Source organism: Prionailurus bengalensis, chromosome X (assembly GCF_016509475.1).
Source record: "Prionailurus bengalensis isolate Pbe53 chromosome X, Fcat_Pben_1.1_paternal_pri, whole genome shotgun sequence".
Lineage (NCBI taxonomy): Eukaryota > Metazoa > Chordata > Mammalia > Carnivora > Felidae > Prionailurus > Prionailurus bengalensis.
In genome coordinates, this window is record NC_057361.1 from 43,053,075 (window position 1) to 43,190,937 (window position 137,863).

A 137,863-nucleotide genomic window follows, 5' to 3' on the forward strand; every position below is an offset into this window, starting at 1 on the left:
CTAAGAGAGGCCTCATTTCTCACCTCTCATTGGCTGGTGTCCCCTCCCAACAGGGGGGCCTTCAAAGCCTCCTCAACTTCAGACCCCTACCACCCCTCCACTCTCCAGGGCACCTGCCCTTCCCGGCTTCTTGAGTCTCCCAGCCCTATCATGCTCAGGGCCCCAAACCCTCCCGTGGTACCCAAGTCTCCTCAAGGGCTACCCCCTGCCCAGCTCAACAGACTCTTCCAGTTCCCAAGTAGGTCCTGGCTCAGGCCAACGTTCACTGCAAATGTACCGAGTAACTACCAGGAGCAAAGCTCTGCTGGAGGCTGCAGAGTTCCCTGGTAAACGTGGGTTCCACTTCTGCACCCCCGTGTTTAGTTGTCAGAGCTGGGGCGGGGACCTTAACTTTTCTGGGCCTCGACTTCCCCTTCTCGCTCACGGAATAAAGCCTCTCCTGGGTGGGAAAAGGAGCACAGCCCAGGGTCCTGGGAGAGCAGAGGGGGCGCCTGAGGTAGAGGGAGGCCAAGCGCTCACGCTGCCTCCCACAGCCAGGCCTCCTTGCCTGTCGCCAGGTAGGTGACTGCGCGGGTCAGGTCGCCGGGCACGGGACCAGCCGGCTACAGCGGCGCCCAGGCTCTGGCGGGCCGCCAGGTGAGCGCGCCCAGGAGCTCCAAACGCGTCGCTGGCGGCCGTGCGTCCACCCGACCGACTTCGGGTCATGGAGCCGCACGCGGGGGGCGTCACGGACCCTAGGGGGAGCAGAGGAGGTACGGGAGGGTGAGGAGGAACTGGGCGCGTCCCTGCCACCCCTCGCCCCGCCTGTCTGCTCCTCACCTTTTCCTTCCGACAGGTAGTAAACAAAGCAGCCCAGGCGCCCTAGTGGCGGTGGCGGTGGCGGCGAGCAGGGGGGCCCGGCGACCCGGGCTGGGCTCCAGGTCTCCGACCTGCACCCGTACCCGCACCCGCATCCGCACCGCGGGGCCGTGTACCAGACCCGGGGGCTCTCAGGAGTCTCCGGGGAGTTGTGCCACAGGGGTCTGCCCGGGTCACTGGGGACACCTGGGCCCTCAGGGTCTGTAGTGAATTGCGGGGGTGGGGGCGTTAGGCGGGAAGCCTCTGGGATAAATGGAGGGGCAATCTGGGACTACGTGGGCCATCAGGGTATCTGGATACCTGGATATCTGGAAGGGGAACCGGGGGTGCCGGGGCCGCAGCGGCGGCCGACCCTGTTCTGTCGGGGCACCTGGAGAAATCGGGGTCCCTCTCGATATCGTGCAGAAAGAGTTTGGAATCCGGGCTTATGAAGGGGCAGTCGGAGACCTCCAGAGATAGTCCCAAGATGTTCGGAAGGGTCCGGGAATAATTCGGCCAAATAGCTGTCTCCAGGATTATGGTGGGGGCAGGCGGGGGTCCACCGGCATACTCGCGATGGTCTGGGGGTCGCGGGAGTCGAGAGGGGCAGTGGGCGACCTTCGGAACTATCGAGCGAGTGGTCGGGGGGCTCTGAAGATCTTGAGGGGCATTCTAGGTCTTCGGACGTCGGGGAGCGTGGGGGTTGGCCGAGGCTCCGGCGGGCGCTGACCTGTTCCTTTCACCCGCGCAGGCCGGGGCCTTTCCCTGCCCGCGGGACCCAGAGCCCGGCAGCTCCTGGCGCGGCTGGACGCGCGCCCCCTGGCGGCCCGAGCTGCGGCCGACGTGGCGGCGCTGGTACGCAGGACGAGCGCCACATTGCGCCTGCGCCCCAAGGCCGGTGCGTGTCGGGGGCGGGGCGGGGCCTCTCAGGGGGCGGGGTCTGACTGGAGCCGGATTCTGACGTAGCGGACCCGGGATGGTTGGTTGCTCCCCTGGGTGGGGCCAATGCTCCCCTGGGGGGACTGGTGGGGCGGGGCTCGGAGGGAGCTGCGAGACGGGGGAGCCCTGACGTGATCCTAGAATATTCCTCCAGGAGGTGACACTGGGAAGGTTACTGCAGTAGGTGAATGTTGCATGGCTAGTTGTGAGTGCGGGCCGGATTGGTTATCCCTGTCGGTGGGGCTTTGAATGGCATTTCTGAGAAGGTGGGTCCTGGAGAGCGTTGGGGGCGGGCACTTGGCTAAGGGGCGGTCCTGGAAGGCCACTCTAGGGGGTGGAGCCTACAAGCGCGAAGGGGCGGGACTCGAAATGTCAGGAATGGGTTGAAGTTCATAGGCCAGTTAGAGGGCGGAGCCTGGAAAGTTCAGGAGCCCAATCTTGGAATTGCACCCTCCAGGGAGGGCCTGAGGGTGTTAATATGAGGAGCGAGATCTGAGATCTTCGTGTGTATTAGAGGGCCGTAGGAAAGTCTGGAGGCTTATTCAAATAGCCGGGCCCAGATTTATTACTTAAAAAGGCTGGGGTCAAGTCAGTTATTCAGGTGTGCTGAGTTCAGTTAAATGAGTGCGTGTGTCTCTCTGCATTCCACAGGCAAGGAAATGAGGTGAGGCTAGAATGTTAAGTCAGGGGGTAGATCCATGTTGGTTTCCATGGAGTACCCCTCTGATTGCCTTTTTCATCTTCCAGCCATTAGTGTGCTAGATTCTGCCGACATAGAGGTTACAGACAGTCGCCTGCCTAATGCCACTTTTGTGGATCACCGGCCCCAGGTACCATTTTGTCCTCTTAAAGAATGCCACCTGTTTTTTAGACTGGAAATGTATGTACACTTGTGTCTTTACTCCAGCATCACCGGTCAGAGACCTTGGGTACAGGTACCGCACCGCCCCAAGTGACCCAGAATAAGGCACGTTCTGCTTCGAAGCCGCTCCAGGCCTCTGGACGGTTCTATGTGGAACTGGTTCGCGGTTCCGCGGGCTTTGGCCTCACATTAAGCGGCGGCCAAGATTCAGCCGGGGATACTCCTCTGGCAGTGCGTGGGCTGCTGAAGGATGGGCCGGCACAGCGCTGTGGTCGCTTGCAGGTAAGGTATAAGACACCCGTCATTAAACAAGGCTAGCCCAATCCTTACCCTTTGTTGGGGTGTTCTCCATCTGTTCTTTTACAACACCCCTCGCCTTGTACTCTTGCAGGCTGGGGACCTCGTGCTCCACATCAACGGAGAGCCAACGCAGGGCCTCACCCATGCGCAGGTGGTGCAGCGGATTCGCGCAGGCGGACCCCGTCTCCGCCTTGTATTAAGCAGGCCCCTTGAAACCCACCCAGGCAAGCCTGAGGGGATGGGAGGGCCTCAGAAAGGAGATGGAGGGTTTCCCAAAGGAGAGGGGTCAGAGATCTGTGAGAGGAAGGAGAGGGTGGCAGAGTGGAGAGGCCGGGGTCCAGGGCATGAAGAGGTGGTGGTCTCAGTGGGCAGGGTCAGAGTTCACTGCCTGTGACGGGTCATGGTATTACCAAAAGCAGGGTTGGGAAGGGCAGGGTCCCAGGATAGGAATAAAAGTAGGTCTTAGAGTGGAGGCTTTTGAGGTACTGGGAGAGGAGTGGGGAGAACGGGTCTGGGGTAAAAGTGGATGTTCGGAAGGAAGAGTTGTGGTCCTCGCATGAGAAGGCAGAATGGGTCTCAGCAGGGAGAGCATGGGATGGTGTAGTGAGGGGGATACAGAGGGTAGGGGGTCTAGTTCCAAAGCTGAGGGATCCATTACGGAAAAGGTTGGGAGTAGAGGGAGGTGGGTTAAGGAAGGGGAGAGTCTAGGGTACTAGATAGGAGGGGTTTGGCATCTTGAGGTCAAGGTCAGGGTTTGATTTCCTTTGGGGATTGTAGGAAATTATAAGGATTGGGGTCTCTGTCTCCTGCAGCCCCTGGAGCCTCCCTGCCACGCTCCACTATGGGGCTCGGCTCTCAGTTCCCCATCCTATCGCCCAATCTAACCCGCAGTTCTGCCATCCCCAGATCGCAGGCCAGATCCTGGTGGACCAGAGGTGATGAAGTCTCCCAGCGCCAGCGCTTCCCCACGTCAGCACCCGCTATCCCGTACTACAGCCCAAACCCAGGGCAGCCCAGAACCTAGCCCAGAGGGGGCAGCTGACTGCCCCGCGGTTCCTCCACCTGAGCGCCGCACAGAGGACCCTGATGACCGAACCCCAGGTTCCCCGGGACCCTGGCTGGTGCCGAGTGAGGAACGGCTCTCGCGGGCCCTAGGGGTCCCAGGGGCTGCGCAGCTTGCTCTCGAGATGGCAGCTGGGAGGCGGAGGCACTGAGCATGTAACAGAGGGTTCAGTGCTCCCTTGGTACAGCCCAACCTGTATCTGGCTTGCCCCGCCGACCGCACACTAGCATCGCTATCATGGGCGGGGAGAGCTTCCTCTCTGTGTAGTCTCACCCTGCCTCCTGCTGAGCAGCAGACCAGCTCATGCTCCCCTCGAGGTGTCAGTGGTACAGCCCTCCGGACGGGCCAGACCAGCGCTTCTGGTTTCGAGCGGGGGTGGTAATAAAATGGTTCGACCCAGTCTTGACTTGCCAGGTACTGTAGGCCGGGTGGGGCTCCTGAGTTCACCCGGTAAATGAGGGGGTGGGTCGATCTGGTTTCAAGGAGGGCTGCTTCTTGCAGCCATAGACAAACTTACTTCGTATTGTTTCACTCGTGCCTCTAGCGGGGTCTGCTTTTGCTGATCCTCAGCCAGGCGTGCTTTCTCCCCACTCGGTTTCTCTTCCCCAACTCTTGCTTCTCTCCGCATTCGTTTCACTTTTGGGGAGGTGTGCAGGGCTCACAGATAATCTTTGCTCGTGGCACGGGGAATGCAGAGGTGGGCCCGTTGTAGCAGGAGTGCACCTATATACCCACAGCTCCAGGCAGGAATCCTCCAGACCCTCAGCTGATGAGCAGATAGCAAGGCTAGAACCTGGGTGGCTTCTTTCGCCAGGAGCCTGTGGTCTCCCACTTCCGGCCTGGTTGACCAGCTTTTGCTGGCACGTAGACTGCCACCCTTAGGGCATTGGTTGGGGCCCTGGAGCCCCCTTTGGGGTGGAGTCGGGAAGGCGTGAGTCAGCGGGCTGGGCTAAAAAAAGGCTGTTAGAACCTTTGAGCCGTGCCCCCCTCTTCCATAGATGGTGAGGAACTGCAGCCAGGCTTGTATGCACACGCCACATGCTGGGCGTTCCAGTCCTGGGAGAGGCCAGAGTTTCCTCCATCCTGGGAGCAGAGCCCCAAAGCCAGGGCTTATATGGCCAGCGGGACTCCAACTGGGATAGCCCCAAAGCCAGCACTGGCTGAAGCCAGAAATGTCCAGTCACCTCCGCTTGTCACCACATCCTGAACACTTGGCCCCATACCCCCAATGAAGGAAGCTGTGGTCAGGCAGGAGTGGGCAACTCCCACCTCTACAGGGAGGGGTCGGAGAGGGGTGACAAATTGAAAGACCAGAGGTGAGTTTCCAGAGTGACACTGAGAGGAGAGAAGGACTGCAAATCCAGGCTGGGAGCCAGGGTATAAAGAGGTGACCCCTTGAATGGTCAGCACTGTGGACATTGTGGGAGAGTGCGCTGGGGCTTCCAGCTACCCTTGACTCAGAGCCTGGTGGAGGTGTGGCTCTATGGAAGTCAGGAGCCCCAGTCCTATAAACACAGTCACACCCAGGAGACTAATAATAGTAACCCAGCCACCATTTACTTAGCCTTGCCCCCCCCCCCCCCCCGTTGGCTTTACTTGCACTATCTATTTTCATCTACTTACTCCTCTACTCAACAATCCTGTTATGTCCATTTCATGGGGGAGGGAAGTGAGCCCAGACAGTATAAATGACTTGAGGGAGGGTGTTGAAGCAAGATTTTTTTTTTTTTTTTTTTAAATTTTTTTTTTTTTTTTTTTTTTTTTTCAACGTTTATTTATTTTTGGGACAGAGAGAGACAGAGCATGAACGGGGGAGGGGCAGAGAGAGAGGGAGACACAGAATCGGAAACAGGTTCCAGGCTCTGAGCCATCAGCCCAGAGCCTGACGTGGGGCTCGAACTCCCGGACCGCGAGATCGTGACCTGGCTGAAGTCGGACGCTCAACCGACTGCGCCACCCAGGCGCCCCATGCAAGATTTAATCAAAGCCAGAATGGGGTACCTGGATGGCTCAGTAGGTGAAGTATGCAACTCTTGATCTGAGGGTTTTATTCAGCCCAGCCCGCTGACTCACGCCTGTGAGTTTGAGCCCTATGTTGGGTGTATAGATTCCTTTAAAAAAATCTTTTTAGGGGCGCCTGGGTGGCGCAGTCGGTTAAGCATCCGACTTCAGCCAGGTCATGATCTCGCGGTCCGTGAGTTCGAGCCCCGCGTCGGGCTCTGGGCTGATGGCTCGGAGCCTGGAGCCTGTTTCCGATTCTGTGTCTCCCTCTCTCTCTGCCCCTCGCCGTTCATGCTCTGTCTCTCTCTGTCCCAAAAATAAATAAACGTTAAAAAAAATTAAAAATCTTTTTAAAAAAATCTTTTTGGGGGCACCTGGGTGGCTCAGTTGGTTAAGCATCCGACTTCAGCTCAGGTCATGTTCTCATAGTTGGTGAGTTCAAGCCCTGGATAAGGCTCTCTGCTGTCATCAGGGAGCCCGCTTTGGATCTTTTGTACCCCCCTCCCCTGCCCTTCCCCTGCTTGCTCTCTCTCTTGCTCTCAAAAACAAACATTAAAAAATCTTTTTTTTTTGAGAGAGAGAGAGAAAAAAAAAAGAGTGCAAGTGGGAGAGAGGGAGAGAGAGAATCTTAAGCAGGCTCCATGAGATCATGGAGATCATGGAGATCCATGAGATCAACTGTGGGATCAGGACCTGAGCCAAAAATTAAGAGTCAGACACTTGACTGACTGAGCCACCCAGGTGCCCCCTAAAAAATCTTAATCAAGGCCAGATTCCCAAGCCTGTCCTCTTAATCTCACCTGCATCTGACAAAATAATTGCACTAGGGAGACGCTGGTGGAATGAAAAACAAAGATTTCTAACCTTGTGTAGATTTATGTCAGAAAAGAAAAGACAAGAAAATGAATAAATAAAGGATAGCTTCAGAGCCCAGAATCATAAAAATAGCAAAAGGAGGTTATGTTGGTGGAGGTGATGATGGTGGGCTGCTGGTCTCTTTGGAGACATAACATTTGAGCTGGGACCTGAATGACCAGAAGCCAAATGTATGAAGAGCTTGAGGAAGGGCATTGACAGCCATGGGAACAGCAAGTGCAAAGGCCCTGAGGTGGAGCAGAGTTTGTTTTGTTCTAGAATCTCAGACATGTCCTCACAAAGTTGAAAGCACACACTCAGGGGTGGGAGAAATGTGCTTCATTCCTTCCACCACCCAACCACTCTCAGCAATTTGGGCTGACAGAGGGGTGCCCCTTCCTTGGTTTTGAGGGGCCCCAGGTTGGGGGTACAGGCAGGTCCTTGTGTTGAACTGTCCTGGCCTTCCAGCCACAACTCTTCCCTCCTAAAATGAGGTGAGAATAAAACCAAGTCCAGTCTGGATAGTGTGATCCTCAGCACATCTCCATAGATATCCAGATTCCTGTGACCAGGTGCATGTCTCAGATGCAGAAATCAAGGCTGAGTCAGGAGAAATTGCTCACTTAGGATGACACACTTCAAATGTCATCAGCATTGTCACCCAGACTGGCACCCCAGGAGCCTTCCTCTCATCTTGTCAAACTTCCAGCAATAAAGAAATCCATGCTCCTTTCCCATTCCTCATCAAGGGCTGTGCTGGTGGCTGCTCTCCTTAGAACCAGGAAATGGAGGCCCAGCACTTAGGGCCAGGGCTTCCCTAGGATTGCAGAACAGAGAATCAGACCCTGGGCTGTGACACTGTTAATAATATCTGTCCCGATTTACCGAGCAGCTTGATGCTCACCAAGCCCTGTTCTCTTTTAGCCGGTGCGCTAGCACAGTCTCATTTCCATCACTGCTAAGAGGTTTATTCCACCAACCATGATCTTTTATCCGAAATCCCGAAGTCCAAAAAGCACATGTTGGGAACCATTTGGTTACAAAACCTGACCTGACTTAACGAGGCACAATTTTCAGTTCTGACTTATCCCACTTACTGTAAACGACATCCACACCTTTTCTTGAAGAAATATTAAGGTGTTTTTGTTTGTTTGTTTGTTTGTTTGTTTTTTAACGGAGCAGCCTCAAACCTCGCTGAGAGTGTCAAGAAACACAACTAAGATCCGAAATATTCAGAATTCTGGAAACACACATGGGTTTAACCATGCCCTCAGTCATTTTTACAGCTAAGGAAACGGAGTCATACCTCTCCCTCCTCTCCTCCCACCAAAACCAGATCCCCGCGGTTCCCAATTGAGTCAGCACCGAAAGCATTCCTATTCTGAAAGCGCGAAAGGTCTCGCCATTACCGCCATTACCGCACTTGGTACCCCGCACTGCCAAGCCTCAAAGGCTGGCGCCTCTGGAGGTGGGGCGCCCTGGGGGCTATGAGCCAGGCGGGGAGTATCCTTGGCAGGCGGGGCAAAGGGGCTTCCGGGGCGGCAGCCACCTGGCCCGGCCCCCTCCGGCCCCGCCCGCTTCTGCTCTGCGAGGTGATTCACTCCCTCCTTCGCCTCGGGGGCCCCCTTCCCGTCCAGACGGCGGGCAAGACGGCAGGGTGTGCAGCGTCCCCCAATCCACGGGCAAGCAAGTAGATACTCTGTGCCCCTAGGGACTCCAGCGCACCCCATGGCGGATTCCGAGCGCCTCTCGGCTCCCGGCTGCTGGGCCGCCTGCACCAACTTTTCGCGCACCCGAAAAGGAATTCTCCTGTTGGCTGAGATTGTGAGCGTCCCGGGATAGGCGGGTGGGCAAAGGCGGGGTGGGGTGGCTGGACCACGCGTAGCCCGGCGACCCCAGGTGAGGCAGACGTGGGCCCGGAGGCGCTCCCCAGTGAGGCGAGGGTGGGTGACTTAGTGGCAGAGGCCCGAAACTGGGGGCTCGGGGCGAGTCCGTGGGGTTTGGAGAAGGTGGTCAGGAGCTGCTGGGCCACGGGGTGACGCAAGGGGTCCATAGAGCATATGTGGGGCCCTGTGGAGGGAGACCGCGTGGACACATCGGTGGGCTCAACCGAGGGATCCTAGGGGGCTGGGAGGTGGGGGCCTCCCGTGGCAGGGCGTGGCGCGGCCTGGGCACAGGCGGGCGGGCTGGCCGGGATCCCAGGGGCGGGGCCTGTTGGGGTGGGGCCCTGAGAGCTGGTCCTTTGGGGTAGGGCGGTCCGCCTTTTACCAGTTCTTCCTCACCCTTCTGTGGTCGGGTCGGAGGTCCTTAGCTATTCCGGCCGCTCAGGAGCCTGGGTTTCCTACCTCCCTCAAAGTGGGCGCCGCCTTTGATTCACTTGTAAAAGGGGTGCGACGCCTTTAACACAGCCCTGCCCCTCCGGTGTCATTCTCACCGCTTCCCAAAAGGGTTGCCGAGGGAACCGCAGGTCCCGCCCCTGTCAAGGCCCTGAAGCTGGCGCCAGCAGTACTCACAAAACACCTGGCTGCACCACTCCCAGCAGCCCGCCCCTATGCTGGAAGGGAAAAGGGGCGAAATTGAGGCACCCAACGCTACCCCTTACTAGCTAGGTGACCCTGGGCAAGTCACTTAACCTCTCTGGAGCTCACTTTTCTCACCTGTAAAATAAAGATACTAATAGTACCCAGCTCATTAGGTTGTCGTGATAATTAAGTAAATTAATATTTGTACAGCTCTTAGAAGAACCTTTGAGACACAATGAGCACACAATAAATGTTTAGCGATTATTATTTGTCATCTTTCCAGTCCTGGTAGGCATCAGAGTGTGAGACCTTCAGTTTAAATCAATCCCCTCAGCCCTGATGGGCACTGATCATAGGCCCCCTTTCCCCTGTCATCCTTCCAGATATTTTGCCTGGTGATTCTGATCTGCTTCAGTGCCTCCACACCGGGATACTCCTCCCTGTCGGTTGTTGAAATGATCCTTGCTACTATCTTCTTTGTCATCTACATGTGTGACCTGCACACTAAGATACAGATCATCAACTGGCCTTGGAGTGTGAGAAGGGGGCTGAAAATGGCGTGGTTAGGGAGGGACCTGGGCAGGTGGGATGGTCCCAGTAACTCTGGATGCTGACTTCCCTCTTCTCTTTACACCTCACAGGATTTCTTCCGAACCCTCATAGCAGCCATCCTCTACCTGATCACCTCCATTGTTGTCCTGGTTGAGAGAGGAAATGCCTCCAAAATCATCGCAGGGGTAAAAGCTGCAGGGGCAGCTCTAAAGTAAAGAGAGAGGGGTTTGAGAATCCAGGGGCCATTTCTGCCCCTGTTTTTGCTAGAAAGCGTGTGACCCCTAGCAGGCCACACTTGTCCTCAGAGCCTACAGGAAAGTCTGGCCCAGGCCCTGGTTTTCCTCCCAAGATCACCATTTGCTGTGAAAGGCCATACTTTGTCCAACACAGGGACCTTTGTGGGAAGAGCAAAGAGGCGGCCCCTTTGTCAATACATTAGACTATCATCTGCTAGAACTTTGTCTCAAATGTACAGTGTGAATGGTGCCGCCAACATGTGGGGCCACCATGTGGTTTCCCTGTGTTGGGATGGTCTAGGAGGAGGGAGGGTAGGGTAGATTCCAGTCTCCTGGTCTTTCCCTGGGGCTCTCTGGCTTCCTGATCTGGGTTTTAGTCACCATCCCTGTGTTGGGCAGTCATTGGAGGTGGTGGACAAAGAAGCAAAAGCCTGAGTAGGCTGACCAACCTAATCCAACCTCACTTACTCCCATCTCCACCCTCAGGTACTGGGCCTAATTGTCTCATGCCTCTTTGGCTATGATGCCTACATCACTTTCCCCTTGCAGCAGCAAAGACATACAGCAGCCCCTACTGGTAAGTGTGTGTGTGTGGGGGGGGGGGGTGGGGGGGAGTGTTGCTTAGGGGGCTGAGGAGAGAAGGAAAGGGGTCTCCCAAGGGCATGAATGCCCCTTATTGGTACTGATGGCTTTAGTGCCAGTAAGTACCATAAGCTTCAGTATTCTTGTCTGTAAATAGGCGTATGAATCCAGCCAATGCTTTCCTCTCTTTTCCTCACTTGCAGACCCTGCAGATGGCCCGGTGTAGGTGAACTCCCTTCATTTCTCTCTGCAACCTGCAAATAACACTTCCATGGAAATAGCTCCCTCCTGCTCCTACAGCACTCCCAGCCAACTCCCAGTCCCTTATTTGAAGTAAAAGTGCCTTTATCGGGAGAATCTATTTTCCTACCTGCCAATCCCTCCTGGGTGTGGCCATTTTTATGGGTGTGCCTATGTCCTCCTTCCTTCTGCAGTATCCAAAAGGAGACACCTGTTCTGCCTGGACTATGGACCCACTTAAGCCACAAAATGAGGGAGGAGGGAGCCTCAGATTTGAGATTTTAGGTCCCAGGTTGTGACCCACACCAAAAAAACTCCTCAGTGTGGGCGGTTCTGTGGAGGGATAAATAAAGAGATTGTTAGAACATATGGTAATGAATAAATTAATCCTTTGATCAAATGTGGATAAATCTCAAGCATCAGGAGGGGCAAAATTGGGAGGAGGACAGCTGGAGCAAGGAGGTAAAGAAGCCACACCTGTTTTACAACAAATATTAAATTACTCCATTAACAAAAAACAGATGAAGGAGGAAGGGGATTTATGATTTAGGTTGGGGGATGGGATCATCTACTTGGACTTGAGAATGGAGCCCTCCAGGACTACACTGCCTTCAAGCCACGATGCAGTTCTTGTCTCTGGCCTGGCGAGGCATCCCTGGGCGCGAGTTCCCGGAGAGCTGTGGAGATGGGGATTTAGGGGTTCCAGTTGCATTGTCCTGAGCAGGCCGGGGCCTGCACAGATGCGGGGGCAGCGGGATGCGTTCCCCTAGGAAGAAGCCATCCTCCTCTGAGGACTCAGAACTGGGGCTAGAAGGTGAGCTGGAACAAGATCCTGAGTCCGATCTTGATCCCAAGTCACATTGGTGGTGGCTATATCTGCCAGATTGGCGGCGGTGATAGTGGTGGTTGTGGTGGTGGCGGCGGTGGCGGCGGCGACGACGGGTGGGGGCCCTGGGTGGGGGACTGCGTGGCCTGCGACGCTGGGCTGGGGGCGCACTCAGGGTCCGCCGCGGGCCTCCCTCGGACACCAGAGGGTCACGGAAGCTGACACGAGGGGTGCTCTGGCGACCAAAGGCACCATCTTCCGGGCTCGGGTCTGGCTGTCTGGGGGGTCCTGGGGGTGGCTCGGGGGGACTGCGGAGCCCCAGCTCTGGCATGGAGTGGCGGTGGGGGGCCCCTCTCAGAAAGCGGGCTGGCTCCTCGGGGCCTGTAACTGAAAAGAGAGATGGAGCAACTCCCTGTTATCTCCCCCCGCCCCCAACCACCCAGGGGAGGCCTGTGGAAAGGCTTTCTCTGCTTTCCCCCATCGGGACTGGGAAAGTGGGGACAGGGGTCGGAGAGGGGCAGCAAGGTGGGGAATTTGGGCAATATGAGGCCTAGGGCAGGCTATGGGTGGAGGGAATGGGAGCTAGGCTTCTGATAGAAGGGGCGTGGCATGGGCTAAAGCCGACCAAATTTGCCTTAGGATAGGGGCGGGGCCTGGGCGTGGAGGGTGGAGGGTCGAGGGTTTGGAAGGAAGGAGGAACAACTCGGGCTCAAGCAGGAACAAGTTGAGGCTAGGGGACTGGCCTTGTAACTGAGCGGGGAGGAACCAGGGTTCACGAGGGGGTGTAGTTTGGGCTGGAGACGAGACCTAGTTTGGGGATGGAACAAGGGTTGAGATGGGGGCGGTGCCGGGGATGCCCCAGGTGAAGGGCCTGGGTGAATCGAGCTCAGGGGGCCAGGGTTGAGGCGGAGGGACGAGTAGAGGCTGGGCGTGGCTCTAGAGGCTGGGCGTGGCTCGAGGGTTAGCTCACCAGGCTCCGGCTCCGTGCTGGTGCCTTTGGTGGAGGTCTCGGACGCCTGCTCCGCAGCAGAGAAAGAGGCCGTGGATGCTGCAAGAGGCGCGGGGACCGTGCCCGCGCTCCAGCTACGGCGGCCGGACCCAGAAGCCGTGGGCTCCGACCCCAGGCTGCAGGCTCTCGAGCAGAAGATTAGGCCGCGGCGTGGCAGGAAGGGGCGGCCCAGCAGGGCTCGCCCGCAGCGACTACAGCAGAAGCAGCGGTCTGAGGCGTGCCAGTGCTGGCCCTCATAAGCCATCTGCCCCTGGTCCAGGCCTGCAGAGACCGAAGAAGGGGGAAGCTGAGGCAGGGTCATCAGGCATATCCCCACCCGTTCTGAATGGGCCCTTATTGGGAAGAGGCAGGGAATCTGAGGCAGGGTGTCCCAAGACTCCCTCCTTCCCCCAACTCTTCAGAATGGGGCTCTTCTCTGGAGAAAGCGGGAAACCCGAGCTTTGGGCTTTGCCCTGAGTTTCGTCATCCCTTCTTTTCTGGAAACTGTTTCCTCCTTCCCTTTCTTTCCTAGGGTGCTCCCTCCCAGAGTTGGGGCTTGGCATTGGACTCTAAGATGTGGGTCAGGCTTCAACTTTAAGAAGTGGCTTCTGGTGCATGGGGTGCAGAAGGCAGACCTGATGAAAAGACCAGGGTGGTGGGAACAGGGCTTAGAAGGTAGGGCGGGGCCTTGGTAGGAAAGGAGTGGGCCTTAGACGGTAGGGTGTGGTTTAGAAGGTAGGAGGAATCTTTACAGAATAGGGCACAGCTTGGGGGAGTTGGGCTTTGGATGAGGGACTAAAGGAGGGGGGAGGGGCTGGGAATTAGAGGGAACTCTGGAAGTGGGCCTAGATGTGTCGTGGTGCCTAGTGTTGTGCAGGTGGGGTTTAGAAAGTACGGCATAACGGGGGATACCGGTGAGAGATTTGCAGTGAAGGGTATAGGGCTTTGGTCCTGGCACTAGACTGAAAGCATGGAATATTAACGGAGGATCCTGCTGGGGTGGTGCTGTGGCCCAGCTGTCCATCTGTCCCCTTGTTCAATGTCACGTTCACCCACCAATGTGCTCCCCACAGCCATCACAGTACTCCGCATGGCGGGCCTCGTAGCAGGCACAGCAGTGGGGGCGGCTCTGACGCATGACGTAGCGCTGCCCTCCTAGCGATGCTTCACATTCAAAGCAGCAGAAGTGACCCATGTGCCAGTGCCGGCCCTCAGCCTCGGTGCACTCAGGGGAGAAGATGATCTGGGGGGGGGAGAACACAGGCCACCTTGGCCATCAGAGGGGCCTGCCCGTGGCCCTGCCCACTCTCCACTCCCACCCCTGGGTAGAGAGGCACGAACCTCATCACAGGCTTGGCAGCGCGGGCGCAGGCATTCAGCATGGTGACGACCACAGTAGACTTTGCCAGCATGATAGAAGTAGATGAGGTCCACCAGCAGCTCCCGGCACGTGGAGCACACAAAACACTGTGGGTGCCAGCAGGCACCCAGGCCTGCCCTGCTGGCAAACACTGCGATGTCCCCACCTCCAATCTGCTTCCCGCACTGCCAAATGACAGATAGACACTGCCACCAAGATGGTCAGATGGATGGGGTCAGCCAAGTCATGCAGGTCGCACTTGGGCCATCCCCATGGCAGACCTCTGTGACTGGTTCCACCAGTGGGGTAACTTTGAAACAGGTCCTGCTTACAGGGGCGGGTACCTTACAGACTGACCCTGCTCCTGGGGGAAACCATAGAGACAGGCCCTTCTAATCATGGGTGGCCTTAAAGGCAAATCTTGGCTTTAGGGAGCTGGGGAAATCAAAGAGATAGACCTGGCCCAGTGGGGGAAACTTAGTGACAAACCTCACTTTAGATCCTAACCGTAGGATTTAGGGTCAGGCTCTACCTACCAGGAGGGGCCTTGAAGATAAATTTGACCCACCACTGGGCCCTACAGACAGGTCCTGCTACTGGGGGTCAGTTCTTAAGGACATGTTGCAACCACAAGAGGACCAGAGAGCCCACACCTCACATCCACTGCGTGGAGGGAACTAATAGAGAAGGTCCACTAGAGCCTCCCGAGAGACAGACCACACTCAACAGTGAGATGGGAGGAACAGGCCCTGTCCACCAGGGGGTCCTACAGACAGACCTTGCTGGCCAGGGAGGTGGCAAGGGATGGTCCATGCCTAACAGTGGGATAGGAGGAAAAGACCCCATCCACCAGAGGGGACATTAGAGACAGACCACTAGGGCTTACGTGGCAGGCCTCATCTTACCAGGGCCTGGAACAAAGGCACTACTCACTCACCCAGGCCCTCCCTTGCTCACCTCCTCACAGATGGCTCCAGTGATGGTCACAGGGAAGATGCGCACAGTGCCGCGCCCCAGATTCTCTCGTTTCCGCTGCTGGCTGAAGGCTCTGAGCTCTTTCTTCTCTTCCTCTTCCAGTGCTGTGCAGTACTGTGCCTGGGGTAGGAAGGTCTTCCAGGCACCTCCCACGATGCCTGCCCCTCCCCACCTTCCAGAATTCATCCCAGCTCAGAGTTCACTTCTAGGTCTTTCTATAGATGTTACTTCCTGCCTGAAATTCCCACCCCTTACCTCTTCTCCCGAGGCTCAGCTGTGGTTTTGCCAAGGAATGTCCTGATTGTCCCTGTCTGTCCAGACCTCAGATCAGCTTACCTTTCCTCCTCTGACCCTGTCCATTTCTTTTTTAAAAAATGTTTTATTTATTTATTTTGAGAGAGACAGACAGTGTGAGCAGGGAAGGGATAGAGAGACAGGGAGAGAGGGAGAGAGAGAGAGAGAGAGAGAGAGAATCCCAGGCAGGCTCCGCAGTGTCAGCGCAGAGCCCAACACGGGGCTGGAACTCACAAAATTGTGAGATCATGACCTGAGTCGAAGTTGGATGCTTAACCGGCTGAGCCACCCAGGTGCCCCTGGCCCTGTCCATTTCTTTCTAGCTGCTTAGCATATGCTCAGGCTGTGCCCCCCACCCCCACCCCGACCTGGCATGCCCTTCCTGTCTTTTCTCTCCTCACCTCACTGTCGTGTGGGGGCAGCTGGTGCAGCAGCTGCTTGATCCTGTATTTCTCCCCGGGACTGTTGACATAGGGGACCTTGTCCTCTGGGAGGCAGCTGAAAAACTGGTATACCTGGGAGGACACGGGGAATGGGAGACAATGATTGAGACTAGGGGTGAGTTGTGATACAGTGAGATGGTGGGACCCTACTTCTCTGAGAAAATTAAAGTCATCACAAGGGAATGTCTAGTGACACTCTCCATCTCCCCTTCCTACAGTCTGGATCATTTCCATCACCCCCCAAATACACTGTAAGTTCTTTCAGGTCTTGACCCCACTTTCCTTTCCATCATTCTCTTTCCTTTTACAGCTGTTGGGTGCATTCACTGTGTCCACTTCCTCTCCTCCCATTGTCTCCAGACCCGACCTCAGTCAGGCTTCCCCACCCCTTCCATCCCTGCCCCTCTTCCAAAGCTGTTCCTGTCATGGTCATTGACAAGGTGCACACCATTAAAATCATTGTTCAGGTCTCAGGCCCTATAACAACTGGACTCTTCAGTAGCACTGGACACAGTTGATCGCTCCCTTATCCTGGAAACACTTTGTTCCCTTGGCTTCTAGAACACCACACTGTCTTGGGTTTCCTCTACCTTATTGGCTGATCCTTCTCTGTCTCCCTTTTGGTTCCTCCTCAAATAGCTGAGCCCCAAATGTGGGAGGGTTCTCAGGCTCATCCTTGGGTTTCTTGACTCTCTCTACATTCAGTCCCTTGGGAATCATGTCCAACCTCATGGCTATGAATACTACGTCATGGCTAATGCCTCACAAATGCATACCTCCAGCCCTGTGACTTCTCCCCTGATATCCCAGCAACATGGCCACTCAAACCTTTAACAGGCATCTCAAACTCCAGATGGCCAAACCCAAATTTATGTTCTTACTCCTCAACTTGCTCCAGCCTTGGCCGGTCCCACATCAGTTAATCCATCCATCCTTGAGGTCATTTTTGACTCCTCTCGCTCACATATTCACAAGCAAATCCTCTTAGCTCTGCTTGTGAAACATCTGCAATCTGATCACCACTTGCTACGTATACTGCCAATATTGTCATCAGTCACAGGACTACTCCAGTAGCCTCTTCCTCACTGCCCACCCCCCCCGCTTCCAGCCTTACTCCTTGTTTGTTCTACACGCAGCAGTCAGAGGGATCCTGCTAATCCTAAAACAAACCACATCCCTTTCTGCTCACAACACTTTCGTGGCTTCCCCCTCACTGAGTAGAGGTCCAAGTCTTCTCCATGACCCCCCTCCACCTCTTGGACTTCACCTCCCCCCACTTTCCCAGTCACTCACTGTTCTAGCTACACTGTCTCCTCACTGTTCCTCACACGTGCCAAGAATGCTGCTGCCTCAGGGCCTTTGCATCAACTCTTCCTTTTGCCTGGATAGCTCTACCCTTGGGTATCTGCATGGCTTACTTCTTTACCTCCTTCAGGAAGCCCAAACATCATATTCTCACAGAGGTTGACTTGGGCACCCTATTTACAGTTCTAACTTTCTCTCTACTCCTTCCCTGCTTTTTTTATTGCATAGTCCTTACACCATCTGACATATTTTTATAGGTTTGTTTATATTGGCTGTTGTTCACTTTAGGAATCTAACTTCCATGTGGGTGGATGTATTTTTTTTGTGTGTTTTGTTCACTGCTGTGTCCTCAGTGCCTAGAACAGTGTCTGGGATGCAGTAGGTGTTCAATAACTATTTGTTGAATGAATTAATTAATGGTGATGTGGTGAATGAAGTGCTGGGATAAGACCTGAGTTAAGAGATAGAATAGGAGTGGGGTGAACATGCCCTAATTAACCCACTCAATGATCACTCAGGGTCCCCTGAGAATTGTGGGGGGCCGACCACTGTGAGATTACATAGGGGTCAGAAGGATACATGCAATTTGACCACACACCCTAGTGTGGTCCCACAAATAGGTTTATATATGTGTGTGCCTGCATGTGTGTGCATCCACTGGAGAACAGGAGCAGGTGGCAGCCTCTGGTCACCTGCTCTGGCTTGAGACCAGGGGGCACCCAGGCATACTCCTCCGAGGCACAGCCAGAGTCATCATCGGAGATGGAGTGGTGCTGGAAGTCTGAGATTAGCCGACACATGATGCGTTCCAGATCCACAGGCACCATGTGCACAGCATGCTCTTCCCTCGGGCATTTGCAGTGCTGACAGATCTTTCTGAGGGAGAGGGAAGGGTGTCAATTACTAAGGCATAGTAGCTCACTTGGACCCTTTGGCAGCCCCAAGGAAGTACAAATAAGGGGCAGGGACATACAGATTATTGTCACCCAAGGACTCTAAGCCAGGACAGGGCTCTGGGCCCAGGGGTGGGACTGCTGTGGGTGAGAGAGGAGCAGAAGGAGTGGCTGTGAACTGCAGGTGGGGCTGTGGCCCCTGACTATCATCTCTGGGACTCGGTCAGACTGTCCTGGCAGTGGGCCTGAATAAAGGTGGGGCTCTGAGTCTGAGATTGGAGTTACATATTCAGAGGTTTCTTTCCAGGACTGGCTTTGGATATTGTGGGGGAACTTTTCCTAGAGGCAGGCTCTAGCCTGTGCTGGGTCTGAACTTGTGGGCGGGTGGGGGCTCTGAGCCTGTGGGTAGGGCCTGAGTGTGCCGGCTGTGGGTTCTGTGGGATTTCACGAGACGTTTTGGGTACAGGGCTCCAGGTGGAGGATAGGACACTGGGTCTGGGAGAAGAGTTCTGAGTCTGAGAGGGGCTGGATGTCAGTGGATGCTGCTCAGCCCCTGGGACTGAGGACTTCCCTAGGGATGGACTGGCAGCCAGGCGAGAACACTTCTGGGGGGCGGGGCTATGTAGTGGGTGGAGTTTTCCTGGGAACTGGACAATTGGGAATGAGTCAGGGGGTGGGGCCCTGAGTCTGAGCGTAAGGCTATTGCCCCAACTGAGCTGCTTCCATGGACTAAGCTCAAGCCTACGGGTGTGGCCTGAGCTTCTGGGGGTTCCCCTGAGGACGGGGCCCTGACAAAGACAAGGCCCTCAGATGGTCACCTACCTCCAGCCGTGCAGCAGGAAGCCGGGGCACTGTTCCCTGCAGGAGTTGCAGGGCTGGCCGCGGTCTGGGTCCTCCGCCTCTGGAGGCTGAAGTGGGTGAGGGCAGACGCGGTACCAGACGAGGTGCGGGGGCGGGGAGAGAGAAGTCAACGCCCGCCTCTCCACTCCCAGGCCCGCGACCGCACGCCAGGGCCTGTCCCACCAGGGCAGCGGTGGGCAGGCTGGGACAGCGCCGGGAGTGCAGGAGAGGAGGACACAACTGAGGTAGAGGCGGGGAAGTTGAGGCCACCTTCCTATATACCCCTTTTCAGGGAATTCCCTTCCCCCTCACCCAGCCTTGGACACCTCCCACCAGCCTCTGACTCCTCCAGGCCTCAAACACCTCCCCCAGAACTCAGAACACTCTCCACACCAGAGCACCAAGACTCTAATCCGGGTGTCCCTCCCAGGCCTCATCTTGGCCCCTTCTCCATCCAGGAGGCCAGCAGCACTCCAATTCCACAGGGTAGGAGTCTGAGGCCCCATCCTCACTTGGGATCCCCACATGAACCCTGTCCCTCTTTTCCGAAGCCCTTCCCCCAAACCCTGGCTTCCCCCCTTTCATACCTAAGGAACTGGATCAGGATCTCAGGAGGCCCATGATCCATTCAATAATCCCCACCCCAAGAAGTCTTGGCCTTTGGTCCTTTGGACCACCAAACCCAGACCCCACTTAAAGACCCCCTCCAAAGGAAGAGCAGCCCCACTATCTAGGAGGTCAAAAAGCTCCTGGCTCAGGTAGAAGCCTGGAAGCCCTCTAACTCCAAATCCCAATCCCTGGACCCTTAGTATTTAGGCACCTCAGGAGTGTAGGACCTCACCCCTAAGATCACTTTCTGCCAAGGTACAAGATTCCCTCAGATGCTCAGGAGGTCCTTACTCAATTCAGGACTCCATGATCCAGTCTTTTGGCCCTCAGAATCCCCTCCCAGAATTCACACGAGAGGACCACCAGGTCCTGGGGTGCTGATGGAAGTGTGCAGAGAGGCGATTAGGGAGCATTTGCCACCAGATCTCCACGTTCCTTCATCCACACGTTTCCAGCAGCCCCAGCCCGTCTGTTCTGGGAATCTGGAGATGGGGATTCCCAAACCCTCAGTGGCGCGCCTCCTCGCTATCCCTATCCTCTGCCCCCTCTCCTGGGCCTCAGTTTACCCCTGACTCCCACCGCTGCCCCGAGTATCGCTCACCGCGCGACCGGAGCGGCGCCTCCGGGACCCACGCGCGAACATGGCGCGCCCGGGCAGGGTCAAGCCGGGCAGGGTCAGGCCGATGGAATCCTCACGGGCCGTCAGGCCACCGCGCGTCCGGCCTGGGAGATCTGTTCCGTATATCTGACACCGGCATGGGAGGAGCGCGCCAAGCACCGCCCGCTCCTGGGCCTGCACTCACTCCTGGGCCAAGGCGCCCCCTGCCTAGAGGTGAGGGGCACGCAGCCCAGGAGCGCCGTACAGGAGAGCTCCCCAGCTTTCCCGCCCCGAGCCAAAACCAGGCCTCAGAAGGCACGCCTCCCAGAACCTCAGGGTAACACATGGCCTCTCACGGAATATTTTAGGGCCTGAAGAGGCGGGGGGGGGGGGGGGGGGGGGGGGGGGGGGATGCGGGGGAGGGGAACTTGGAAGTGGCCACCTGGCTGCAAGGAGTGGTGCGCTAGGGTACTTGTACTGGCGTTTCATGTCCATTTATCTTGGATGTTATTGGGAGGAGGGGTTAAAGCCACCTCTTGGCCCCCTCCCCACTGGTGATCTTCTGAGGGTCTCTTTCTCCCCAGTGAATGCTGCAAGTGTGATCCCCAAGCCCATTGCAGTCCCAGCTGGTGCTCCCTCACCACCATCAGAGAACTAACTCTTATTCACCCCCATAGCCCCCACACCAAAACTCTATCAGAGCCAGGACCATTTGATATTTATGGGGAGAAGGTTAAAGTCACAGGCCAGGTTTGGAGGCCCTACTCCCCGCTCCCTCCCCTTCCTTACAGGCCCAGCTGTCTTGTCCCCTAAATCCTGAGAAATAGATACTAAAGCCTTCCCTCCCTGGCTCCCATTTTTCTCTCCCCAGTTAGATATCCCTTTCCCTGAGTTCAGTCCATAGCTGGGAGTCTCTCCTTCACATGTCAGGCTTCACGGCCCCTCAGGGCTGGGAGGAGGGGGTCCCTGACCCGGCAGTCAGGACTCAGGTACCAGGCAGGGGTTTCTAATTAGGCAAGGTGGCAGTGGCAGCTGGGCCTTTTATTATGGGCACAGGGGACCTCATCCATACCCAGCTCCAATATGCACATCCCAGTCACTTCCCGCCCCTCCCTGCCCCATGGAGTAGCCAGGGAATGAGTGAATGAATGAACTAATGAGTCACCCCAGTGCCCTGCCTCCTGGCCTTGCAGCCCATTGGGTCTCCCAGTTCTCCATCTGGGGCAGAGGAAGAAAATGTCAAGAAAGCAGAGTCTGAAGAATATGAGGTGGGTTAGGTAGAAGTCTCCCTATTAAGTGTAGGGGTTCTATTCAGACCATTTGGGGTTTGAAGACAGGGTTCCATGGAGTCTGGGAAGGAGAGTGGCTAGTGGACCAGAATTAGAACTGAACCATAGAAAGAGCATTCAGCCGGTTGCCAGTAGTGGGACACTGGGCAGGACTACTTAGAGTGTGCCTTAAAGTGATCAACAGGAGAGGCTTCACAGAGGATGTGGCTTGGCATAACACTGCTGGAGGGACCTAAAATGATGGGGTGACTTGAATGGCAGGTCCAGCAGGTCAGGGGCGGAGCTTCCTCTTTCTACCTCTCCCCCATCTGTCCTTCTTCTCATCCCCCACCACTGCCCCCCCAAAAAGACACACTGAGAAATCAGAGCCGGGTGGACTAGGTGGTTGAGGAGTTTATTTAGGGGAGGAGAATTAATCCTATTTGTTCTTCCTTGGGGAGGTCTTCAAACAATACTGAAGGGCAAGGAAAAGGGTGGGTGTCTGGAGGAGAGGGGGAGGGACCACAGCCAGACAAAGTGGCAACACACAATCACAGGCACTACCGACGTCACAGACACAGCAGTGGGTGCAGGATAGGGACTCCAGACCGGGTCTCCAACCACCCCAGGATGGGTGGGGGTATGGAAGGAGGGAGGAGGCAAGGAAAGGGGAAGAAGGGTGGGCTGGCCCCACAGACCTGTTGGCTCTGTCCTCTGATTACCTAGCTGTCCCATCATGGGGGTGGGCAAGGGTGTGGAGGATGCTTCTCTCTGGGTCCCACCCCTTACCCTCCAAGCTATACCTCTTAGCTCCTCCCAGGCCAGTTCAGTCCCCAGCTTTGGCCAGGGATATTCCTGCCCCCCCCCCCCCGCAACTGCCAAACTTGCCCACTCTAAAACATATTTTTTCACTGCTCCATTAGGGTGGGCTGCCCCTTCTGAAACCACCATGAACACCCACTCTAAGCCCTGCCCTGCCTAGAACCCAGACCATGACCTCACCTCAAGCTTAGCCCATTCCTGAATCCCACTTCTTCCTTTGCACAAGATCTATCCCCTTTAGAATCAAACTCATTCTCCTGAATGTTCCTAGTTACACCCCTTCCATAGACCGGTCCCAACACAAGACCTGCCCACTTTGGAGCCTTCCCCATTACCTGATTCAGGCCCCACCCCTCTAGAACCATGCCCTCAATGATCTTCCAAATGCAGTCTCCAGGTTCCAAGTCACACCCCTTACACAAAATCCTGTCCTACTCCAAACCCTGCCCACTCTTGGGGCCCAACCCCTGCTTCACTCAAGGCTCCACCCATTCTAGAACCATGCCCTCAGCCTCCTTCCAAGACCCACTCCAGAATGCCCTAGGGCATCCCTCTTCTGACTCCAGATCCAGTATGGCTGACTAGTCCTCTCCACCCCAGAGCTCCTCTCCAAGTCCACCTTGCATCTCAAGTCCACCAGTCTACCTTTATCCCCTCTCAGGTTTGAATTTCCCCTAATGGCCCCTGTCCAGGCATTGCTGGAGGAATCCAGGCCAAGTTGGGAGAAGGGAAGGGAGAGAGGGGAGAGAATCTGAAGTCACACCCACCCTCCCCACATAGCTGAGATCTGTTTTTTCCCTGTCCCCCTTTCAGAGTCCCCCAACCTCAGGGCACAGGGCCAGAGAACAGAGAGGGGCCAAGGGATGCAAGGGAAGCAGTGGGGGTAGGAGAGGGGCCCACTTAAGGTCAGGCCCCTAATGCATGAGGGGTGTGGAGTGGGGGCAGGGCTCAGACAGATAAATAGATATTTATATATAATATATATATATATAAACAGCAAAGAGAGTTAGAGTCTCCTGGCTTGAGGGGCGGAGACCTGGGGTGTAGGGGTGGGAAGGGGGGCAGGGCTTCTGAGCTCTTGCCCACCCATGGGGTCCTCCCGGGCTGCACTGACCTGTGGAGACAAAAGACACAGAAAGGAGAGGGGGTCCAGACTTAGGTTGTACCCTTAGGGAGGGGGGCTGGGCTTCTATGCCTCCACCTTGGCTTTACTCTCTGTCTGCCATGCTTTTTCTTCCTTCTTCCTTCACTCATAGTCCCCTAGCTGCTCCTATTGGGAAGATATACCTTGCGCCCACTAGGTTAAGTATCAAAGACATTATGGTCACCCCTCCCCCAACCCCCAAAAGTCCATTTACAGGTAATGTTCTAGCCATTGGTGATCAACTGTATTGGGCAAAACAAAAATCCTTATCTTTGTGGTGCTTGCATTGTGGCAGAGGAGACAGACTTCAAACAATAACGAAAATGTATAAGTGAGTTGTAGGATGACATAAGGAGATAATAAGGGAAATGTAAAAACAAAAAGTAGACCAGGGTGAGGGGGATTAGGAGTACCAACAGGGGAAGAAATGTTGCTGTAGTAAGTAGGGTAGTCAGAGAAGACTTCATTTAAGAAGTGATATTGGAATAAAGAATTAAGGAGGTAAAGGAATTTGCCATGCAGATAACTAGAATGAAGAGCATTTCAGGCAGGGGGAACACCCAGTGCAAAGTCCCTGGAGTGGAACCATGTCTAGTGTGTTTGAGGAACAGCAAGGAGGTCCGTGGGGCTCGAGTGGTATGAGCATGGGAGGAGGTGATGTCAGAGAGGTAGGTAATGGGGTCATATAGGGCCTTGTGGACTAGGTTGGGAGGACATTAGTTTTGACTCTGGATGAGGTGTAAGTCATGGGAAGATTTTGAGCAGAGAAGCATAAAATGAGAGTAAAATATCTCATGTCGTTTCTATTATTTCCTCAATAAATGTTTCTTAACATTAGTAGGGCTCTGATATATGTACAGCATAAATAAGTCATGGTGACATCCCCTAGTTTAGTGGAAGAGATAGTCAATAAACATATTAACTAATAATCATGGACTGTGATAAAGAAAAGCACGGGATACTAAAACAGAGATAAGAAAGGGGACTTGGGGCGCCTGGGTGGCTCAGTTGGTTAAGTGTCCAGCTTTGGCTCAGGTCATGATCTCCCGGTTTGTGAGTTTGAGCCCCTCATTGGGCTCTGTGCTGACAGCTCAGAGCCTAGAGCCTGCTTTGGATTCTGTGTCTCATTCTCTCTCTGCCCCTCCCCTACTTGTGCTCTGTCTCTCTCTGTCTCTCAAAAATAAATAAATGTAAAAAAACTTAGAAAGGGGACTAGTAAGCCACTGGCCAGGTAAGGTTATCAGGGTATGTGGGTGCAAAACTCCAGGGGGAGAGCAAGTACCACGGTCCTGAAGTTGGATTGTGCCTGGAACAGAGTTGGGGGTGGGGAGTGGTAGGAAGCAGGAGGTCAGAGAAGTGATGGGTAAGGCTTTGTGTAGACCCTGGTGAGGGCATTGGCTTTTAATGTGAGATGGGAGCCCAGGCAGAGCTCTGAGCACAGGAGGGCAGTGTCCTGATTTAGAATTTAACAGGATCCCTCCCAATGCTGTGAGTAGAACAGAATGGGAATGTGGGTGGAAAGCTATGAAGATGTCCAGGCTCGGAGAGGACAGTGAGAAGTGGAAGATTATGGATATATTTTGAAGGTAGAGTCAACAGGGTTTTTTGATGAATTAGATGTGAGGTACCTAATAAACTCTTCCCTATCCTTTCCATACTGGCCAAGTGCAAGAAGCTACCTCCACCCACGTGTTGCCATCCCCCTGCCTCTTCTCCCCATTTCCTTCCCTCCTACGTGAGGAAATCACACTTCCCTTTTCAGGCCCAGCAAAAAGGCCCGCAAGCTTTCGCATTGCCTTCGCCGCCCCCTTTTCCTTCTGTGAAATTCCACACCACCTCCCTCACCACTAGGGTTGGGGAGAAGTGGCAGATCTGTCACTTCCTCTGGGATTGGTGGGCTTGTCTGACCTTCATGACCCAAGCTTGTTTACCGTCACCATCTACCTGCCTTATCCTAACATATTGGCTTATCAAGCAGTTCTAAGGCCCACCTCCTCTTCCCAACGTAGCTCCTACACTGTGCAAATCTCCCTGCCATTCCCTTCAGAGAGGCACTTCTACTTCTCTCCCATTGGTTCTTCATTCTGCCCATCTTCAAGCACCACTCTCTTGCTCTTCATTTATTGGCTAGTTTTTCGTCCTTAGCATGTAGCTCCGCCTCTCTGTTGGCTCTTCCAACTCCCCTGCATCTACGAATCACTTATTCTTGACTCTTATTGGTTTACTGACCCGCCCGTCTCCTTTCCTATACCCTCCTTGGCCGCACCGCCCGCCAGTCACTCACCAGACTACATCTGATTGGAGAAGGAGGTGGGCGCACCCTGAGGGCCATAGCCTTGCTGCCCGTAGTCTCCCTGTGGGTAGCCGCCGCCACCGCCGCCGGTGGGCTGCCCGTAGTCGGGCTGGTAGCCACCCTGGGGTCCGTAGGTGTCCTGGGGCCCGTACCCGCCGGGGCCCTGCCCATAGCCCGCCTCGCCATAGGCGTCCCCGGGCGCTGGCTGCTTCTCAGGGGCGCCAGGGGGTGCGCGCATGAATGGGGCGGCCCAGCCTGTCTCCTTGAACACGAACCACAGGTTGCCGACCCAGAGCACCAGATTCAGGAAGCCGAATACCTGCGGGGAGACAAAGCCCTGCTGTCGCACCGCGCGTCCGTTGACTTGGCCCTGGGGAACATCGAGACTGCGCGTGTTGGGCCTCCCGAAGGGTGGTGGTTTCTAAAACTCGGACCCTGTAGAGTCCTGGGGCATGAACGCAAATGTGGAGAAAAGTCACCTGGGGTGCGGGGGCATGAGACGTGTTAGAATTCAGATTCTCGGGGATGTTGACATCACTGTTACATATATATATTTATACATGTATAAAATATGGTAAACAATATAAATTTGTAATATAGTAAAATGCTAAGTATAAATTTTTATTAAATATGTAGGTATACCACTAATAGATGCATATACACACATAGGTATGTATATGCAAATATATGTATATACACATACAACATATATAAATATGTACTTTTATATTAAAACACATATATAGAACTTAAATATATGTAATATAATTCAATTTGGGGGCAGGAAGTAATATCTCCTCCTTATAGTTGAAACTGGGGCCCAGCTCTAGAGGCTAAGATGCTCAAGGTCTCACACCCAGCAAGCAACAGAAAAAAGTTGGAATCTTAGCATCTGTAACACTTGTACACAACTTACCACGTGCCAGGCCCTTTTCTAACTTTGTTATTAGTTCGCTAAATACTCAACTTTGGAGCAGGACCTCGTACTAGTTTTCAATTTACATGCTCAGACTGAGGCTGAGATGCTGAGTAACTAGTTTTGAGCTCACAGGTGGCAGAGCTGGGATTGAAACTCAGACAGTTTGACTCCGGCCAGTAGGGGGCGTCCAAGTGGGAAACATTTCAAGTTACTCTCATTCTGCATACTGTATAAGGACACTGAGGTCCCAAGGCCGTCTTGAGTCGTCAGAGATTCTACATGACTAGGCTGGGCCTGGGATCCAGATCTCCCTAACCTAATCGGTCAGAAGGTCTTATATTCCCCTCTTGGGGATTATTTGGGGTATCTCAGTGGTTAAAATTTCTATCTCATCCTTTAAGGCACTGTTGTTGGCATGCTTCCTCCAGGGAGCCCTCTTGGATCTCCTCTGAATTCTCCTCTCATACTCTCTCTCCACCACTCCCCATGCCAGACAGTGGGTTTCCCAGCCTCCTTCCCCAGATGGCCCACCATCCCAGTAACCTTCCCAGGGCTTACCACTGAAGTGTTGAGGCCAGAGGTCACAGGGTCCCTCAGCTCCTTGCATGTATTCCCTGTCTGATGGCAGACAGACATCCCCTTGATAATGTTCTCTGGGTCAGTGGCCATCTTCACATCTGACAGCCCCTTGGCCCATGCTGATGAGCTAACCAGCCACATGAAGGCAAACACTGCCGTGGCCAGAAAGTCCTAGGACAGACAGAGGAGAGGCAGACAACGCTGTGAGTGGGCCGCTTCATGTCATGCTGTGGGGCCTCCTCAGATCACAGGCTTTCTTGGGGAGGGGGAGGTGTCCTTCAGAAAAGCCCTGTCTCTCCTCTACCTTTTGAGCTCTGAAGCTACCAATACTCACTTGAAGGTGAGTATTCCTAGCTTGGGCTTGTGTGTGTGTGTGTGACACAGAGGATGTGGGAGTGTAATTGTGATGTGTGGGTGTGGGCATAGGGGGATTTTGTGGGATGGTTTCCGAATCTGTGGAAAGTAGTGTGTCTTCATCCTTTTGTCTGAATGTGGGAATCTGTGTCATTTTGTGTCTGGGATGAGGGTGTATGAGTACAGCTGTGTAGGAATCAGTGTGTCTGGTGGCACAGTGACAGGCATGACTGTCACAGTGAACCTCTGTGCACCTTTCTTTGATCTAGACTGTGTGGTTGTGTGTGAGGTGGCGGGTTTCCAGGTGTAGGCCTGTCTGGGATTCTGTGTGGGCTATGAGTGTGTCCCTGTCATTCTATGATTTGGTTTCTTTTATGCTCACAGCCTCAGCAGCAGTAAAATCTGTGGCTGTTATGGTGACTGCTTGCATGTGGGACTGTCTGGGTTTGGTGTGGCCTGTGAACATGGTGGTGTCCCTGAGCCTTCATGTCCCCCTGGCCCCTGCATTTGAGTGGTGGTGTGGGCTTACCATCATGGGTCCTTTGTTATTCTCTCGGTACTTGTTCTGCAGGAAGATGTAGGTGGCCAGAGCCCCCATGGAGTAGAGGAAGGCAAACACGGCCACTGTGACAAAGAATTCGGCTGATGAGGAGTAGTCTCCCACCAGGAAGACTTTGTCAGTGTCCCCTCGGCAGGTGGGTGCATCAAAGTACACTTGGTGCAGCCTGTGGAGAGATGGCAGGTGTGGCCCAGACCCTAAGAACACTCTCATTCCCCCTACCCAGCCATGGGTTCCCCAGATTCTGACAAGGTCCCAGGAAGGAAGAGGAGGAAGTAACCAGTCACAGAGCACCTACTGTATTCCAGTCACATTTTACTGATTACTCACAGAATCCTGGTGAAATGGGTCTTACTCATCCCCTCCTCCAACCCAGGCACTTTGACCTCTTAATTACTTGTAAAACATACCAGGCACCCTTCCACCCCAGGATCTTTGCACTGGAATGTCCTTCTCCTAGATATCTTCATGTATTACTCCCTTCATGTCCTTCAGGTTTTGCTCAACTGTCACCTCAGTGAGGACTTCCCTGCTCTCACTATTAAAATGAAATGGAGCCATTCCCTCCTAGTACTCCTTAGCCCCCTTCCTAGCTCCATTTTTCTCCATAGTAGGTGCTCAGTAAATGTGTATCAAATGAAACGTACAGAGGCTCAGAGAAGCGCATTAACTTGCCTAAAGTCACACAGCTGGAGAGAGAATGGTGCAGTTGGGATCTGAACCCTGTGTTTTTCCCTACATCGTGTTGACTCTTCTCCCTACCTCACTTCAGGTCCCCAAGAGAAGAGGAACATGCATATCAGAGGAAAGATCAGAGACTACAAAGCAGGAGACAGACAGAAAGACAGGAGGGTGGAAGAGATCCTGGAACAAACAGAATGTATGTATGTGAGGTGGGGAGAGGCAGATTGGGAAGGTATCCTGGGACCTTTCCTGCGGTGTAATGGAGGAGGGATCATAGGGAGAAAACGTGTTTAGGGAGAAGGTCTGAGGTATGGTTCCAGATCCTTGGTCTCAGACTGGGGGGCAGGATCCTGAGACTGAGCAAATGGTCCTAGGCTCCTTGTGTAGCAAAGGTTCTGAGTGAAGGGGCTTGCACTTATTGATCACCTACAAGGCACTTTAGATAATTGACTCATTTAATTACCCTCCCCGCCCTCAATTCTCTAAAGCAGGCATTATTATACCCATTTTACAGATGAACAGAGGCTTAGCAAGTTTATGTTAAGTTGCCCAAGGTTGTATAATTGCTAAGTGACAGAGCTAAGAGTTGAATCTGGGTTGAGTTTCTGGGTTCCTAGTAGGCTGGGTTGGTAGAGGGGGGGTGTCCTGAGGAGTTCTTGGGGGATTATAAGGGAAGTGGGGGTCGGTTAGGGGGACCAGGGCAAAGACTTTTTTTCCAGGAGACTTGTGGGTAAAAGGCATATCTTCAGGACTGGAGGTCCTAGGTGTGGGAGCAATCGGGGGGGGGGGGGGGGGGGAGGGCACCAGTTTTTGTGGCCTTCTGGATTCCCAAAGGGCCTGCCCCCAGCAGTATCCCATGCTGCCAACTCCTCTTTCCCCAAAACTCTCTTGCCTGGCTTCTGTGAACCAGTGGATTCCTGTTGCTCCCCTTTGCCCCTCGGGCTGCACCTCCCTGGTGCCTCTTTTTCTTTCAACCATTCCTCACAGCCTGTGCTGGGTTTCCTCTCTCCACTCTGCCCTCTCACCCTGGGTGATCCCCTGAGCCTACATTTATCCTTAGTGCTCAAAAAATGCCCAATTTCCAACTCAATCCCTGACCTCTTTCCTGAGTTCCTAATAAATAAATGTATTTATTTTCTTTATTTTAACAAACACTCATGGAGCAGGACACCTGGGTGACTCAGTCAGTTGAGCGTCTGACTCTTGGTTTCTGTTCAGATCATGATCCCAGAGTTGTAGGATCCAGCTCCGTATTGCGCACTGTGCTTAGCATGGAGCCTGCTTAAGATTCTCTCTCCCTCTCCCTCTCTCTCTCTTTCTCTGTGCATATCCCCTGCTCACGCACATACACACTCTCTTTCTCTCAAATAAAAAAATAAAAATAAAAAACACTCATGGAGCACTTATTGTATTCCCAGCACTGTGCTAAGCACTTTCCAAGTATTAACTTACTTAATATTCATCATAACTTTGTAAGGTGGGTATTATTATCTGCTTTTGCAGACAAGGAAATTGAGACCCAAAGCAGTTATGTGATTTGTCTAAGTAGTAGAGGAGCCTCAAAAGTCTCTATTAAAGTTGTGTCTGTGGGTTTCTGTCTTCCCACCCACCCAGGAGGTAAGCAGCATCGTGAGGGCAGTGACTTTGCCTGCTTATGCTTGCCCTCATGTACCTAGCACCTGGTGCACACAACTCAGTAAATATCAGAATTGCTTAATTGGATTTAGTCATTTCCTATAGCTAATTAGCACCCACTCATCATTCTCTGTTATAAAACCCAGCACAAGGATTCCCTTCTTTGAATTTCTCCCAATCTGCAATCATCCCTTTCTAGCAATTTATTTGTTATAATTTGGCTCCATAAGGGTAGGAAGCTAGGTCTGTTTTTTCCCATTAGGTCCCCAGCACTTTGAGCAGAAACTGGCATACAATAGGTTCTCAAAAATGTGTATGGAAAAAACGAATGGGAATTAAATAAGATTGGCTGACATTAATATATATATATATATATATATATATATATATATATAGCCTTAACGCAGTAGGTGCTCAATTAATGTCAGCCAATCTTATTTAATATATATATATTATATATATATATATATATATATATATTATATATATATATTATATATATATATATATTATATATATGGGATCCTGTTTATTATCGGTCTCCTGCCCCTCCCTATTCACTAGAACATAGCCAGAGGGCAACAGTCTAGGCCTGTCTGACTCACCACACATCTAGATGTCCAGAGCAGTGCCAGGCACAAAGTAGGTGCTCAGTGCATGCACAGTGACCTTAGCCAGTGTGGTACCCTGAGGTGGGGGCTGAACAGGAGCCACTGGGGAGGTGGTGTTGGCCAGTCCCACCCCACCCCCACCCTCTCTCTCAGGATTCCAGGGGTGGGGTAGGGTGGGGGCGCACCTGAAGGGGTATTCGAAGTCAACCTCGATGCTGAGATCACTCTCGGACTTGTTGGCACACTCTACGCTCAGCCGGAGCTTCCCGGTGTAACTGCCGCATGTGGCAAAGGCGAAGATGGCAAAGACCTTGGGCAGCAGGGATGGAGATGGCCATGGTTATCCTGTGTACACGTGGGATAGGGATGCCCTCCTCTGGACAGATCAGGGCCCAGCACAAGCAGCACCAGATGGACCAGTCTCCATCCCCACCCCCACCCCTTAATCAGGGCTCATCGGCTCCAAGGACAAGCTGATTACAGGGGTGTGGCCATCTCTTCCATCTTTTTCTCAATGTCTCTCTCAGTCTCTACCTCTCCGTGCCCTGACCCGTCCCTTCTGTTTCAGTCTATTTCTGTGTCTCTCTGTGTATTTCTGCCTGTCTCTTGTTCTCTATGTCTCTAGTTCTCTTGGTATCTGTCTGTTTCTCTTTCTCAGATGTCTCTGTATCTCTGTTTCTCTCTCTGCCTCTGACTCTCTAGCATCAATGTATGTCTTTTTATGTCTCTTTTTTCTCTATCTCTGTGTAAATGTATGTCTCTCTCTATGTGTCTTTATGTCCTTGGTCTGTTTGTCTCTATCTTCCTGTTCCGTCTCTGACTTGCTCTCGGTATCATGCTCTCTCTGTCTCCCTTGTGGTATCTCTCTCTTTTCAGTTCCTCCTCTTCTCTTTCCTCTGAGTATCTCTTTTTCTGTTTCTATCTCTCCCCCATTCCATTTTTCTGCCACTTTCCCTGTGTCTATTTCTCTTTGCATCTCTGTCTCCCTTTTCTTTGTCTCTTTCTGTTTGTCTCCACTTTCTCTCATCTCTGTATCTTTTTTTTTCTTGGTATTTCCACCTCTGTCTCCATCATTTCCTGCCTCTCATTCTCTTTCACTGTCCCTGGATTTCTCTGGCTTTGCATCTTTTCCGCAGCAACCAGCTTCAGGCTCCACCTCCCCTGCCCCTCTCTCACCTCAGGGGAGGAGGTAGGACGTCACATTCTTCCACTTTACAACGGGGGTACCCTTGGTCTTACATGACGTCACATCACAGCTCATTGATTCTCTAGCCCCAACCCCTTGGGACTTCACCCTGGAGCCCAATTCTTTTGTCCTCTTCCACCCCCCACCTACTCATACATTCTGTGCTCACCACCCCTACTCCACCCTTGCTCTTCCAGACCCCATCACCTCCTTCTTTCTCCTCATGGCCCAGTCCACACTCACCCATTGCAGCACCTTCACGAAGCCAAGGGGCTCCTTGACCACCCGGAACTGACCCCCGGCCACCAGCTGAGGAGAGAAACGGTGGGGAGGGGGTGGGGTTGTTGGGCATGGAGAGGGAGGTGAGGGGCAAGGCCACCAGGCAATGACCCTTGGGGATAGGGCATGTGACCTCCAGGAGGGAGTGATGTTCGGAGAGGGAGTGAGAAGGAGAAAGTGACACTTAAGGGAAGGTTTGAGCACAGGGTCTCTGAGAGAAGACCCCTGGGGTTCAGGACTGGTGGGGGGGGTTAGGGGAGATAGTGAGGTAGGTTGCAGAGGGTTGTCAGGGTGAGGAAGATGGGGATGGGGTCAGGACTAACTGGGGAAGGGGAAAAGGTCTGAAACGGTAAAGGTGAGTCATATGGCGAAGAGGATCAGGTGGAGAGAGTGAGGAAGGAGTTGGGGTTCATTATGGTGGGGGATGGGGTCTTGGATGGTGAAGGTGAGTCATAACAGGGAGGGAATCAGGTTGGCTAGGGTGGGGGAGGGGTCTGCAGTGGTAAAGGTGAGTCAGATGGTGGTTGGGGGGTCTGAAGTGATGAGGATGGGGAGGGGTTGGTACTGGTTAGAGAGGGGGTGAGGTTCTGAGGTGGTGAAGAAGAGTGAGATGGCAGAGAGGGTCCCGGCTGATTAAGGTGGGGGAGGGCTGGGACATGGCTTCACTGGATATGTGCTGGGGGAGGGGAGAGTAGGAGCTTTGGAGAGGCAAAATTGGATCGTCCCCCTTGGTCTGTTCTGGGGGAAAGGGTGGTCATTCACTGGGGTACCTTCTCTGGGAGGGGCAGGTGTCAGCTCCCCCCGCAACCCCCGCCCCAACGCCTTCTGTCGCTCTATTTCCTAGCTCATCTACAGCAACCCCCATCTTCTTCCACTCCTCCTCCCCTCGCCCCCCTCCGCCCCTACCCTAGCCCCAAGACCCCTCTTCCTCTCCTCTCCTCACGGTTGCCAATAAGGAACCCAGCTTCTGGCGGACCCCGCTGCGGCAGAGAGGACGGCCCTCGCTGCGGCAAAGGGCTCACTCCTTTTCTCCACCTCCCCTTTCCTCCCTCGCCTGCCGCAGACCCCAGCCCCAGCTCCGGGACCGGGTGTCTGCTGCCAGGACCCTGGCCACCACCTCTCAGAGTCGCCTGATCCGCTGCATCCGGACGGGGAAGCCGGACAGCGGCGGGCTCTGTCCTCGGTGCTGGAACGCGTACCTGATTCACCACGTCCATGTCTGCCAGCAGCAGCATCAGCAATGCGGGGGGCGGGAGGCGCCTGCTAACAAGGGCGGGCGCGGGGCGCGGCGGGGGCGGCGCGCGATCGTCGGAACAGCCTAGGCGGCCGCGGCTCCGCCCCTCGCGCCCCCGCCCCACTCGTTGCGCGCGCCTGCATACAGCCGGACGAACCTCAATCTCGCCAGGCGCCATTCCAGTCCTAAGGCTGGCGCTGCGAGAGCGCTCCGGGAACGTCGGTGTCTCTGAAAACACAGCCCAAGGTCTGGGGCGAGGAGGACCGGTCGGTCCTACGGTATGACGTTTTTGCCAGGCCTTTTACTGAGTTTGTTGAATGTGTTCACTCATTTAATCATTACAGCAGCCCTATGTGGTAGGAACTATTAGCCCCATTTTTACGGATGAGGAAAATGAGTCCCCAGAGAGGTGAAGCTATTTGCACAAGGTCGCCCAGCTAGTAATTGGCAGTGCCCAAAGTCCCTGCGATTTAAACATAGTGCAAGGTCTTAAAAACCCTCCCTCCCCCTCCAACCATCTCCCCTATTAATCTCTTTCCTTTTAGTCATATTTTTGTCTGCTCCTACTCTACCCTTTATATCCTGTTTATTCCTCAGCCCTCTTAATTGGACTATCCCTCTTTCATGCTACTAAAACTAGGCCTACAAGGTCAATGGCGATTGCCATGCTGCAAAATCCAGTGGATAAAATACAACTGCAATTTAAGATGTTCAGCCTCATTTATACTTAAAGAAATGCCTACAAAAACTACTAAGATACTGTTTTTTGTCTTTGAGGGTGGTGAATATAAAAAAAAAGTTTGCTGAAGCTCAATATTGGCAGGTTGGCCAGAAACAGGCATTCCCATAAATTACCAGTGGAAGTTAAGTTGGTATAACCTCTAGAGTGGGCAATTTGGCAAAATCTAGCAAACTAACAAATCCATATATTGTTTGGCTCAGTATTTCTACTTCTAGGAATTTAGCTTACAGGTAGATTCATGCATGTGCTAAAAGGTGTATGTACAAGATGATTCACTGCAGCACTGTTTATAATATGAAAGAATGGACACTCCCTAAGTGCTCAATACTGGTGACCTGTTTAAGTAAACTCTGATACAACCACAAAATGGAGTACTATGTAGCTGTCATTAATAATAATATGGAGATATGGAATGATCACCAAGATAGTTAAAGAAGAAATGTAAGATGCCAAACTGTGTGGGAATAGTGTAGAAAGAAAAGGAGAGAATTATATCATAATTATATAGAGAATAGCTAACATCTTAAATTGTGGCTATTCTATGTCAAGCACTGTTGGGATAGCTTCAATATATCACTCATTCAAATACTTACAGCAACCCTATAAGGCAGGTACTAGAATCATCCTCATTTTACATATTTATAGCTGAATAAACTAAGGTGTAGAGAAGTGAAGGAGTTTTCCTAAACTCACACAACTAGTAAGTAATGGAATCAAGATCTGAACCGGGAAGCCTGGCTCTAGCACCTGTTATTCTTAACCACTGTGCTAAGTTAACAGTAAAGCATCCTATACCTGTATAAAACATCTGATAACACAGGTTGCCTCTAGAGGGAAGGGAAATTTTCCACTTTGTACCCCTTTGTGCCTTTTGAATTTTTAAAAAATGTTTATTTTTGAGAGAGAGAGTGAGCCGGGGAGGGGCAGAGAGGGTGGGAGATAGGATCCAAACTGGGCTCTGAGCTGACAGTAGAGAGCCCCACTTGGGGCACAAACTCAAGAACCTTGAGATCATGACCTGAGCCAAGATAAGACGTTTAATCGACTGAGCCACCCAGGCGCCCCTGTGCCTTTTGAATTTCGAACCATCTGAATGTGTACCTATCTTTTAAACATCCTCCTCTCACAGTCAAATTCACACAAATATGTAATAGATACTTCCCATTTAGTGCCTTTTTTGGGGGAAAGAGCATGGGTTTTGGCATTTAATCGCTTCAATTTGAAGACCACTTTTAATATTTATTCCTGTATGACTTCAGACATGTGAAATAGTTTAAAATGGTACTTATAGTGTTGTTGCACTGATTAAACAAGGTTATCACTGTTATGCACTTAGCCCAGGGCCAAATAAATGGTTCATTCTACTTCCTACACATCTCTGGAATCCACTAATTTCTCACCATCTCCTCTGCCACCTCCCCTGGCTAAGGCAACCATGGTTCCTGCCAATTTTAGCATCTCCAGTCTCTTCCCCCTCCCTTCTGTTTTCAGCACAGCCGTCAGAACATCCATCTAAAATGCAGTTAACTATGTCACTACCCTGCTCATATCTCTCCCATGGCTCCTCACTGCTTTTAGGAAAACTCCCAGGGTTTAGAGATAGGCATTGAAGGGTCTGCATCGTCTGGCCTCAGGTGGCCTCTTCCACCTTACCCCTCAACAGTCTCCTTTCACTCTCTATGTTCTGCCCATGACTTGCTGTGCCCACAATACCCCAGCCTAACCACTCCAAGCCTTGGTTTCAAGGCCTGGCGCAATCCTATATTCTGAGTTCCAGTCTCCAATTCTGGCTTCCCTCAAATTTCAGTCCTGGCTGGATTGACACAAATTATACAAATGAGAAATTACTGCTCTGAGAGCTGGGATGAAACCCTAGGTCAGATGGTGGCCCCATCCAGGACCTTTCCCACCACTGCCTCCAATTCCTTTGGAGTAGGGCTGACTACCACCTTGGACAAGCCCTGTGTCATGTCTAGGCCAGCTCAGTTTGGTCTGAGGGAAACCCAGAACAGTGAGTGCCTGGCACAAAGTAAATGTCTGATATAGCTTCACTTAGTTAACGAGACCCCAAAGGGTGGGTAATGACTACAGGCAGGGCAAGAAGCAGAAATAGGAGCTCTGGGATCTGGGTGGGAGGAGAGTGGGATACTCTTAGGTGGTCTCAGGAATACCCGGTGGGCCCTGAGTGGGTTCCCCCAGGGTAGGAGCCTCGCTGTTTGCTGTCATCCATGTCTTCTGTTAGGGACTTAGATTTTCTTTCTCTTAGGCAGAAGGTAGGAAGTGGGAGACAGGGTAATCCTGATTTAGCTTCCCGGAAATTCCTGATGCTGTCAGAGGACCCCTCTGCCTGACATATTACATACCACACTAATTCCAACCTCCTGGCCTTTCTATTGGCAGGACTCCATTCTGAGTATTCTTATCCTTTCCATCCCATCTGTCTGTCCTTCCTCAGTTTGACCTGCCTGACCCCTTGTGGCATCTCTGACTTCCCCCCACTCCTCATCTAAGCCCCCACACATCCTCTCTCCTCCTTCCTCCATCTCTGTCTGGTCCCCTTCCCCTCCCCCACCACCTCCACTCAGTCTCCAGCTTTTTTTGGCTTCTGTCTCTTCTTCCTCCTCCTCCCTCCTTCCCTGACGCTGAATAATCAGGCCTGGCTGTCCTGGTTTCTGGAAATACTCGTGTGTGGGCAGTGGCTCGGGGCTGAAGCAGGGGATGGATAGCTGGGGGGCCGCTGGATAGCCCCAGGCCCCCAGTGCAAAGACATCAAAATACAGGGCTGTAGTCCATGCCTGTCTCCCTCTGGGGAAGGGAGAGCAGGAGGTTTATTGAGCAGTGGAGGACAGATGGGAATTCAGAGGGCATGGACACAGGCCATTTCGTCTCCCAGGTCCTCCTCATCTAAGCGAGAGAGGATGGATTCCTCATCACTATAGAGTGAGCTGGTCCCCTGTGCCAGCAGATCACTGGCAGCACTGTCCATCTCGTCCAGTGTCAGGCGACACGCATCTGCAATCTCCTGCTTGGCCAGGGCCACAAAGCGTGGGTCTCGGGCAAAGAGGCCCAGGCCCTCAGAGATGAGCACCTGGGGGCACAGATGGGATCAGAGTTGACAGAGAGCACAACATGGAGCCAAAGCAGTGTGCACAGAGGGGTCAGTGTAGATAGATGATGCATGCATGAAGGTGTGCAGGGTAGTCACTGGGGACGGTCACACACACATCATGCTGAGCAGTCACAGAGCAAGGGGATAGACAGTTACATGCATAACACAGAGACTGAAGGCCTCTATTCCCTCCTTCCCAAGCTCCCACTTCCTCCCCTTCTCCCCCATCCCTCTTGCCCACAGCCCTGCTGGACTCACAGCCTCCACCAGGCTGTCGGCACTGCCCCTCTTGCCATGGCTGGAGTCTGAGTGGGTTCCAGGCACATGCAGACAGGTGAAGGTGCGCAGTGGACCACTGGATTTGCCGAGGTACCCCTCCCCTGCTGCACCCTCCTCCACCAATAACAGTGGGGCATATAGGAGCCGACCCCGCTGAGGAGGGGTTGCCCAGGAACCCTGGACCAGAATAAACATCAGGGGGAAAATTATAGATGGGTGACGTGTGAAAGTTTAGGACTCAGCCCTGTGCCTACATCTTACCACCCCCACCCCTGCAAATACAGCTGGAGTCAAACTGAATGCATATAAATCAGACTTGAGTTTATTTAAGAGCATAGAAGACCTGGGTTTAAATATGAGCTTTGCCACTTACTAGCTGTGTGATCTGGGGTAAACTTCTCTGAGCCTCAGTTTCCTCATCTGTAAACTGGAACTAACCTATGTCACAGGTACAGTGAGGGTTTTGTGAATTCATACATGCCCCATTCCTCAGAAGATGTAGTGTGTTTGATAAATTCAGCCTAGGATGACTCTACCCTTCCAGACCTTAGCACCCTATTCCCCCATCTCACCTGCGCCCTGCTGGGGCCCGAGTTGCGCCCACGATGATAGGTGCCTGGGATGGGTAAATCTTCACAACTGCCCTGGCGCCGCAGACACTGGATAGTGAAGGAAGGCTTCCGACCTGGGGGTAGGGGAAGGCAGAGGGGGCGAAGAAGAATTTCAATGCCACCCCAGCCCTCTGCCCTGCTGGCCCTTGTGGGGCCCCCAGCACCCATGCCCTCTCTCACCTGCAGGTGTGGGGGGCAGCAGACGGCGGCGTGGTGCATTGTGGCCATCCACATATCTCTGGGGTCTGTGAGGTGGCAAAAGGATGGGGCGCAGGGGAGTCCCTGCCTGCTCATCTAGGTAGGAGAGCCTGTGCGGGAAAGAGGGCTGGGGGTGAGCTCAGGCTTGGGAATGGGTGATGGGGTTCCATTAGTTCTGCCCTCCTGCACATGGCTAATGGGCTCATCCTACATGTCATGGCCAGAGTCCTTGGCAGGGACTTCCTTTTCCTTGTTCTGATTCTCTTGCTCTTTGGTTCCCTTGGGCTGAGAACTTTCTTCTTCTGGAATGGTGAAAATGAACCCCCCAGAGCTTCTCCTGGGGAAAGTGAAGCAAGTTAGACAGACCAGATCCACCACCCCCCCGCCCCTCAGTATGTGGCCCTGCACTGCTGGTTCCTTCTTGTTCTGTGCCCCATCCCTACAGTAGGATTTTATTTATTTATTTATTTATTTATTTATTTATTTATTTATTTAACGTTTATTTATTTTTGAGACAGAGAGAGACAGAGCATGAACGGGGGAGGGTCAGAGAGAGGGAGACACAGAATCTGAAACAGGCTCCGGGCTCTGAGCTGTCAGCACAGAGCCTGACACGGGGCTTGAACTCACTGACCGCGAGATCATGACCTGAGCCAAAGTCGGCTGCTTAACTGACTGAGTCACCCAGGCGCCCCAGTTTTTTTTTTTTAATTGGGAAAACTCACATACCAGAAAATTAACCTGTCATCATTTTAAAATGAACATGGGCTTTCTTTTAATACATATTTCTCATGGGAAGGACACAACATTTAAAAAAAAAAATCAAAGTTGGCCTGTTGAAGAGACACCTTCAACACAAGAACTGGGGGTGTGTTGGGAGAGGTGAGGAGGAGGCTGTCAAAGTGACAGCTAGGTGTGACTTCATTTCATTCTTTCATTATCCCCGTGAGATAAGTGCTATTATTATCCCCCTTTTACATGTGACAAAACTGAGGACCATGGAAGTTCCACATTATGTGCTTCTTTTGTTTGTTTTTTTTTTTTAAGTAGGCTTTATGCCCAGTGTGAAGTCCAATGTGGGGCTTGAACTCATGACCCTGAGATCAAGACCCTAGCTGAGATCAAGAGTCAGATGCTGAACCACCCAGGCGCCCCTATGTGTTCTTTGTATTAAACCTTTGCATTGCCTTTCTCATATGAATCTCTTCTTATCCTCTATTCCCATCCGAGCCCTTGAGTCCCTTCCATCCTTCCCAAATTTCCATTCAAAGGCCCTCTTGCTCCTGAATTATCTCCATGTATTGGCTAGTCCCTGCCTTCCCTTACAATATCCCACCAGACCCTTGACCATACCTGTGGCCATGGGATCCAGCCTGGGGCACACTGGACTGTCTGGAATTGGGAGTCCCCCCATCATCGTCACTGGGCCCAAGGGAGAGTGAATCTGGAAGTCTGTCCCCAACAGGCAGAGATACAGAAATCACAGAACTCCGGCGAGATGGGGGCTGGGAGCCCGTTGGGGCCTGTGGAAGTCACAGGATTGAATGTTGCCATTCATGTTATCATATCTAAGTCACTTGGTCAGTGACACAAGTCACTTGGAGTTTATCTCCAATGACCTTACTAGGGGCTGAATCTGGGTCTCACCCTCCAACAGTGGATGGTAGGTATCAAATAATACCTGTTTGCCTGTTTCAGGGGGAGTACTTCTCTGGGGGCCTCCCTTCCCCCAGAGGCAGTGTCAAAGTTACCTAAGGAATTGAAGAACTATTTCTACAATCAAATTCCCAGGGGAGTGAAAACTTGTCCTCACTGTGTATGTTTCTGGATCCTTCTTATCTTCCTCTTCCTCTCCCTCCTGCCCCTCTTCCTCCTCCTCTTCATCTGTGTCACAGGTGAGGGCCTGCCGGATCTCAGGACCCAAGTTCTGTAGGCTCCTTAGACCAGCCTGTGGGGGTGAAAAAATGGGGAAGGAAGGCAGCCCAGGGTCTAAATTTCCCTGTCCATGAGCCTGCTTCCTGTGCAGGAGTGTGGGGTGGGGGAAGGGGTCCCTCAGCCACCACTGACCCTCTGAGACCTGGAGCCTCAGTTTCCTCATCTGTGACATGGGTTCCGCGAGATCAAGAGGGCAGCCATCCTTAGCCACAGTCCTCCACATACTCCCACCCACTCACCCAGGCCCCTCTAAAGACCTGAAGAGCAGAGGAAGTGCTTGAGGGGGCCTCGCTTCCTAGTAGCCCCTTCTCCTTCCTCCGCCTGAATTTGCGGAAATAGTCCTGGATCAGAAATGTGGCGTAGAATTTGCCTACGGTGACCTCTTCCTCTGGGGGCAAGGGAGAAAAGTCAAGGTCACACAGGGGTCTCCTGTTACCCCCCTACCCAGAGCATAGGCTCCCCTTCGCCCCCCTCCATCCAGTGCTAGTTTTGTGATGGTGAGCAATCCTTTGACATTTGGGATTGGGGTGGAGCTAGCTCACCGTCAGCAGGGGGGATGACTTCATCTAGCAGCTTCTGCTTCATCCGCTTCCAGATCTTTTTGATGACAATCCGCAGCTCCTGATTGGCTTGTTCCAGGTTCCCTGCATCGGGAGAGGATGTGGGGCCTGAGCCAATAGGAAGAGCCCTTCACAGCCACTCCCTCCCTGTTGGAAGGGGCTTCACCAGCTTCTACCGCAGTCACACACCGCCCCCATTGAACTGGTGGGAAAACAGGCCTGGAGAAGCCAAAGTCACTCATTTCGAGGTTCAGAGACAGGAGCCAGGCCCATCACTCAATGAGTGATCCCTGCACCCTCCCCAGGGACTCTCCTGCTCTTGTCCTTTCTCCATCCCTCCCATGCACCTTCTGTCTTGATCTTCAAGGATGTCCGAACCAGGGCAAAGAGTGTGGCATTGAATGTCACTGTCCCATCTGAGTTGAGGGGCATGTTCATCGCCACAAGTCTCTACACACACCAGGGACGTAGAACTCACTTTGAGCAAATGCCAGGGATGAAGGCACTGGATGCCCAGGGGCAGAAACCTTTAAGGATAAAGCAAAACACACCCTCCCCACCCAAGGCACACCCCTGCCCACCCTTGCCATATGATGGACAGCCCTCTCAGAGGTGGGGGGGGGGGTGGGTGCACAGACCTTGCAGGCCACTCGGTGTGGGCACAGCTTCCCAAATCCCAAGGGGGGCTGGATCCGTCTCAGCAGGGCAACCACGTCCAGGTGCTTGATGCGGCCCCTGGGGCAGGTGGGGTGGGTAGGAGGCACCGCTGGATTGGAGATAACCCCTCCAGCCCTTTCTGAAGACTCCACCAGCTTATAAGTACCTCCCCCACCAACACCCCAGAGCCAACCCTATCTATGGTAGTTGGGGAAGACAGAGAACAGAGGCAGTGGAAACTTGGGGCATCTATTGACTAGGTAATGGGAGGTACAGGTCAGAGGTTCTGTGTCTGGGGGAATGAGTGGGGCAGTGCACTGTCCCCTGCAATCCCAGTTATGTGGATACATGTCATACTTGGCTCCAGGGTCATATTCAGACCAGATCCTCTTGAATTCATCGAGGTGATGTGGGCCCAGGATGGACCAATCTCTGGTTAGATAATCAAAGTTGTCCATGATGACAGCCACAAAGAGATTTATGATCTGTGGACCAGTGAATAGTGGGGGTTAGGTGAAGGGCAGAGTAGGGTGTTGGGGGTTGGTGGGATGCTGAGGTACACTTATGGTTACTGGGTCACAAGTTCCTGGGTTGATCTTGTCAGACCAGCCTTTTCACCTACTCTGAAGATCTGGGCTCCCCACCTCCTCCCCAGACCCCTCAGGGACAGCCCCCATGGCAATGGTGGTGGTTGTGGGGAAACGGTCCTCACCAGGAAGGCACAGAGCATGAAGAAACTGATAAAATAGGCGATGGCAAAATTGCTGCCACAGGTAAACTCCTCACCAGGGCTGATGTCAGATTCAGGGTCACACCGACTCCCAGGAAGGCTGGCAAGCATTATCTCCTGCCATGCCTCACCGGTGGCACACCTGGGGGGTCACACAAGGGGCCATCCTTGAGGGGAGGCTATGAAGTCATGGCAAGTGTCATTGTGGGGGCTGGAGGGGTGAGGAGATGATCCACTTCTTGCCAGGGGCTGTATCTGGCACAGATAGCATTTCAGTATTTTATTTTATTTTTTTAAGTTTTTTTAAAAAATTTATTTTTGAGAGAAAGAGCAAGAGAGATGAAAGAGAGCAAGTGCACGAAGCAGGGGATGGGCAGAGATAGAGAGGAAGAGAACAAATCCCAAGCAGGCTCTGCATTGTTAGCACGGAGCCCAATGTGGGGCTCAAACCCATGAACCATGAGATCATGACCTGAGCTGATGTCAGACACTTAACCGACTGAGACACCCAAGGGCCCCAGCATTTAGATATTTTAGAAGCTGGTGTGGCCAAGATGATGACAGTCATGTTTGTGTTTTACTGATGGGGCACTGAGGCCTAAGAAAAGGATACATCTTACAGCCAGAAAAAGGATGGCTGAGGCTAGATTATTATACAAAATTCTTCAAATCACAGCCAGAAAAGACCTCAGGCAAAATGTAGCCCCATGCTGCCCTGTTATTTCTACACCTCAGGCAGTCCAGGGCCCAGACAAGGGTATGTGAGCACCCAAGGGCATGCTGGGGACCAAGGTGGCAGTGGACGGGGGTAGATGTCACCTGAACAAAAGTAGCACAGCCTGTGGAAAGGTCTGAAAATTGTTGTTTCGGTTGATCTGTGTGCCATCTTGAAGAGCCACTTTACCAAACATCTGTGGGCACACAGGGCATGTGTCAGAGGGGCGAACCCATGCCCCTACAAGTTGTCACTCATTTCACAACTTCTAATACTCAAAGGATCCTCACAACCCTGATGTGCAGTCACTGCACATCCCATTTCACAGGTGTGTGGACTGACTCAGCATCAACCAGCTTGTATTTCAACCCACCACCCTCATTGTGTATGAATTCTTACCCAGCACCCCTCAGCAGAAGTGTGCCTGAGGGATGCTATCTAGGGTCCCCACTTGCCTGCATCCCAATGACTGCATAAATAAAGAATATCATCGCGATGAGAAGAGCCACATAGGGCAAGGCCTATAGGGGTGGAGAGGAGGATAGATATTCAGGTCCAGCCAAAGAACTATAAGCCCCAGAATACACTGCTTCCTCAAGTCTGGGCTTGATGAGAGATGTGGCCCATCCCCAAAGTTCCCATGACTACCAGTGTCTCCCAAATGTGGACACGGTACTAAATACAATAGAATAAGGTTAGTGAGGCCAAGGTATGTTGGGAATTGGGAGCCTAGAAAAGAGAGAAAACCGGAAATGGTAAATTGCAGATGGATATGGCACACTGGGAGATGCAGTTCAGGTTGAGAGGTATGAGATGTGGGTGAGGGGTGGTCAAAGGGACGGGAGCTTACCTGGAAGGACTTGATGAATGTCCAGAGCAATGTGCGGATTCCTTCACCTTTACTGAGAAGCTTCACTAGCCGCATGACTCGGAAGAGGCGAAAGAAGGTGATGGAAATGCGAGAACTGTCTTCAGAGCTCTGAGGTTGAGGGTGTGGTGGGTATGATCAGTCTACAGTTTCCCCAGTCACCTCCCTATCTCATTCTTTGGCCCTTCCAGCCCCCAAATCCCTCAGAAGTCAGGCCCCAGGGTAGTCAGAGAACATTTCTAAGGACTTTTAAGAAGCAAGGAAGGGCAGGTAGGTGTGGAAAGAAGCATAGAGTCCCTGTTGTGAGGTGGGGGTACCTCGCCAAGGTGGCCACCATTCTGAAGGGAGATACAGCCAAGACAGAGGTGACAGAGGATATGATGAGATCACAGGCCCAAATGAACATAGGAGAAATGATGTAGCAGATATAGGGGATAATGGATGGTAGAGTCATTATTCAAGGGATTATGGAGAAGGTTATGTGGCAGTGGGTCAAGATGGTTGTGGGAAAAGTTGGCAGTGAGGGTGGAAGGGAAAGAAGAAGGTACAGGAAATGATGGAAGAGAGACAATGGAGCCAATGGAGGAAATGATGGAGCCAGTGGTTTCATGAGATGATGGAGTTGAGAGAACCGATGGAGGATCCAATGGAGAAGCCAGCGATGAAGATATGGAACCAGCAGCATTGTCAATTGAGGTGATAGAACCATGGAGGAGATGATGGAGCCAATGGTACAGTCATTGGTGATGACAGAGCCATGAAAGACCCAGTGTCGGAGACAATGGAGTCAGTGGTGGAAATGGAGCCAATGAAGTAGTCAGAAGAGATGGCAGGAGTTGGTGGAGATGATGGAGCCAATGGAGAGGAATGTAGAGGCAATAGAGGAAATAATATAAATAAAAAGAGAGTCATTTTAGGATATGACAGAGCCAGAGGATAGGTTGCAAATGGAATAAGGGAGTTGGTGGAGGGGGACTTTGGCTAAACCTGATAGGGACTCAGGAGATATAGAGCTAGAATGAAGAGCACTGAGTCTTCAGGAGTAGGATGGAGGTGAGTGAGGCACCTACTCATGTGAAAGAAAGACCTGGGGTTGAGGCGGGGGAAGGTTGGTAGGGGAAAGGTGGGTTAGTGGAGAGGCCAGTCCTTACATTGACTTCAGTGACGGCAATGTCCACTACGCTGCCCACCACAATAAGAGCATCAAATGTGTTCCAGGCATCAGCAAAGTAATGCTGTAGGCAGGAAAAAAGTAGAGCCCTGTCTTCTCAGAGCTAGCATAGGGCACCAATAGTGGTAGGGGACATTGGGGAGGCAGGGCCCAGCTTGGACCACATGATAGGCCTGCATATGGACCCCTCTCACACCATGGTCTCAAGAGTCCTTGGTTCCTGTTCCCTGCCACCTCCCCCAAGAGCTCTGCAATGAGCTCCACCCTAAGGAATTCACCCACTGCAGGAGATTCTAAGGCTTGCAGGAGGCACCTTGGGTTTGAAGGCAATGATTTTGAGCACCATCTCAACAGTGAAAAGGCCAGTGAAGACCATGTTGAGGATGTCCATGGCGTAGTTAAAGGGAGCAGTCTGTTCATAGTGCTGGAGGAGAAAGTCAGGTGTGAGTACAGAGCCTGAGGCAGAGACCTCCCCACCCACAACAAAATATTTTCTGGCTTGGACTGAGGTGAGTCTGGAGATGAGATAGCATGATGGGTTGGCCAAATCCCTCACACTGTTTCTCAATAAGGATATTGGAAAGCCCAGCTCTTGATCTCCTGGCTTTCCTTGCATCTACTTCTGACTAAGAAGGAAACAGAAGTCTGCTGCTAAGTAGTTTCCATGAAAACTATTTTTGCTTTCCAATAAAAGGCTCAAATGAGGAGAGCCCCGGGTACAACCTTCCCTCATTTTTCCTGCCTTGAATGCGGTTTTGATGTCTAGAGCTGTGGCAGTTATCTTGTGATAATGAAGCAACAATCATGAGAATGAAAGCCAACTTGCTAAGAATGGTGGAGGAGAAAGAGCCTGGATACCTGATGAACCATAAGCAAACAGCCCATCTCTACACTTCTTGTTATGTGAGGTAGCTATCATATATTGTTGACTCCACTATGCACATCTTTTCACATTTAGAACCTCTGACACTGGGGTACATTTCACAATCAATGGCAACTTACAATGGCCATCTGCCATTTCCCCTATATTCTTACATCTCTTAAGTCAGGATGCAACTGACAATTATTGGCCTTAGATGTGAAGAAATGTGGAAAATATTTTTATAGCTTAATCTCTGTCAGCTGGGGGTTTTGCACTTGCAGCCTAAAGCATTCCTAATGTTTCCCAGGGGGCTGTGTGGACAGAATAGGGTCCAGTGTCTGGCAGGAGTCAGGGTGGGGGAGATCAGACCTGCATGGCTAGAGCAACGGTGTTGAGCAGGATGAGCAGGAACATGAGATACTCGAAGGCAGCAGAGTTCACAGCTGCCCACACGCGATACTGATGTGGGTTCTTGGGGATGTAGCGGCGGAGTGGCTGGGCCTTGAGGGCATACTCCACACACTGGCGCTGCATATGGGTGCAGGGCATGAGTGAGCTTGGTATCTCAAGGCAAGGAGGTGGGGAGGGGTTGATGGCCATAGGTCAGGGGTCAGAGGTCACCTGGTTCTTGTCCAGCTCACAGTTTTGGTACTCTTGCTCGCCCTGGGCACGGAAAGTAATGATGACAAAGCCCACAAAGATGTTCATCATGAAGAATGCAATGATGATGATGTAGACAATGAAGAACACTGAGATCTCCACGTGGTAATTATAGATAGGGCCCTTGTCCTCTGCGTTTGCATCGATGGCCTTGTATAGTAGACTGGGGAGCCAATGGCGGTAGATGAGGAGATATCCCAGCTCCCTTCCAGACATGCCCCCAGATACCTCATAACAAACACTCCAGAATCTCCTGCTTGGCATCCCAAAGACCCCCAAATCCCATGACCTAACCACCTTAGACCTCCACACATACCCCAAGAGACCCCCACCTGACCTCAAAGACCCCCAATTCCCTGTCTCAGCCCTCCAGAGACCTAGAGATCCCCATACAACCCTCTAGAGAATCCCTACCCTGGTCCTCCAAGACCCCCAAATCCCTTAAGTTCCCACATATCCCTAAATATCCTTCTCCAGCCACCAGGAAACCCCATGCACCTCCCCAGAACTCCTCCACAAGCCCCCAAAGATCTCTAAATCCTGTCCCATAAACTTGGATTCCTTGCTCCATCTCCCCCAAAGATCTTCAACTAGTACCCCTAAAGACTTGTACATCTCTCTGGAAACCCCTGAATCTCCAGCTCCATCTCCTCTGAGACCTCCCCCAGTGTCCCCTCCAGACCTCTACCTAGTCCCCCCCAAAATCCCACACCCAGTCCTCTCTAGACTTCCACCTAGCTCCTCAGAGACCTATACCCAATTCCTGGAGACACCCCTTACCCAGTTCCCAAAGCATCCCCAGCCAACTTCTGGAGGACCCCCAGCCAGTTCTTTGATATGCCCACCAGTCCCCCAAAACCCTATCCAGTCTCAAGAGACCTTTATCACATCCCAAGGTACCTTCCCACCCATCCCAAGAAGACCCTAGCATAGACTCCTGCCCTGTTCCCTGCCCATTCCTGGAGCCCTGCTCCTCACGCAGGCCAGCCTTCGAAGGTGGAGACAGTGAACAAGGCCATCATGGCTGAAAGGACATTGTCAAAGTTGAAATCGCTGTTGACCCAGAGCCGCTCCCGGACGAGGGGCCGTGATACATCTCCATCAGGGTAGACCAGGAAGGAGCCCCTGTGGATGTTGCAGACAGGCTGGGTGGGTGAGGAGAGGTGGGGATCTGGGGAAAGGGGACTGAGGTGTAGAGCATGGAAGTAACAGGGCAGAGTGGTAGAGTTGGATATCCTGTCCCCCATTTACTGGCTGGGTGACCTTGGGTATTTAACCTCTCTGTGCTTCAGTTTCCCTATCTATGAATTAAGGATAATACAACATATTTCCTGACTTGTTACAAGGATTAATTAAGTCACTCAATGAGAATAGTGTCTGGCATTAGTTGGTACCATATATATTAGCTATCATCACCATTATAATCATCACCACCCCCAAGAAAAAGTAATACTAATAATCAACATTTATCAGCACTAAGTATATGCCAGACACTGTTCTTGGCTTTACATGTAGTAACTTTACATTGTAGTACACTCTCCATGTAGTAACTCACTTACTCCTCACCACCACCTTGTGAGATCTGCACTCTTTTTATCCCCATTTTTCAGTTAATTAAAATGGGATTCAGCAAGGCTGAGAAATGTACCCATGTCTCATGAGATGAATTTGAACCAGGAATGCCTGACTTCAAAGCCCATGCTTTTAACCACTACCCTCTACAGTAATCTGGAGATGGAAGCCTGGGATTTGGTGGCAGTGATGGTGGGTGGGGGGAGTATTTGGAGATTTCTGGGGAGTCTGGAGTAGAATGTAGGTAACTCTGGAGAATATGGAGAGGGGTTTGGGGGAGGTATTGGGGGGTTTCTTAGGGGTTGGTAGATATGAGGGCCTCTTCAGCTCTTGGGAAAGTTCTGGGGGTATATCTTGGGGCCTTGGGGAATTCACGGTGTTTGGGGGGCCTTGATAAAACTTGAGGGAGTCTCTGCAGTTCTTAGGAGGAAGCTCTAAGGATTCCAGGGGCCTTGGTGAGATCTAGGGGCCTCTTTGGCTTTTAGTAGGGGTCAAGAGCTCCACAAAAGGCAAGGTTTTGAGCACTCACTTGCATTCTTGGGGGGTGTGTTTGGCCTCATCAGTGCAACTGTAGAATTTCCCCTGTATGGAAGATATTTGTCAGGCAGGTTCACCCTTTACTCCCCACCTTGACCCATGCCTGGGCCTCCTTCCAGTGTTTACTCCCACCTTGAAGAGCTGCACGCCAATGCAGGCAAACATGAATTGCAGGAGTGTGGTCACAATCATGATATTCCCGATGGTCCGGATAGCCACGAACACACACTGCACCACGTGCTGCAGGCACCCACAAATATGGCTAACAAACACTGCGGGCCACAGCAGCCTGGGGTAGGGATTCTGGGTGTAGATGGGGCTCAGGGACTTGGGCCGGGGACATCTGGTCATGGATCAGGGATGTGTGGTCAGGGACATATGGTCAAGGGGCAGTGCTACGGGCCAGGGACGTGTGGGCACCAACGAGGAATAAGTGTTTACCAGGAAGGGATATGTGGTCACGTTTCAGGAACTTGTATCAGAGAAATGTGGCCATTGGTATGGGATTTATAGTCACTTGTAAGGGACATGGGTGAGGCCACATGATCAGTGGTCAGGGATGTGTGGTTACATATTGGGTCCAGGCTGTGAGGTCATGCACCAGTGCAAACGGTCAGTCTGATTAGAGATCTTGGCCCTTGCAGTGGGGCAGGGCATGGGTCCTGTGGATTTGGGTGGGGATGGGTTACCTTGAGTCCCTTGGCCCTGTTGATGGCTCGGAGAGGCCTCAGTACTCGGAGGACTCTCAGAATCTTCACCACTGAGATGGCACTGGAGCTGGGGAGGGGTCAGTCCTCAGGCCCTGGCCCAGGCTTAGCTTCCGTTCTGGGAGGACTGGAGTGGGCAGGGGGTAGGGAGAGTCACTCACTGGATACCAAAGGAGATGAGGGACACGCTGACCACCAGCAGATCCAACAGGTTGAACCAGCTACGGCAGAAAGAGCCTCGGTGCAGGAAGGCCCCAAACACTGTCATCTGTGGAAGGGTAGAGGGACATCAGGCTAGACTCCAGGTGTGGGGATAGAGAGGGGAGGAGGGTATGGAAACAGGAGAGGTGGGCTGCAGGGGTGGGTGCAGAGTGGATTGGGGCAACTGGGGGTACGACTGGGGGCTTGTTAGTTACCTTTAGTAAAATCTCCACAGTGAAAATGGAGGTGAAAGCATAATCGAAGTACCCTAGAATCTGGCGGGCAAGAGAGGCAAAGCCACTGAGTCATAACTGGGGGGAATCCTAGGTGTGTGTGTGTGTGTGTGTGTGTGTGTCTGTGTGCACCTCTCTGTAAGTTTTCCTGTCCCTCCCTCCCCCTCTCCTTCCTCTCTCATCATCATCAAGGACTTCACTATAAGGCAAAAGTCTTGGCCACCAGAAAGACTGGGGTTCAGATTTGGGCAGATTTGGGCTCTTCTATCTCTGCTCATCTATATTGGTGCCATTGGCCTGCTCAACCTCTCTGAGCCCAAGCTTCCTCCTCAGCCAAATACTGATTTCCCTGGTGTTTCCCCAAGTGTGCACAGTAAGGGCTGGCACCTGCAGCAGCTGCCATTATCACTCTTCTCTTTCTGCCCAACTAGGATCTTCTCTGTGTCTCCAGCCTGGCCCCAGCTTGTGCCCAGCAGGACCCCCCTAGGAGTGTCCCCCCCCCCCAGCCCCCAGCCAAAGGCTCACGTGGTTGCGGAAGGAGTGGGCTCGGATGGGGTCCTCAGCGGCCAGGGATACGCTGCTGAGGATGATGAACACCAGGATAAGATTGGTGAAGATATGATGGTGGATGAGGGTGTGGCAGGCCTTCCTCAGCCTGGGGAGTAGGGAATGGGTTTTGGTCAGAGCCCAGGACCCCAGAGTTGGTTGGGAGACCCCAAGGGACACAGTTCAGGCTCTGTTGAATCAGGCCATGCACCTGCCAGAGCCCTGGCTGCTTCCTGGCCCTCCACCTGCCCTATTCCCTCCTGCCTTGGCCCCCTACCCACTCCCAGCACTCACGGGTTCGTTTGGCTGAGACAGAAGAAGGCACTGCCCTCAGGGATGGGTACCACCTTCTCCTTGGGTACAACTTCTTGCAGGAGTTCCACATGCCCTGCACCTTCTTCCTCCTCTTCTTCCTCTTCCTCCTCCTCCTCCTCTTCTTCCTCCATGCCTGGCACCAGAAGAAGATCAAAATACAGACAATTAATTGAGAAAATGTATGTAAAGCACCTACAACAGTGCTTGTCATGTGGCAAACTCACTGTTGTGTCTCCAGCACTTAGAACAGTGCCTGGGGCACAGTAGAAGCTGAGGAAATGTGTGTTGAATGAACATCACTATCCTCACAGTCAAATACACACTATTTTATAATAAAGGCTCTGAGAAGTTCTGCAGTAAAACAAAATGTCTGTTTCTCTTCTTTAATCTCAACATCCCAAATGGTGTTGGCGAAACCCCAAGCCCATTATTTTCAAGATGATTTCAGAAAAGGCTTCTGCTCAGAGAGAGGGGTCTCAGGGGTCAAGAGCTCTGCCCGGGTGCTGTCTCTAAGGTCCCACACTTCCTCCACCTGCCCCTGCCCACTTGCCTGCTCCTTCATTCTTTCTGCCCTCCTCTTCCTCATTCTCCCCACCAGGTGCCTGGGGACAGAAATATGGGGGTCACTGATGGTGGGGGAGGCACTATAGGATGGACCCAGGGGAGGCATGGAAGGAACACAATAATGGAGGAATGCACAGGCAGAAGATGGGAGTTAAAGATATACACATATACAGGTATTGATGGTAATGGGAGGTATAAACAATGCCCAGGCTTCTAACTCACCAATACTCCATTTTCCTGTGGGGGATTCCCCTCAGCACTCTTCTCCCTGTGTGAGGAAAGGGGGAGTGATTGCTAAGGTTTGCAGTAGATAGGCAAAGCTTAGGGGGAGTCAATGTAGTCAGAACAGACCTTTCTGAGGTCCCATAGAACCTCCCTGCTTCTGCCCTCATCCTCACAGTCTGTCCTTTTCACAGCAGCCAAAGGGGTCCTGTTAAATCTTAAGTCTGGCACATTCTTTGTCTGATCACACCTCTCCCATGGCTCCCACTCAGAGCAAAAACTGAAGTCCTTGCCATGCCCAGAATGCCCCTAGTATGGCCTTCTTATTCTCCCATTTGAGCTCACCTCCTACCACTCTCCTCCTTGCTCACCCCACTCCAGACTCACTGATTTCCTTGGTGGTTTTTGTGAATGTGCTGAATGTGCACCTCAGGACCTTTGCACTTCCTTTCCTTTTGCCTTGAGCACTCTTTCCCCAGATATTTTCATGGCTCACTCCCTCACTTCACTTGGGTCTCTGTTCAGCGGTCACCTCCACATAGAGGCCTTCCTTGACTACCCTAACCAAAATAGCAATCTTCATTTCTCTCTATTCTTTTATTCCATTTTCTTTGCTTCATTACATATTATTAATATATATTTAATTAAGTTGCGTTATATATTCATTTGTTTGTGTTTTGCTTGCCTTCCCTAACTTCATGAACATGTTAGCTTCATGAAGGTGAAGACTTTGTCTACCTTGACCCCTCTTGTCTCCTCAGTGTCTAGAATATGGCCTGGCACAAAGTAGGTGCTCAATGAATGCATGTTGAATGAATGGGGACTGGCAGATTGGATCTGAGGATATGGATTGCCAGGGTGGCTGAGGCATCTCTGATGGTGTGGATGGATTGCCAGGGTGGCTGAGGCATCTCTGATGGTGTGGGATGTATGTGTGGGGACCCAGTCAGGGATCCCAGGGAGAGACTGTCTTGATGGCAGAGCCAGACATCACCTGCCCTTGTCTTTGGCAGTTCCTGTGTCTCCACTGGCCAGGTTATCCACAGCAATGGCGAGAAACACGTTCAAAAGGATATCTGGGGTGAGTTCAGGCTGCAAAGGTTTAAGAAGCAGCCTGACTGTGGGCCATCAACAACCCCCTATCTTACCCCATGTTCTACCAACATCCAGTCCCCCAAAGCTCCAAGGATACAGTTGCCGCAGATGAAGAGGATGATGAAGTAGACGCAGACCAGCATTCCTGGGAAAAAGGGGCCACCATAGGCCATGATACCATCGTACATGACCACGTTCCAATCCTCACCTGTCAGGATCTGAGGGTGGGAGTTCACTGTGAATCTCTTTGGACCCCCCACCGTATGGTCCCCCCCCCCAGACCCACCTATTCCATGCTTTCCAGGCCCCACCTGAAAGACAGTGAGGAGGGCCTGGGGGAAGGTATCGAAGGTGCTTCGCTTGGTGTGGGTCTGATCAAAGTTGAACTTGCCCCCAAACAGCTGCATGCCAAGCAGGGAGAAGATTATGATAAAGAGGAAGAGAAGAAGCAGCAACGATGCGATGGATTTCATTGAATTGAGCAGGGATGCCACCAAATTGCTCAGAGATGCCCAGTGCCTAGAATAGAGATGGAGGGTGGACATGTCCAGTGGTGAGTCAGGGGCAAGGGCAGGATGCCAGCTTGGGATGCACTAGGAGTGGGCTGGGTTAAAATGAACTTTGGAGTTGGGTTGAGGTGAAAATAAGAAGTGAGGGGAAGATTGAGTTTGGGGTTAGGGTTGGTGTTAAGGGTGTAATGACAGATGAAGTTAGGATGGAGGTTATATGGAAGTTCATGAAGTTAGAATTGGGTTCAGGTTGGGACTGGGGCTGGGATTGGGGTTAGGAACTATAGCTGGGGTTGGGGTTGGGGTTAGGGGTTAAGAGAGTATTTGGTGTTTTAGATGGCTGAGTTGGGGATAAAGTTGTGTTTGAGAGTTGGATAGAGGAGGGGATAGGGATGAGATAGAGTTTGGGGCTGGAGTTGCAGCTGGAGATAGGTTGCTGGTTAGAAGCTAGGGACATGGAGGTTGTGGTTAGTGATGGGGCTGGGGCTGCAAGTTAGGGATGAGATTGGAGATGGGGCTGGCTTTGGGATTGGGTGTTGGGGCTGTAAATGAGTTTGGTATAATGAGTGGCTGGGGATTGGAGTTAGAGATGGTGTAAGGTTAGGGATGAGTATGGAGTTGAGTTCAGAGATGGTGCTGGGAATAATGTTTTAGCTGGAGCTGAGGTTGAGGAAGGGGATGGAAATGGAGTAGACACCCTCCCCAATGGACTTTAATTTCCATGAGGCAGGAACTTGTGTCCGCTCTGATTCCTGGGGTTTCCCAGGACCTGGAAGGGTGTCTGGCCCACAGTATGCCCTCAATGGATATTTGCTAAATGAACGGTGATGCAGATAGTCACTGGAACTGGGGAGGGAGCTGTTGGGGCTGTGCTTGGGGCCCCAGTCCTCCCCCACCACACACACCTAGTGACCTTAAAGATCCTGAGGAGGCGCACACATCGGAGCACTGAGATGCCCAGGGGCTGCATGGCGCCCACCTCCACCAGGGTGGTCTCCAGGATGCCCCCACAGACCACAAAGCAGTCAAAGCGGTTGAAGAAAGAAGAAACATAAGCAGAGGGGCCAAGACCGTACAACTTGAGAAGCATCTCCACCGTGAACAGACAGAGCAACACTTTGTTGGCATACTCTGTGGGGAGAAGGACAGAGGTGACCGAACTGGCCAATTTCCTTGGAGATGTGCAGGGAGGTAGGGGCCACAGGGCGATCTGAGGTAGCTGGTATCAGGCAAGACACAGGTTGGTGGTAGCACTAGGGTTAGGAATTGGGGTGAATTTATAGGTCAGAGTGGGTGAGGTTTTGAGGGGCTCGGAACTGGGGTGAGGGGCAGAATTGGGGTGGGGGCCTTGGTGAGCCTCCATGAGTTCAGGAAAACTCCAACTCAAAGGTAGCATTGGAGTCTGGGGTTTAGTTGGGACTGAGGCTGGTTTGAGGCTTGCAGTGAGAAGTGTGTTCAGTATTCAGGTTGGGGTTGAGGTGAAAACAAGTAATAGTAAGAGCTAACACTTAATAGCACTCTATGTGGGTCCAGCAATGTTCTAAGCACCTTTCACTTCAACTCACTTAATCCCCCCCAACCACCCCATGAAGCAGATAAAATTACTGTCCCTATTTAAAAAAAATGTTTTATTTATTTATTTTTGAGAAAGAGAGATGGAGAGTGAGCAGGGGAGGGGCAGAGAGAGAGGGAGACAGAATCCCAAGAAGGCTCTGTGCTGTCAGCGCACAGTCCTATGTGGGGCTCGAAATCATGAACCCTGAGATCATGACCTGGGCCGAAGTCGTATGCTTAACCTACTGAGCCACCCAGGTGCCCCATATTGTCCACATTTTGTAGATGGGGAAACAGAGACATGGAGGGGTTAACCCATCCAGACAGTGTGGAGTTAAGATTCTGGACTCTGGAGCCACCTGCCTGACTCACTTACTAGCTGAGTCCTGGGATTAATCAGTGAACTCTTCACTACCTCAGTGCTCAGTACTCTGTGCCTTAGCACTTAATTCACACAAGGTTTTGGTGAAGAGAAATTGAGTTAATACATGTAAAGTGCTGAGAATGGAGCTTGATGCACACAAGTGCTACATAAGTGTAAGCTACAACGTGGGGTGGGACAAGCTAAGGTTTCTGCATTTATTAGGGCAGGAATGCAATGTCTGGGGGGTCTGAGGAACCCTAGAGATCCTGGACTTGGGTTTCTAGGGTGGAGGGAATTGGGGACTGGGGAAGAGGGCTGGCAGTCCGCGAGGGGAGGTACGCACCCTGGATCTGCGTGAGCCATACGGGCTGTCCGTGGTGCTCTGAGGCGATGGTCAGTGTGTTGAGGAAGACGAGCAGCAGCACGGCCCAGTAACAGGCATTGGACTTCACCGCCCGCCGGCAGCGCGCCCGAAGGCCCCGATTGGCTTTTCGGAGGTGGCGGCTGAGGGGAAATGTGAGCCCACTGATGAAATCACCTACCTAAACCAGGCCTGGGGGTGCTCAGTTGGGTAGCCCGGTGGTCATGGGGGACTCGGAGGTGGGGTTTACAAAGTCATGGGGTCCAAGGATCCCAACTCACCAGACCCTGGTTTTCATGATCTTGTTTCTGGAAAAGAGGAGGATGGGAGGTGGGCGTCATAAAGGACCAAGGGGCAGTCAGTGGCTGGGGTTGGAGGTGGGGGGCTGGGATCAGATCAAGGTTTGAGGGTAAAGTAAGGACTGGGGTCAGGGTCTAGATGGGGTTCTGGGCTGGGTCAGGGGTTAAGGGCTGCGGGCCCTCACAGGCAGCGTGTACAACCGGCCAGAGCCCCCTCCTCCTCTTCCTCATCGCCTGGGGTCTCTGTCATCGAACCAGTGTCACTGGCTGGGAGGCTGGCTGTGGTCGGGGTGGGAATAGAGGTCAGTCCGTGAAGACCCAAAGGCTCCACACTTGGCTTTCTTCTCTGTCTACCCATCCTGTCCCCCTCCCCAATCTGGATGGACTCTCACCGTGGCTGCTGGTGGAGTGTGTGGAGCGGGTGGAGTGACTGAACCAGCGCAGACGTCCACGTCTCCTAGTGGTTAGCTCTGCCAGTTGTGGCCCTGCAGGGTGGGGAGGACATTTGGGGAGCATGGCCTGAGGCTGGGTTAGGGCCAGGCGTGCGCGTATGGCAGGGGGGGCTGTTATTTGGAATCTTTGTTCTGGGTATAGTCTGGGAAGGGTATTGGGGTCTGCGTCTGGGTCTGTATTCTAGGTCAGAACTGGGGGCTGGGCCTGGAGTCGTTGCCGGTTGGGGCTGGGTCTCAGGAGGGTAGCCCACATCTGAGGCATGCGTGGGGCAGGGAATGGGCCAGACTGGGATTGCCTACGGTGGCCAGCCCGGCCCTCTTCAGCCATAGAACCAAAGTTGCCATCAGCTGAGGACTCTTCGATGTCCAGCTCCTCTGCCTGCATGATCCAGTCCAGGTAGCCCCGGAGGTCCTCCTCCAACTGCTGCTTCTCCCGAAGCTTCTGGAAGTCCCCTCGTGCTTTTGCCTTCTCCCTCTCCTTGGAGAACTCTCTGAGGGAGGAAGATAGAGGGCTGGGAGGGGGGACCACCCTGGCTCCCATGCCTTTACCATTCCAGACTCACCGGCCTCCTTGCTGTTCTTTGAATAGGTCAAGCACATTCTAGCTTTGCAGAAGCAAAGGCTGTTCCCTTTGCTTGGAACACTTTCCTCAGACATCCACATGGCCCATTATCTCATCTGTGTCACATTTCTACTCAGATAACACCTTCTCAAGGAGGTCTGTCCTGATTGTCCCTATTTATAATTGCAAGATTTGCCCATTTCTATTTTTATCCATCCTTTCTTTCCATAGCACAGATTCCATACGAAACACTACATATGTGAGTCGCCTGGCTGACTCAGTTGGTAGAGCACACAAGTGTCAGGGTTGTCAGTTCAAGCCCCATGTTGGGCGTGGAGTCTACTTAAAATAAAAAACAAAAATAAAAATAAACCACTATGGGTGTGCACGCATGGGTGTATACACAATCTACTGTGTATGTTGCTATTCTCTCCACCACAGTGTAATATCCAAGAAGACAGGGATTTTTGTCTTTTATTCCATTCCTAAAATGGTGCTTGCACACAGATGTTCAATGTTGACTGACTGCATGAAGGGGTATTTCAGATGGGTTCTGAAAGAGTGCCTAGGAGTGTGCTAGGAACAAAAAAAAAATGGGAAAGGGACTATTGGCGAAGGTGTCTAAGCTTCTCACCCACTCAGGACACCAAGCACAAGGTTGAGGACGAAGAAGGACCCAAAGATGACGAGACTCACGAAATATAACCAGGGCAGCTCATACCCCATGGCATCCTGCATCTGGGGAGAGAGAGGGCATGCATCTCTCAGGATATGCAGACACTCTTGGAGGAAAGGCAGGTACAGTCTCGCGCTGTGCGCCCGCCATCCACCTCACCCAGTAGAGCACATCTGTCCAGCCTTCCATGGTGACGCACTGGAAGACCGTCAGCATGGCGAAGAAGAAGTTGTCGAAATTGGTGATGCCTCCGTTGGGCCCTGCCCAGCGCCCGCGGCACTCGGTCTGGTTCAGTGTGCATGCACGCCCCGAGCCAGAAGACGCACAGGGCGACGGGTCCTCCTCCGCTTCCACGTCTGTGGGGAGATCAGTTCCGATTTTGAAGCACGTCCCGCCCCCCCCCGCCCCCCCGCCCCGCCAGTCACGGCTACCTTGTAGCCCCGCCCACCTGGGAAGTTCAGTATGGGGTTCGAGATTTTTCTAAATCAAGGGCAAGGTTAAGCTAACTCTGCTAGGTCAGGATTCTGAACCACTGGAAAGTTGTGAGTCCCAGCTACAGGTATCCGGGTAGTGGAACTGTAAAATTTAGGGTGGAATCTTGTAAATAACAGTGAGACTTGAGCCTGGGGGAGGAGTCCTGTGAATTGGGAAGGGTGTCTTGAAAATGGAGTGGGGGCAAGGCTCGGGCTGAGGTCTGGATGAAGAGCCTGAGTATATGGGGTCAGTCCTGGAGGATGGTGTCGAGTGCAGGGTAGGGCCTTGGCCTGTGAGTGGAGACTCGTGATAGAGGGAGGAGCTATTAGCAAAGGGGCGGTTGTAGTCTGGGATTGAGGGCAGAGTCTTGAGTAAAGGGATAGGGCTTGCTTATCTGGAGGTGGAGCCTAAGGTTGGGGGCGGAGTCTCGTGGATTTGAGTGGGTTTCAAGGAGAAGTGGGTGGGGCCTAGTAGCCAGTGCAGGGGAGTGTCTTGTCCGGGGAGGGGTGGAATGGCTGACCAGATCCCAGGAAGTAACATGTCTTATGCATTCGTCCAAGGAACAGTTCGAGTCCGATGATGGCATAAATGATGATGACGAACAGCACGAGCAGTGCGATGTGCAGTAGTGGCACCAGCGCCTTCATGATGGAATTAAGCACGATGTGCAGGCCTGTGGGGACCGAGGGGCGGGGTCAGCTTAACCCTCTCCTGCTCCCCTCCCCCACCTCCAACCCCCGGGGGCATGCCACTCACTTGGGACCCCAGACACCAGCCTCAGTGGCCGCAGCACCCGAAAAGCCCTCAACGCCTTCACATCGAAGCCCCCCGGCTTCCCGCCGGTATGTGGGGTGTCTCTCGGCCGACCAGGGCCCTGCTCTAGTAGCACGCTAAACAGCCTGGTGGGGTAGCACGGAATTAGGAGGCAGAGGTCCGGCCTTGGGCCCTCCCTCCACCCCTCTCTTCTCGGAAAAGCACAAGTCCCTGTAACTGGAAATGCAAACAAGTTTAAAACGTTAATATTCTTGATTCTGGCTGCCAGATGGAGGCAGTCGGAAGAAGACTTTCCCCTGAGTCCCGAATTCAGCGGGCCTGGGGTAGGAAGTTGAACTAAGGTGGGGGTGTCCCTCGCAGAAGCGTACCCGACCACAACGATGATGAAGTCGAGTAGGTTCCAGCCATTGCGGATGTAGGCGCTGGGATGGAGCACCAGCCCATAGGCCACGATCTTGAGCACAGTCTCCACAGTGAAAATCACCAGGAATACGTACTCCACTTGCTCCTGAGGGCGGAGCCGGGGGTGAGGTGGGAGAGCTGGGAGTTATTTGGGGGTGGGGCTTGAGGGGGGCCGGGGAAGGGAAGCTTAGTCCGGGACCTAGGGTGGGGCTGGATGGGGGCGGGCCATCTGGGTCAGAGAGGAGCGGGTGTGGGGAGGATTGAAAGGTTGTGGTGTGGTTCTACTGGGGCTGTATGTGGCTGGGGGTGGCGGGGGTGGTGAGCCTCACCAGGTTGTGGTTGGCAGTATTGGAGTCATCCTCTGGGAAGGGGATGTAGACCCCCAGGGCTACACAGTTGGCAAAGATGGTCAGCAGGATGAGGATGTCGAAGGGCCTCAGGTGGATAGTCAAGGACCCAGGCAGATAGGCCTCAGAATATCCCCACATTCCCTTGGGGCCCTCCCCACCCAATGCTGACGCTTGACCCAAGGTAACCAGCCCTGACATTCCCAACCCCTGCCTTGACCAAGGCTTTGACTTTGAACCCCCTGGAAACCTTAGACATCCCCAACTCTTGCTGTGATTTAGTCTTTCACCCTTGACACTCCCCCTCCCTGCAGTGACCTTCACCTTTCTCAAGTCACCCTCTAATCCAATTCTTGGCTCTTTTTTTTTTTTTTTGAGAGAGAGAGAGAGACAGAGAGACAGAGAGGGAGAGAGAGACAAAGTGCAAGCAGGGAAGGGAAAGAGAGTGAGGAGGACAGAGGATCTGAAGCAGTTCTGCACTGATAGCACAGAGCCCATGTGGGGCTCGAACTCACGAACTGTGAGATCGTGATCTGAGCCAAACTTGGATGCTTAACTGACTGAGCCACCCAAGCACCCCCAATTCTTGACTCTTGATCCCTAGTGACCTCAGCCCTCCTCCATTCCAGCCCTGGCCTAATCCTTGATTTTTGGTACCCTGGTGACCCTCACCCCTGAGCGCTGCCCCTGGTTTCCAAGGATGCTTCCACTCCACAATGCTGATGCAGGACCGCCGCAGGGGGTTGGCCAGAGTGAGGCAGAAGAGCGCTCGGGGTGACCGCTGGGCACTGGTCACTGCCACTGTCTTGTGCTTACTGTGTTGAGTCCTTCGCTTAGGGGTCCCCAGGCCTGATGCCCCGCTGATTTCTTCACCCCCTGATGCTGGAGGCCCAGGGCACAGCCCCCATTCAGGACCAGGGCCTGTCCCATTGGCTGGACTGGGCTTTGGGATGGTGTCTGTGTGGAGAAACCAAGTCAGGGAGGGACTGGGTATTAGGGCAATCATGGCTACCTCCTTCCTGATCCCATCCCAGTGTGTGGGGGAAGAAGAGCTTGTAAAATTAGGGAAAGTTGCGGGGTGCCTGAGTTAAAAATTGAGGGGTGAGAATTGGTGTTGGAATTGATTGGGGGTTGAGAGAGTTTATGGAGAACGGAGGGTGATGTTACATTTCCAAGTAGGATTTGCTGTTAGACTTGGTAGGGAGTTTAAATTGGCTTGGGGTAGGATTAAGTTTATAGCTGGAGGCAAATTTAGGGTTAAATTCGAGTGGTGGACTTCTGGGTTGGGTTTAAATACCAGTGGGAGTGGAGTATGCTTTAGATAGGATTTAGAGTTAGGACTGGGTGTTTGAATGAGTTGGGATTAGAATTAGGATCAAGATTAGGGTTAAAGTTAAGTTTGAATGGGATTTGAATTTGGCATTGGGGTTTTCAGCTAAGGCCATTCCCAATTCCCATGGCCTTGTTTCAGCCTCTGTGAGGCAGTAGGTTGGCTTGGTTAAGATCCCAAGCTTTGGAGAAAACAAGCTGTCTGAGTTTAAATCCTAACTCTGCCACTTGGTAGCTGTGTGTAGTCTTGGGAAAAATTGCACAACCTTTCTGAGCCTCAATTTCCTTATCTGTGTAATGGAGTGATAAGAGTACCTACATTTTAGAGTTGTTGTAAGGATTAATGAGTTTAGCATTCAGAATAATGTCTAGCACCAACTATTATTCCTATTTTGTAGGTAAGGAAATTGATGCAAAAAGAGATTAAGTGATTTGGTGAAGTGGCTGAATTGGGATTCAAATCTATGCAATTTCTTTTTTTTTTAATTTTTTAAATGTTTTTATTTATTTTTGAGAGAGACAGAGAGAGACAGAGCATGAACAGGGGAGGAGCAGAGAGGGAGACAGAATCTGAAGCAGGCTCCAGGCTCTGAGCTGTCAGCACAGAGCCGGACGCGGGACTCAAACTAACAAGCCATGGTATCATGACCTAAGCAGAAGTCGGATGCTTACCCGACTAAGCCACCCAGGCACCCCAAACCTATGTAATTTCTGACTCCAAGCCTTCATGACTTACTACCACCAAGAGTGTTCATTCTCTCTCCTCTCTCTCTCTCTCTCTCTCTCTCTGTCCTTAAAAATGGATCTGCGCTCTTTTTGGAAAGTCAGAGACCTACTCACTAACAGTATTGATATCCAGACATTGGGGCTGAGGTTAGGTGAATTTAGAGCTCATAGTAAGGGCTGTATCTATGTTGGCGTTTAGACTCTAACAGGAGTTTGCCCTCTGGTTGATAAGGTTTGTGTTGGGATTAAGCTTGGGGCTGGCTTTGGAATTGGACTCAGGGTGGGCACTAAAATAGAGGTTGGGGCCAGGATTAGGGTCGGGATTCAGCTGGGAACTAAAGCTGTGGATGGGGCTGGGAGGCCATAGGTGCAGGGTCTAGGTCAGGCTGAGAGTCAGGGTTCAGGTGGTGGTAAGGCTATGTTTGTTGCTGGATGGGATGGAAACAGGGTGATGTGGTTCTGATCCCCTGGTGGCTCTCCGGGAGTGGGGTCCTGCTGGGCAGGAGATGGGTCAGAGGGACAGAGGGTAGAGCAGAGCCCAGGATTGCTCCAAGGGTCTATAGGGGTGGAAGGCTGCTCTCACCTTTCCCGCCTTCAGATGCCGACATCCTCCTTTCGAGGTTGAAGAGCCATCTGCACACAGCCTCCCTCTCTTCCCCCAGCTTTAGAGAGATTAAGGTCACAGGGCGGGGCCATAGCAGGGTTGGATGGGAGGGTGAGTAGGGGCAAAGATAGGATATTTATGGGCCAGGGCTTGGCAACAGAAATGGTACTGATTTTTAAAAAATATTTTTGTAAAATACATACCAGCACCAGTCAGAAATTAAAATAAGAAAAAGGATATCACTTCCCAACAGTATCTGAACTTTGAAGTACATAGAGATAGACCTAACACAATATGCGTATGGGCAAGATCTCCATGGGAAAAAATGATCAAATATTATCAAGTGATTAAAGGGGACCTAACCAAATGGAGAGATATGTTAAATTTACTAATAGAAATAGTCAAGGTTGTGAACATGTCAATTCTTCCCAAAGTGATCTAGAGATTCAGTGTAGTCCGGAACGAAATCCTAAAAGATTTTTCCATGGAATTTGACTAATTGATTCTAAAATGTATATCGATACACAAAGGACCTAGAAAAGCCAAAATCCTTTGAAAAAGTACAAGATGGGAGGACATTCCAGATCACTGTTTACTGTTATAAAGCTACAGTAATTAAGAACAGAACAGAGTTCAGAAAGTGAGCCCCACATATATGTCCACATGATTTATGACAAATGTGGCTCACATTTGGCTCACACCCTGACAAATGTGACAAATGTGGCTCACACCCTGCTCAGTGGAGACAGAGTGGTCTTTTTAATGAATGGGGATTTCATGAATGTTTACTGTGTAATTATTCTTTGGAGTGCACACATATGTAAACAAATTGAAAAAAAGCATTACAGAATGCATGAATACTAGTGACTACAATGTATGTAATGCTTTGCTACTGTATTATGTGTCGGGTACACGGTAACAATGCTTTACACGAATTAATTGTTTTAATCCTAGGAAGCAGGTATAGTGATAGTTCTATTTTAGATGAAGAAACTAAGACACAGGGAAGTTATGTAACCTGCCCACCGTTGCACCTTTAGCTACTTGAGCTAAAGACTTGAGCTAAAAAGCTAAGATTCAACCGTAGCCGCTTTACGCTAAAGCCCCAGCCCTTAACTTGTACACTTTTACAATGGTAAGATGAATGCCGCCTTGAACGTACGTGTCAGGAAGCCGCTCTCAGGCTGGTCCCTTTTTTGAACAATGCGCACGGGCACGCGCGTACAAAGGCACACACGCTCGCGCTCTCGCTCTCGCTCAAGGTATATTTCTTTGCCTCCTTGGAAGAACCCCCCCCCCCCCCCCACCGCCCCCGGACTGCAAGCGGAAGAACTACAAGTCCCAGCAGCCATTGCACACTCAAGCCTACATACGCACCTTTGCACCAGGACGCCAGGCGTCCGGCGTGCGCCACACTCACTCTCGGAACTACACTTCCCGTCTGTCCCTGCGCAGCCTGTGACACTCCTTGGACCGCGAGTGCAGAGCGGGGTTTCTACAGCCGCGCCTCTCTTGCTCGGACCCGGCCCTGGACCCGGCCTCAGACTCGAACACGGCTCCATCATGGAGGAGGCGGACCGAATCCTCATCCATTCCCTTCGCCAGGCCGGCACGTAAGGACACAGCCCCCGCCCACCCCTAAATACCCACATCCGGGGCTACAAAACTCTGGACCCAGTCACCCGGGAACCTTAAAACCCTGGACGTTGATTTCCAGGGTTCCAACTTCCAGGACCCTAAGACACCCCTGGTCCCTTTCACAGACACATGCGTGCGCGCGCGCGCGCACACACACACACACACACACGCAGGCACTGTGACATCAGGGGCTTCCCAAACCCTTTGACCCCGACACTTGGTAAACACTAAACTCCAGGATCCAGACATCTCGAGACCTTAAAACCTTGGAACCTCAAGACCCAGTACCCTGAAATCTGTGGATCTTGACATCAATACCTTGGGACCCTGATACCGGGAAAATCTAAGCCACCTGTATTTTGAGTACCAGGGAATTTAAACACCCAGGACCCCGGCACTCAAAAACCCTGGGCCTGGATACTTGGGAACCTTCAAACCCTGTTCCCCAACACCTGGGCTTTTTAAATCCCCAGATCCTAAAATCTGGCGATCTCAACACTTAGTGACCCTGACGCACAAGGACTTCTGTATTCGAGGCCCCTAAAACCCCAGGGTGCCAATATCTAGGGAGCCTTATGTCTGGATTGCTTGAAACTAGAAGGTCTTATTATCCAGGGATCTTGACATCTAGGGACCCTGACGTTTGGAAGTCCTGAAAACCCAGGCCTCCCAATATCTAGTCTCAAAACTCCAGGAGCTCAATATCTAGGGGCCCCTGACATGCAGGGAACATGATACCTGGGAATCCAGAAACCCAGAGAGCATGCCGCCTGGGTCCCTTGCCCTTCCCAGACCCCAGAAATTTAAGACTTTTAATCATAAGGAAATTTGAGATTTTTTTGAATTCAGATCCCTTCCGTCCACCATTAGGACCTAAGGACTTCCCCAGTTCTTAGTTTTCCAAATGGAAGTCACAGTCACCAACACCTAGGACCTGTTTGAAATGTGGCCATCCTCCCTACTCCCACCTGATACTAATGCTTCCAGAAGGCAGCAGGGCCCAGCATGATCCCCGTTTCCTGGCTACTTCCTACACCAAGCCTGCTCCCTTCTTTTTCAGGGCAGTTCCTCCAGATGTGCAGACCCTGCGAGCCTTCACCACTGAGTTGGTTGTAGAAGCTGTGGTCCGTTGTCTGCGTGTGATCAATCCTGCTGTGGGCTCTGGCCTCAGTCCTCTGCTGCCTCTGGCCATGTCCGCCCGGTTCCGCCTGGCCATGAGCCTGGCTCAGGCCTGCATGGTGAGTGCCCTCCTCCCAATACACACAGCCTCTTCCTTCCTCCTTCACAAAGTTACTAAGTTCCTTTGAAACTCTTGCCTTTCCTCTCTGACACCTCCCCTGGTGGCTTAGTGTTCATTAGTGGTTAAGGATGTTGGGTCTATGGTCAAACCGTCCAAGTTGCTCAGACTCTCACTATACCGCTTGTGAACTGTTTTACCGTAACCCTTCTGGGCTTCAGTTTCCTTATTTGTGAAACTGAGATGATAAAAGTAGAGTCCTTATGGGCATTAAATGAGTTGATCTAGTTTGTGATGCTTAGCACCAAGAGGCTCTGAGTAATGTCATTTCTCCTAGCTTGCTGGCTCTGCGACTTTGGGTTAGTCTCTTAATATCTTTGGGCTTCAGTTTCCTCACTTGCAAAATGGACGTAAGAATTGTACCCACCACATAGGGTTGCTATGAGCATTAAAAATGAGCTGATATGTAAAAAGCTGGATATAATAAGCTTTGTGCAAGTGGTTTTACTCTTCTTAGATAGGCCCGATCTGGCTGCTTGCATCCCAGCAACCTATGGCTTTTAATGAATGTAAACATGGCCAAACAGACCTGGTATATGGTGGTAGGGTGAAAATTTCCATTTAGCCTCTGGGGACAGGGCGGTCAAGTTTCTTGAGTTTGTACCTTGCTTACGTAGTGTCTATCTCTTAACAGTAGGCTGTGGGGCTCTGTCCTTCCCTTAGATCTCAGGTTCACTTTGCTCTTAGGGGTTCTCAGGTTCTTCTCTCTGGGGTCCTTGGTGCCCTCTCGAGCCCGGCAATCTATCCCCTGGCCTGGGGCTGTTTTCTCGAGGATGACACTTTTTAAGGGAGAAGTTCTGTTCTCTTAGACCAAGGACAGTACACCGTGATGTTGAGGAGGAGTTGGGGATCTGACTTACCCCGTTTCTCTGTTCCTCTCTTCTGTTTGTGTGGCCTCTCACTGGATCTGGTGTTGGCTTACCTGCGCTTACACTCTCTCTAGCGTGGGGCAGAGAGTGTGGCCAAGAGGGACCCTCGATTGGCCCCAGAACCTCCATTTGCCTGCAGTAGGCAGAAAAGGTCTCTTCTAACCCAGCTGGATGCTTCCATGTTCGGCTGTCTGCCTCTTCATGTGCCCCATGCCTGGAACTACTTTCTGCCACTCAGCCACCTCCATAGTTTGGTGTCTATCACTTCACACACCTGACTCCTGGAATGAGTTTCTATATCAGTCACAACTCTTTGATTGCAGGTGTCGGAAAGAACCCAAAGTAAGGTAGCTTAAAAGCCAGTGGTTTTCACACTCTTTTGACTGTGACCTTATGTTGTGACCTAATACACACACATGCAGGTAATAATGATGTTTTCTGAGTGTATGCCCTGTGTTGGGCACTGTGGTGACATGATGTTAACTTACTTAATTCTTGCGACAACTTTCAGAAGTAGATACCATTGGTATCCCTTTTTTCAGATGAGGAAAGCAAAGCACCAAGAAATTAAGTGATTTGCCTGAGGTCACAAGGTTGGGAAGAGGCAAAACTTGGATTTGGATCCAGGAAGTCTTCTTTCAGAGCCCATGCAGCTCCAGACCAACAGCAACTCTGGCAGAGAAAAAGGCTTTCTGGGCCGGTGTCTCAGTCCTCACCCAGAACCCCGATGGGGCCTTTGATCTCTTAAGGCAGACACATAGGGAAAGTACTATCAGCCCCATTTTACAGCTAGGAAACTTGAGTTTCCAAGTGGTTAAATAACTGGCCCAAGGCTTTATAGCCAGTAAGTAGCAGTGGATGGATTTTAACTCCGATCTTTTTATACCAAAGCCTGGAAAATTATTTCTAAAATAAAAATAAAAATTTCTAAAAAATTATTGTTTTGAGTAGGTCATTTTATTAGACAGGGTCCAGTCTGGAGATAGAAACCCCAGCAGTAGTTGGAACAGGGAAATTTTGATATAAAGAATTGTTAACCAAGGGGCGCCTGGGTGGCTCAGTTGGTTAAGTGTCCGACTTCAGCTGGAGTCATGATCTCATGGTTTGTGGGTTTGAGCCCTGTGTCAGGCTGTGTGCTGACTCTTAGAGCCTGAGGCCTGCTTTGGATTCTGTGTCTCCCTCTGCCCCTCCCCTGCTCATTCTCTGTCTCTCTCTGTCCCCAAAATAAATAAACGTTGAAAAAAAAAAAAAAGAAATAGTCTAAAACACCTGTATCAGAAAGTGATCCACTCGGAGCATTTTATTTAACATGATTAGACAGCCTGTCCTTCCTTTTCATGGCATTTCATATTCTCTGTTTCCTGGTGGTTTTTCTCCAGAGAGCACATCTATATACTCTGCAGAGTCTGGAAGGGAAAAAGCAAAACCAAAAGCCTGCTTCCTGGTTTGAAGCTGGGGAGAAAAGGCCCTCTTATAACTATCAGGAGGGTCGACTTGAGGTCATCTTTGAACCACGTGAAGTTTTTTTTTTTCAGAGCCCTTCACTTTCCAGGTCTCTGCCCCTTTTTATTTCTTCTTTAGCAGCTTTTTCGTTAGTTTGGCTGTTGTGTTGAGGAAAGTCTCTATGAGTTACTGGCGCTACGTTGTAAATTAATCAAGTGTGTTGTTTGGTTAGACTTTGCCAAATTGCCCTCCCTGGGCTTTGTTTAATTTTGGCCTTCCCAACAGCAGTGTAGGAGAGAGCACCTGTTTCTCCACAGCCTTGTCCACTGATTTTTGCCTGTTCAGTAGGTGAGGAATGGCATCTCAGTATAGTTTTTCTCCTCAGCTTTGTACTTTGACAAACTTTCAAATTTAAAGAAAAACAAAAGTGGAATGATAACCCCTGTATAACCCTTGTATACCCTTCTCCTAGTTTCCTATAGTGTTAACATTTTGCTCCATTCTTATCTCTGTATATAGATGCGCGCGCGCGCACACACACACACACACACACACACACTTTTTTTTGCTGAGCCATTTGAAAGTGGAAGACAGCATGACACTAAAATTTTCAGCATGCCTCTCCTAAGTAGAAGGATATTTGCCAGCATAACCACAATGTTGTGATCACACCCGTGAAATGTAATATTGATAGTATATATTAGTATTGACAGTATATATCAGAATACCAGTATCTAATACCTAGTGCGTGGCCAAATATCCCCCGTTGTCCCCAAAAATATCCTTTGTAGCGTTTTTTTTTAAACCTGTAGAATCTAATCGAGTATCACACATTTTATTTCACTGTTGTGTCTCTAATCAGACACATCCTACAGTCCTCCCTTGTTTTTGTTTCTTTGTTTCTTTTGTGATGAGGAATGTTTCTGAAGAGTCTAAGCCAGCTGTTGGATGGAATGCCCTATGATTTGAGTTGGTCAGAGTGTTTTCTGATGATTAGATGCAGGTTTTGGGCAGGAACACTGCCAGAGCAATGGGGGCTCCCTCCCAGCGTGCACCTGGAGAAGAGAACGTCGGGTGGTCCCGGGTCGGTGATGCTTGTGTGAGATCTCTCAATGTGCTTTCAGTTTGTGTTTTTCTTATAAGCAAGGTTGGATATATTTGCCTATGTTTAAGGGCCATTTTCATTTCTTTTTCTGTGAACTGCCTGTTCCTATCTTTTGCCAACTTTTCTCTTGTATTACCAGTCTTTTATTGCTTCAGGTTTTTGTTTTCTTTTTTTGAGATTTATGTATATAGAGAAAGCATGAGTCAGGGAGAGGGGCAGAGGGAAAGGGAGGGAGAATCCCAAGCAGAGCCCGATGTGGGGCTCGATGCCATGACCTGGGGATCATGACCTGAGCCAAAACCAAGAGTCAGATGCTCAACCCACTGAACCACCCAGGCCCCTGCTTGTTTACTCTTAATATACTAGGTCGATGTATTCTTTGTGTGTGATAGGAACTCCAAATATTTTTTTCCATCTTGTCATCACTGTTTGACTTTGTAATTATATTCTTTAAAATTTTTGTTTCGGACACGAGGGTGGTTCAGTTGGTTAAATGTCTGACTCTTGATTTCAGCTCAGGTCATGAACTTGTGATTCGTGAGTTCAAGCTCCTCATCAGGCTCTGCACTGGCAGCAAGGAGCCTTCTTGGGATTTTCTTTCACCCTCTCTCTCTCTTCCCCTCCCCTGCTCTTGTTCTCTCTCTTTCCTTCTCTCTCTCTCTCTCTCTCTCTCTCTCTCTCTTTCTCTCTCAAAAACAAATAAATAAACATTAAAAACTTTTGTTTCTTTTCATGTATTCGGAAATATTCATTTTCTCTTTTATGGCCTCTGGATTTTGCCTCATAGTTAGGCCAGAGCTTTAATCTTATTTCTTGCTCTCTGTAGCATTGACTATAATCACTCTGTGGCTTCCCCCAGAGGTCTGGAAGCCTTGGGGAGCCAAGGGGAAGTTCAGAGAGTAGTGGTTGGTGAGAGAGTGGGAGCATTTGTGGTCTAGGCCCAGGGCTCCCAGGGCAGGAGGATTCTGGCTGCCTAATAGAGGCTACCTCCCCAACCCCCAGGACCTGGGCTATCCGCTGGAGCTTGGCTATCAGAACTTCCTCTACCCCAGTGAGCCTGATCTCCGGGATCTACTTCTCTTCTTGGCTGAGCGTCTGCCCTCCGATGCCTCTGAGGATGCAGATCAGCCTGCAGGTATGGGGTGCCCAGGGCGTGGTGGGGTGAAGAAGAGTGTGGCAGAGGGGCCGAGAGAGGTGGAGGTGGTAAAAAGGTTGGGGGTGTGTGTGGGATGTGTCTTTGGGAGAGCTGGGTAGGAGAGGAAGATTGGGGCTGGGGGAGGGGAGGCAGTGCAGGGGGAAGGGGGTCTGGGCTTGGGCTGCCCCAGGTGGGGAGTTTGTTCTGGGAGGGTCCTCTCTGCCTCACCTCCTCCTTGCCCCCCCCCCCCCCCCCGCCAACCACATGGGCCTCCTTGGTGCTTCTCAGCCACTCCAGGCATCAGGGCCTTTGTATTTGCCAGATTATTCTTCCCCTGGATATCCTCCTGGTTCACCCCCTTACCTTTTAGAGGTTTTGTTCACATGTCCCCTTGGGGAGGCCCTCCTCAGACTGCCTTGTTTAAAATGACATGCTCCTCTCTGCAGTCTTTACCCTCCTCTTGGACCACCATCCAACAGTTTTCTGTATCGTACTCATGACCTTTGTCATGTTCTCCTCTGCCAGCATGCTGGTTCCATGAGGGTAGGGATGTTCACTGCCATTAGCTTGTTCACTGAAGGATCCCAAGAGTCTAGAACAGTGACTGGTCCATAGTAGGTGCTCAGTAAGTGTTGAATGGCCAAGTGTGAGAACCACAGCTAGACAGATCTGCATCTCTGGGACGGGGTCAGGGAGCCACGGCTGCTTTCCTGGCATATGCATTTTTGGAACTGTGGCACTGTCACCTGATTGATACTCCTTCCCCACTCTTCATAGGTGACTCAGCTATCCTTCTCCGGGCCATCGGGAGCCAAATCCGGGACCAGCTGGCCCTGCCCTGGGTCCCTCCCCTCCTTCGCACTCCCAAGCTACAGCACCTCCAGGTGAGACCCCCCCCCCCCAACTCATATTGATGTTGCTCATCCCTAGCTTGCCCCCCCACCCCAGGGGGCTCAGGTTTTTGACCCCCCCTCCCACCAGTACCCCTATCACAGTTCATCATGGAGGCTCTGATTCTGCTCTCCCACCAGGGCTCTGCCTCCCAGAAGCCTTTCCACACTACCAGGCTGGCCATGTCTGAGTTGAGTTCCAGAGGAGGTAAGTGTGAAGCTGCAGAGAGGGGCTGGAGAGAAGGGTAGAGGTGGGCCTGACCCTATGGCCAGGTGGCCAGGCAGGAGGGCTAGCTGACTATGTTCCTGCCTCCAGAGTCCCGGGAGTTCCAGGAGAGTCCTCTGCTGCTACCAGCCCCCACCCAGGTGCCCCAACCCACTGGGAGGGTGGCCTCACTCCTCGAATGCCATGCCATCCAGCTCTGCCAGCACATGGGCCGGGACCACCCTGGGGATGAGGACTGGGTCCACCGGGCACCACGCCATCCCACCCAGGTACTGCCCGATGCTTGGCTCCCCACTGCCAGGGCTCCTGCTCATGGCTGCTTCCTGCTGCTCCCATCTCAGCTTCCCTTGGTCCTCTGCCCCCTCCTTTCCCCACTTTGTCCTTCATCATCCCCCCTCTGCATGCATGCACCTCCCTGGCTCCTCCCCTGAGAGAACACTGGAGCCAGAAAGACTGTGGGCCTCGGACAAGTCAGTATCCCTCCCCAGAGCCTTGGTTTCCAATTCTGAGATACAGGAGCTGATAGTACCCCCCCCCCCCCAGCTCAGGCTAGTGCTTGACTGAACCACGTGTAGGCTCCCAACAACCAGAATGGTCAGGACTTGCCCCCTTCCTTCCTGTTTCTACTACCTTTTTCCCACCCCTGAGTGTCTCATTCTTTCTCTGTCTCTGCCACTGTCACCAATACTCATTTTTTTCTGTCCCTAGATCTCTGCACTGTCTTTTCTGGTCACTGTCTTTCTTGTTCTGTGGCTTTGCCACCCCTCCTTCCCACCCTTCTGTCTGTCTCCTCATGTCTGTACTGCGTCTCTCCCCTTCCCATCTGTTCACCTCTGTAACTGTCTGTTCTGTTTGCCCCCTGCCTCCCCCACTGCCACTTGTTCCATCTTTACTTCTGTCCATCTTTTTGAAACTTACAGAGATTTTCGAACACAGAAATAGAATATTCTAATGAATCTTGTGGAACTGTAATCCACCTTCAACTATAAGCGTCTCACCAATCTTTCTTCATCTGTTCTCCCCCGATTTTTTTTCACTATTATTTTATTTTAAGAAAATGTTTATTTATTTTGAGAGAGTGAGTGAGAGCATGGGTGCAGGGCAGAGAGAGAGAGAGAGAGAGAGAGAGAGAGAGAGAGAGAGAGAGAATATATCCCAAGCAGGCTCCACACTCAGTGCAGAGCCCGACACAGGGCTCGATCTCATGACCAGGAGATCACGATCTGAGCTGATATCAAGAGTCAGTTGCTTAACTGACTGAGCCACCCAGGTGCCCCCTTTCAGTATTATTTTAAAGCAAATTCCAGTATTCATGCCATTTCAACTGTAAATACTGCAGTATACATCTCTTAACTCATAAGGGCATTCACTTTTTAAAGTAACCACTGGGTCTTTTTCACACTGAGTAATATTAACAATGATCTTTTAATACTGTCACTGAGTTTGTAATCAGATTTCCTCAGTTGTCTCAAAACTACCTCTGTCCCCCACCCCATTCCACTCTGCGTCTACCTGCTTCTCTGCCCAGCACCTCTGGCTCTCTGTCTCTGCTCTGTCCCCACATAGCCTTTAATGTTCCTCTCTTATTTGGGAGCTACTGATTTGCTCTTCTGGTGTGGAGAGAAGTGTGGCTGTGAGGAGAGGACCCTGTCCTTGGGGAGCTCCCAGACCGGTGGGTCAGGAGAGGGGGACTGGGCCCCCTCGGTGGGAGAGGCTACTGGGTGGCCATGACTGGTTGGTAGCACTTTGTCAGGCAGCTCCCTAGAGGAGACAGTGCCTTGGGTGCCTAGTGGGCCTCTACGCCCTCCTGTCTGCCCTGCCATCTGTTTCCAGGAGGACACACGGGCTCAGCGGCAGCGGCTACAGAAGCACCTGGCTGAGCATCTGCGCCACACCTGGGGCCGGCCAGGGGCCCCTCTACAAGCCCGAGACCTGGGGGAGCTGCTGCAGGCCTGGGGTGCTGGAGCCAGGACTGGTGCTTCCAAGGGCTCCCGCTTCACACACTCAGAGAAGTTCACCTTCCATCCCGTGAGTGTGTCTCAATGGACACCGGCATGCTGACGGGGCCGAGGCAGGCTCACAGGGTTGCTCTGTGTACAGACAGCACACTTTGTCCACACAGGTTTCTGTGTTCCCACTGGGCATGCCCTCTCCGCACTGGGGTGGATACCCAGAGGGGTCCCTTGGGTTCTCAGGGGCTTCAGTGGAGAGAGGGTGGAGGGCAGAAGACCATGTAAGGGTGTTGGAGTGCTCTTTGTGCAAACCCCAGCTTCCCCCAGACAGTCTCCTCTGGAGATATCTTCTGTCCTTTACCCAGAAGGGTGCTGATCCTTCTCATGGGCAGGTGGGCGGGAGCTGTCAGGGTCAGGGAGGTTTCTTTATGAGCAAATGCTTCCAGTCTGTGGTCTCAGAGAGTGCCTGGGTCCTTATACACTCAGTCTGACAGCTGTCGGTGGTTGAGTGGACATGAGGATGGTGCAGGGAGGGCACTTGGAGGGGGTGCTAAGGCTGGGTTGGGAGGGGCAGGGCCTTTCCTCAACAGTCAGGATACTCCCTTCTCACTCCCCCAGGAGACTGAGGCCCAGGCAGCCCAGGTGTCTGACATGCTGGCCACCTCCCAGCGGCCTGAACAGGTAAGCGGAGCAGTGGCGGGGATTCTGGGCCCTTGCCTGCCTGCTGGGCCCAACACCCCCATCCAATTGGCCTGTGCCTCCCAGGACACACGGGCAGCTCAAGAGCAGGAGCTGGAGTCTCTTCGGGAACAACTGGAGGGAGTGAAGCATAACATTGAAGAGGTTGAAGCCAACATGAAGACCCTGGGAATCAGCCTTGTGCAGGTGGGAGGTGGGGGTGGGTCACAGTGGGGCCTAGAGGGACTTGAAGGGGCTGAGAGGACTCTGTAGGGGTCTGCAGATGTTAGAAGGGTTCACAGGCGACCTTGGGGACCTGTGGGCTCTTGATGATTCAGAAAAACCAGTGGGGGTGAGAGAGGGATGTAGGGTCGGGGGGTTGGACCTATGGGGTTGGGTCACCTGTGGGCATCAGTCAGGCCATGTGTGTGTCTATGAGAATCAGGAGGGGTGCGAGCATCTGTGGGCATCTGTGTGGGCATGACGGATCTGTGTGGGCAGGGGCTGGTGGGCCTTGTCAGGGTTCCTGGGGGTCATTGTGGACGTGGAGGGGTCAGAGGGGACTATGGGTGTCTCTCACCGCTTGTAGGTTTTTGTGGCAATCAGGACGGGCCAGGGGGCCAATAGAGGGTAGAGGGATGTGTTGTCATCTGTGGGGGCTCAGGCTAGGCTAGGGCTTTCCAGGCTCAGTGGGGGATGTGGTGTGTGGCTGGGCTCCTGCAATGACGGCAGTGGGGGTCACGGGTGCCAGGTGGAGACCGAGTGTCGGCAGAGCGAGCTGAGCACGGCGGAGCGTGAGCAGGCCCTGCGCTTGAAGAGCCGGGCTGTGGAGCTGCTGCCTGACGGTGCTGCCAACCTCGCCAAGCTGCAGGTGGGGCTGGTGCCATGGCTGGGTGGGAGGGTTGGAGTCGGAAGGGTCCAGCCTGTGTGACGGGTATCCCCTACCACCACCCCCACCTAGCTCGTGGTAGAGAGTAGTGCCCAGCGGGTGATCCACTTGGCGGGTCAGTGGGAAAAGCACCGGGTCCCTCTCCTGGCTGAGTACCGCCACCTCCGAAAGCTCCAGGACTGCAGAGAGGTAGGTTTTGGGGTCCTGGGCTGTATGTGGGGGGCAGGTTCAGTCCCTCCCTAGGGGGCCATTCCTGTGCTCTGCTCACTGTCCCTCTGCCCATGGGGTCCTGGCAGCTGGAATCTTCTCGGCGGCTGGCAGAGATCCAGGAGCTGCACCAGAGTGTACGGGCAGCTGCCGAAGAGGCCCGCAGGAAGGAGGAGGTCTATAAGCAGCTGGTAAGGCCTGCATGGGGAGCCCTGGGTGGTTCGGAGTGGGTGGGGGTCCCAGGGGAATGTCTGCTGTGTCCCCACCTAGGTATCAGAGCTGGAGACCCTGCCTCGAGATGTGTCCCGGCTAGCCTATACCCAGCGCATCTTGGAGATTGTGGGCAACATCCGAAAGCAGAAGGAAGAGATCACTAAGGTGCACCATCATGGCTGTGGAGGGTTGGGGCACACGGGCAGGCACGCCCAAGGGCCAGATGTGTGTAGCATGGCCACATGGACACCCCACTCCCTCCGAAAGGCAGAGCTGTGTAGCCATACCCCAACACAGAGCGGTCCTACCCAGTCCACTCCAGCCACACCCGATGCAGTGACTCACACCCTGTCTGGATGTGAGAGCATGAGCACAAATGCCCTCAGCTGGCCGGCTAGTCTGTGCCAGACATGGGCTTATTGGCTACACTGTTCTCCACCAGATCTTATCGGACACAAAGGAACTTCAGAAGGAAATCAACTCCTTGTCTGGGAAGCTGGACCGGACATTTGCAGTGACTGATGAGCTTGTTTTCAAGGTGTGGGACAGGCTGGGCCAGGTGGAGGGGTGGGGGGCGGTGCTAGGCTACTGCCTGCCTGTCTGCTCACAGGTTGGCTTGGGTCTAGGCCCTGTGTGAGCCTTGTAGGTACACTGCTGCTTGGGCCTGGCTGTGCGCCATGGAGGATGAAGTCAGGGGAGTGGGAGAGGGTGGCCTTGTGGGGTCCTGGAGGTGGTAGATGTGGGGAGCGTGGGGGAGGCCCACTGATCCCTTCTGTCCGGTCAGGATGCCAAGAAGGATGATGCCGTTCGGAAGGCATACAAGTATCTAGCTGCTTTGCATGAGGTGAGTGGAGAAGCGTGCCTGGGGCTGCCTGGGGTGGGGCCTGGTTGGGGTGCAAGCCTTCTGCTCCTGCCATCCCCAGAACTGCAGCCAGCTCATCCAGACCATCGAGGACACAGGCACAATCATGCGGGAGGTTCGAGACCTTGAGGAGCAGGTGAGGCTTGGGGTAGGAGGGGAAACCAAGACAGGCCAGTGGACAGCAGCTTGGTTAACATCACGAGAGGCTGTGGGACCAGACATAGCCTGTGGCTGGACTCTCAGCCATGCCCCTTAGTAGCTGTGTGTGTGTAATCTGGCATAGGCCAGTGGCCTTCTCTGAGCCTCAGTTTCCACCCCAGAGGTCTTCACACCTGCCTCCCAGGGCTTCAGCTTGAGTATGCGGTGGCTAATCCTGCCATATAGCAAATGATGCTTTAGGTGAACAGATGACACGTGCAGAGGCCTGTCGGTGGGACACAGCAGGCTATTGTTGGAGGAGGGTGGGGGGAGCACGGGAGGGGCCTTGAGTGGCCTCCATGGAGGCAGGGTGGTGAACAGGAGCTGGAAAGGGGGCCCGGCCCACTGAAGGGATGTGATTCGCGTTGCCTTAGATTGAGACGGAGATGGGAAAGAAGACCCTCAGCAACCTGGAGAAGATCCGCGAGGACTACCGAGCCCTTCGCCAGGAGAACGCTGGCCTCCTGGGGCGGGTCCGTGAGGCCTGAGGAGCCCCCAGCATAGGTCTCCTCCTGGCCTTAGGCAGGGATTTGGGATGTTGGGGGCCATGGCCAAGCGCTTGCCCTAGCCATTCCCTCTGTTGGCTGTGCAATTCCTCCTGCTATGGCCTTAGCTCCAGACCCCTGCCCACCTGACCCCAACCCTTATCTGGGGTGATCATCCAGAGTGTGGGAATTTGGCTACAGTTTATTGGGGTTAGGGCCTTGGATCCTGAATAAATGAGGGGCTCTGACTGCAGTCTAAGCTGAGGCATGGATGGGGACGTAAGGCACAGAACGGGGGAGGTGGGGTGGGTGACAGGAGAGGCATGGGGTATATTTGGTAATTCAGTGTGTGTGTGGCTGTGAAAGCCCATGTGGGACTCAGGAAATCCACTGTGGCGCTGTGTGGGTGTGCGCACACGTGAGATGCACAGGTGTGTTCTGATGGGCTGTGTGACCAAGAGGATTTGTTGGGAGCTGCCGGAGGATGTGTGTGACTGGTATGTGTCTGTGTGGTTCTTTGGGTCCTGAGATCCTGAAGCTACCAAGGCTGCTTGGGCACACCCCGTGTGGCCCTATACCTATGGGCCTGGAGGATGGTTGTGGGTGTGTGCTTTGGGGTATGTGGGCTGACAGAACTGTGCTCAGGTGCGATCGTCTGCGTGATTGCAGATTTGAGGTTGCCTGGGTGTGCTGTGGCAGGCTCTTTGTGTTTTGGTGCTTGTATTGCATCCGAGGGACAGGACTGTGACTGCCTGTGTGTCTTTTTGAGCCCCCAGGGTCATCTGGGAGAGTGACTGAGGCAGGCCATGTGTGTGGTTGGTTGCAAAGGCTCAGTTTGGCTAAAGAGCTTGTAGGAAGCCAGGCCTCTGTGAGCAGCCTTGGTGCAGAGCATATGATATAGGAGGGTAGTCAGCTGAGGATCAGGGTCCCTGACAGGCAAGACTGTGCACCCCTCACTTCTTGGTCCCTGTGGGCACATCTGGGGCCTGCCACCCCTGCCCCAGGCCACTTCCACCACCCCCACCCCGTCCCCCGTTTCGGCCCCTGTCCTTCCTTCCTCCTTTCCTTGGTCTTGAGATTAGGGGCCAGGTGTGGGGTTGGAACACCTGCTGGGCCTCTGGCTCCTCTTCTTGCGGAACTCGAATTCATCCACGGTCCACACGGCCCCCTTCTCACTCTCCACCCGCACAAAGCATTTGTGTAGGCTCAGGTTGTGGCGGATGGCATTCTGTGGAAGGAAGGCCGGCCAGGCCAGGGGCAGGGGAGATGGGTAGGCAACCATCCTCCAAGGTCAGCACTACTCACCAAGAACCGGCCTCCTGCCCCTTTCCAGCATGCCTGCAAGCCCAGCCTCAGGCCCTCCCACTCCTGAACTTGGTGCAGCACCACGGTGGCATTTGAGGCCCTCCCAGCCACCACCACCCCAAAGGACCTCACCTTCCAGGTGGCGGGGTGGTTTCTGAAGAAGGCAAACATGCGTGTGAACCAGTGGTAGATCTCGTTGAGGGTCCGCTGCTTCTCAGGAGCCTCCAGGATGGCCTGGGGGTAAGGGGGTGTGGGGGTAAGGGAGCCACTCCCTCATAGTTGGGCTGAGGGTGGCAGTATCTGACACGGGTAGAACTGTGGGAGCTTGATTTGTTTGGATTTAGGAATGGGTTTAAGGGTCAGAGATGATGGCTGCAGTGAGGTTCTGGGTCAGGATGTCAGGATGGGGCTAGGGATAGGTAGGGGAATGTGTGATGTTGTGTAGGGATTAGGTGTGGGCCTAGGATGAAGGTCTAGGCAGGCCCTGATGAAAGTTCTGGGAAGGCATTAGGGAGATTCAGATGAAGGGGTTGGGATGGGGTGAGGACAAGGGTCAGACAGGTGTCACAAGGAAGTGGTTAGAGGCAGGGTCCAGCTGGGGGATATGTGGGCACATTGGGATATGTGAGGACTAGGGAAGGAGTTAGGATAATATCTGGGGTGGGTTTAGGGCCAGGGGCAAAGATCAGGTTGGTTTGGGGGCTATTTTACAGGTCCAGGAGGGGGTTAAGTATGGGGTTGAGATGGGCATAAGGGAAGGGGTGGGTCAAGGGCCTGAATCTGGCCTGGGTAGTGGTTAGGTTTGGGCTCGGGGCAGGTCTGGGGTGAAGCCAGCGTGGGGGTCGCATCTGAGACATGGGTTTGTTCGTGCAGGAGCCTGTACTGGGGGCACTCAAGAGGAAGGCTGGGACTGTGGGAGGCTTGTCCCCACCCCGTTTCTTTTCCTTCTCCATGGTCTGTGCTGCCTGCTTACCCAGCGGATGAGGGTGGCGTAGGTGAAGGGTGGCCGCATGTCGTGGAACTTGAAGTAATCCATGTTGTGGAAGAACTCTGTAGGAATGGGGGAGAGTCAGGTCCCATTCCGGGGCTCCTCGCCCCCTCTCCCATCCTCCAGTCTACAAGCAGAGTCTACGCAGCTAAAATCCTAAAATCCCTTGCTAACAGCACCAGGCTTCACCATCACAGTTCTTGTGCTGAGCACCGGACATCAAATGTATCATTTACTGTTTGTACCACTCCCACCTCAATGGGCCTTATTGTTTCCAAAGTTTAAAGGAAGTGGAGTATGCACACAAAGGGATGTAACTGGCCACGTGGCAGAGCCAGGATGACACTCAAGGGCCCTGATCCCTGATAAGCTCCTGGCCCCGGACCTTGTGGGTAGTAGGGGATTCGTGAGCTTGGGAGAAGGGAAAAGGAGAGTCCCTGGGAGTTGCTTAGCTAGTTTCCTCCCTTCTAATGACCAAATGGAGTAGCTGAAGCCCAGAATGAGGGCTTCTCTCCAAGTCCCCAGGAGAGATGGGGCTAGAAATTAGAAACCATAGTGGGGGGCTTGCAGGCCTTGGAAATGCTGAGAGACAGCTTTTGTAAGCAGTTGTGTTTTCCCAAAGGCTGGGTGGCAGTGCTGGGGAAGAGCACTATTGGGGCTCCTGTCTCCCACCCAGTGCCAGTCAGGGGCATTAGGGGTTCAAGGGGCACCAAGTATGGCATGGGACATCCTTGCCTGGGAATGTGCTATTTCCATGGCTGCCCCAGAGGTGCCTCCGCACAGCAAACAGGCCGTCGGGGGCCTCCTGGGGGCTGGGCCAGGCTGGGCCAGTGGCGGCTGGGGTGCCAGTGGCCATGATGCAGCAGGAGCCCTTGTCGGATGACGCCTGCAGGAGGAGGGAGAGGCTGGTGATTCAGACCCTTAAACTTTCCACTTGAATTTTAAATAAGTGTTTTTTAAAAGCAAGGGAGCTCTCTTCTCAATTCGTCTGATGTGGAATCCCATGAAGCAGTGTGAGCTCTATTTATTAGAGTGTGCGTGTGGACCCGTGTGTGTGTGTGTGTGTGTGTGTGTAGAACACCAAAGCTGGGGCCTCGAGCTGGGGTTGAATCAGGCTTCTCTTCTCCCCAACTGTGACCTGTGACCTTAGGGATGATGGTAATACCTATTGAGGATTAAATCAATATGCTCTAGCAACGTTCTCAGAAACGGTGCCTGGCACCCGGGGCCTGCTTCATGGGTGTGTGACCTGTTTAATCACATAGATCCCTGCACTTTGTTTACTCCTCTGTGGTTATCATCTTGAAATCTGAGCCCCGTGTTGTTATCTTGCACTGGGCCCTGCGAATTACATAGCCAATCCTGCCAGTAGCACGGGGTCTGTATTCAGTCAGTGTCTGGCTATTTGCTGTTGCTTTGAAAACTCAAGAGCATGATGTTTTGGGATCTTAGGGTCAGAGGCTTTGTAGTTGGAGGGGACAGATTTCCAGGTCTGGGAATGTTTGGAGCTGGGGACAGGGGCCCAGATGTCCTGGGGCCTGGGTGCAAGGACAAGTCCCCATCCCTTCCCCCCCTCAAGCAGTCTGTGCCGCCTACGGGCCTGGCGTGGCTCACCGTGGATGGAGCTTTGGTCAGAGCCATCTTCCCAGCCAGGTGGGCCTGCATAGCACCCAGCTTCTCCTTCTCCAGCACCAGCTGTGAGGATGGGCATAAAGTGAGGCCTCACCTTGGCCATTCTCCACCACACCTTTTTGCTCACGTTCCCTGGGAGTGCTCCACCCCCTCCCTTTATGCCAGCCCCCATCCTGGGTGAACTTGGCTCCTGGCACAGGGTGGACATAAGGCTTGCCCATCATCGCCCAACCACCCCTCCCCTACATCACCTGCTGTTCCAAAGACTGCACCACTTCCCTCTGGAGGAGACACTGTGCCCTGCCCTTCTCATCCAGGAGATGGTCCGCCTGGCAGTGCCTGGGTTGGGAGGAGATTCCATGTGGGTGACCATGGTGGACCTGGCTTCCTGGCTCAAATATTCCAAGTGAGGAGGGCCAGACACTCTGGGAGTTCTCTCTTCGGAGTCTCAGCCTCCCTCCCCTCTCTATACCTCAGTCTTCCTCTTATACCTGCTATTCCTTCAACACACGCTACTTGGCACCTCCTGGTGCCAGGCCTGAGCTCACCAGCTGAGCCTGGCCAGGGTGCTGGAGATGATGTTGGAAGGCTGCTAAACTGAGAGAAGGCCAGGTAGGTGATGGCAGGAGGGGCACCCCAGGTGGAGGGGACAGCCTGTGTAAAGGCCTGGTCGTGAAGAAGACAGGGTGCAGAGTCGCCACTGATAGTTGGGTTTGGTTGGAGAAGGGGTATGTGCGTGTGTGATGGGGCTGAGGGAGGCAGCAACAGCCACTGTGAGAATCTAGGACTTTAGGGATCAATAAAATCAGGTTGGTGTGTTGGTATCAGGGGTAGCAGGGCAAAGCAGTTAGGAGTGTGGTTTCTGGAGCCTGGAACCTTCTGCCTGGGTTCAAACCACAGCTCTGTCACTTAGGAACTGGGTGATCTTGATCAAGACACTTAACTTTTTTTGGCCTCAGTTTCTGTATCTGTAAAATGGAGGTAAATAATAGTATGTACCTCTATTATGATGCCCCATTACACAGATGAGGAAACCAAGGCCCAGAGAAGCTAAGTAACTTGCCCAAGGTCACACAGCCAGTGAGTGATAGAGCTGGGATTTGAACCTACAGTCTCAGCCTTTGCCTTTTGCCTCTTCGCTACCTATGAGGCCTGAGCTGAGACCTGTACCACAGGCCTCCTCCTACAAACTGGGGCCCCTCCCGGACAGGATAGGGCCTGGGTCACTCACTTGAGGAAATCCTCTGGCTCCTCGAAGACCTTCTCACATCCAGGCCACTTGCAGACACCATTTGCCAGCAGTGAATAGGAGCCCTGGGGCACGGTTGAAAGGGTGCTGGGGGAACAGAGGGTGTTCAGGGGAGGGAATGCCAGGGCAGGGGTCCTTCCCAGCCTTGTCCACTGACCTGTCTTTCCGGGGTGTGCTGGGGCTTGGGAAGGTGCAGAGCAGTGCCGGCTCCCTGGACACCCATTCCAGGCTGGCCACGTTGATTCCTGTAGGTCAGGACAGGGCACCTTTGGGGACTGAGAGCTCAGCCCACAGAGACTCTCATTTTGAGCTTCCCACCCTCCTGAGCTTCGCAGGCCCTGACTCCCAATGGGTTCTGTTGTCCCTCACGTCCAAGGCTTCTGGTGGAGCCGCTCAAAGACTGCCATTTGCAAGTGCTGACATTTTGACTATGCAAAGATCTGCAGTTCCATGATTCTGACATTCTACGTCTTTAAGGTTGTGAGCCTGACATTTTTTTGGAGGTTGGAGTTTCCAATATGATAAGGCCTGATACCTCTGCCCTCCTGAGGGCTACCATTCAGCAGCCTACACTGCTCACGTTCAAGGACTTGGGGGCTCGGGTTCTGTAGAGCCGTGGGGTGGGGTGTTACCAGGTGGCAGGCCGGGCCGGGCCTTGAGGGAGAAGACACCAGTGGCAGCAGTGGGTGGTGGGAGGCTGATCATAGCTGGGCTGTCCAGTGGGCGCACCTGCAGCACAGGGGTCCGAGCGTGGGTATCCACCGTTGAGAGCTGGGGGCACATATGGGCTGTGGTTTAGCCTGCCCCCACCCAGTTCTCCTCCCTGCTCCCTCCTCCCTGCCCAGTCCGGGTCAGTACCTGGTGCATGAAGTGTGGCCTGTCCTGGAGGAGTGCCTGCAAGTGGGGCGAGGGGCCCAGCCGTGTCCCAGAGGGTGCCACCATGACTAGGGGCACTGTAGGCAGCTGGGGGGGTGGGGAGAAGGCAGGCAGGTGAGATGTCATCCTTCTCATTGGCCTACATGTCTAATTCACATGCTCCTCACCACAAGCCTACATGGCAGGGACTCTGACCATCCCCTTTGCGCATATGAGGAAACTGAGGCTCAGGGAGAGTGAATGACTTTTTCAAGATCAAGCAGCTAATAAGTGGCAGAGCTGGCCTCAATCCTATCGCCTCAACTCTTTGGGCTCCAGCCCTCCCCTCTGTCGCATGGGGATGGGGTCACATGGCCATGCCTGTGGGACCATGATAGGATCTCCTCTCCTGAGACAAGGATTGGGAGGTTGGGGAGAGCCTCGAATCTCTGAGACCTGCTAACTGGGGACTTTCTTGGCCCTGTGACATCTGCATAAGTCACAGACTTGCCTGGGACCCAGAAAACCACTTCCTGTGCCCCAGCTGGGCCCCCCGCCCAGTGCCACAGTAAAGGTCGGCACCTGTAGCCCCAGGTACCCCACCCTGCCTGCCCCATTCTGGGCCCTGGGCCTCACCTGCAGCTGTGATGGTGGCATGGGGTTCAAAGAGGAGGAGGCATGGGCCCCGCCTCGGAGGTCCCGGCCCTGGAAGGTTGCCCCTGGGCCCTTGGCCCCCAGCAGGTCTGAAGTCTTGGGTCCAGCCCTCCAGCTGGGTGAGGCTCCTGGGGATGGGCCAAGTGCCAAGGAAGGGGCCGAGGGCTTGGCTGGCCTGGGGTTGGGCATTGGGTCCTTGTCCGAGGGCAGGCTGTGGGGACATATGGGGAAGGAGTTACACATGTCCCTTGTGGGGTGTGTGTGTGTGAACTGCTCAACCACCTGAACCACGTGGGCACCTCTGTTGGTCAGAGCAGGCATTGGCTGGGGCATGTCCCCAAAGGCTCCCCAGCTGAACCCCAGCACTGGTCACGTGTACGTGTGGCACACACCACACACACATTGGTGTCAGGAATACAGGTATGTGTGTGTCTCCACACATGCCCCGTGTGCAGATGTGCACTGGTCCAGCACTCGGCTTGCCTGTGCATGCTGGCACAGCCCTGGTGGCGATATGTCCTCCACAAGGGAGGTGGGGGATTTGGGGTGGTTTGTGGGGCCTCAGCCAGGGCAGGTCTCAGCTTTTTTCCCCAACCATTTGAGGCTTGTCTCCAGGCCTCAGCCACCTGGGCCTCTCTGCACTCTGCACAGGCCACGTGACCTTTGCTGATCCTGCTGGGACTGGTCCATGACTCTCCTGGTGGCATTATTTTATCCCAGTGACCTGGCATACACAAGAGTGGAGGGGGGCATGGACTCAAGATCCCTCTGGCTGCTGTGAGAGGGACAGACTCTAGGAAGGTGAAAACAGGAGTACTGGTGAGGAGGCTCCTGTGATAATCCAAGCAAGTGACAGCTGGGGCACAGACCAGGGGGGTGGCAGTGGAGATGGTAAGAAGTAGGTGGATTTTGAGTGTTTTGAAGGTGGAGTCAGGAGAATATGCTGGCAGCTTGGATGTGGTGGGGGGTGGTGAAAAAGGGAGGGTCAAGGTGACCTCCAGGTATTTGAGCAGCTGGAAGGACAGAGCAGACATCACCTGAGATAGGGACAACGGGGACAGCAAGGTTGGGGGTGAGGACACCAGGTGTGGATAGACACAAAGGGTCTGGTGTTAGACATGCCAGTGGAAATACTGAGCGGCAGCTGAGTACAGGAGTCTGGGGCCCAGGCAGGGGCGGGGTCTGATCATCTCTGGGCTCTTGCCCCAAACGGAGCTGACATGGCAGGTGCCAGAAAGGAGAGACCGGCTCTCTTGAGCCAAGGCCTGTGGGAGCATCTTGATTCAGCCCCCACCAGAGTTTATCCCAACTCTGCTGTCCAAGCCTGCACTTGTGCTATATGCCCTGCCTGGAAAGTCTGCTCTTCCTCCGTATGCCCTATCTGAACCCTATCCAGAAAGTCCTCCATAATGGCTCCAGGCACCTTTGCTGAGCCCCAGAACCTTACACTCTGCAACAGGCAGGGCTTCAGTTTCTCGGAATCCCAGTCTAAGAGGAAGCCAGAGCTGGAAGGGACTGCCTAGTCCAGCCTCCGTTTTACTGAAGGGGACACCCAGGTGCAGCGTTTCACAGTCCCATGGCAACTTGAGAGCTCCATATATTTCTCCAGAAAGTGTGAATGTGTGCACATTTCACAAGGCCCCTGATGTGGGGCTGTGTGTGTGTGTGTGTGTGTGAAAGAGAGAGAGAGAATCCCCACCCCGCAGCACTGGGTTAGGCACACAGCTGCCGATAGTAGCCTAGGCCAGCACAAGGAGGGTTTAGGGGAACAGTTGCTCCTTCCTTTCTTTACTGTGAGCTCACAGGGGTTGACAGAGCTCTAGTGCAGAGGGAGGTTGGAGGTGAGAAACCAGGTACTAAATTCTTAGGCTCTCAGGGTTAGAACATTACTGAGTGAGAATCAAGAGCCTGGGTCTACGGAGGCTCAGAACTCAGTGACCATGAGGAGGTGAACAAATTCATGAGGGCAGAGATTGAGGTGATGCTTCTAGAAGCCAAGGCATGTCAAAGACTGCCAAGAATCCACCAGTAGCTAGGAGAGCGGCATGGACAGATTCTCCCTCGCAGCGTCAGAAGGAACCAACCCTACCTGCACCTTGATCTCGGACTCCTGGCCTCCAGAACTGTGAGACAATAAATTTCTGTTGTTTAAGCCCCCTGGTTTGTGGTAATTTGTTACAGAAAACTGAGTAAACGAATACCGATTTTTGGTCAGTTTATAGATGGTTTCTACCACTCTGGCCTGGCCCACATCGCTGGCCTGTGGTCACTTCTGAAGCTGCCTGGACACTTGGCTGGGGCTTATAAGAAATCTCCTCCCCAAACACATCTGGAATGGCCAGACTCAGGGAAGCATCAATACATTCTCAGAAAGGGGACATAGATAGGGTCTGTCTGGTGGTGGGGAACCTGGAGGGCCGGGCTGGGCAGCCGGCTTCCTGCATCGTCTGTTGGGGCGTCCCTTTCTGACTGTTTCTCAGAAGCTGCATGGAGGATGTTTCTGGGACACAGAGTGTGTTTTCATATCGGGGTCTGCATCTGGGCCCTGTTGTCACTTCCCCAGATTTTCCGCCATTGACGTCATGGCGGCCGGATGCACTGGGCTTCATCGGCACCAAGGAGGAAGAGAAGGGGGCAGATACCCCACCCCACGGGTTTCGTTCCGAGAATTGGCTGGCCCATCCTGCAGCTGGCTTGGCCCAGGTGGGGGTGATGTGGGTGCTTGCGGATGTGGTGAGTGACGTCCATCTGGCCACCATGACAAGCCCTGGGCCCTGTAGACCTGGCCCTTCTTGGGCCATGGAGAGGCCCAAGGTTTGATGCTTGCGGAGTACCGTGTAGAGCCTACAGGTATTGGGACCCTGGGGATCTTCAAATGGTACTATGCCAGAATCACAGAACCTCAGAATCACTATACTTCAGAATCACAGAACATCATTTCTTAGGTTCAAAGGATCTCAGAATCTCAAACCCACTCTATGGGGTTCAGGGGTCCAACCTCTCAATATGGGAAGGCCAATGTCAATGGTGTCCAAACTCACTAGAACTCCCTGAAGGACAGGAAGGTCACTACTTCATAGGGTCTCTGGCTTACCAGGCTTGGAATTGTAGCAAGTCTCCTCTTAGCCTCCCTCCTAAGTTCTGTGAAGGCAGGAGGGTCAGAATCATCTCCTCTCCTTCCCCCAGCCTGGGGCTGGGCTATGCCACTAACTAGCTATAACTCTCCTCAGGCTCATATGTAAAGTGGGACAGTAATAGTACCCCTCTTCTAAAGTTAATGCACATGAAATGCTTAACAAAATGTCAGCTCGGTAAATGAACACGTACAGGGCCTCAGTCTCCCCTCCATTCTGGGATGATGTTCCCACACTCATAGCCATTCCATGAGGGATAGGGAAGGAGGCAGGGAGGTAGAGGCCAGCGTGCCTTCAGCTAGGGCCTGCCTCATGGCATGGAGCAGGAAAAGCCTCGGCCTTTGCCAGTAGAGAGCCCACTGCCAGGCTCTATGGAGGGGCTCCAGGATGGAAGTTACCAGGGGCCAGGGTCAACTCTTGGGACATGGCTAAGCTCTATTCATAGCTAGACACAGATACATTGACTGACTTATGTCCCTCCAGTATCACCACCCTCTGGCCAAAAGGCCTCTGAACCCATGGGACTATGGGACCCCACCCAGACTAGCTCTTGTGAGGCTGGGCCCTACACTGGCCCATGTGGCCACAGAGCCTCCTGCCTAAGGGCCCAAGTCATGAGAAGGCAGAAGGAGGAATGGCAGCAGCTGGTGGGCAGCTCAGGTCCCCCTCCTCCCCTCATGGGTGCTGAGAAGTAAACTGAGGCCCATGGTGGGGGCAGACAGAACCAGGGTCTCACTGAGAATCCCATGGTCTGAGCTTGGGTCTCAACTTTGCCTCTGCTTCTCTGTGAGGCCTTGGGAGAAGCCCTCCTGCCCATCTCTGGGCCTCAATTTGCCCCTTTGTACACTGGGTGGGGAGAGGCATGGAGTAGATGAGGGCCAGGGCCCTTCTACTTTGTGTCTGGGTGAGTTGTTCACCTGTCTGCAGGGCATCAAGTTGACAACTGCCCCTCTATCCAGGGGACTGAGAGACAGGGATACATAGAGACAGAAACAGAAAGAGACAGACAGATAGACATAGGGGAACAGAAAGACCCAGAGAACAAGAGATACAGAGAGATGGGAGAAACATGAGGTGGGACAGAGATAAACAGAGAGTGTGAGATGCTGAGAGAAAGAGAGACAGAGTGACAGAGATGGGGGAGGGGAACTCATAGGAGCAGAAAGTCATAGAAGTACACACAAAAAGGGAGACAGAAAATGAGAGAAACAAAAAGGACAAGAGACAGAAACAACAGCACATAGAGATGGAGAGAGACAGAGAGAGAGAGAGAGACAGAGACAGAGACAGAGACAGAGAGGGATGCCCCAGATAAGAACAGTTACTGTTAGCTGGTTTTTGGCTGGAGGAACTGAGGCTGCATCAAATAACAAGGAATAAGGAAGGGCAAGATGCTGGGGACCTATGGCCAGGGAATATATTGTACTGCAAAGCAACAATCAGCAAATCGGGATGGCCCAGGTATAAGAACAGACACTGAGGAACAGAACAAAATGGGAAGCTCAATCACAGGCCAATGTCTAGAGGGAATCGAGTTTGTGATGAATGTGGCATTTCAAACTGGGAGACAGGGGAGAATATATTGTTTAACAAGTGTTTCTGGGACAATTAAGGGGAAAATAAAGTTATTCAACGAATAATCAGTCCATTTTCCCACCAATTCCTCTCTGCCCAGTTTGAAATGTCATGATCATGGACCCTGCAATAAAATCCAGATCTATTAAAGAGATAAACGATAATATCTAATGCTGCCTTTGGGTTTACTGAATGCCAGACTCTATGCTAAGCACTTAACATGGTTAAGATATTTAATCCTTATAACAACTCTTTGAGGTAGGTACTACTAGAATCATCACAGTACATATGAGGAAATGAAGGTACAGACAAGTTAAATGCCTAGCTAAAAATCACACAGATGACTTGGTGTGAGGCTGGGTTTGTCCCAGACAGTCTGGCTCCAGTACCCACACTCTTAACCTCCACAGCAAATGGAAAAAATGAAGCCATAAAAGAGACTAGAAGCCAACACAGGCGAAAATTTATCTCATTTTCAAGGACTTTCTAAGCACAAAACCAGAGACAGTAACCACAGAAGAAAAGAGTAACCCATTTGACTATATAAAAACATCATAGCATCACAAAACTCCATAAACAAATATAAAAAGTGATAAATTGGGGGAAAATATTTGCTACATATGTATGGCTATTGGAAGGTTAATATCCTTTCTAAATAAAAAGCTGTGACAAATCAATAAGAAAAAATGATGAACACTCTATTAGGACTAGGGATATGACCAGATGACTTAAGAAAAAGTACGAATGATCAACAGTATAAGTAATCAAAGAATGCAAATTTCAACAATGTGGTAATATTTTTTCTTACCTGTTATGCTGAGAAAGGACTTAAAAATGATAATACCCACCCAGGGGCTAGCTCGAGTACAAGGAGCATAAAACAGGACAACCTTTTGGAAGAACAATTTGCAGAGAGGGTCGGAAACCTTAAAAACGCACACACGTCTTGCCCTGGCAACTCCATTTTCAGGAATCCAAGGAACTAATCAGGGATGATTCTGGGGAAAATCTAGAAATAACCTGAACGTCTAATAATTGGCACTTGGTCAATTCATGGTTCATACCAATGTGAGGACAGTCTTGACAGCCATGAAAGATCGTCTGTTGGAACAATTTTTAGTGATCTACAAAAATGCTCCTATTCTTTGAATAAAGCAGGAACAATACCAACAGAGAGAGTGGTTCTAACTTGGTTTAAAAAAAAATACTAACAGTGAAGAGTCAGCACTTGCTAAGCCTGCAGAGATGAGCTCGCCCCAGCCCTGAACGACTGCTTGGTTCCTGGACATGGACTCTGGACACACACACACACACACACACACACACACACAGTCCTGGGGTAGGACCACAGAGCTAAATCACATTGCCAGTGACTCAAAGTGCCCCCCAGGAGGGTCTTTCATGCCATGCAAGCACAAATTCAATGAAATGCTCAGCCTGACTTGACAGCTCACAACCCTCCTTCGATCGGGGCAAACAAAACTGATGCTCACTCTTGTAAAATGTAAATGTCTTCATCAACGTTACTCAATACACTATTATTAAGCACCAACAGTCCAAAGCTCTGTGCTGGATGGTGGGTGGGAAGGCAGGTGGGGGAGGCTAGACAAGAGAGCAGGAGAGACAGTGGGAGATAGACAGACAGAGACAGGGAAGCTGGGCAGAGCCAGAGAAAGACAGAGTGGTGGAGAGTCTGAGTACCTGGGAAAAAGACAGAAAGAGAGGGGCAGAGCAACATGGAAAGAGGGAGACAGGACCAGCAGACAGAGAGGGATGGGAGCTATCAGGAGTCAAGAGACAAAGAGGAGGGAGAGGTGTAGTTGAAATTTTCAGTTACACCTGGGCAGTGTTTCAGGTTGTTCAAGGCTCGGGAATTCATAAAGACGGGCAGTTGGCATATTTTAAAAGTCCTGCCCATCTATATATCAGTTTATTTATCTTTGCCTCTGCCCACACATTGATTAAGTACTTTACCTATCAGTCTTCTGGCATTGATTATTACTATTATTATTGTCAAAAATATCTTACCTGACTGGAACCACAGTAGTTGTGTGTGTCTTGATGGTACCGGAGGGCTCCTGCCTGCACTGCGCCCCCCCACCCCGCCAGTGCCTACCTCTGTGCCATCTCTTTCACTGGACCCGCATCTGATGGGGGAGAGCAGGGACACTCACCTTCTTGAAGTGGACTCACAGAAAAGGATCAGCCAGGCTTGTGGGAAACTGTCGCATATCAAAAACAACTTTGCTTTTATACCGAGAAGAAAAACCACGGTGTGGAAGCCACAGACCTCTCTCTTCTAATAATCCAATTTTTTTTCGATGAGTATGTGTGCTGATAATCACAGGGTGGGGGGGGTTCTCATAGTTTTTTCTCTCTCTTGCTCTCTCTCTCTCTCACTCACTCTGTTTCTCCTCTTCTTGATTATGAGACTTAAACGGAAATTTTGAAATTTTGGGTTTTTTCTTTGCCCTTTACGAGTCATCTGAAAATATGATTTCTTCCCCTCACCACAGAGGTGAGAGGTATCAATGAGATAACAGGGCTCATGAGAAACCACAGTTTTTTAAACAAAAGTGTGTAGAGTTAGAAAAAAAAAAAAAACAAGGGAAAAAAACTCAAATAAATCACAGAGGCGTCCCAAGCGGGTAGAGACATCACTCTGTGTGTGTGATGAAACGGGAAACACCAGGGAAAGAAACTGAATAGGACTGGGTTTCCAGAATCTTTGCTTTGCTCTATGCCTCAGTTTCTCCTTAGGGAGAATTGATACGGTCAGCACTGCTCTTACTGCCCAGGGAGGGGGAGCTCTGCATCCCGTCTTCCCACAGAGGGTGAGGGGCATGGAAGTTATTTCACGGAGAAAAATGCAGGGAGTCCGTCTCTACCCCCCACCACAATTCACAGAATCTAAGAATCTGAGAATCACTGGCTCCTAGAATCCACTTAGCATCACTGAGTAAGGAAAGGGAGAAAAGTCTTGCCTCATCATGTCGTAGAGCCTAAGAACTCAGACCTGGAGGGTATCCTACAGGGAAGGTCCTGACAAGGCCCCTGGTGTTAATGCATCCATTCTCATGATGGCCAGAGGCCCCCTGGGACCCCAAGCCCCTCATAGTCAGGGATACCATGACCTGATGCTTCTGAGGTCCTCAGCCTTTGCAATTTTCTACTTCGACAAATCCCAGCTTCCAAGGTTTTAGGATTCTAGATTACCGCCATCATCCCCATAGCTGACACTGATCTCCAGTTTTCCAGGTGCCAGACATAGTGCTGAATGATTCTCACAAATGATCACATTCAGTCCTCACTGCAGCCTGTTGCGGTCCATCTTGTCATCACAGCCATCCTACAGATGGGGAAAACTGAGGTGCCGAGTAGTTGAGCAACTTGCCCAAGATGACAGAGCTGGCAAGTGGGGGCTCTGCCTTCTTAAGGTGCCGGGCTTAAAAATCCCCAGGTTTCCTTGAGCCCAGAAGTCTTGGGTTTTAAATTCTAGGATGCAGTGACAGCGAAGTTCTGAGATTTGGAGATTCTTCTGTGGGCTTGAAGCTTGTGAGGTTTTATGGTTGTCCAAGTATTGGTAGCTGCATTTCCTTACTTCAGCAGTGACCCCCTCTAACCAATGGTTAACAGGGGAGACCAGGCCCCAGGGGCTTCTACTGATAGGCTGTGGCTGAGGATCCCAGCCCCCAGTTCCTCAGCGCCCTGCATGGCCCAGGGTTCTGTCATCCAATGTCTACTCCAACTCCTCTGCAAGACTGGCTTCGGGCCTGGGGAAGACAAATTGGAAACGGCTTTTTATTCACATGATACAAACCCAGGGGCCAAGAACCACTCCTTCGCCCCTTCACCTTTTTTCTTCCCCTCACCACCTCCCAAGTACTGAAAAAAAGGAGAGCCTCTTTCCTTAACTCAGACTCACCTTTCTGGAAAAGCCTAGAGGGGGCCTGATGGCCTGGCTTTGTGAAGATAAGAAAAAAAAAAGGGTGAATAGAAAAAAAAAAGACCTAAAAAAAATCAGCCAACAACAACAATTAAAAAGAATAAGAAACCAACCCTCCCTACCATTAGTTCAAAACAAGACTTTCACTGGTTGAGGCTTCTGAGTTGGTGGGACACATCTGAAGCCCAAAGATGGCCTGTGTGCGCAAGGCAGCCAGGGGAGGCACCAAAGTGGAATGAGGTTCTCAGATTGGAGGCCTGCGGGGACCTCATGTACGGCAGGGGCTTAACAGGTGTGGCATGTGGTTGTGAGCAAGAGGGTGTGAGGAGCTTGTTCATCAGGAAGGAGTCCTGGGGAGCTGACTTTAAGGATGTTACCAAAGCTAATGACCCCTTGCTCCTCATGGACTTGGGTCTCAACATTCTTTATACTCCCTGTATAATTAACTGTAAACTAGACCAGTTCTAGAGGTCAAGGCCTCATTCCTTGCCCCAGGACCTGTCCCCTCTTGAGAGAGGAGGCTGGTTTTCTTTTACAGGGTCAGAGGTGTGGGCTGCATCCTTCTTATACCCTCCCTAGGCCATCTCTCCCTTATTGTCACTCACTCCATGAAATGAGTGGCCAGAGAAGTAGGGAGATTGCTGAATGAGGATGGTGGCCTAGAGTACCAGGAGGGCACTTGAGTGGGGCCTGGTGTGTCGGTGGGGTGATGCTACTGCTGCAGAGAGCCAGGACCCTTGCAGAGTGAGGGCTGGTGGGGGGGTCAGCTGGGCAGAGAGGGGCAGGCAGAAGTCACCACCTCCTCTTTGTACTGGACTACATCCTCTTGTGTGGAAGACTTTAAAAAAATTTTTTTTCAGAGAGAGTGAGTAAGTGAGGAGGGGAGAGGGGCAGAGGGAGAGAGAGAGAGAGAGGATCTTAAGCAGGCACACTCAGCACAGAGCCCAATGTGGAGCTCAATCCCACGACCCTGGGATTGTGACCTGAGCCTAAATCAAGAGTCAGACGCTCAACTGACTGAGCCACCCAGGTGCCCCTTGTGTGGAAGGCTTCTGGGGGAGAGTACACAGGATTACACAGGCACATCCATGAAAGTCCCCAGAGAAGGGGAGGCCTTTGACAAAGACTTGAAGGAGGTGAGGGATGGAGCCATGTAGACATCTAAGTGACTCCAGAGGAAACAGCCAGCTCAAAGGCCCTGAGGTGGGAGTGTGTGATTTTCTCGACGTCTAGGAAGGTGGTCAGTGTGGTTAGAGTGGTGTGAGCAAGAGGAAGATGGGTTGGAGGTGAGGTCAGAGAGGGGACTTCGGGGTTAGACCATGCAGGACCTTGTAGCTCGTGGTAAGGACTTTGGCTTTTACTCTGAGTAAGGAGGAAGCCACAGGAGGGTTGTGAGTACAGGAGAGACATGAACTGCTTTAGGATTTAACAGGATCTCTGACTGCTGAGTGTAGAACAGACTGTAGGAATGAAGGTGGAAGCAGAGGCACCAGAGACGAGGAGACTACTGTAATAGTCCAGTGACTGATGATGGTGCTGGCAGTGGAGAGGGTGGATCTGGGAAATATTTTGAATGGAGGGCTGACAGAATTTGTTGAAGGGCAAGAGTCCTGGGGCCAGTCTAGGACACAGATAATACCCTAACAAGAAGTCAGGAAAAAAAATTCTATCTTGTGTAAGCCCCTATTCTTTTGTGATTGTTTTCCTGTTACTTGCGACTGAACATATTCCTTCCTGATCCATGACCTCCTCACCCTGGACGCTGAGACTTGAGAAAGGGAGGTGACTAGGGTGGTAACCTTCTCCTTCCTAGGGATGCTGTAAGTCAGAACCTTGCATACAGTAGGTGTTCAGAAAACCCTCCCAGGATGGAGGGGGAAAGTATGAATGGCCATGCTCAGTGGGCAAAAGCTACATTTCAGTTTAAGGCAGGACCTTAAAGGGAGAGAGAAAGGATGAGGAAGCAGAAGGAGCAGTGCTTATGGAAGAGGGAACAGCAGAGCAGAGATGGGGGACAGAAAGAGGGAAGTGAGGCCACTTTGGGGTGTGGAGTGCGAGACAAGAAAGACGGGACTTTGGTTTGTGATTACATTAGTTGATGTCTGCCAACATGTCCAACAACCAACTCCTGGTGGCATGCAGTCAGGCTCAGTGTTTTGCTGAGCTCAAGTTAGAAAAAGCTCATTTTCCAGAAAAGGTCAACTTCTCATTTGGCCATTCATTCAACAATGGTGCCAAGTCCTGGAGAATGCTGAGGGTGACAATCAAGGACATTCTTGGCTAGTGGCACTGCTCAAAGGTTCCATGGTGGGCAGGGAAGACCCAGTAACTGTGACAGCCGAGTCCGTTTTGCTTTCTTAAACCTCACACTACGGAGCAGTCTAGGGGATTCATAGCCCTGGGGCAATGAGAAGTCACGAAGGGCTAAGGAGAAGGTAAATCCAACCACAAGACGAACACTCTCCCTAACGGCTGCGTGCATTCTACGGATCTGTGGCCCAAGCACCCTACAGCCCAGACCGTCTACGCACCGTCCCCTCGTCTGGCCTCCTTATTATTGGCTGTTCATCCCCTCCTTCACACAACCTACAATATCCCGGTTGGCTCTGCTCTTTCTCGTCCCGCCTCCGAGTCCTGCGGTCCAGCTACGCTTTCTAGCCTTGGCATTGGTTTATTTCATGCTAGCACCGCCCTTTGAGGCCTTAACTGCCTTCAGTCTGGCTCTCTCATTGGCTATCCGCCATCAATATCTTCCTGGCTCCCGCCTCCATGGTCCACTTCCATTGGGCCTGCCTCTCCAGTCCCGCCTCCGAGGCCGCTCTAACACCGCCCCTTGGTCTCTTTCTAGCCTTTGTATTAGCTAGTTCAGCCCTGTCATCGCCTCCTGAAGGTATAGTGCAAGCTCACAAGAGTCCCCATTGGCTCGCTGTAGCTATTATCTTATCGTCATCTCCTTTACGCAACAGGCGCATGGCTCCCCATTGGCTATTTGCAGTTTCTGTCTTCGCGTCCCATCGCCTACGCAACTAAGGGATTTCCTACTTTTCGGGCCTCTCCATTCGCTCCCCATTGCCCCCATCGCCTGTAATCATTCCACTTTCCCCGTCGCCCACATGCCGCTCCCGCTCCCACTCCCCCACTACCTCTCCTACTTTTGCTCTTTTCATCCCGGGCCTCGCACCACACCTATTTAGCGTCCCCCTGCATTGATTCCCCGACCATCCCGCCTCCTGCACCGCCCACTCTCGGGCATTCTCATTGGCTGCGTGCTTCTCCTGCACTTGAGTCATCGCTACGTCATCCGGGCGCGGCTCCCCATTGGCTCTCTGCTATACCTGTCTCCATCTCACCGCCTACGCCCCCGTGAGCCGTAACCCCCCCGCGTTGGCCTTCCCATTGGCTGCCCGCCCCTCCAGGCCCTGCCCCCGCCGGTCCCGCCACCCGTGCCGTCGGTGCCGCCGCCGCCGCCGATATGGCGCGCCCGGCCCCTGTGGAGCCCCCGCTGCGGCATCCCGCGCCCCCCTCGCCGGCTGCGGGTGAGCCCCGCACCTCAGTTGAGGCAGCGGTGGCCCCGCGGAGAGTGCTGTTCGCCGACGAGGCCCTGGGGCTGCCGCTGGCGCAGCTGCGCCGCTACCGGCCGTGGGGCGGGCCCGGGGCGGGCAAGATGGCGGCGGCGGCCGGGCAAGATGGCGACGGCGGCGGGGCTGACGAGGACGACGATGGCGAGGATGGGGATGAAGGGGAGGAGGAAGAGGAAGCTTGCCCTGAGCCCTCGCCGCTGTGCCCCGTCCCCGCTGGCGGGGGGTTTTACCTGGTGCCCACATTTTCGCTGCCGCCTGCGCCGGGCCGTCTGGAGCGCTTGGGGCGCGTCATGGTGGAGCTGGAGGCGCTGCTGCCGCCTCCTGGAGCGGTCCCCGGGGGTGCCGGGGTGTGGGTGCCTGGGGGACGCCCGCCGGTGCTGCGCGGGTTGGTACGCGTGCTGAACCGCTCCTTCGAGAAGGCGGTGCACGTGCGGGCCTCACACGACGGCTGGGCTTCCTTCTGCGACCATCCAGCGCGCTACGTTCCGCGCAGCCCACCGGGGGCAGGAGCGGGAGGACCAGGAGCAGGAGATCCCATCCTGGATCCCGGCCTGGGCCTGGGCTTGGGCCCTGGCCAGGCGTCCGCCTCCTCGCCCGACGATGGCGGCCGCACTGACCGCTTTGCCTTCCAGCTGCCCTTTGCTGAGGGCGCGGGCGATGGGGCGCGCCTGGACTTCGTGGTGCGCTATGAGACCCCCGAGGGCACTTTCTGGGCCAACAACCACGGCCGCAACTACACAGTCCTGCTCCGGATCGCACCCGCTCCCACACCCACTGATGCTGAAGGGCTGCCCCAGCAGCAGCAGCTGCAGCAGCTGGAGCCACAGCCCGAGTGCCAGGGTCCCGTGGAGGCTGAGGCCAGGCAGCTGAAGAGCTGCATGAAGCCGGTGAGGCGCAGGTAATGTCTGCCAGCGCCACCTCCGCCAACACAAGGCTGTGTCTGGGATGGAGGACGAGCATCCTGACCCAGGAACCCTGCAGGCCTGCTCTCCAGGACAGGGAGGAGGGCGCATTCAGTCAGTTAGTCAAAGAGTAATAGAGGCCAAACATATGCTAGGCTCTGTTTTAATTACTGGGGTTTCATTCATTCATTTATTGAATTCCACTGTAAAGCCCTGAACAAGACAGACCTCTTCCCTGCCCTCAAGGATCATACAGGCTCCTATTGGAGACGGTTTGAAGAAAAACAGGCCAGCAGATAAGATACATAGGGATAAGATTAGTTGCTGAGAGGAAAGTGAAAAAAGGGGATAGTTTGGAGGGAATAGCTGCTTTAGAGTGTTCAGGGAAGGCCTTTAAGGAGGTGAGTCTTTGATGATGATAAGAGTCCTGCACAGATATGGAGTGGAGGGGAGAAAGTTTGTAGAAAAGGGAACAGGGAGAGCTTTTCCAAGGAGTTGCCATTTCAACTGAGTCCCGAATGATAAAAGAGGAGTGGTTGTGCACACATATGGGAGCAAGGGTGTTCCCAGGCAGAGGGAACAGTGAGTACAAAGGTCCTGAGTGAGAGTGAGCTTGGCGTGAATGATGAGCAGTGTGTGGGAGTGGACAGAACTTCAGTGACATGGTAGTGTGGACCAAGGGCCTTGCCAGTGCGGACAGGGAATCTGATCCCCATTTGACAGAGCAGCAAACCAGGGACCCAGAGGGAGAAACTGGTTGAGGAAGTGATGGCGCCTGGCTTTTCCAATTCTACCACCACTGACCTTGAAGCCTGTGCATCTCTTTACTGTTAAGTTCTAATCTAGTGTAAGGCCTCCTGGAGGATTGAGGGGCTGAGTCCATGCTCTCCCAGGGAGGCAGTGGCTCTGGCAGAGGCAGAACTAGGTGGGCCTGGACTTGAAGCTCTCCTCCTCCGTTTTTGCCTGTGGCCATTCAGAGCCTGGGAGAAGGAACCAGTTAATCCCAGGAGGCCCTGATAGGAGACTAGGTTTTCTCAAACTAAGAGTTCTTTGAGGGTATCAGCTAGGCCTGATTCTTTTGGGGGGGGGGGGTCACCTAAGCCTAGCCTGGGGTAAGTAGTCTCTGTGCACCTGTGGGAAGTGCATACATTTCCCTGCTTCTGGGAGGACTGGAAATGGGGATGGGAAAATGCGTTTGGGACCTTGTATATGCTTGATCAGAAGCCTCTGGTTGCAGCAAGATGTTTGTGGTCCTGGCAAGGCCTTAGGCTGTGAGTGAGTGGTTCAGAAAGGTCCAGCTTGGGGCTGGTGGGCAGATGTGTCTGGGTATGCGAGCAAGCAGGCAAGCACCCACTTACTGACCTGTGAACTCCATAGTAACCTGAGACTTAGTTTAAAGGGGGCAGGCAGCATGCCTTTCCTTACAGTGTTAAGAGAGTGGATTCTGACATCAGAGTGCTTCGGTTCAAATTGCAGCCCTGCCATCTATTGGCATTGTGAGCTTGGCTAACTCATTTGACTGCACTGTACCTCAATACCCTCATCTAGAAAACATAATTATAACCCCTACTTCACAGGAGATGAGTAAAAGCCCCCGGAACCGAACGTGGCTCATAGTCGTGCCAGAAAGTGTTAGCTAGTGTTTATATTTGTATTTAGGGAATCACACGTACAGTTCTTTGGATACCCCTCCCAAATGCTGCTCTGCCTATCACCTGCTGTGTGGCCTTGCCTCAGTTTCTTCATCTGTAAGCCTCAGTTTTCTTACCTGCTAAAGGGGATGACAGTCACTTTGGTTGGATTGGATGCAGTGAACATGGGCAAGGTACTGAAGTGCGGTGGTAGCTGTGAAAGATAACAGTGGCCAGCATTTACTGATCTCTGAGCTGAGAGCTTCAAGTCTGTTCCCTCCTGAGCCCTGCTGTGCATGCTGCGTGGTATAGGTGCTATGATATGCACGTTTAAGAAAGGAGACAGGTAGCTCAGGGAGGTGAGCCAGCTTGCTCAAGTCCACTCAGCTAGTGAGTGACAGGACCAGGGAGACATGCTAGGGGCATTTTTTTCCTACTCTGGAAGGTCTGACCAGGTTCAGGGAAAATTCTGCATTTCACTCCCAGTGTTCCCAGCAGGTCATGCTTTCCTTTTAACTGTTCTCTCTGTCCCTGCCTCTGTCTCCGTCTCTCTTTCTCTCTTTGTCTCTCTCTTCGCTTTTTTGAGGCACACCTATACAAGACATACTGCTCTTAAGTGTAGGGTTCAGTGGATTTTTACGTATGTATGTTCTTGTGTAGAGATCACCCAGATCAAGGTTTCGAGTGGTTCCAGTGCCCCAGAATCATCTTCATTTCTATCATTTCCTAAGTTGTCTTCCCAGGTGGCTGTCATGGGAGCCCTGTCTGTAAGACGCAGCAGTTTGGGTAACAGTTTGGTCATCTTAGAGTGTAAGAGGAAGAGAACAGAGAAATCAAAAGCTCACAGGGCCAAGGTGGGTGGGGAGGGTGTTTTTCTTTTAAAATACATGGGTGGTTTTAAGGAGAAATTGAAGCAGCCCGTTCAGACAATTGTTTTGGTATCTGGCCCCAGGTCTGTGGTTCCTAACATGACTTGTGATATTATTTTAAGTGGGCAGATGGCTTTTGGATAGCTTCTTTATCTTTTGATCTCAGCTCTTGCAAAGGGGAGGTTGCTGCTCATTGCAAGATCAGCGGTAAGATTTTCTTTGTAGGTCGGTGGCTTCCTTGGCGAGTACATTTCAACTTACCATTTTAAAAGCCGTGTGCTTCTGGTGACTTGGAGCGCTGTTGAAGAACAGCTGCCCCCTGCGACCCAGCCCTCTTGGGAAGTGGTAGCTGGTAGCCGATCTCAGGGGATAGGCTTAACCTGCAGGCGCCCCACAGTAGAGAGCTCCTAGTTCAGAAGTGTTGGCTACAGGCCCACTGTGTGGTGTGCACCAGGCACAGGGCAAGTCTTGGGTAGCCACTGGGAGACAGCTCAGAAACCGAAATGGCCACATTCTCTGGATTGCTGGACCAGGCTTTTGATAACCCTTCGGCTCGGAGGTGATCCATCAACAAGCATTTGTTGAGGGCCTACTATGTGCTGGGCACAGTGCTAGGTTCAATCGGGGAAAAAGCTGCAGACTGACGCTAAGATGTCAAAGGATTTAATGGTAGAACTGGGTGGGAGAGGCAGGTACCGAGGGCTTGTATGAGTCTTGGAGCTGCTGCTCTGTATTGGGCATTTTGCCGAGGGTTTGCATGCACAGTCCTCATCTAATCCTTTCAAAACATTCCCTGGGAGAGAGACTGTTTTTACCCCTCTTTCCTGGATGAGCAAACTGAGGCTCCCAGAGTCCAGAGTCCTAGGGCTGGGTCCGGAGGAGTCCTCCTGGTCTGCCTTGGCTTAGTACCCTTAGGGGTGTCCTATTCCTCTTAAAAATAAATACCAAGAAAGCTTTAGCATGACCTTCAAGAACCCCCTGCCCTGTCCCACAGTCTGGCCCACACCGCTACTAGTCTCACACTGTCCTCTGCCTTCTGAGGTCCTGTCACTGCGGTCTTAACAAGGTACCTTACCCCTTCCTGCCTCAGGGCCTTTGCCCTTGCCGTTTCCATCACCAGGAATGTTGGTCCTGTGCTCCTTGTAGTCTCCTCATTTTGATACTTCAGTTCTAAGAGTACTTCCTCTGGGAAGCCTGTCCATCCCAACATCTTCAGGCCCCAAAGTTGTCATAGCACAGACAGCCAAATAGGCAAGTCCAGCTGGAGAATGTCAGTCACATGGCAGAACAGCTGTATGTTGCCACCAATTTAGGATTATTTCCTACCCTGCCTGGCAGTCGTATTATATTTTTCTGATCCACTCTTGTCTCCACCTTGATGTGACTAAAATGTTCTTTACCTTCAGAATTTACTTCCTGCTTCAAGAAACAGAATGAGGTCATAAGAATGGAACTCCCCACAACTTGCAGCCCCCAAAGCCTGCAAACTAAGTTCCCTCCCTTGTGTTACAGGGGAGGAGGGTACCATTTTCCTCCCCTCAGGCCAGTTCCCCGACTTGTGCCCTGGCTTCTGTTTTCTGCCACTTGCTCCAGAACCTGACCCTTTCCCGGCAGCTTTTCACCGCCCTCCTCACTGATCCTCTATTTCAGCCTTTGTACATGCCAGTGTGTCTACTGTCTTAAAAACTTGTCCTTTGACCCCACCCCTGACCCTGCTACTCCCGGCCAGCACCCAATCACCTCCCTCCCCTTCATTGCTGACCCTCCTCTAAAGAGTTGCCTATGCTCTCCTCCATTTGCTTCAGCCCCCCCACATCTACCAGATTCCATAGGTGGTTTTTGACTTTCTTCTTGAAGTGGTTGAGCACTCCTACTTAAAACACTGTCTTCCTTTGCCTTGGGACCACGCTCTGCTGCTTTTCCTCTTAACTTTCTGGCCCTTCTCCTTGCTCTTTCCTTCAGCCTCACATAGCCAAACTCCATGTCTCCACTTGGCTGACGTCCCAAAGGTGCCTCCCTTGTTTGAGACTGAATCCATCACCTCCCCAATGGTGTTCCTGAGTGGCCTCTCCCCTACCCATCCCTTGCTTATCTTCCTTCTACGCATCCTAAGCCCATCCAGACCCTGGAGTCTAGGCCAGGGCCCTTTGTTCTAGGGCATTCTTCCTTTGCTGAAGGCACTGACCTCAGTTTGTAGTTATACCTTCATTAGGGGATTACTGGATGACCCTCTCTGCCCTCTTAGACTGTAAGCTCCGTGAGGGGTAGGGACATGGTCTGCTTTTGTTCACCACTGTATTCCTGCAGGGCCTGCCACAGTGCCTGGCACTTAAAGGTGCTCAATAAATGTTTGTTGAAAGAATGAGTGTGAGTTATTTTTTTAAATGTCTTCCTCTACATGAAATTGTAAGCTTCCTAGTTGAGTGTGCTCACCATTGTGTCTCCAGGGTCTGTCACTGGGCTGATGTGCAGTGAGACCTCAAATGATTTTTAGGTCCCCCGTTGCTAAATGGATGGGGACCCAACTTGCTATCTGAGTTCGTAGTCTTAGGGGAAACCAGAACAATTACAGTTGAAACAGGACAGGCCAAGGGCCATCTTAGTTGTTTGGAAAGTGAGGGTTTAGTGAGAAAGTGATCATCTTTGACTCCACAGGAAATTGGTAGGCCATCATGGTTAAGGAAGTGGACTGAGGCCACACACTATAGAAGTGGAGGAGCCAGGATCTGAGCTAGGGTGGTCCCGCTCTAGTTCTCCAGTTCTTAACTGCTGTACCAGGCCGGGTGGTGCGTCTTACCAGCCGGGCATTGCTGGGCAAGTTGCTTTCCTTTTCAGAGCCTCAGTTTCCCTTGGTGGAAATTTGGAGGTGATTACTGTTTGTTAGCACTTCATAGGCAATTTCCGACTATTTTCTCAATCCACCCAGCAGCCCTCTGAGGTAGGTATTACCATTATACCTTCTTCGCAGATGAGGAAACTGAGGTATAGAGAGGTTATATAACTTGCTCCAGGTCACACAGCTGGTAGGTGGCAGAGCTGAGGCTATTAAAAATTACATGTCTTGACTCCTTACTGAGATGGGAAATCCATTTCCTGGGTTCCAACAAATATTAAAGAAAAAGGACTAGTATAGGAAATAATCAGTGTGCATCACAACATGTAGTGAAGGTAAGTGTTGTTTCATTCAAAGAACAACTGTTTTTCAGTTCTGTGTAAGTATGTATATTCACACATGTATGGGTGTTGCTGGGTTACGATGTAAAATGTATTTCTTATTGTGGGTCACGGCCAAATGAATAAAGTCATTGCTGTAAAAGAAGCTCATAGCACAGATAAACTGCTCTCCCTCCACCCTGCTGGATGGGCTGTTAAGCCCCAGGGTTGACACCAGCACACAGTGTGGCTGGGGAAGGCAGAGCGGTGCCCCACATAATATGGTGGCTTTCACAGCCGCTCCAAACCCTGTTCTTTTCAGAAAGCAGATGGCTTGGAACCGGAATTCCAAGTATCGGGGGGCAGGTTTCTGAAGCCACCCGACCCCTGGAGAGTCAGCGTTCTCTTCTAGTTGACTGCATGGGAGCTGGGGTCTGCTGACTTTCCCTCTGGGTGTCAGCACATGACCCACTTTGGGCTGGCCAAGTTCTTTGAAAACCGCGTTGGGGTGCTCACAGAGGACTCGGGGCGGTGCTGGCAGAGATGTGACTGATCATTGAAAGTCTGCTTTGCTCCTCTCCTTTGGGGGTTGCCAGCCCTCTCTTGCTCTCTGCCTCTGGCAATGCACTTTTTTTTGGTTGTGTCTCTGCTGGCCCAGGCTGGGGCCAATGGCACCTCTTTCTGAAATCTCACCTTCTGGTCTCCCTGGATGCCATCTGAGGTGAGTGGTCACTGAGTTTCCTGACTGCAGGAGGAATTTTCACCCCCAGGAGACTGGCATGCAGGCCCGGCGTGGCCCCTTCTAGGCTGTGCTGTCTTGACTAGTTCTCGAGAACACCCAAAGGATGCATCCCAAGGGGTTCCCAGGCCTTTCCCTGGCCCGCTACTGCCCACTGCCCTTGAGCAGATACCACGTGGCATTTGTGGGGCTAGTGCCAAAAGAGCAGGTTTCCTTCTCGAAAATTAGCAAGCACCCTGGAGGTACAGTTTTGTTCTTAATCTCCCTCCCCATTTTTCTGAGAAGCCCTCTTCTCTGTTACTGATCAATGAGTCAGTACACACTTGTACTCCATTTCTCTTACTATCCTCCTTTTGATTAAAGTCATAGCTGCCCCTGAATGTTTACTGTGAAAGACAGTTCAAAGATATTTAGTTTCTTTTTTTTTTTGTTTCAGCCCACAGTTTCAAACACTGTCTTCAAAATGGAGCCCTTTTTGGATTGTTATCAGCGTGGTGTGTAGTTAGTGGGTGTAGAGACACGGTTCCTTGAGCCTCAGTTTCCGCATTTGTAAAAAGGGAAGGGTGTTGCTTTGAAGGATAGATGTGACGGTTTTCAAATGACTTGGTGTATCAATGAAAAGGGCCCACGTTGGAGGAGATGAACAATAAAAGCTTGTGCCTTCTGCTTTCATGTCTCTGACTTCAGAGGTAGGGAGAGTGACCTATGTACTTCTGCTGACTTGGTGCATCTTGGGATCGGCTGAATTGCTTGACCTGATTTTTGGATGTTCCCCCTCTTCTCACGCTCCTCAGCTGCGGAAGAGATGCTCTGGGGGCTGAGGGATTTGTTTTGTATTTGTTTTTCTTCTCTCTCTTCTCCCTTCAACTGAACTGTGGAGTTCTTTCTTTTCCTCCCGCTTTTCTCTCTCACATACATCTAGGACGCCGGAGTGGTATTTAGAAGCCTGGTTGCTGTGCATGTCAGCACTGGGCCAGATGACAGGGGACAGCTTGCCTGGTCCTGCCCCTGGGAGGGAGAGCTGCCCTTCTGTGTGTCTGTGGGTCTTCTTGAAGAGGCTTGCTTTAGAAGATCCTAGGAAGATGACATTTTATCTAATGGAGGACGACGCCAGCAAGTCAGTAGAAATTGTGTTGGGCCACAAGTCCAAAGACGTGGATTTTAAACTTACTGGGGGGACTGGTGTAGGACCAAGCTGGTTTGTTCCAAATCCCCCTTTTTTTTATCCGTGATGCTCAGGTGTTAGTGGCTGGGCTTCCAGAGTCACTCGCTCCAGGGCCTTGTAATATTCAGATTCAAATGCTTTTGGTGGGATGCATGAGCCCTAGTCCATGGAGAAAGACAGATGGTTCCTTCTGGAGCTTCCAGACTCTAGATCCATGTACCTGGTTCAGATTTCCTCCCTGAGGCATCTTTCAGCCACTTCTGTGTCTGGTGGTCTCCTAGCCACATGTCCCAAGATGGCAGGGAAACTGGTTCAAAGAAAAGCCTGAATGAAAGAAGAGGGAGAGATCTTGTCTATTATTGCTACCCCCCATCTACTTCTGGAAAGGATCAGAGATGGGGTTGAGGTAAGACCCCAGTTTCCCTCATCCAGGAAGTAGCAGTTGGTTGATCAAGAGCACAGATTTAGACATAGGAGCTGGAAGGCTTAGGTTTCAATCCTCGCGGCATGACCTTGAGCCGTTTACTCGGCTTTCTGCTTCATCATCTGTGAGGTGAAGATAATACTGCCTACTTCAGAGGATTAAAAGTACCTACCTCAGGATTGCTGTGAGGATTAAATTAACATATGTGAAGCACACAGAACAGTGCCTCACATCATAGTAAGTATTATATTCAGGTCAGTTAGTGGTACTTGGTTTTTGTGAGGTCACTGATTGTTTTCAAAAAGTTGCAACCATCTGCAGAAATGTCAACATCATCATATTACCTTTTAGAAGAAAAAGGTCGGAGCCATTGCCTCAGCTCCTCTGCATCTCTGCACATGTTTTTGTTAATGCTTCCCTCTCATTTGCCTTAATGTATAAACATTTGATACTCATTTCTGAGAATGAGAACAGTGATTTCTCTGTGATCCCTGTAACCCACCCCCACCCCCCGGCAGAGGCTGGCTGAAATACACTTAGCTTATGCCACTTAGACCTCAGGCCTGACTTGCCTGGTGGAGGAGGACCAACACTAGTAGATAGCTATAGTTGATCCACCCCTGCTCTGTGCCAGGCCCTGGTGTCTGGCTTGATGTCTTCATTTCTCTTGACTGCCCTGTGCCTGGTGTGCACATCCTGGCTCTCCTGTGCTCTGTTTTAAGGTGAGGAGGTTGAGGCTCTGAGAGGTTAAGTGGCCTGTGAGGCTGACATGGTGATGGGCGGAGGGTTGGTGGAGGGACCCGGGCCTTTGTGAGCCTGGGTTACTTCCTTTTTCTGCTGGCCTCCTTCCTGTTCTCCAGTTGCTTCCTTTCTCCCCTCTGCTGCTTTCCGAGTCCTACAGTCTTCACCTGCCCTTTCTTGGAAAAAGTGGGTTCATTTACAACTGGGGATATACCCTACAGAAACGATCCAACATGTTCATAAAGCTATGCCCAACAATGTCTGCTGTAGCCTGCTTTGTGAGAGCAAAATGAAGGAAACAAGTTAGTTGCTCAGTAGGATGGGAATGGGTACATACATTATGGTGAGCCTATATGATGGTAAACAGCCATTGCAAACGTTTGCAAAAGTGTATTAGTGATGCTTCTTACTGCTAAATGGACAAAGCCAGCTGTGAAATTATGTCTGCAGAATCTAAGGGATTTTGTCCACTCTGCAATGAAATTTTCCAAAATGGTAATCGCAGTTGCCTTTGGCTGATATGTGACTCTTTCCCTGCTTCTTTCTGCTTTCCTGTGTTTCATAAAACTTCTACAGTGAACACATAGGGCTTTTCTAATCAGGGGATACAAAGAGGTGGCAGAAGGGAAAACAGCCACTGTCATGTGAGGGTGGGCCACCGCAGAGGCTCAGAAGGTGCCAGTGGGTGGCAGGACTGGCCTCTGGGGACATCAGATCCATGCATTCTCCCTTTTGTCCCACAGGCCTAATGAGGAAGAGCTGAGGATGAAGAACACCGATGATAACCCCCCTGCTGTGGGTAAGCAATTGGCAGGCTGTGGGGGTTTTAGCCATTTCTTTCTTTTTGAAACATTTTTAAATGTTTACTTTTTGAGAGAGAGAGAGAGTATGAGTGGGGGAGGGCCACAGAGAGAGGGAGACACAGAATCCGAAGCAGGCTCCAGGCTCCGAGCTGTCAGCACAGAGTCTGACGTGGGGCTCGAACCCACGGACCATGAAATTGTGACCTGAGCCAAAATCGGACGCTCAACCGACTGAGCCACCCAGGCGCCCCTACCATTTCTTTCTTTCTCCCTGTTTTCTTTCTTACAAATTAAGAGGTGCTCTCTGCCTTAGACTAGCACAGAAAGCTTCAGAGGCAAAACTGCCAAGTGGCCAAAAGACCAGATTTACTTAACTAAACCAGGCCTGCTTGGACACCTGCCTCACCCCAATGCTGCCCTTCTCTTATCTCCAACAGAACGCCCTAATGTCCAGGAGTCAGTGGGTCCCCTGGTGGCCCCCACCCCTCTCCGTCCATGGCCTCAAATGACACTTCAGGTAAGTAGGCCCTGGCAGCCTGTGGATGGACAGCCCAATGGGAGACTGCGTGGTGGGGACTGACTTGCTCTAGGCCTATCCTAGGTCGGAGGGAGTCCCCCTTTGCAAATCAGAACCTGATGGCAGAGGAGTAGGGTGCAATTATTCACTTGAACTTATAGAAATGTCATTTGTTAATTTAGCAAATATTTATTGACTGCTTGCTCTGTGCCAAGCAGTTATGGATGCTGGGAATATGGTAGTGACCAAAAACGCTGTCTTCATGGGGCTTACTAGCATTTTAGTGGAGTGAGACATGACAAAACAAAATAATAGTTAAAATATATGGCATTTTATTTTATTTTATTTTTTAGAAGGTTAAAAATTCTTTTAGAGAGCAATAATGGAGGAGAGGGGCAGAGGGGGAGAGAGAGAGAGAGAGAGAGAGAGAGAGAGAGAGAGAAAGAGAGAAAGAGAGAAAGAATCTTAAGCAGGCTCCATGCTCAGTACAGAGCCCGATGTGGGGGCCAATCCCATGACCCTGGGATCATGACCTGAACCAAAATCAAGAGTTAGATGCTCAACCCACTGAGCCACCCAGGTGCCCCAAAATATAGGGTATTTTAGATGATGATGAGTGCTAAGGAAAAAAAAATTAAGGGATGGGGAGCGTGTGTGTGTGTGTGTGTGTGTGTGTGTGTGTGTGTGTGGTATGTGCATGGGTGAGACACAGCCACACACACATGGGTGAAGGGAAGTTTTGTGAGTTTAGATCCAGTGGCCAGGGGAGTCCTTAGTGGTGAGATTTGAGCAAAGATCTGGAGAAAGTGAGAGTGAGCCATGTGGATAACTAGGGGAAGAACATCCTGGGCAGGTGCAAAGTCCCCTGGCAGGGCCGTGACGAATATGTGTGAGGAACAGCAAGGAGCAGTGGCCAGGAGGGGGGAGCAGCAGGGGGTGAGGTCAGACAGGTGGTGGGGGACAGATTGTGTAGGGTGTCATGGGCCATGGAGAGAGCTCTGACTTTTACTCTGAGTGATGGAAGAGCCACAGAAAGGTCGTGAGCAGAGGAGGGCCATGATCTAACAGGATTTAACAGGCTCCCTCTGGCTGCTGTGAGGGAAATAGGCTGTAGGGGTGAGGGCAGGAGCAGGGGGACGGTGAGGGGGAGGCTACTGCAGTGATCCAGGCAAGCAGTGTGGTGCTGGCAGGGATATATAGAGAGAGATTCTGGAGATGTATGTTACTGTGTATGTGTGTATGTGTTTTAACTTTTTAGTACAAAGATTTTCAAACATACAGAGAAGTAAAGAGACTAGTATAATGAACTCACATACATTCATCACCCAGGTTCAACAAATTTCAGCACTTGTCCATTCCTACTTTTTCCTTACTCCCTCTCCCCCATTTCCTATGGAATTATTTTGGAAAAAAATACAGGCATTATCTTATCCATAAAGACTTCAGTTTGTATCTCAGAAAATTAAGCACTCATTAAAAAACCACATACACCTGATGCAACATCATGCCTCAGGAAATTAACAGTCAATCCTTAGTATCATGAAATATTTGATCAGTGTTCAAATTTCCTTATCTCGTAGGCATTGTAAGACCCAAACCAGGTCAACACATTGCATTTAGTTGATGAGTCTTTTTAGATTTTTTAATCTCCCCCACTTTTTCTGGCAATTTGTTTGTTGAAGAAACCTTGTTTGTCCTTTAGAGTTTCCCACAGTCTGGTTTTGGCTGATTGTATTCATGTGGAAACACCTTTCTTACTCTATTAATATATTAGTTCCATTTAATTGGTATGCTCTATTAAATTGAATTAATTTATTTAACTATCAATTTTGTTCAATTGATTTATTAAATATAATCTATTATTATTAAACTAATTTAACTAGAATGGGGCTCTATTGAATTCTCTTATTCCCATTTCATTTATTAACTGGAATTCCTCTCTAAAAAAAACTTTCTCGTACCAGCCATTTGGCTACCTTGAGGGTATATAGTTTATATTGAAAAAGCTGTATATATACTTAATTTTTTCCCTTTTGTTTACCAGTTTTCAGAAGTAATGAACTTCTCCAAGGGTGACCAATTAAAGGATTTTTGGTTTGGGGGTATTATTAACTCATGAATTTTAAACATATTTAATAAGTTTTAATCCATTGCATTTATTTGTTTTGATGCTTGAATTGAACTATCTCTGGTCAGTGTGAACTTACTTACATTGGTTCCAGATTCCTTGTGAACCCACTCCCCATCCTTCTTTGAATACTTCCTCACACGGTGGAATGACAGTATGGCCTAGACTCATCTTGGGCTTTCCCTGCCTCACACCTGGAAGCAGCCATTTATTTAAAAAAGCTCTGGTTCCTTTTAGTGGAGAATGGTATTTAGAAATCAAGATCTGGGTGCTAGATGCTTTTGTTGCTGCTAGATTGGTCGTTGTTTCTAGGCCTTGTCAAAATAAATTTGTTTTAATTATTTTTTAAACATTTATTCAGTTTTGAGAGACAGAAAGAGAGCACAAGCAGGGGAGGGGCAGAGAGGGGGGGCAGAGCATGAGTGGGGGAGGGGCTAAGAGAGAGGGAGACATAGAATCTGAAGCGGGCTCCAGGCTCTGAGCTGTCAGCACAGAGCCTGACGTGGGGCTTGAACCCACGAACCGCAAGATCATGACCTGAGCCGAAGTCGGACACTTAACCAACTGAGCCACCCAGGCGCCCCAAAATAAATTTGCTTTAAAAGAGAAAACACATGAACACATGTGGATATTCTAGATATGTTTTGGACACCAACCAACAGTATTTACTGACAGCCATTCACCAAACATTGGTGCCCACGGAATTCCTTAGCTTTATGATCTGCAAGAAGCCCCCCTTTCCTACATCTGATTGTGTTACTTTAATACAGATGACATAGTCTTTCGAGTTTGGAGAATTATAGAGGGCTCCTTAAGGAGTGTTTATTTGGAAACACCTGTGGGGCTGGGTGTGGGCTGTCACCAGCTCTCACTGTCTCTGCTTGTCCCAACCCCTCCTCTACTTCTTTCCTTTCCCTTTCTCTCCCCTCCTGCCCTGCCCCCTCCCAATGGCTCTAGGTTCCTGAAGTTACAGTGACTGGCAAACCCCCAGAGGAAGGTGATGTTCCTAGAAGCAATCCGCCCGTGGCTTTCACAGAGGTCCCCCAGGCACCAGTCATCAGGATTCTCCCCTCTTCCTCTCACTCTGGCCTGGGTGGCTTCCCCAGGGACCAGGCCTCAGGGCCCGATGCAAGTGAGGGGGCAGCTGGGCCTCTCCTGGAACCCAGCCAGCAACAGGTGGAGGCCACGTGGGAAGTATCAAGCGAGAATGGAGGGGGCCGAAAGGACTCCATCGTGGGGGCCATTATGGATGAACCCCCTGGGGGTCTGGAGGTCGTGAGTGGGTTGGAGGAGCTGCTTGGCGAGGACACCATTGACCAAGAGCTGGAGCAGCTCTACCTGTCTCACCTGAGCCGCCTGCGGGCTGCTGTGGCTGCAGGTGGGATAGGAGGTGGTGGGGAGGGCCCCACAGATGGGGGGGTGTCCCCCAGCCATCCCCTGGGCATACTCACGGACCGCGACCTGATCTTGAAGTGGCCTGGCCCTGAGCGGGCTCTGAACAGTGCCCTGGCTGAGGAGATCACACTGCACTATGCCCGGCTGGGGCGTGGTGTGGAGCTTATCAAGGACACTGAGGATCCTGATGAGGAGGGGGAGGGCGAAGAGGGGCTTTCCATTATACCCTCCAGTCCAGAAGGGGATACCCCCAAGGAATCACCTCCGGAAATCCTCTCTGGGGCCCATTCTATGGTAGCCACTATGGGAGATGTGTGGCTCCCGTGGGCAGAGGGCTCGGGATGTGACATCCCCGTGGTTCTGGGTACAGAGGGTCAGTTCGCTGGGGCTCCAGAAAAGGGGTTGGGCAAGGACACTGATTCTTTGCACATGAATAAAGTGACAGCTGGGGTGACTAGGTCCCTGGGTGGGAAAGAAGGCTGCAAGGAGTTTACCACTGAGTGGGCAGGCAGCCTCGTTCCTATATCTGGCAAGGAACCAGCTGCCCCAGCCCTATGGAGGCAAGGTCTCACCAACCTTAGTCCCTCGGGGGCTGAAGTCTGCCCTTCCAGTTTGGCCAGGCCCCACGTGAGCTCCCAGGATGAAAAGGGTTCAGGCCCAAGCCTTGAGCCCCTAAAGAGGTCACCCACCTTAGCAACTCCTACAGAATGTGTGTGTATATTGCCTCCCCAGCTCTGGGGGCCCTTGACCCAGACTCTGGGGGTCCTGGCTGGGTTGGTAGTTGTCCCTGTGGCTCTGAACAGTGGTATGTCCCTCCTGGTGCTTGCACTGTGCCTCTCTCTGGCCTGGTTCTCGTAGGAGCTGCTTGTGGGGAGCAGCAGTAGGAGGCATTCCCCTCTCTTGGATCTGGGGAGAGGCAGTCCCTGCACCACCCCCAGGGGCTTCAGATGGTACATGTGGCCTATATAGTGAGGGGTCTTTTGCTTCTGAGGATGCTCTACTGAAGAGAGACCTTCCCATCCCTGAGGTCTTGTTGGCACAGGGCTCCCTGTGGTGACACTAGTGGAGGGGAACAGGGCACGGTGGATGGTGTGAGATAACTTTCAGAAAGGAACTGGGCATGTCCTCCCTTCCCCCCCACCCCCAAGCCTGTATTTATTTTTGTATAATTCTCTGGATGAGGGAGAGTGGTCGTGAGCTGGTCTTGGGGCACAATTACCCAGAGATATATTTATTAACAGCCAACCTGTGCAACCTGCTGGAGCTTTATTTTTAATTTAATTTATATAGAGTACCTATTATTATATGCCACAATAGAGCTCTATGAGAAATGATGTGTCTTTCTGTGCCATGTTCTCCTGTTTGGGCCTGAGCGTGTGGGGTGGTCGTGTTCTGTGGGAGGATGAGGGTGGGGAGGGGGGCATGGGACATGGTCATGCCTGCTGCTGCTGCTTCAGTGTATCCTTGAGGATCTGTGTCACCTCACCTCATGGGTCTACTCCGTGTGGTCCAGTGGTCTTGTGGGGGAGGCAGGTCCTTTGGTCTTTTCCATATTCTGCCAGGGAGGGAAGAAGAGTGGTTGCCACATGAGGGTTTGGTGTCAAACACGTGGCTGTGGTCCACCATAGATGTGGGGATACCAGTTGTGAATCAGCCACAGTTTTGACACCAGGAGGGAGACCCCTCTCCCCACCCCAACCCCCAAGATTGGGAAGGTCTCAGAAAGGACAGAGGAGTTAATGTGCTGTGAAGAATTCATACTGGAGTTGCTGTCCACAGACATTGCATTTCTAACTCGAAACAGGAAACTCAGAAGCTTTGACAGAAAGGATAGATATATTTACTGCATGTAAATAAAAATCTCTACATAGCAAAATAAAACCATATATTTACCTCCCCTCATAGCAAAATTTTATACCAGCTTTCTTCAGTTCTCTTCCAGGGCCCTGGTGCTTTTCTGAAACAGCTCCAATCAGATTGCTTGTCTGACCACGTCAGCAGAAGTGCTGGTCACTGGTGATATTCACATTGGTATATCAATGGCCACATCCCAGACTTCACCTTATTTGACCTATTGACAGCATTTAACACAGTTGGTCATCCCCTCAACCTTGAAAGCCTTCTTTACTTGGTTTCCAGGACAGCACATTTGCCTAGTTTTCCTCTTTCCTCATTGGCCACTCTTCTAGAATAGTGCTTGGCACATAGGAGGTACTCAGTACATACCTACTGAATGAAATAAATGAAGGAACAGATAAATCTATGTGCGGAAATACAGAGACATGGCTAGAGAGCTTAACTGGCCATTCAGTGGTCAAAAGCTCAGTACCGTTCCACTGACATTGACTGACCACCTTTGCTCTGGGGACGCAGAGGAAGAATCTCACAGTCTAGTGGAGGAGACAGATACAGAGAAAGGATTTTAGTGCAGTGTGGTTGGTGCATTTGCAGTGATGGGGGTCCCAGAACAGATGCTCAGCCCACTGTGGGGACTCTGGAAACCTTTTTGGAGGATATGGTGTCTTAACTGAGTTAAAATATGAGAAGGAATCCACCAGGTAGTGAAGGGGAAGAGAGGGAAGTCCAGTCAGAAAGAATAGCATTTCAGAGGTCTGGAAGTGGAAAATAGCTACTGAAAACAAATTCAACACCCACTTATTTCACCTGCCTTTCAATGAGGATATTCTGACTTGGTCAAATACCAAATTCAGACATGTGTCCATCGTCTTCCATTGATGTGATAATTTGCTCAATGTCAAAAAAGGCAACTTTATGCCAACTGGATTGAAAAATTAGATTAAATGGACAAATCACTCAAATTACTACAGACCTTGACTTGCCAAAATTGTCTCGAAAAAGGAAAAGTTGAGCAGTCCTATGACCGTTAAAGGTAATAGAACCTATAGCCCAAAATCTTCTCACATGGAAACTCTGGGTCCAGATGGCTTCCCTGGTGAAATACTCAAGGAACAAATAATTCTGATTTTGCAAAAGCAATTTCAGAGGGCAGAAAGAGGGAGCATTTCTGATACTTTTTATGGGACTGATACAACCTTGATACCAAAACTTGATGAGTGAAAGAATATTACAGATCTCAAGAAAATATACAAATACCTTAAATAACTGCCTGTCTTAGTCTGTTTAGGCCACTGTAACAACATGGTGTAGACTAGGTGGCTAGAAAACAACATTTATTACAGTTTGGGAGGCTGGGAAGTTGAAGATCAAAGCACCTGCAGATTTGGTGTCTGATGAGGACCAACTTCCTGGTTCGTACTGTCTTCTAGTGGTGTCCTCACATAGTGAAGGGGCAAGGTTGCCCTCTGCAGTCTCTTTTATAAGGGCACTCATCCCATTCCTGAGGGCTTCACCTTTCATGATCTAATCACCTCCCAAACACCCCCCCCCCCTCCTAATAACATCACATTGGGAATTAAGTTTCAACATATGACTTGTGAGGGGACACAGGCACTTAATCTATAGCACTGCTTATGTCCAATATATTTAAAAAGTATAGTATAGTCAAGTTGGATTTATTCTAAAACTGCAATGTGGTTTAGCATTTGAACTCAATCAGCATAAGTTATTTCATTAACATATTAAAGGAGAAAAAACAATAATATCAATAGATGTAGAGAAAGGGTTAGATAAACTTTGACATCTATTCATGATTGTAAAAACCTTAGCAAATTAGAATGGATACGAAAACAAGATTCATCTATATGCTGTTTACAAGAGACCCACTTTAGACCTAAAGACACCTTCAGATTGAAAATAAGGGGATGGAGAACCATCTATCATGCTAATGGTCAACAAAAGAAAGCTGGAGTAGCCATACTTAGATAATTTAGACTTTAAAATAAAGACTGTATCAAGAGATGCAGAAGGGCATTATATCATAATCAAGGGGTCTATAGACCAAGAAGACCTAACAATTGTAAACATTTATGCGCCAAATGTGGAAACACCCAAATATATAAATCAATCACAAACATAAAGAAACTCATTGATAGTAATACCATAATAGTAGGAGACTTCAACAAACCACTCACAGCAATGGACAGATCATGTAATCAAAAAATCAACAAGGAAACAATGGCTTTGAATGACACACTGGACCAGGTGAACTTAACAGATATATTTAGAACATGTCATCCAAAAGCAGCAGAATATACATTCTTCTCCAGTGCACATGGAACATTCTCCAGAATAGGCCATATACTGGGACACAAATCGGCCCTAAGTAAGTACAAAAAGATCGAGATCATACCGTGTATATTTTCAGACCACAACGCTATGAAACTCAAAATCAACCACAAGAAAAAAATTGGAAAGGTAACAAATACTTGGAGACTGAAGAACATCCTACTAAAGAATGAATGGGCTAACCAAGCAGTTAAAGAGGAAATTAAAAAGTATATGGAAGTCAATGAAAATGATAACACCACAACCCCAAACCTCTGGGACACAGCAAAGGCGGTCATAAGAGGAAAGTATATAGCAATCCAGGCCTTCCTAAAGAAGGAAGAAAGATCTCAGATACACAACCTAACCTTACTCCTTAAGGAGCTGGAAAAAGAACAGTAAATAAAACCCAAAACCAGCAGAATACAGGAAATAAAGATTAGATCACAAATTAATGCTATTTAAACCAAAAAAACAGTAGAACATATAAATGAAACCAGAAGCTGGTTCTTTGAAAGAATTAACAAAATTGATAAACCACTAGCCACTTTGATCAAAAAGAAAAAGGAAAGGACCCAAATAAGCAAAATCAAGAATGAAAGAGGAGAGATCACAGCCAACAGAGCAGAAATAAAAACAATAATAAGAGAATATTATGAGCAATTATATGTCAATAAAATGGATACAATCTGGAAGAAATGTACAAATTCCTGGAAACATACACACTACCAAAACTGAAACAGGAAGAAATAGAAAATTTGAACAGATCCATAACCAGTAAGGAAATCGAATTAGTAATCAAAAATCTGCCAAAAAACAAGAGTCCAGGGCCAGATGGCTTTCCAGAAGAATTCTACCAAATATTTAAGGAAGAGTTAACACCTATTCTCTTGAAGCTGTTCCAAAAAATAGAAACAGAAGGAAAACTTCTAAACTCTTTCTATGAAGCCAGCATTACCTTGATCCCAAAACCAGACAGACACCACTAAAAAGGAAAACTATAGACCAATTTCCCTGATGAACATGGATGCAAAAATCCTCAACAAGATATTAGCTAACCGGCTCCAACAATACATTAAAAAAATTATTCACCACGACCAAGTGGGATTTACACCTGGGATGCAGGGCTGGTTCAATATCTGCAAAACAATTAATGTGATTCGCCACATCAGTAAAAGAAAGGACAAGAACCATATGATCCTCTCAATAGATGCAGAGAAAGCATTTGACAAAATACAGCATCCTTTCTTGATAAAAACCCTCAAGAAAGTAGGGATAGAAGGAGCATACCTCAAGATCATAAAAACCATATATGAACGACCCAACGCTAACATCACCCTCAATGGGGAAAAACTGAGAGCTTTCCCCCTAAGGTCAAGAACAAGACAGGGATGTCCACTCTTGCCACTGTTATTCAACATAGTATTGGAAATCTTAGCCTCTGCAATCAGACAACAAAAGGAATAAAAGGCATCCAAATCAGCCAGGAGGAGGTCAAACTTTCACTCTTTGCAGATTACATGATACTGTATATGGAAAACCCAAAAGATTCCACCAAAAAACTGCTAGAATTGATTCACAAATTCAACAAAGTTTTAGGATATAAAATCAATGCATAGAAATTGGTTGCATTCCTATACACCAACAATGAAGCGACAGAAAGAGAAATCAAGGAATCATTCCTATTTACAGTTGCACCAAAAACCATAAAATCTAACCAAAGAGGTGAAAAATCTATACACTGAAAACTATAGAAAGCTTATGAAAGAAATTGAAGAAGACACACAAAAAAAATGGAAAAAGATTCCATGCTCCTGGATAGGAAGAACAAATATTGTTAAACTAAAAGGCAACTGAAAGAATGGGAGAAGATATTTGCAAACGACATATCAGATAAAGAGTATGTGAAATCTATAAAGAACTTATTAAACTCAACACCCAAAAAACAAAGAATCCAGTGAAGAAATGGGCAAAAGACATGACTAGACACTTCTCCAAGGAAGACATCCAGATGGCCAACCGACACATGAAAAAAGGCTCAACATCACTCATCATCAGGGAAATACAAATCAAAACCACAATGAGATACCACCTTACACCTGTCAGAATGGCTAACATTAACAACTCAGGCAACAACAGATGTTGGCGAGGATGCGGAGAAAGAGTATCTCTTTTGCATTGTTGGTGGGAATGCCAGCTGGTGCAGCCACTCTGGAAAACAGTATGGAGGTTCCTCAAAAAACTAAAAATAGAACTACCCTACGACCCAGCAATTTCACTACTAGGCATTTATCCACGGGATACTGGTGTGCTGTTTCGAAGGGACACATGCACCCCATGTTTATAGCAGCACTATCAACAATAGCCAAAGTATGGAAAGAGCCCAAATGTCCCTTGATGGATGAATGGATAAAGAAGATGTGGTACACACACACACACACGCACACACAATGGAGTATTACTCAGCAATTAGAATGAAATCTTGCCATTTGTAACTACGTGGATGGAACTGGAGGGTATTAGGCTAAGTGAAATTAGTCAGAGAAAGACAAAAATCATATGACTTCACTCATATGAAGACTTTAAGAGACAAAACAGATGAACATAAGGGAAGGGAAACAAAAATAATATGAAAACAGGGGGGGGGACAAAACAGAAGAGACTCATAAATATGGAGAACAAACTGAGGGTTACTGGAGGGGTTGTGGGAGGGGTATGGGCTAAATGGGTAAGGGGCACTAAGGGATCTACTCCTGAAATCATTGTTGCACTATGTGCTAATTTGGATGTAAATTTAAAAAAATAAAAAATAAAATTAAAAAAAACCTTAGCAAATTAGTTGAATAAATTTTCTTAAAAGGTATCTATCTGCAAGGAATTACAGTAAATGACATACTTCAAATGAAATTTTAAGAGCTCTGACATTTGGAACATGGCAAGAATGTCTGCTATTGCCATTTCTACTCACCATTGTACTGGAGGGCCTAGCAAGCACAATAAGCCAAGGAAAAGAAATAAAAAATATTTAAAGACTGGAAATGAAGAACAGGATTGTCATTATTTGTAAATGATACTATTGTGTATATAGAAAATCCAAAAAATCCATGGACAAAGTATTAGAATTAATTATTAATAGTTTAAAAACTCTGATTTTCTGATACAAAATCCATATTCAAAAATCAATTGAGGGGCACCTGGGTGGCTCAGTCAGTTAAGCGTCTGACTTCTGCTCAGGTCATGATCTTGCGATCCGTGAGTTCGAGACCCGCTTCGGGCTCTGTGCGGACAGCTCAGAGCCTGGAGCCTGCTTCACATTCTGTGTCTCCCTCTCTCTCTGCCCCTCTCCCCCACTCTCTCTCTCTCTCAAATATAAACACTTTAAAAAAATCAATTGCTTCTATATGCTAACAACAAACAGGCAATTTTAATAAAGATACCATTTATGAACTACTTAGAAATTATCAAAAGAAGGCAAGATCTTTCTTTTAAAGATTTTATTTTTAAGAAAGACATTTTAAAAGATTAGATAAATAGATACACATGTTCATCGAATTAAAGCATCCATGTCATAAATCTGTCAGTTCCCTCCAAGCTGTTTCATAGGTTCAATGTAAATCTGATCATGATTTCAGTAGATGTGTGTGTGCATATCATAGCAAGTTAATTCTTAAATTATTTGGAAGTGCCAACTAGCCAGAACACTCATACTTATTGTAAGACATAGCAATTAAGATGGTGCGATATTGCTGTGAAGGTAGACAAATAGACAATGAAAGACCAGTGGTCTCAGAAACAGACCCACTCATATATAGACACAGAGTAGGTGGCTGGGGAGGTATTATGAGACAGTGGGAAACAGTTGGGACTTCAAAAAATGGAACAATCCATTATCCAAATTGAAAAAAAATGAAATTGGATCCTTACCTCACAACACAAAAATAACTCTAGGCAGATTCAAAACCTAAACGTGAAAAGCAAAACCAAAGACCTTTAAGATTTTAATATAGAAAAATACTTTCATATACTCATGGTATAAAAGTTTTTCTTTTTAAAAGAATTTTTAAACGTTTATTCATTTTTGAGAGACAGAGAGAGACAGAGTGTGAGTGGGAGAGGGGCAGAGAGCGAGGGAGACACAGAATGTGAAGCAGGCTCCAGGCTCTGAGCTGTCTGCACAGAACCCGATGCAGGGCTCAAACCCACAAGCCATGAGATCATGACTTGAGTCAAAGTCGGATGCTTAACTGAGCCACCCAGGCGCCCCTAAAAGTTTTTCTTAAACAAGACACAAAACACTAAGCATAAATGACAATTATAAAACATTCAATTATGTTAAAATTAAGAATGTTTTTTGATTAAAAAAAAACACCATTGGGGTGCCTGGGTGGCTCAGTCAGTTGAGCATTTGACTCTTGATTTCAGCTCAGGTCATGAGCCCAGGGTCATGGGGTCAGGCCCTGCATTGGACTCTGCACTGAGCGTGGAGCCTGCTTGGGATTCTCTCTCTCCCTCTGCTCCTCTCCCCCATTCGTGCTGTTTCTCTCTCTAAAATAAATAAACAAATAAATAAAAACAAGAAAACAAACCAAAAAAACACCCTAAAGAGAGTGAAAATCACAACTTGGGAACAAATTGTGAGAAGATAATTCAAACACATATAACTGATGAAAAGCTCAAATCTAGAACATATAAAAAACTACATATAGAAAAACCAACAAGGTCGTGCCAACAAATGTATAAATAAATTATATATCATAGAATGGAATATTGTATGATGAGAATGAAAAATCTACAACAACATGGAGTAGCCTGGATGAATCACACAGACATGATGTCGAGCAAAAGAAGTCAAACAGAAAAATGGGCAAAATGAATCCGTTTACTGGTGGTAAAATTATAAAGAAAAGCAAGAGAATGATTATCACCAAGTCATGATAATGTTTACTTCTACGGGAAGGAGGGAGGGATGTAATTGGAAAGGGGCCCAGGAGACTTCTGGAATGTCAATACTGGTCTACAACTTTACTTGGGTGGTTGTTCATGGGTGCACAAGTCATTAATATTCATTGAAATGTACATTTCTCAGGCAAAAGAAGAAATTACAACTAAAACAAAACGTAGTGAGTAGTGGCAGTGATATGACTCTCTGGGACTCCTCCACACAAGCTCTGAGCGACCCCAGCTTTTCTTGTCTAGACCACGAAGTGTAGGTGGACTACTTCCTTTAGAACGTCCCCTGGGGTCAAAGTCTTGCATTTAGTCCTGGAGGTTACTGAGGCTCCCTCAATCCTGTCTGTGGAAGTCATGTTTGGGGGTTGTTTATTCTGTGTCTCCTGACACCAGCCATAGGATGGGGACACTCACCTCTTGGGGGATGGAGAGAATCTGTCCATTTTGTCATCAGACGTCGGAGTCCATCTTCCCTTGGACCTCATTCATACATGGTTTTAGAGCCTGGAAGAGTTCATTTAAAAGCCAGAACCCCAAGTCCTGGTATGTGTGACCTTGGGTAGGTCATCTGTCCCCTCCCAGCCTCAGTTTCTCATTCTTTTTGTTAAGTTTTATTTATTTATTTTTAAGAGAGAATGAGAGCAGGCAAGCAGGGAAGAGGCAGAGAGAGAGGGAGCATCTGAAGCAGGCTCTGCATCGCCAGCACGGAATACGACATGGTGCTTGAATCCATGAACTGTGAGATCATGACCTGAGCCGAAATCAAAAGTTAGACACTCAACTGACTGAGCCACCCAGGCGCCCCCTCAGTTTCTCATTCTTAAAAGGGGGCTTATGCCCTCTGGGCTTTGGGGAAAACATGTGAAATGATGCCACTCATTAGCACTTTGGATTAATCTAGTAATTCAGGCAGTGTAGCAGGGCAGGAAAGAGGAGGGACTCAAGAGTGGTACAGTTCAGGACTAAATTGCCACCATATCACACAATCAGCAAATTACTCAAGCTCTCTGTGCCTTCCTTTGCTTGTGTGTCCTCAGGGGTAATAACTTTCCCTCCTCACAGGGTTATGGTGAAGGTTACATAAGATAATATGTCAATTATCTAGGGCAGTGCCTGGCTCAGAATAAATAAAACGTCAGCTGTTATCAGCCCCCTCTCGAACTTTTACAATGACTGTCACCCAAGACACCTTGTTCCCACCCTCAAAGTGTGTTTATTATTATAGTGGTGGATAATGTCAAAGGTGGAGACCTGCTTGTACCCCAGGCCTCTTCCCTGCCTGCCACCTTGAGAGGTATTGGATCCCCAGACATCCTCCCCAGGGGACCCACACTTTCCTCAGTCTCTCCCTGTATTTGAGGTTAACCAAGGCAACAGGGCCACCACCTCATCCAGGAGCACCGTCTTGCAGGGGCCACAGCACTGGGCATTTCTGACAGAAATGGGGACCTGAGAGGGAGGAAGGAAGGGTATGAGGTGTTTTCTCACCTAGTAGTTTCCTATTAATGATGTAACAAATTTACAACAAACTTAGTGGCTGAACAACACAAATGTATTATCTTAACAGTTCTGGAGATCAGGAGCCTCACAAGGTGTCTGTGGGGCTGTGTTCCTTCTGGAGGCTCTAGGGGAGAATCTATCCCCTTGCCTTTTCCAGCTTCTAGAGGCTGCCTGTGGTCTTTTGGTTCATGGCTCCTTCCTCCATCTTCAAAGCCAGCAATAGCCAGTTGAGTCTTTCTCACATCACTCTGACTCTTGGGGCACTGGGTGGCTCAGTCAGTTGAGCGTCTGACTTCAGCTCAGTTCATGATCTCATGGTTGTGGGTTCGAGCCCCATATTGGGCTCACCGCTGTCAGCACGGAGCCTGCTTCAGATCCTTTGTCCCCTCTCTCTCTGCCCCTGACCCACTCGTGCTCTCTCTTTCTCTCTCTCAAAAATAAACATTTAAAAATGTAAAAGAAATCACTCTGATTCTCTCTGTCCTGCCTCCTTCCTTCACTTATAAGAACACTTATGATTACATTGCACCCAGTCAGGTAATTCGGGATACCCACCCCCCCTTCTCAAAATGCTTAACTTAATCACATATGCAAAGTCCCTTTTGCCATGTAAAGTGATATATTCCAGGTCCTACGGTTTATGATGTTGATATCATTTGGGGGCCATATTCTGCCTAGCACAGACCCCCCCCCAACCAGGCCCCTGTGGTCACTGCCACACTGAGGCCACAGAGTTGGGCAGATGGAGTTTACCCTTGAAGGGAGCTAGGTACCCATCCTGAAGGGACAACAGCATGTCACCAGATAATTAAGACTGAGTGATTCTTGTAATAATAGCAATAACAACACTATCAGCATTTACTTCCCAGTTACTCTGTGCCAGACACTGGGATGATCATTTTACGTGAATCATGCTTTTCTCACACCAATGCCACGATGTAAATTCTACTTTTATCACGAGTGTACAGACGAAGACACTGAGGCCCCGAGTGTCTTGTGTGTTCTCATCAGTCCTGAGCACAGTCCTTTGATGTGGCTTCCCTGATCTTCCTCTGTCTCCTCCTCCTTGTTACTAGGCCCAGGATCTTGATCTCAGAGTGGCCCCTGCTCTCTGACCTTGGGTCTCAGTCGTCAGCTCAGCTGTCATCTGACCACATAGTACAACCCCTCCACTTGCTGTTCTGGATGTCTGGGGTCCAGGGGAGTCCAAGTTTTAACCTGAGCTTCCTGCTAAGGTAGTGGCCTTTTCTTTTAATTCTGGGAAGTGTGACTGAAGCCGTGTTCATACGGTGGAGGTGTTAGTGTCACCAGGTACAGCTCAGCCACTGACTGTCCACGATAAAACCTTTACCAGCAGGGGGCGACTCCTCTTCAAGACCAGGGATGCCTCGGGGAAGAAGACAGGAAAGACAGAGGCTTAAACATTCTTATGTCAGAGGGTCACAGGCTTCTGGGTGTGTGAGCCCCAAGTTTGGGTGTCCCTCAGAGCCTCCCTCTCTGCATGTGGACAGCTGAGGGCAGCCTAGGGTCGGCTCTGCGTCTTCCTCCTGGAGAACCCTGGTCTTAGTCACTGCAAATGGCCTTCGTCTTTCTCCTGCTCTTCCTCCTACCAGAAGCTCGGTTCTGTGGTTAAAGGGAGGGTCTCATATTTGTAATATTTTTCTCATTGTAAGGTTGCATTTTAGTTTTTCCTTCCACAAGGTGGACTGGCTCTGTGGCCTTGACCACAGGGCAGGTTGGGCCATAGCTTGTCCTGAAGGCACTGGCACATCCCCAGCAGAGCCTGCGTTTAGGAAAAGGCCCCTAGGTCCCATTCAGATCCTGACCAGCTGCCAGCTCTGCCTCCAGCCAGGGACCTCCCAGAGTCTGAATGCTGGGTCTACAGCCCCTAGCTGGGGCGAGCAGAGGCACCAGGGCTGCTGGCCTGGGGGAGTTACAGGCCTGGTGGATGAGGCAGCAGAAACACTCTGTATGGCTTGAGGGGATGTATGGCTGTGGGGTGAAGAATGACCCACCCATATCTGCCCACAGACCTGCTACAGGCTTGCAGACCCAGCTCCTGCCCTCCGTGGGTCTCTGTCTCCTCATCTGCACAATGGGCAGGAGTCTTCCCACACATAGGGGATGCTCATGAATGGAACGGGGTCTGGAGTGATGAGAAAGGAGATTTGGCCCAAGAGAAGGAGGAGCAGGTCAGAGTTGCTGCAGGGAGACCTAACTTGGGTCTCCTCAGGCACAGCCAGGGGCTGCCCGCCTCGAATTGCTCAGGGCAGTCAGACAGGTGGGAAGCTCTGAAATCAGAACTGTGGGCCAAAGTCCAGTTGAGGTCCTCTCTGGCCGCTTGTGTGCTTCCTGTTTGTTCTTACCTGTGCCTGCAGGGATCCCAAGATGAGCTCAGGGAGCTCACTACCTCACTGGTAACTGTGACCCATCAGCAGTCATTAGAGTCGTGTGTCATCTTCACAACCGACCCCCATTAACACTAGTGTAACTTGTTCAAACAGTGGCTCACATGTTCTGAAATGGTTTTGATGATGTGTCATTATTTATTACAGCCAGAATTTACTCAGTCACTCTTCTACTGAATGGATAGGTAGTGTATGATTTAGGTTTTTGCCACCTCATACTACTTGTGGCAAGCATTCCAGGACATACAATAGTGGTCATAAAATAACTCTATTTGTAGTAGCTAAACACTGGAAACAACCCAATTATAACACTAACAGGAAAACAAGTAAATACACTGTGGCAGTTTCTTTGTTTTTTACTTTTTTTAAGTTTATTTATTTTGAGATGGGGGGAGGGAAAGAGAGAATCTCCAGCAGGCTCTGCACCATCAGTGCAGAGCCCCACGCAGGGCTTGAACCCACAAAACGTGAGATCATGACCTGATCCGAAGTCGGTCACTTAACTGAATGAGCCACCCAGGTGCCCCCATTGTGGCAGTTTCACAGCATGCAATATGGCACAGCTCTGAGAACGAATGAACGAAACCCACAGAGACATAACACTAAACAGGACACGCTATACGATAATTTTTTAAAAATAAATATCAAGGTAGCAAAAATGTAAAAATGACTTTGCGGTTCTGTGATTTTTTTAAGTATATTTATTTTGAGAGAGAGAGGAGAGAGAGAGAAAGAAAGAGAGAGAGAACTAGTAGGGGAGGGGCAGAGAGAGAGGTGGGTACAGAGGATCCAAAGCAGGCTCTGGGCTGAAAGAAGAGAGCCCCAATGTAGGGCTTGAACTCACAAACTGTGAGATCATGACCTGAGCTGAAGTTGGATGCTTAACCAACTGAGCCACCCATGTACCCAGTTTCTGTGATTTTTAGCACATGTGTAGATTCATGTAACCACCACCACATTCAGGATGTTCCATCACCTTATAGAGCTCCTTTGTGCTGTCCCTTCATAGTCATAACTTCACACACAAATATGTCCAATTGACAGTTTATGAAGGTGTGTCTATCCTTGTGCCAGTACCACACCATCTTGGGATTATTGTAGCTTTATGGTAAGTCAAAATCCATGTTAGTGAGGCACCTGGGTGGCTTGGTTGGTTAAGCGTTCGACTCTTGATCTTGGCTCAGGTCATGATCTCACAGTTTGTGGGTTTGAGACCCAGGTAGGACTCTACACTGACAGTGTAGAGCCTGCTTGGGATTCTCTCTCTCTTCCTCTCCCTCTTCCTCTCCCTTGCTCATGTGCTTGCTCTCTCAACAATTAATTAATTAATTAATTAAAAAAAGTTTTAAAAAGTCTGTTTGCCCTCCAATTTTGTTCTTCCTTTCCAAAATTACTTTGACAATTCTAGTTTCTTTGTTTTTCCACATACATTTTATTTATTTATTTAGAGGGCACAAGGGAGTGAGGTGCAGAGAGAGAGAGAGAGAGAGAGAGAGAGAGAGAAGCGGGGCTCACCCGAAGCGGGGCATGAGCTCATCCCGTGTGGGACTGAAACTCACGAAATGTGAGCTTCTGACCTGAGCCAAAGTCAGATGTTTAATGACTGAGCCGCTTAGGCGCCCCTCCACGTAAATTTTAGAATTGAGTAATCTGTATCCACCAAAAAAATCCTACCGTGATTTTGATTGGAATTGCATTAAATGTATAGATCAATTCGGGGACAATTAACATCTTAACTATATTGAATCTGTCAACCTGCATACATAGTCTGTTCATTATTTAGGTTTTTTATTTCTTTCATCAGCTTCTTGTAGTTTACAACATCCACAGATCCTGTACACGTTTGGTTAGATTTTTTTTTGAGGAGCTATTGTAAAATAGTATTGTGTGTGTATGTGTTTTTTAAAATTTCAGGTTTCGTTGATAGGGCGCCTGGGTGGCTCAGTCGGTTAAGCGTCTGACTTTGACTCAGGTCATGTTCTCACAGTCCGTGGGTTCAAGCCCCTCATTGGGTTCTGTGCTGATAGCTCAGAGCCTGGAGCCTACTTAGGATTCTCTCTCTGCCCCTCCCCCATTCACACTCTGTCTCTCAAAAATACACATTAAAATAAATAAATAAATAAATAAATAAATAAATAAATAAAATTTCAGTTTTCATTGTTCATTGCTAGTATACAGAAATATGCTTGATTTGTGTGTGCTGAATTGGTAGTCTGCAATGTTGCTAGCCTCACATATTAGCTCCAGAACTTTACTACGCAGATTATCATGTCATCTGAGAATTGGGGTCGTTTTTATTTCTTCCTTCCCAATCTGTAAACCATTGATGACTTTTTCTTGCCCTTCTGCGCTGGCTAGGATTTCCAATACAATGTTAAATAACCAGGGTGAGAGTGGACATTCTTTTTCATTTCCAATCTTAGGGAAAAATCATTATCATGAGCTGCCCTGGTAGACAACACTGCATACGTGTTATTGCAGTTCGTTGCTGGGAGGATGAATTGCGTGACTCCACTGTGAAACAACTCTTTGAGTCTTGTGCTGCTTTCCTTTGCACTTCACCCCATGCACTTAGTCATTTTGCTTAGTATCCTTAAGTCGTAATAAATCTTAGCCTTGGGTACTTCTATATGCTAAGTTCTGTGAATCCTTTTTGCAAATAATTGAACCTGGGTTGGTATCAGGGACCCCAACACAAGCGCATACACATTATACATTATGTATTCTTGGTGGATTTTTATCAGTTAGTAAAATCTCTCTTTACCCCTGGTAATGTTTTTGGTTCTGCAGTTTATTTTGTCAGCAATTAATAGACTCCCTTGAGCTTTTTTTTTTTTTGGTATGTTTATCTAGTATATCTTTTTTTCATCCTTTTATGTTGGCTTACCTACATCATTCTCTTTAGAGTGAGTTTATTGTACATAGCATATGGTTGGGTCGCGCTGCCTTTTTTTTTTTTTTAGGAAAAAAATCCATCCTTAAAATATTTGACTTCGATCATTTGCAATGTAATTACTAGCAGATTTGGATTTTTACTATTGTGTACCATTTGAATTTATACCATTGTGTACCAAGTGTACCATTTTTATCATTTTCTATTTTTTCCTGTTTTTGTCTCTCTGCTTTTTGCTTTCCTTTGGGTTATTTGAACATTGCTTAGAATTCCTCTTAAATTTATCTATTGTGTTTTTGACTGTATGTCCATATACTTTTAAGAGTGATTTGTCTAGGAATTAAAATATACATGCTTTTCTTAAGACTACTAAAAATAAGGGGCGCCTGGGTGGCTCAGTAGGTTAAGCGTCCGACTTCGGCTCAGGTCATGGTCTCGCAGCTGGGGAGTTCAAGCCCCGCGTGGGGCTCTGTGCTGACAGCTCAGAGCCTGGAGCCTGTTTCGGATTCTGTGTCTCCCTCTTTGACCATCTCCTGTTCATGCTCTGTCTCTCTCTGTCTCAAACATAAATAAATGTTAAAAAAAAAAGACTACTAAAAATAAATATTTTTACCATTTCACATGGAATGTGGAAATCTTACCACCATTTTTGTTTTGTATGCTCTTTATCTTAAATATTATATCCCCATATATTGAAACCCGATCAGATGATGTCTTAATTTTAAAAATGTTTTATTTATTTATTTATTTATTGAGAAAGAGAGAGAGAGAGAGAGAGAGCCTGAGCAGAGGTGGGGTGGAGAGAGAGGGAGAGAAAGAATCCCAAGCAGGCTTCATGCTGCCAGCACAGAGCCTGACTCGGGGCTTGAACCCACAAACCATGACATCCTGACCTGAACTGAAACCAAGAGTCAGACACTTAACCTACTTAGCCACCCAGGCACCCCATAATGATGTCTTAACTTTTAATTTTTGCTTTCCATCCTCAAATATAGTTTAATCAATCCAAAAGGAGAACAGTCTATTGCATTTAGCCATATATTTACCCATTTCTGTTTTTTCTTCATTCCTGATGTTCTTCCTGATATGCTTCCTGATATTGCTTCCTGATATTCCTGATATGCTTCCTCCTATCATTTTTCTTCTGTCTGAATTTCAACCAGAATTCTTTTAGATCTGCTACCAACACATTCTCTTTGTTTGCCTTCATCTCTGAATGTCTTATTTATTTATTTATTTATTTTTAATGTTTATTTATTTTTTTTGAGACAGAGAGAGCCAGAGCATGAGCAGAGGAGGGGTAGAGAGAGACAGAGGGAGACACAGAATCTGAAGTAGGCTCCAGGCTCTGAGCTGTCAGCACAGAGCCCGACGTGGGGCTTGAACTCACCAGCTGCGAGATCATGACCTGAGCCGAAGTCAGAGGCTTAACCGACTGATCCACCCAGGCGCCCCTATCTGTGAATGTCTTTTTTACAGATTCATTCCTGAAGGACATTTGGCTGGATGTAGAATTTTGGGTTGACAGTTCTTTACTTTCAGTACTCTTTTTATTTTTTTAAGTTTTTATTATTTAGAGCAAGAGTGGGAGAGGGGCAGGGAAAGAGGGAGAGAGAGAATCCCAAGCAGTCTCCGAGCTGTCAGCACAGAGCCTGACACAGACCTAAATCCCACAAACCATGAGATCATGACCTGAGCTGAAATCAAGAGTTGGATTTTTTTTTTAATTTTTTTTTCAACGTTTATTTATTTTTGGGACAGAGAGAGACAGAGCATGAACGGGCGAGGGGCAGAGAGAGAGGGAGACACAGAATCGGAAACAGGCTCCAGGCTCTGAGCCATCAGCCCAGAGCCCGACGCGGGGCTCGAACTCACGGACCGCGAGATCGTGACCTGGCTGAAGTCGGACGCTTAACCGACTGCGCCACCCAGGCGCCCCAAGAGTTGGATGTTTAACTGATTGAGTCATTCAGGCATCCCTATTTTTATTTTTATTTATTTATTTATTTATTTTGAGAGAGAGAGAGAGAGCGCACAAGCAGGGGAGGGTCAGAGAGAGAGGGAGAGGGAGGGTCTCAAGCAGGCTCTGTGCTGTCAGCCTGGGCCTGATGCAGGGTTCAAACTCCCACGAACTGTGAGACCATGACATGAGCCAAAATCAGGAGTCAGAGGCTTAAGTACTTTAAAAATGCCACGGAGAGGGGGGTCCTGGGTGGCGGCTCAGTCAGCTGAGCGTCCGACTCTTGATCACAGCTCAGGTCATGATCCCAGGATTATGGGATCGAGTCCCACTTCAGGTTCTGTGCCAAGCATGGAGCCTCCTTAAGATCCTCTCTCTCTCTGCCCCTCTCCGCTGTGCATGTGCATGCTCTCTCCCTAAAATAAAAAAAAAAAAATTAAAACTTTGGAATACTTCCTACTGGCCTCCATGCTTTCTTTTTTAATGTTTATTTATTTTTGACAGAGAGAGAGAGACAGAGCATGAGCAGGAGAGGGGCAGAGAGAGGAGACACAGAATCCAAAGCAGGCTGCAGGCTCTGAGCTGTCAGCACAGAGCCCGACACAGGGCTCAAACTCACAGGCCCCAAGATCATGACCTGAGCTGAAGTCGGATGCTTCAGCTTGCATGCTGTCTGATGAGAATTCTACAGTCATTCAGATCATTGTTCCCTTATAAATAATGCATCCTTTTTCTCTGGTTGCTTGCAAGAGTTTTTTTTGTTTGTTTGTTTGTTTGTGGATTTCAGAGTTTGATTATGATGTGTCTGGGCATGGGTTGTTTGGGTCTATCCTGTTTGGTGTTTGCTGAACTCCTTGGTTTGTAGGTTTATGACTTTTGCCAAATTTGCAAAGTCTCCAGCAATTATTACTTTAAAAATATTTTTAATCATCATACTCTTTCACCTCTCCTTTTGGGTTTCTGATTATAAAAGCTATAGATGTCATAGTATTTTGCCACAGGTCCTTGAGATTTTGTTCGTTTTTCTCTCACTCTTTTTCTCTGAGTTGTTTTGATTGAATAATTTCTGTTGTTCTATCTTCAATAACCATTTTATCATCTTCATTCTGCTCCTGAAACCATCCAAGTGAGATTTTTATTTGATTATCATATTTTTCACTTCAACAAGAACATGAATCATATTGGGGCACCTGGGTGTCTCAGTCAGTTAAACATCCGACTTTAGCTCGGGTCATGATCCCACAATTTGTGAGTTTGAGCCTTGCATTAGGCTCTGCACTCTCAGAACAGAACCTGCTTCAGATCCTCTGTCTCCTTCTCTGCCTCTCCTTTGCTTGCACTCTCTCTCTCAAGAATAAATAAATAAACATAAAAAAAAGTGCACTGTGAAAAGATAGCTCTACCAAAGCATGGCTATTTAATTTTGTTTATTTATCTATTTTATTTTATTTTATTTCAAAGAATGGTTATTTTATTGAGAGAGCAAGAGAGAAAGAGAGAATGAGAGAGAGAAAGAGCGAGCTTGAGTGGGGGATAAAGGCAGAGGGAGAGAGAGAGAAACCCAATCAGGCTCCACGCTCAGCATGGAGCCCAATGGCAGGGCTCTACCTTACGATCCTGGGATCATGACCCAAGCTGAAATCAAGAGTCAGACGCCCAACTGACTGAGACACCCAGGTGCCCCAAAGCATGGTTGTTTTAAATAGAATCAGGCTTTTAAAATATTGAAGTATGTCTCCTTTTATCAACTGTGGGTGAAAGAGGCAGGGGCCAAGTGCATTGGACATCCTGCGGCTTTCTCAAAGGGTGAAGGTCTATGAGTTTCAAGGGGCTTGGTCTGAGATTTAGAAGGACCAATGGCAATGCTCTCAGCCAAGGTATTTGGAAGGTGTGTACGAATTTTGCCAATTGAGTCCTAATAGTGCCGTTAATGCATTCAACTAACACTGAGGACTACGGATGGTATGCACAATGAAAGTGTAGTAAAACCAGCCAAACAGCACAGACTCATCCAAGCATCTGACTAGTAAAATGGGTTCTTCAATCATTATGAAGTTCAAGAGAAGCTCCCCAGGTTGGGATAATCCTTTCCAACAGAATTTTAGCCACAGAAGGAGCAGTGGCCTGTCAAAAAGGGAAAGCTTTGGCCCAGTGAGAAAATATACAAACCATGACTAAAACATAGTTAAATCCACAAGACAAAGGAAACTATATGAAACCCATTCATGTGAACAGATTTCCCTGGATTATACTTTGGACAGGTGAGATAAGTGAGGCACTTTTAAAAAACTTTTAACTCTAGCTGGTTAACATACAGTGTTATGTTAGTTTCAGGTGTGCAATACAGTGACTCAATAATACCTTACACCACCCAGTGGTCATCACAACTGTACTCTTTAATCCTCATCACCTAGTTCACCCTTGCCTTCACCACCTGCTCTCTGGCACAGGTAGGCACTTTTTGTGGCCTTTTTAATATTTCCTCACCAATATTGGTTCATGAACACTTTTTATCAGAACCGTTTCATCAGTAGACTGATGGTTTAATACATCTACAGTGGTAAAGCAGAGAGAATTATAGAATTTGTGGTAGGGCCGGATTGTTATTTGGTCCAAACCACAGTTCTGTTTTTATTTTTATTATTTTTATTTTTTAATGTTTTGTTTATTTTTGATAGAGAGAGCACGAGAGGGGGAGGGGCAGATAGAGGGACAGAGGATCTGAAGTGGGCTCTGCACTGACAGCAGTGAGCCCAATGTGGGGTTTGAACTTACGAACCTCGAGATCATTACCTGAGCCCAAATTGGTCACTCAACCAACTGAGCCACCCAGGTGCCCCCAGAGTTCTCTTTTTATTTTATTTATTTATTTTAATGTTTATTTATTTTTGAGAGACAGGGTGTAACTGGGGGAGGGGTAGAGGGAGACAGAGACACACAATCCAAAGCAGGCTCCAGGCTCTGAGTTGTTAGCACAGAGCCTGATGTGGAGCCACTGGCTGAGCCACCCAGGCAACCCCAGAGTTGTCTTTTTATGTTGAACCAACAATTAATAGATTTCCAATATTGTTTTTCCCTCTCTGGGGCCAATTGTCGGGTGTCTCTTGTCAATTATTCCAAATTAGCATTTGGGAGAACATCCTTTGGACTATGACAAAGGTTGGCTATTGGTTTTCTTGAGGGCAGTATTTTTGGTGGAAATAACAGCGAGGTAGTTTCGTTTGGTCTCCAAGAAGTTGAGTCTGCTATGCCCAGGAACATTAATAATAGCCAGAGCAGCTGGCAAATGTATGGCATCTAATACATTTTGGACATAAGAGCCATTTAAAATTTTATCCCCATTGGAAATAAGGAAATCTCATTTCCATAAAGTTCCACAGTCATAAGCTACCCAAAAGGCATACTGACTATTGGTATAAATGTTTGTGGTTGTACCCTTGGCTAAGGTACAAGCTTGAGTAAGGGCGTTTAACTCTGCTGGGCTGAAGTAGCCAAAGGTAAAGGTGTTGTTTTGATGACTTCAAAAGGAGTTACAATAGCATACCCAGCACAATATCAACCATTTTCATCCTTTAAGTAAGAACCATCAGTAAGCCATGAAAAATCTACATTGGTTAGAGGAGTTTCCTGTAAATTGTCACAGGGAGTCAAAAGGTGATTGGCCAACATTAAGCAGCTGTGAAGGGTTTCTTCTGGTCCTTGTTCCAAGATCAGATGCCCTAACTATAGAACCTGATCTTGAGCAAGCTGCAATTTTTCCTTGGAGACCTTATGTCCCTTTAAGGACCAAAGTTTTGACAAGTAGATGCTATCCTCGGTGAAGAGGTTTGAGAAGGGGAACAGAGAAACAAATTATCTATGTATAGTAACAAAGTATAGCCTACAGAAACTTTATATCATCCAAATCAGCTTTTAAGGTCTGTGAAAAATAATAACTCTCCGTGAAATCATGGGACTTTACTGTCCAGGTGTATTGCCATTTTTCCCAAGTGAAAGCAAAAAGATACTGGTTATCTTTAGTAACTGGAATACTAAAAATGCACTGCATAAATAAATTACAGTGAAATATTTGCTTTCAGTGGGAATGGATGTCAGTAGCACACTGGTGTTAAGGAACAACAGGAAGTCAATGGGTAACAATGTTATTTATTACTCCAAGGTTCTGGACAAATTTATCCTCAGCCATTGGGTTTTCTCACAGGCAAAATAGGGGTACAACAGGAACTAGTGCAGGGGCTAATGAGGCTCTGAACCTTGTAATCTAGTATGGGGTTGCCTTGAAGGGTATCTTTATTTATAGGGATTGATTAATTATAGGGAGAGGTTTTTGAGGGATCTCTTTGAATCTCAGTGGGGCCTACAATGTCGATTCTGCCAATATCAGTTGAAGATTGTGCCCATAAAGAGGATAGTAGCTGATCTAATAGGAACAAATGATCGGTGTCCATGGACTCAGTTACAACGCCATCAGAGATAAAGCAAATGAAAGATGTCAAAGAGTCATTTAATTACCCTGGTTGGCTATTTTAATTACCACTGTCAAATTCTGGAATTATTTCCCCCTTTTGGGAGAAATAAATTCTGGCATGACACTTTTCTGAGAAATCTCAGCCCACTGAATGAATAGGGGTGGAGGATCTACAGAGGAAAGGGTGTGCAGCCCTCAAAGGGTCTCAACAAAAGGGAACAGGTTCAGAGACAAGAACCTGTTGAGGTTTATTAGAGACCTCCACTATTTGAACTGTTTTTGTACTCCAAGGCAGGGGCTGCTTTATAACAGTAGGATTGAACATCAAGAGTGTACTTCTGGTGCCTATAAAGACAAACTGAGATTCATTCCTAGAGAGTGGTTTCTCTGAGTCGATTAAGCAGGAAGAGCCTGTGTAGTTCCTCAGTGCCCTGTCACTGGAAATTAGGAAGACATTGGAAAGGCTGGTTAGAGGGCTGAAAGCACTTGTAGTGCTTACATCTATAGCAGTCTTTTTTCCAATGCCCTGGTTCTTTGCAATACTAGCAGAAACAAAGCATTTTGGTTTTGTTTGGGGGCCTTTCTTTGCTGGAGTTGAAAGTTGAGAATTTTAGCAGTGACTCATCTAGGGTGTGAGCAAGCTGGTTTGGCAAGTTAACTAAACCTGGAGAGGACATAGTTTCCCATTCCATCCTGGTCCTTTTAACTAAAAAAATAAAGATCTTGGTTCAGCCCATTAATAAACGTGGAATTAAACGCAACCCAGTGGATTCAACATCTAGCAGAAAAACAGGGTTTTCTTTGAAAGCAATCTGAAGTCGATTTTAATAGTCATGAATAGGTTCATCAGGCTTTTGTGTGCAAGCCTGAATTTTGTTCCAATCAACGGTCTTAGGAAAAGCTACTGTAATTGATTAGTGGAGATTTTTGGTGAGTGTTCTAGGATCTTGCCAAAAGTTAGGGGTTTAGTCCTCTAAATACCTTTCCAGATGTTTCCATCAGGCTAGCTTCATCCAATGTTTGGCCTGGTCTTCACCAACAAACATGTGGACTAATTGATATAAATCTGAGAAACTAAGGTTGGTAAAAGTTTGATGACTATGTTACATTCTTCAACAAACTTATGGGGGTCCTCAGTCACTTTAAGAAACTCTTTAACTATAGCCCCCAACTTGGCCTTAGTCCAGGGAACATAAGAAATTTAAGGTTTAATTTGGATCCCCAAAAGGTTTAATTTTAAAACATTTTATTTTATTTTATTTTGAGAGAGAGAATGCAAGCAGGGGAGAGAGGCAGAGGGGGTGAGAGAATCTTAAGCAGGCTCCATGCTCAGTGCTCGATCTCACGACCATCAGATCATGACCTGCGCCGAAATCAAGAATCATATGCTCAATCAGTTGAGCCACCTAGGCACTCCAACAAAATTTAATTTTAAGGGAGGTAGGTTTGGGGGCACCTGGGTGGCTCAGTTGGTTGAGTGTCCAACTCTTGATTTTGACTCAGGTCATGATCCCAGTGTCCTGGAATTGAGCCCTGTGTCAGTGTCTGCTACATGTCAAGGGACAAAGAAAACAGAGGATGGAAAAAGGTCTTAGAAGCCATTCAGTTACTTCCTTCAATTGTTTATTTGCTTCAGTTAATTTAGAAATAATATTTTGCAATGAGATAAATTTAGAAACCTGAGAATGTTTTGAAACCTCAAGGTACCAATTAAAATAGGCATCCCATTCAGTTTTTGGTTTGTTTCAGTTTAGTTTTTTTGAACTGTGGTTTTATTTATTTATTTATTTATTTAAAAAAAATTTATTTATTTTGCGGCAAGGAGGGACCGAGAGGCAGAAGGAGATAGTGAGAATCCCAAGCAGGTTCCACAATGTCAGTGCCAAGCCCAATACAGGGTTCAAACCCACGAACCACGAGATCATGACCTAAGCCAAAATCAAGAGTAGGATGCTTAACTGACTGAGTCACCCAGGCACCCCAATGGCTTTCTAATTTACTTTTGAGGAAAAAAAGTTTTGGGAGATCAAAAGTCTCCATAATGGCCACTGGTGTTCTAGATTACTTTTGGCTAAGTTGGTCCATTTAGTTAGAAATGCACATGAGGAGGGAACTGCAGTTTTTAAACATGAAACCAACCAGGGTACCAGAAAGAGGGGAGCACCTCCCATTTCTTAGAGGTTTTTCAGGAACAGCTTTGTTCCAGAAGGAATCAGACCAAAGGCCAGCACAATTCCAACAGGAACAGTCCAGTCCCCAAAAGGATATGACCAAAGGCTAACATAGTTCCAACAGGCACAATTCCAATAGGAACAAGTCTGGTTCTGAAAAGGAGTTTGATCAAAGGCCAAAGAATATTCTCAGAAAGGACAAATCTTTATTTTTATTTTTTTAATGTTTATTTATTTTTGAGAGAGAGAAAGAGTGCAAACAGGGGACAGGCAGAGAGAGAGAGAGAGAGGGACAAAGAGTCCGAAGCAGGCTCTGCACTGACAACAGCAAGCCTGATGTGGGGCTCGAGCTCATGAACCATGAGATCATGACCTGAACCAAAGTTGGATGCTAAACTGACGGAGCCACCCAGGCATCCCAGAAAGGACAAATCTTTAAAATGATCCCAAATAAAGCCTGGAGAGCTCAAAACACAAACCAAGCAGAACTTGAATCCAGGAGAAAACTTACCCTTAAGCTCTAGGGTTGGCAAGAAAGCAGGGAGCTCAATTGGCTTTGTGGATACCAGCACATGTATTGCTTACCAGTCTTGAAGTTGTTGGGAGTCTTCTCTGGATCTCACTTCTGATCACCAAATAGTGTTAACGTTAAAAATAAAACTGTCAGTTATTTTATCAGCAAAAGATGGATTTATTCAGAAAGAACAGAAATGAAACTTGGGGCACGCAAGCTATGGCAAAACCATAGGCAAGTTGGGAGAACAAAGGAGAAGAATGCTCTTTTATAGAGGAAAATGGGGAGTTGGGAGACAAAAAGTCCACCGAAATAAAGTAGGATTTCCAAGTGTAGTGGTTTTTCATTGGCTGAGTTGTGGCAGTCTTTCATTGGCTGGGCTGTTGCTGAGAGGAGAAAACGTTTCTTTACTGGGGTAGTAAAACAGTATGGACTTACAAAGTACCTTCCTTCATGTTGGGGTCTAGAATTAAGGAGATGTGATAGGGTAAGATCTCCCCCTTCTGGCTTCTTGCCTTCGTTTTAGTGAGGTTTCCCATTCTTTTTTTTTTTTTTTTTTTAATTTTTTTTCCCAAAGTTTATTTATTTTTGGGACAGAGAGAGACAGAGCATGAACGGGCGAGGGGCAGAGAGAGAGGGAGGCACAGAATCGGAAACAGGCTCCAGGCTCTGAGCCATCAGCCCAGAGCCTGACGCGGGGCTCGAACTCGCAGACCGCGAGATCGTGACCTGGCTGAAGTCGGACGCTTAACCGACTGCGCCACCCAGGCGCCCCAAGGTTTCCCATTCTTAATGTTCACACAGTCTTTTCTGCATTGGTGTCCATTGATTGCCTTTCTCATGCAAGTTGAGAATTTTTCTTGGTTCTTCACATTCTGAGTAATTTGAATTATATTCTGGACATTTTGAATATTAGATTATGAGACTAGTGGTCTTGTGTAAATCCTATGGAATATGTTTCCACTTCTATGTCAGCAGGCCTTCTCTCTCTCTTCAGAGGCAAGCACAGTAGCCCTTGTCCTTGTGGCTGAGGTCAGGATAAGGGAAGAAGGTGGGCCTCGCAGGGGAAGGGATTAGATGAAAATGGGGTGAGTCTAGGGGGCATGATTTTAGGTATCTGGATCCTGGAGGCACCAGAAAATGCCAGCAAAGGGCAGCTTTGGGAATCCTAAGTAGGCTCCAGATAAATGGGTGGGAAGCACCCACCCTCCCTGCACATGTGGACCAGTGCACATGCCCAGTGCTGCATGCCTTCCAATTGGCCATTAGTGTGGGGCGTGTGTATTGGATACCTCATGCTGATTTATGCTGGTGGCACTTTACCTTGTGATTTCTTTCTCTCTGCCTGAGACTCAATCTGTAGGTCCCCAGATAAGTTCTCCCAGGAGTTTAAATGTGAGTGGGTGTGAGGAGGGAGCCAGTGAGCTTCAGACACTAGAGTCTGTGTAGTTTCTGGATTATTAGAAGAAATGTCCTCAAGGTCATCAACCTCTTCACAGGTGCAGCAGCTGCCATTGCCTTTGATACCATTTCAGGCCAGGACAAGGGAGAACAGCAGTCTTCAGATGGGAGGGCGTCAGAGAAAGACGGGAAAAATCTTGGGGTCATGATTTGAGGTATCTTGGTCCTAGAGGGCACAAGAACTGCGGATAGAGGGCTGATTCAAGAATCTACAGTGGGGTGAGGGAATGGGAAGCCCTTGCATACATGGCAGGCACAGGACTCAGTGCACCTGCCCAGCACCATGTGCTTTCCCATCAGTCACTGGCCTGGGGTGTGTGCAACGCAGGCCGCATTTTACCGTCTGGATTTTTTCTTGCTGTTTGAGACTCAATTGGTTGGTCGCTGGATCAGTCCTCTCAGGAATTTAAGTGTGAAGAGGGAGCCAGCAGGCTTTGGGTGAGTAAGAGTGCTGTGGTTCCTGGCTTCCAAATAAGAAGGGTCTTGAGGTCATTGTCCTTCACTTCACAGATGTGGTGGCCGCCATGGCCCTTGACGTCATGCTGGGACTAGGAAAAGTGAGGGTGATGGTTTACAGATGGGGGAGGGGGGGTTAAGATGAAGCTGGGGTGAGTCCTGGTGCATGAGTTGAGATATCTGGGTTCTGGAGGGCCCAGGAACTGCTGACAGAGGGCAGATTCAAGAATCCTCAGTCAGGTGAGGGGATGGGAAGCCCCCACCCAACTGGCACATGCAGGATGCAGTACGCCTGCCCAGCACCACACAATTTTCCATCAGCCACTGGCGCCGGGTGTGTGCAACACGTTCAGGGTGCAGAGCAGTGCAGTTCACGTTTTAAGGTCTGGATTCTTTCTTGCTGTCTGTAACTTAATTGGTAGGTCCCCGGATTAGTCCTCCCAGGAATTTGAGCTTGAAGAGGAAGCCAGCAGGCTGTGGGTGGGTAAGGGTGGTGCGGTTTCTGGCCTCCAAGGAAGAAGGTCCTCAAGGTCTTCCTTTACCTTAGGGTGTTTCAGCTATGGCCATTGTCTGTCTTGGTGAGTGTGGAACAAGAGAGGACAGTGGGGAAGGAGGGTGAGATGAAGATGGGGTGTTTGGGGGGCACGTTTTGAGGTTTCCGGGTCCTGGAGGCACCAAGAATTACTGGCAGAGGGGGGCAGATTGAGGAATCTTTAGTGGGGCCCGGATGAAGGAGCGGAGTAAGTCCCCGCCCACCCGGCGCTAGTGGGACGTAGTGCGCCTGCCCAGCGTCATGGGCTTTCTCATTGGCCATTGGCGTGGGGCGTGTGCCACACGTTCTGGGTGCAGAGCAGCGTAGTTTGCGTCTAACGGTCTGGATTCTTTCTCGCTGTCTGGGACTCAATTGGTATGCTCCCAGATCAGTCCTCCCGGGAATTTGAGCGTGAAGAGGAAGCCAGCAGGCTTTGGGGGGGTAGGGGTGGTGTGGTTCCTGGCCTCAGAAGAGGAAGGGCCTTGAGGTCACCATCTTTCTCCTCACAGGTGTCCTTGCTTCATGGCCCTTGTTACTGAGGTGTAACCCGGATAGGGGAGGGTGATGGGCTGGGGGGGAGGGGTTCAGATGAAGATGGTGTGAATCTTGGGCGTATTATTTGAGGTATGTGGGCTCTGGAGGCCCCAGGAACTGCTGACAGAGGGCAGATTTGGAAATCCTGG

General features: G+C 50.3%; 8 protein-coding genes across 13 annotated transcripts; 4 read left to right on the top strand and 4 right to left on the bottom strand.

Annotated features, from left to right (window-relative positions):
* Positions 1 to 613: 613 nt before the first annotated feature.
* MAGIX (MAGI family member, X-linked) lies at positions 614 to 4,401 on the top strand. Its single transcript, XM_043569925.1, has 6 exons — positions 614 to 752; positions 1,589 to 1,735; positions 2,524 to 2,606; positions 2,684 to 2,920; positions 3,030 to 3,201; positions 3,845 to 4,401. The coding sequence occupies exons 1-6, from the start codon at positions 704 to 706 to the stop codon at positions 4,150 to 4,152; spliced, it is 996 nt and encodes a 331-aa protein (XP_043425860.1). The 5' UTR covers positions 614 to 703; the 3' UTR covers positions 4,153 to 4,401.
* Positions 4,402 to 8,225: 3,824 nt separating this feature from the next.
* PLP2 (proteolipid protein 2) lies at positions 8,226 to 11,358 on the top strand. Its single transcript, XM_043571622.1, has 5 exons — positions 8,226 to 8,681; positions 9,763 to 9,915; positions 10,021 to 10,116; positions 10,654 to 10,744; positions 10,953 to 11,358. Exons 1-5 carry the CDS (start codon positions 8,586 to 8,588, stop codon positions 10,973 to 10,975), a joined length of 459 nt encoding a protein of 152 aa, XP_043427557.1. The 5' UTR covers positions 8,226 to 8,585; the 3' UTR covers positions 10,976 to 11,358.
* A 3-nt stretch (positions 11,359 to 11,361) lies between these two features.
* Positions 11,362 to 20,267, bottom strand: PRICKLE3 (prickle planar cell polarity protein 3). Its single transcript, XM_043571621.1, has 9 exons — positions 20,124 to 20,267; positions 18,896 to 18,981; positions 17,873 to 18,056; positions 15,834 to 15,947; positions 15,121 to 15,258; positions 14,145 to 14,348; positions 13,860 to 14,046; positions 12,786 to 13,085; positions 11,362 to 12,202 (listed from the first exon to the last, which is right to left on the bottom strand). Exons 1-9 carry the CDS (start codon positions 20,163 to 20,165, stop codon positions 11,601 to 11,603), a joined length of 1,857 nt encoding a protein of 618 aa, XP_043427556.1. The 5' UTR covers positions 20,166 to 20,267; the 3' UTR covers positions 11,362 to 11,600.
* Positions 20,268 to 21,787: 1,520 nt separating this feature from the next.
* On the bottom strand, positions 21,788 to 33,750 carry LOC122476907 (synaptophysin). Its single transcript, XM_043569804.1, has 7 exons — positions 33,653 to 33,750; positions 32,418 to 32,483; positions 31,174 to 31,298; positions 28,029 to 28,224; positions 27,125 to 27,316; positions 25,639 to 25,966; positions 21,788 to 23,324 (listed from the first exon to the last, which is right to left on the bottom strand). The coding sequence occupies exons 1-6, from the start codon at positions 33,686 to 33,688 to the stop codon at positions 25,643 to 25,645; spliced, it is 939 nt and encodes a 312-aa protein (XP_043425739.1). The 5' UTR covers positions 33,689 to 33,750; the 3' UTR covers positions 21,788 to 23,324; positions 25,639 to 25,642.
* Positions 33,751 to 37,212: 3,462 nt separating this feature from the next.
* CACNA1F (calcium voltage-gated channel subunit alpha1 F) lies at positions 37,213 to 62,287 on the bottom strand. Of its 6 annotated transcripts, XM_043570804.1 has the most exons (48): positions 62,189 to 62,287; positions 60,255 to 60,507; positions 59,533 to 59,638; positions 59,170 to 59,309; positions 58,784 to 58,926; positions 58,548 to 58,700; positions 57,713 to 57,909; positions 57,512 to 57,615; positions 56,616 to 56,806; positions 56,256 to 56,348; positions 56,049 to 56,142; positions 55,846 to 55,872; positions 55,547 to 55,707; positions 54,191 to 54,416; positions 53,088 to 53,295; positions 52,874 to 52,994; positions 52,676 to 52,757; positions 51,682 to 51,727; positions 51,446 to 51,497; positions 50,875 to 51,028; positions 50,560 to 50,689; positions 50,017 to 50,076; positions 49,762 to 49,868; positions 49,583 to 49,670; positions 49,026 to 49,133; positions 48,886 to 48,938; positions 47,763 to 47,909; positions 46,746 to 46,947; positions 46,494 to 46,652; positions 45,576 to 45,686; positions 45,243 to 45,326; positions 44,409 to 44,429; positions 44,074 to 44,202; positions 43,679 to 43,744; positions 43,328 to 43,419; positions 42,491 to 42,650; positions 42,136 to 42,263; positions 41,760 to 41,856; positions 41,469 to 41,571; positions 41,104 to 41,205; positions 40,819 to 40,949; positions 40,440 to 40,574; positions 39,980 to 40,149; positions 38,838 to 38,963; positions 38,609 to 38,736; positions 38,390 to 38,502; positions 37,797 to 37,994; positions 37,213 to 37,517 (listed from the first exon to the last, which is right to left on the bottom strand). In XM_043570804.1, exons 1-48 carry the CDS (start codon positions 62,211 to 62,213, stop codon positions 37,287 to 37,289), a joined length of 5,955 nt encoding a protein of 1,984 aa, XP_043426739.1. In that variant the 5' UTR covers positions 62,214 to 62,287; the 3' UTR covers positions 37,213 to 37,286. The 6 variants fall into 6 exon arrangements, with proteins under 6 accessions (XP_043426739.1, XP_043426740.1, XP_043426741.1 ...); XM_043570805.1 differs by lacking the exon at positions 44,409 to 44,429; XM_043570806.1 differs by lacking the exon at positions 37,797 to 37,994.
* Positions 62,288 to 63,579: 1,292 nt separating this feature from the next.
* On the top strand, positions 63,580 to 76,549 carry CCDC22 (coiled-coil domain containing 22). The gene is made up of 17 exons (XM_043570810.1): positions 63,580 to 63,822; positions 64,908 to 65,085; positions 69,564 to 69,696; positions 70,474 to 70,580; positions 70,728 to 70,794; positions 70,903 to 71,081; positions 72,646 to 72,840; positions 73,383 to 73,445; positions 73,530 to 73,649; positions 74,194 to 74,313; positions 74,404 to 74,520; positions 74,628 to 74,729; positions 74,809 to 74,916; positions 75,194 to 75,289; positions 75,536 to 75,595; positions 75,675 to 75,749; positions 76,186 to 76,549. The coding sequence occupies exons 1-17, from the start codon at positions 63,773 to 63,775 to the stop codon at positions 76,297 to 76,299; spliced, it is 1,884 nt and encodes a 627-aa protein (XP_043426745.1). The 5' UTR covers positions 63,580 to 63,772; the 3' UTR covers positions 76,300 to 76,549.
* Positions 76,550 to 77,340: 791 nt separating this feature from the next.
* On the bottom strand, positions 77,341 to 83,205 carry FOXP3 (forkhead box P3). The gene is given in 11 exon segments (XM_043570812.1): positions 77,341 to 77,524; positions 77,734 to 77,835; positions 78,575 to 78,651; positions 79,325 to 79,475; positions 80,204 to 80,284; positions 80,473 to 80,560; positions 81,453 to 81,610; positions 81,612 to 81,715; positions 82,103 to 82,241; positions 82,329 to 82,433; positions 82,962 to 83,205. Coding segments are annotated over 11 exon segments (1,362 nt in total). The 5' UTR covers positions 83,169 to 83,205; the 3' UTR covers positions 77,341 to 77,374.
* An 11,862-nt stretch (positions 83,206 to 95,067) lies between these two features.
* Positions 95,068 to 111,016, top strand: PPP1R3F (protein phosphatase 1 regulatory subunit 3F). The gene is made up of 4 exons (XM_043570813.1): positions 95,068 to 96,113; positions 105,583 to 105,638; positions 106,080 to 106,159; positions 109,245 to 111,016. Exons 1-4 carry the CDS (start codon positions 95,107 to 95,109, stop codon positions 110,538 to 110,540), a joined length of 2,439 nt encoding a protein of 812 aa, XP_043426748.1. The 5' UTR covers positions 95,068 to 95,106; the 3' UTR covers positions 110,541 to 111,016.
* The last annotated feature ends 26,847 nt before the right edge of the window (positions 111,017 to 137,863 follow it).

Excerpts from the sequence above, each read along its gene's own strand:
- MAGIX (XM_043569925.1), top strand. The coding sequence starts at position 704 with ATGGAGCCGCACGCGGGGGGCGTCACGGACCCTAGGGGGAGCAGAGGA. Across the intron at positions 2,921-3,029 it reads AGCGCTGTGGTCGCTTGCAG|GCTGGGGACCTCGTGCTCCA; the intron begins GTAAGGTATAAG and ends GTACTCTTGCAG. Across the intron at positions 3,202-3,844 it reads AGGGCCTCAGAAAGGAGATG|ATCGCAGGCCAGATCCTGGT; the intron begins GAGGGTTTCCCA and ends TGCCATCCCCAG.
- PLP2 (XM_043571622.1), top strand. The coding sequence starts at position 8,586 with ATGGCGGATTCCGAGCGCCTCTCGGCTCCCGGCTGCTGGGCCGCCTGC. Across the intron at positions 10,117-10,653 it reads CCTCCAAAATCATCGCAGGG|GTACTGGGCCTAATTGTCTC; the intron begins GTAAAAGCTGCA and ends CTCCACCCTCAG. Across the intron at positions 10,745-10,952 it reads ACATACAGCAGCCCCTACTG|ACCCTGCAGATGGCCCGGTG; the intron begins GTAAGTGTGTGT and ends CCTCACTTGCAG.
- PRICKLE3 (XM_043571621.1), bottom strand. The coding sequence starts at position 20,165 with ATGTTCGCGCGTGGGTCCCGGAGGCGCCGCTCCGGTCGCGCG. Across the intron at positions 15,259-15,833 it reads TGCCCCCACACGACAGTGAG|GCACAGTACTGCACAGCACT; the intron begins GTGAGGAGAGAA and ends TTCCTACCCCAG. Across the intron at positions 14,047-14,144 it reads GCTGCCAAGCCTGTGATGAG|ATCATCTTCTCCCCTGAGTG; the intron begins GTTCGTGCCTCT and ends TCCCCCCCCCAG.
- LOC122476907 (XM_043569804.1), bottom strand. The coding sequence starts at position 33,688 with ATGCTGCTGCTGGCAGACATGGACGTGGTGAATCAG. Across the intron at positions 32,484-33,652 it reads ACATGGACGTGGTGAATCAG|CTGGTGGCCGGGGGTCAGTT; the intron begins GTACGCGTTCCA and ends TTCTCTCCTCAG. Across the intron at positions 28,225-31,173 it reads GACTTCGAATACCCCTTCAG|GCTGCACCAAGTGTACTTTG; the intron begins GTGCGCCCCCAC and ends ATCTCTCCACAG.
- CACNA1F (XM_043570804.1), bottom strand. The coding sequence starts at position 62,213 with ATGTCGGCATCTGAAGGCGGGAAAG. Across the intron at positions 56,807-57,511 it reads GTGCTTGGTGTCCTGAGTGG|AGAGTTCTCCAAGGAGAGGG; the intron begins GTGAGAAGCTTA and ends TTCCTCCCTCAG. Across the intron at positions 54,417-55,546 it reads ATGGCTCACGCAGATCCAGG|AGTATGCCAACAAAGTGTTG; the intron begins GTGCGTACCTCC and ends TTCTCCCCACAG.
- CCDC22 (XM_043570810.1), top strand. The coding sequence starts at position 63,773 with ATGGAGGAGGCGGACCGAATCCTCATCCATTCCCTTCGCCAGGCCGGC. Across the intron at positions 70,795-70,902 it reads TGAGTTGAGTTCCAGAGGAG|AGTCCCGGGAGTTCCAGGAG; the intron begins GTAAGTGTGAAG and ends TCCTGCCTCCAG. Across the intron at positions 73,446-73,529 it reads CCTCCCAGCGGCCTGAACAG|GACACACGGGCAGCTCAAGA; the intron begins GTAAGCGGAGCA and ends TGTGCCTCCCAG.
- PPP1R3F (XM_043570813.1), top strand. The coding sequence starts at position 95,107 with ATGGCGCGCCCGGCCCCTGTGGAGCCCCCGCTGCGGCATCCCGCGCCC. Across the intron at positions 96,114-105,582 it reads ATGAAGCCGGTGAGGCGCAG|GCCTAATGAGGAAGAGCTGA; the intron begins GTAATGTCTGCC and ends TTTGTCCCACAG. Across the intron at positions 105,639-106,079 it reads TGATAACCCCCCTGCTGTGG|AACGCCCTAATGTCCAGGAG; the intron begins GTAAGCAATTGG and ends TATCTCCAACAG.